Raw genomic sequence first — 112,409 nt, forward strand, 5'->3', positions numbered from 1 at the left:
TCGTATGCGTGAACAACTAACAAAGTTTAAGACAAGCGAGCACTGATGTCCCGACTAGTGTCCAGTGCTGGGTGATATGCTTAAATTGGTACTGTTTCCAGCAGTATCGGCCTAGACTGGATGCTGGGGAGGTAAATATGACACCTGCCGTGGGCTCGGCTGGAAATAAGTTGTTCCATCCATTCCAGGTGGGGACTTTCGTCGACTACCCACGTTAAACAAGAAACTTTACCTTTACCTTCACACACAATCTCCGAATGCGGAACGCAGCATAGCACTTAATTTAATCATACTTTATTGCAATTATCACACAAGACATGATAGTAAATGTACATCAAGACAATAATATACAGTTAGATACATATATACGTATGAATGTCAGAAAGAAACAAGCAAACATTAGATGGACGAATGGCCATGTAACAATGCAAAATGGGATGTGTGAACATAAGAATCACAAATGCATACATGTAAATCGCAAGATTGGACGTACGAAAGCACAATGCAGATTTTGCCCTAATTCTGTTCCATAATATATACACCCGTCCGATCTTTGCAGGGTGCGCATGTGGGGAGACAATTAATTCAATTCCTGAGTTCATAATGACATAACTTTGTTGTGTAGGCTATTTAAAGAGCGCTATAAGTATCTGCTGACTAAACAATATACAAGGTAGTGTTTCGAAAAACAAAACTTAATTCAGACCAACGACTCGCCTCGTTCAGATATCGAACTCGCGACCTCTCGATCCGTACTGAAAACAGCATTCATGATTCCTTCGTATCTCAATGATTCTAATTTTGACTTAACTTCAACAGTTTGAACTCGTTCATGATATGAAACATATGATTCGTTTTATCAAATTTCACACTCCGTAGAATTGTGTCACTAAAACATTCCATGTTTACATACAGACAGTGTCAAGTTCATATTTATATGGCGAGGCATTGTAAGCTGCATAAAAGGTCAGTATCAAGGATTTTTTTCAGTCCCTGAATGCCCGTTGTCCTGTCTTCAACATGTATACTTTTTGCAAAGCCGGTGCGCCATGTAAATACTCAAATGGTAATTGCTCTGGAAAAAGTAAGAACAAATTTCTATATAGGTCATTGTGGTGGCTGATTTCTGCCATTTCGTTCTCGCGTCAACATTCCAAAATGACTAACTAGCCCGCCAGTACGACAAATACCACGTCGTATCTGGGTGTTCATTCGTCGTTTTGGTGCGTTTGAAGGGCGCAAGCACACCGACACGCCGGAACGATAAATAAGCGCAAATAGGACACACGCGTTATTAGTCGCAATGGCGCGTATATTTTGCCGTACTGTCGCTCATGCAAACACATATTTTCTGTCCTACACTGTTCATTCATAAAATGTTGGGTTTGGGGTGGCAGAACATTATGTTTTCTATCGGATTCCAACGTAACCTGGGTTAATACATTTAAAAATAAAACTTTGACATTTGGGTGTTGATATCAGGCAATAAAGCACTTATGGCATCACTTACGGGTCAATGAATCAAAACTGTTACCCTTGGTTCTTAGATGACATCAGACATTATTTTCGTATTCATTTTATTATATTGTGTTGCACTGTATACCGATCAATAGCACATACTATGAACCGGCGTTTAATTTAAGGAGTTGTGTAATAATTTTAATCATTGGCCAGCAAGCTATTCAGTAAATGAGCCGTGCCATGGTAAAACCAACATAGTGGGTTATCGACCAGCATGGATCCAGACCAGCCTGCGCATCCGCGCTTCTGGTCAGGATCCATGCTGTTCGCTTTCAAAGCCTGTTGCAATTAGAGAAACCGTTAGTGAACAGCATGGATCCTGACCAGACTGCGCGGATGCGCAGGCTGGTCTGCATCCATGCTGGTCGCTAACCCACTATGTTGGTTTTCTCATGGCGCGGCTCAAATGTAAAAATATAGTTTGACTTGAAAGTACCACCTAGGGCTTATTTCGAACAGCCTGGGTAAGAATTATGCCCCCTTTTTTCTTAGAATCCCAGGTTCAAATTTTGATACACATATATTCTGTCTCTGTTACTACTAAGTGGATTCAATTGAAACTTTCAATAGTTGTTACCATATCGTATGACACAAGGACCAATATTTCATGAATTATGTCCCCTTTATTCTTAGAAATTCAGATTGAAGTATTGATGCATTTCACTCTTTCTCTGTTAATACTGAATGGATTTAAAAACTTAAGTTAAATATAGTTAATGCTTTGATACACTTTCACTCTATCTCTGTCATAACTTAATACACTTGACACAGACTTAAACTATTTTTCAATGTCGTCATTCACATTAGATTCATTAAACACACAAATGACAGCTCCAGCTTCCCCAGATATGCCCCGTTTAACTATCAAGCATCGAAATAGTCGAGCACGCTTTCTCCTGTGACAGCTCTTGTTTGCATTATATCTGAAGGTTTAACAACCTGCAACTCTCACAGCAGAAGTACTTATCCCTTCGTCTTCTCTGGGACTTTCCTCTCTGTCTTTCATAAAATACGTAATGACAACATTTGCTTTTTAAGAGAGGTTTGTATTTGTAGAATAATTATAAAAAGAGTACGTCAAACAAAAGATCTAAAAGAAAAATCAAGCAAGTGCATTTACATTTGTCACATTGTATTAAGGGTATTTAATTACCGAGTTTGATTTGCAATTGTTTAAATGCTTGCATTCAGTTTAACTTTTGCATTAAGTGTACTTCAAAAGATTACTCTTATTTTGCAAACCAACTGATTAGGAAATAGTTCACAAAAGTACAAATGAGATTTGACCCTGTTCCGACAACATAGAATTTTCTTAGGTTAGTTTTTTTAAAATCAAATCCGATCTAGCAGAGTTACAGATTTATGAATTTGAATTACACGAGTTTTGTAAACACTGCTTTTTAAAAAAGCAAACACAATTTTTATATGGTATATATAGTTTAATTAATATTTTACATATGTAAAAATAATTAGTGTATACAGAATAAGGTGCTGTGTTTGGTAATGGAAACGACTTTTAATTCAGATACGCTCGAATTATAATCGAAATGATGCAACTCTAGCATTCGGTGCGACACGCCACTACAATAAATGATCCACGAAAATTCCATGCACATCTTGCGTAAAATGTGACACACCCTTATTTTCCGTTACAGGAATACTGTTTGTGTTCACTAAGTGTGTCAACTGACAAATTGAACGTATTTTCTTTGAAAAAAAAGGGATTAATACGCTGTTAATATTCGTTAATTAACTTAGAAAACATTTCCTGACTAATTGTGCAGGCTAACTTCTGGTGTGTGTGTGTGTGTGTGTGTGTGTGTTTTTATTCCGTTGAGACGAGCTAACAAGAGTTTTACGGAGGCATATCATTAGCTGTGTACAGTCCGAGTTAGGTATGTATATATCACAATTGTAGATTTTCTAGAATTGATCCTATTTATAAAAAGAAAATGTTTTATTGAAATTCAAAGTAACGACATGTACTTTTTTTGTAATTTACGTATTGCGAAAACAACATTTACGCACATTTGCACACCTCCTGCTCTACAGTTGTCAGGTAGAGCACACACAGTATTAACAGATCATATATAAATCAATATATCACCTGTAAATTTATATATCTACACATCTTTTAATCCATATATCAGTAAGTAAAATTGTTTAAAAAAAAAATTCACAGTCAAATCCGCACCATTAAACGCACATCCGGGGTTTATTTTTTATTAAGGATGAGAATCAGGCCTTGAGAAACAAAACTCAAACAACACCAAATCATAGAAAGAAAGACTTGTTTCACATGAAAATTGAACAGCATGTAAAGCATGTATATTATGGTACGAAACTAGTGTCAGTATAATGATAAAAACATTGAATTCCGGAAAAGGACTGCCTAAAGGGGTTCCACTTCCGGACAGTTAAACACCTTTAAAAACTCATCATTTTTAAAGAATAGTTACACATGTTCGTTTTGATGCATTTGCAATAGCGTGCGAGTGGTGAAATTTCGCATAACAAGGTGGAACACAGTTTTCAGCAATTGTTTATCTTTATTTCTTTACAAATGGTATTTATTTTCAAAGGGAGGCAACTTTTTCGGAATACTTTAGGTACAAATGGCATTCATTTTCAAAAGGAGAAAACTTTTTCCAATTATTTTAAGTAATCGTCGAGAAAAAGTTGTTTCCCTTTGAAAATGAATGCCATTTGTAAAGAAATAAAGATAAACAATTGCTGAAAACTGTGTTCCAACTTGTTACGTGAAATTTCACCACTCGCACGCTATTGCAAATGCATCAAAACGAACATGTGTAACAGTTCTTTGAAAATGGTGAGTTTTTAAAGGCGTTTGACTGTCCGGAAGTGGGGCCCCTATAGACAGTCATTTTATGGAATTCAATGTTTATATCAGTATACTGACACTTGTTTCGTAAAGTAATATACATGTTTTACATGCTGTTCAATTTTCATGTCAAACAAATCTTTCTTTCTATGATTTGGTGTTGTTTGATTTTTGTTTCTCAAGGCCTTCTTCGTAACCTTAAACCAGCACATTTGTGAAGGTAATTTCAACTTCGAATGCTGCAAATGTTGCCCTTGGGGACATATTTTCAAAGAACTATACAAGTGGAGGACTTCAGGATTATAATATACCCCAGAAATGCAAAAATAACTCGACAATAAATCATTTCTCTGCCTTTCTTTCAATTCACCGGAAGCATTTTGATGTTGACTGGTGCTTTTCCATCATTTATTTTAACAAGCGCCGTGACTGATGCTGACAAAGAGATGCTATTCATTACTAAGAAGCTGCTGATGAAACTGAATGAAGATGTTGTAAACCAGTCAATCGTGACCTTCACCTCGGAAAAGAAAGGAGAATAATTTCGACATTATTAGTTGAATAAGTTATATTTTGACGTATCTGTAGACTGTTAAACATACGTATGTGGTTTAATACAGATATGCTAATCAGTTTATTTTACAAACGCATCATGACAAACATTTTTTTGAATCATAAAATGAACATTTACAGTTTTTTGTTCTGTCTCCATCGTTGACATGTTTGCGGAAATGATTTGCGTTAGAAAATAACAGTTATGAAGCGACTGATATATTGATTAAAAGTACAGGTGATATATTGCTTTATATACGATCTGTTAATTACTCTGTGTGCTCTACCTGGTTCAAGTGGTTGTATGCATGTGGAATCTTATAAATGTTAGATTCTACTAAATCATACCCCTTTTTATGACCCCCTACATTTAAGTGGGACAGCATATAACGTTCCTGCTGTCCCTACGTCAGTCCGTCCGTCTGTCCGTACGTGCGTACGTACGTTCCAAAATCTTGTGTGTCCACCTCCTTCCACACTATTTCAAACTTTCACAGATGAACAAACTTGATGTGCAGATGACCATAAAGGAAGGAACTTTTGTTGTGACTATTTTTACCGCAGTTATGGCCCTCTGATGGTTTTACTGTATGGAATATAGGGAAAAAATTGTGTGCCCAACACCTCAAACACTATTGAAAGGATACACAGATGAAGGACCTTGATGTGAAGATGACCATGAATAATGGACTTTTTTTCTGTGGCTACAAAAAGGCCATAGTGAAGAAATTGGGAGTGAGCAACTCCTCATACACTTTTTGAACGAATGGGTTCAAAGATGCTCAAAAGCACAACTTTATCTGAACATGACCATAGGATGGACTGTGACCATTTGACCAGTGTCATGGCCCCTTGTTAATTTTACTATATAGGGCATATTGAAGAATATTTGAACGAATGGATTCAAAGTTGCATATGGACACAATTCTAGTTCAAGTGGATTTTTTTTTTGGTTTTTTAAATGAACATTTTTCAAAATCTACAGAATGTATAAAATACTATAAATATATATGGAGAAAACGAATAAATTAACAGATGCAGCTTGCTTGGTGCTATGTGGTGCTTCTGCATGCACATTCTAAATGTTTATGAGAAATTGAAGGACCTGTTGATAAAAACATGTAATATCATCTTTTTATTTGAAGAAACAATATTTTTTTTCAAATCAATAGAAAGTAATTGATTTCGGAAAATCTCTGCATGTATGTTGACACAGTGCTGTTAAATGTTTCAAGATAAGATTAGAATTTTCTAAAAATTTGTAAAATACTTGTAACTGGATAACGTTGTGACATTCCCTTCTTCTTTTCTTCTTTTTTAAAAACTTTATCAGATATTTGCGCCCTGCACAATGAACATACTACATTGTCGGTAAAACATTCTTATAATAAATTGCAGTTTCCATTCAACATTTAGATTTATTACATTAACTGCCGGTCCACATAGTTTTTGCTATAAAAGATCGACTGTGTCTTGGGTTAAAATTAATGTCAAATCTTGAGAGAGAAAAAGCTGTGAAATTTTATTTCTAATGTCATGTAATAGTGCGCATATTGAGTGGTTTCAAGGATGTTTGACAAATAATTTTGAATATTGACCAGCAAGCCATATCAATTACTAATACTACATTATTAAAAATCTGCACTATCTTTATTTTTTATAGAAGTCTGACAACTAGTGCAAGCTCTAATATGTTTTTTTTTTCAAAGTGGCTAAATACATTAAACATGATATCAAAACAAAAAAACTCTGAATTAGAAGTTAATACACATTATTATACGTACATACACATGTTACTTTAAGATTTAGATTTTACAGGTATATTTTGAACGTGTACGTGTAAATTGTTTCAAAATTGTAATTGTGATGCTTCCGACGCTTATTGAAATAAAGAATGAAATCCTATATCCATATGTGCCCGTAACGTTCACGTTCCGTAACCGTACACTTACGAACTATTGAAGTAAACATTATGCATCAATTAACAAATTCAACAAAGCGCCTTTACAACATTTTGCACCTTGCAATAATAAGCATTTACTAATCACTGTTTGACGGGTTGAAAATTAGCCAATGTCTGGGGGATAGGTTTCGTAAACGTTTGAAAAATTTTTACTTTTCAATATCCACAACGTAATCGGGATAAATAATCGGAAGGTAAATAAATACGCTGGTGAAGCAAGATAACGCGCATTGCTTTCGATTTCATTTATCAAAGTGCAATAGATAATTGCCGCGAGGAAGGGCGTATACGCCCGTAATTTTTCACCATACGTTCTTTAAGTTTTTATAATTATAAATGATAAGGTAGTTTACTTGATTGCTTTGGTAAATATTGACTTCTCTAAAGGAAGCCCGGGCAGGTCTTCTGTGGTTAACAGTTTATAAGATATAGTTCCGTATTTGCTGCGAAAAACGGTATGTCTAAACTTGGCACAAAATTATATCAAAATAAAGGTAGGGAGAGGAATTTCACAGTTTTATTCAAACGAAAAAAGTTAATTAAACTATATGAAGTTATAATACTTTAAAAGGCAAAAAGAAAAAAGAAAAGAGTAAAAATTAATGCAAACCAGACTATAGATTGACATTAGTTGGTTAGAGTACTTTAAAAGAGGTTTCCATCGAAAATTGTAATGTCGGCATGAAAAAAGAACTAAACGTTATTATATTTCTTTATATTGCTTCTTCTCTATAGGCTTTGTATTTTAAACCAGAATTCTGTTATTTTAAGTTAAACAAGAATGTATATTGTAGTTTAATGCTATATACAAGTTTTAAATGTACTTGCGTGAAATACGAATAGGAGTAGAAATGCTCGTAGTCAGTGAATTTTCACACATCTAAGCTCATTTTTTCTCATTCATGAAACCTAAAAATTGGCTCATGACAATCCTAGCCTCGAGCTGATATTTGAAAATGTTTTTCGAAGTCTTGTGCAAAACGAACTACACATATATCTCGTGCACAGGACATTAAACATGGTTAAATTTTGGCGCGAGATAATATACAGCAAGTACTTTCACATCGGGTCTCTACGAAACACCCGTGGTGACATTTCAACTTCATTATTTCACGATTTCTGCTTCATGATTTCACGATTTCCACTTCATGAATTCACGATTTCACGATTTCCACTTCATGAATTCACGATTTCCACTTCACGAATTCTCGATTTCCACTTCACGATTTCACGATGGTGAAATCGTGAATTCATGAAGTTGAAATCGTGAAATCGTGAATTCGTGAAGTGGAAATCGTGAATTCATGAAGTGGAAATCGTGAAATCGTGAATTCGTGAAGTGGAAATCGTGAATTCATGAAGTGGAAATCGTGAATTCGTGAAGTGGAAATCGTGAATTCATGAAGATGAAATCGTGAAATCGTCAATTCGTGAAGTGGAAATAGTGAATTCGTGAAGTTGAAATCGTGAAATCGTGAATTCGTGAAGTGGAAATCGTGAAATCGTGAATTCATGAAGTGGAAATCGTGAATTCATGAAGTTGAAATCGTGAATTCATGAAGTGGAAATCGTGAATTCGTGAAGTGGAAATCGTGAATTCATGAAGTAGAAATCGTGAATTCGTGAAGTGGAAATCGTGAATTCATGAAGTTGAAATCGTGAAATCGTGAATTCATGAAGTGGAAATCGTGAAATCGTGAATTCATGAAGTTGAAATCGTGAAATCGTGAATTCGTGAAGTGGAAATCGTGAATTCTTGAAGTTGGAATCGTGAAATCGTGAAGTGGAAATCGTGAAATCGTGAATTCATGAAGTGGAAATCGTGAATTCGTGAAGTTGAAATCGTGAAATCGTGAATTCGTGAAGTGGAAATAGTGAATTCATGAAGTTGAAATCGTGAAATCGTGAATTCGTGAAGTGGAAATCGTGAATTCGAGTTGAAATCGTGAAGTGGAAATCGTGAATTCATGAAGTGGAAATCGTGAAATCGTGAATTCAAGAAGTGGAAATCGTGAATTCAGGAAGCAGAAATCGTGAAATCGTGAATTCATGAAGTGGAAATCGTGAAATCAAGAAATCGTGAAATCACGAAATCGTGAAATCAAGAAATCGTGAAGGTTTTTCGTGAAATCGTGAATCCGTGAAATCGTGAATTCATGAAGTGGAAATCGTGAAATCGTGAATTCATGAAGTGGAAATTGTGAAATCAGGAAGCAGAAATCGTGAAATAATGAAGTTGAAATGTCACCACGGGTCTTTCGTACATATAACTTCCCAAGTTGTGCGTTCGAGGTAGTATGCCGTGTCCATGACATCCTATCAACATAGCTATAGCATGAGTATGCCACACTAGTATGTGCTTACAACTTAGTTTTGTAAACATTTTTCTGGCTTACGTACCATCCAAAGAAATTTTTATTTTTTCTTCTTACACCACCGAATCTATGGTATAAGTAGTTCAAATACTGTGTATTTTTCATTTACAAAAATAAATCAATAACGTAAAACCTTCAATGAACACGTTCAAAAAGTAGAACTACATTTGAATTTAAGACGGGCCTCAGCCAATCTTCCGAGGTGTTAATCTACAGGACCTTATGTAATTTAATAGACCATTTTAAGATCTAGACTAATAGAAAGGTCAATGTGATTTTCGGGTAAAAGTATTGTCCTTTAATTATAATATAATAAGTAGCATCTTAAAACAGACCTTTCAAACAGAAACTTTGGATTACTTCTGAATATCAAAAATTGTTCGATTCATTGGTTAATGTGAAATCAAAATAAAATCAAGGAATTTTAAACTAAATTTACATTTCTTACACTTATAATTTTTGAGATTAAATCAATTCTATATCTACAAAGGAATTTCGGATTAAAAACACTTTCGCTGAAAAAAAACGGTATGTATATTTTCTATCATTACATGACTCCTTATATAAATCGCGGTCAATAGTTTGTGCCATTGCCCTGTCTATAGTTCAACACCAATTTTTCTAGAAGGAAAACTTGAGGAAGAAAAGTATAAACGTTTGTTTCTGATGTAATGTAATAAAAACACTTAGTGAATGACATGCAGGTAATGTACTGTGAGCCACCCTTTCCGTAACAATTTCCATTTAAATCTAAGAAATACCGTCCATAATATAATATTTATTATGTATCATTCTAATGAACACCAACAATACCTGTGTCGGTGTGACGTTAAACCCAACAAAAGCAAAAATAAAGAACTCCGATGGTGGTAATAAAAAGGTTGTTTTTTAAGTTTTCAAAATTTCTTAATTAGTTTTATTTTTATAGTAAAAACTTCAATTTTGATAGGATAGTTCTCATTGAAAATTTCAACTATCTTGGACACCACGAAAGACAGAAAAAATAATGATAAATTTTGGCCTTAATTGACGGTTATAAAATGTTTGGGATATCTCAGTTTTTAAAAACAAAAACAACATATTTATAACTCGAAGCGTTAGAGCAAAATACCCGAAGGACTGCAGGCCTATATTTTTGGCTATTGGTCGGCAAGCTATTCAATAAGTGTTTGCTACATTTTTCATGGGCTAGAGTTTTACAAAGAGAAAATACAAGTTGATCATAAAAATTACATTATAAAGGCTATCTTTAAAGTTCGTGAAATTCCTACCACCAAAATTTTGAAATTTAATTCTAATATCATATAATGAAACACATATTGAACGACTTGCCGGTCAATGGTCAAAATATTTATAATTACATAACTTCTTATATAAATCGCCGGTCTGCATTTTAAGCTACAGTAAACCTCGCTTATAAGGAACAGCTTGGGACCTCTAAAATTTATTCCTTATAACCGAGGTTCCTTATATCCGTATAGTGAACTAGTTCCTTGTAACTGAGGTTTGTATAACGAAAACTATTTGTATAGAGAACACTATTTGACTGACATTTGAGGATTTTCACATTGAATAAAGAAGGAATTAGATCGGGGAATTGAAAACTGTTCCTTATAACCGAGTGTTCCTTATATCCGAGTTCCTTATAAGTGAGGTTTACTGTATATGACCAGTCTATATTCGACACATGTTTATTGGGCAGTCAAAACTTTAACAATAAAACATTGAAAATTAATTTCTGAAATCGTGTAATAATACACTTATTGAATGGCTTACCGATCAAGAGCCAAAACTACTAGCCTCCATTCCTTTGGACTGATCTCGGCCAAGCCATTCGGAAAGTGTATACGCATAGATCTCGTCTAAACGGCCAATCCATCGAACATCAGTCAGATATTATACACTTATGGAATGACTTGCCGTTCAATATTAGAAACTACTGACTGACGTCCAAAAGACTAAATATTTGAATTATTAGCCAAGTAAACATGTGTTAAATGCAGAACGGTTTTGCAGCACAAACTAAGGACCGGCGATTTATATCAGGACTCGTGTAATAATTTTGATTATTTGTCGTCAAGCACATTTGACTATTGACCAGCAAGCCATTTAATAAATGTATTACTGTTTGATTCATACATTCCGTAACTGTCTTATTTTTGTAAAAAAAATCTTTCTAAGTTTGCAGGAACAAAATATAAGTTTAACACAATACAAGCGGTGTATTACTTTGATTTTTTGAAACATACACCTCTTCTGGGATTCGAACATCAGCTTCCAGCTGAAAGTTTTGTGCTTCGCGAATTCGGCTGGTCGGTCGGATATCTAATGCAAAATCTTTGTTCAATGTATTGTGCGAAAGCAGTTGTGCCCCCACCAAAATGAGCATAAAAGTGCCTTAAAGTTTGTGCCGCATGTATCTCAAAAACTATTTAGCTAAGGGTCTTGAAGCATTACAGGATTGCTATTTAACATGTGAGGTTATGCACCGCTGGTTCTGTTTGGGATTTCTCTCAGCCAGACCAAGGGTATGGCCCTTGGATTTGTAAAATTATGCTTAAGGTCGCTTATGTCTCAACAATGTGACATTGAGTCATGCAACCAAATAGGCATATTAATCAGCATATGAAGTTGTGTACCTATTTCCTGTTGATTTCACTCCGCAAGAACAGAGTTATGGCGCTTGAATTAGTCAACAATATGCATTCAGGGTATAAAACTGTGTGTCTCACGTATCCCAAAATGAATTTGACATGGAGTCATGAAACTATGGGAAAGTTGTTCAGCATGTGAAGTTGAGCATCTAGAGTTTCATTTAGAATTTTACCTCTCTTCCAAAAAAAGATAAATAGATAAAAAAAAGTATTCGAGTTTCATTTATCTTGTTTTTCTTGATGACGTTTAATAGTATTCATACACCAAAACATCCACCACCCCTGACGTGTCATTCCCTAACGCAAGGTAATATAAATGTTCAATTACTATAGTGTGGCATTGTCAACAAGTAACGTCTACCGTTCAATGACAGGAATTTGGGGCATCGGTGTCCTTTGTACACACATCCAGTTAATTATACATTACACTGACACAGTTTATGTCGTATGGCGACAAGCAAGCGATTCATTCTTATGCTGTAATATTATTATATCTTGAAAATATTTTAACCGTAAACTGCGGTCCTTTGTGGCCGAGTGATTAAGGTTGTAACCTTCGAATCACTTGTCGTCGCCCCAGGTTCGAGCGCCGCTCAGTCTTCATGCAAAGAAGCCATTTAGCTGGATTGATCTTTCAGTGTGTCTTAAATAATGCCCACAGAGGTACATTATTAAATATTTAAGTATGTCGTTGTATAAAAAATAAATCGGCACAACTGAACGAAACAAAAAGAACGATCCTTTCTTTTAAAGGTATAGTCAATCTGATTTTGGTCAAATAATAATAGATTTAGTCCTAAACTTATACCTCCACTCATTTTAAGTGAGCTCTTAATACATATGTTGGATTATCACTGGTTGTATTTTGAATATTTGATGTTCTGTCCTGGTTGCGCACAACCAAGGGTTTTTATACGTATATGCCCGTTAAGACAAAAAGGGGCATATTATAGAATGGCGTTGTTCATCCACCAGTCCGTTCTTCCGTACGTACGTTCGTCCTACAACAGTTTCCGTTTCGTTTCTGGATTCGAAGTCAGAAATTATAGTAGCTATATCTTCCAAAGTAACTTGACTAAGTATTACTTGAAGTTGGTCACTTTTGATAGGTTAAAGGTCAAGGTCACAGTGACCTGAAAACTGAAAATGATTCATAAAGTGTAACAGTTACAGCTTTCAACTTAAAGCACTGACTATGTAGCCTACCACACCATTAAAGGAAGGTCCTTCTCGATTGATTTTGGGCTAAGTGGTATCATGCTTTTGTTTCCGGACTGTAAGTCACGAAGTATATTAGCTATAGCTTCCAATCTTTACAAGATGACTAAGCATATGGGGCATATGTTCTCCGTGACGATTTGATAAAAGACATTGTGTCTGAAATCATTCGTCCTCCACCATTTTGTATGTGTGTCAATATGCAAGCGGTCAAGGTCACATTGACTTGAAAACTGAAAATGGATTCCGGACTCCAAGGCATAAAGTATAAAACTGCGGTTTTCAAACACTACACAATGACTAAGTACTATTTGAGAATGAGCTTGTTTTTATCAGTGGCTCACAGATCAATGTCACAGGTTTTTTTCTTTATGTTAAGTTTTTTATATTTTGTCTAAGAGTCCATCTTCCACACCCTGCACTGCCGCCCCATACCCCCAACAAACCCCAAAACAGGTTGTTGTGCCCATTTCTACTGCTTTGTCCTATTCTGTTTGCAAACGAACGTAGCATGCCTCGTTAGGTAGAGCTCTTGTTTGGAGATACGTTCCTTTTTGACTAACAGATCGCCCGCCCGCTTTGCTCAATAGAGAGAGCGCCGATCTACGGATCGCGGGGTCGTGAGTTCGTTCTCCGGGCGAGGCATATATTCTCCGTGACGATTTGATCAAAGACATTGTGTCTGAAATCATTCGTCCTCCACCTCTGATTTATGTGGGGAAGTTGGTAGTTACTTGCGGAAAACAGGCTAAAACTGGTATAGAATCCAGGAACAATGGTTAGGATAACTGCCCGCCGTTACATAACTGAAATACTTTTGTAAAAAAAGTATTAAACCAAAAACAAACAAACAAAAGACTTACAGATCAGGACATTGTATATTCAATTCCTACAGTTTACATGTGTTTGAAATGGAACTTGGTATACATCCTCAACATGAAGCGGACTTGCACATATTGGTGGAACTTTCATGTCCGATCATTTCTTTGCTGGACTTATGACCTGGACTTTATTTATTATTCTATCAAGCATTTTCATGGGGCACGTGTCATACACTGTTGACATCATTCTTGTGTTTCTGTTTTTTCAGATGGGAACCTGACTTGGCTTTGGGCAGTAGAGAAACTTTATAAAAGGGATGTGGCTCATAGCCAAGGTAACTACTTTAATTTTGTTTATTCTATCCTTCGACGTACTAGGTCTTTAACTTCATCGGTTAATTAGTTAACATAACAAATATGACTGATTCTCATACTAATAGCAACAGGTTCTGCACAAGAAATTGTCACAATGAAGAACTTGCATTGGAGTGATCTATTTACTAAGAAATTGAATCAATTCAGTTATTACATGTAATAAAACCAATATTTGTATTTTAACTTCATAGATCATTAAAACAAATATTTGGAAATAAATGAATCAGCGAAAAGGAGCATAGAAAGTTAAGCGTAAGAAGATGTTAGAAAAACAGTAAACAGATCTTGGCCGTAAATAAAATGATCAGTGATAACATTGTTTAAAATTGTGAACATTTTGTCACTTCAGTGGAAAGCGCCAAGTGATAACGCCTAAAGTCAGTTTAAGATACGGATGGTCTCCTGGTTACTTAAGAGCAATGTTTCATGATAGTCAATATGTCTTCCGAACTTGATTATGTTAAACAAACGCAGAGACCCCAGTAAATTTGCCAAAATATTGGAGTGATTAATTCAATCATGCATTCCGATCGTCATTCTGTTTGCTGGCCGTTACGAATGTCCGGCGAGTTATTGCTTTACCGTCGGCGTCGTGTGTAGACGCTTTGTTAACAATTCGCAACAAAATCACATCTATTATTTCTGAAAACAGTATAATGAAACTTCATAATCCCTTCACTCTTATGAAACCAAGTGCATTACTTAGATTATATAACTCTTTTTATCATTTTGATGAAATTTATGTCCCTTTTTTATTCCCCCGAAGGCGGGCGTATTAAAATCGCACTGTCCGTCCGTGCGTCCGCGTAAATTCTTGTCCGGGCGGTAACTCTGCCATCCACAAAGGGATTTTAAAATACCTTGGCATAAATATTCACCATAATGAGACGACATGTCATGCGCAAGACCCAGACCCCTAGCTCCAAGGTCAAGGTCACACTTAGAGGTCAAAGATTAACAGGGTCTGTTTCGAGTCCGGTCCATAACTCTGTCATCCATGAAGGAACATCGACTGGGGGGATTTTGTGCAGGGTCTTTGGGATGTGTTCAGGTCTCCTGTTTTGATGGACAGACCAGTTGGGACACGTTTTGCCAGAGTCTTACTTGTGGGTCTGGTTGTTTGTGTCGCTTGCTAACCCTAACTCAGTAATTGGATGTATGGATTTGGATAAGTGGCGGCAAGATAGATTTATCTCCAGTGTGAAACTGCAGTCTCTAGAACGGACGGTAGATATGGCTTTGCAACCTTTATTTAACCACAGTATTCTTTGTACTTTGGTTGAGCCGAGTCCCTTCCAGATGTGAATTGGAATTTCGGGACCTGTCGCGGGACCAGTCTGGTTTAAGCAATAGAGATCCTTGGACTAGAGGCCCGGGGAAAGAGATTCCGGGTCACGGATCATCTACTTTGGATCCTCTTTCAGATACGGGTCAGCAGAGGCAAAGCCCAGTCCGGCAATAGACACAGAAACTGCGTCCATCTGTTTGGGGTATTCCCAGCTTCCTGGGCATCCCAGGTTTATCCTTGTGATAGATGCAGAAACTACGTCTATCTGTTTGGTGTCCCCAAAGCTTTCCGGAAAACCCAGGTTTCTCAGATTTGTATGTTTTGCTAGGTATCCTGGCTGTGGTTTAGAAATTTAGGTCGGTATGTGTATCCCATAGTACACTTTGATATGAGTATGATAGTCCAATTCCTGGGTATCCCAGCACCGTAATAATTTGATATGTTTCTCCGGGCAACCCATGAGTTTATGAACTGATGTCAGTATGTGTATCTCCTGGTATGCATTAGTGTCAGTATTATGGTCCTTGCTCTGGGTATCTCATGGCCTTAATAATGTGGTTGTTTTTCTAGGCAATCCAGAAGTTTATGGTCAGTAAGGGTATCCCACGGCCTTAATTCTTGTTATTATAATAGATGTATGGAATAACCGCTTCTATATAGTAATTAACCTCCCATGGGGGAATCTCGTCTGTTTTAAGAAGTCCCGGTGGTCTGCTTCGCATTAGATGTATACTCTTTATTGGTGAAACCTGTCCTCCATGTTAATCATCGAGCAGGTTATCCCTGTTATGCCTGATTCTGCAAGAAATCCATCTGTGGCCTCCCAGGCCGCCTGTCCACTGTGTGATTCACACACACTTGTCACCCTGGTAACCCACTTTATAGAACGAGGGGAGTGTAGTTGGAATGCAGTTAAAGGTTACTGAGGTCACTATCAGAGGTCACAGGAGGAACATCCAATCAGCGGGTAGATTCAACATCACATGACCAGGGGGGCCATACGTTGACGAGGAGCCTCTCTTCCCGACCAGACTCCATTGAATGCAGTTGTATTTTTCATCATCAACCGAAATTCAAGGCCACCTGACTGTTAGCGTTAGAAACCTCTTCCGCCCCTAATAGGAGTGTCGACCCCGGTATAGTGAATACCATTTTCACTTCATGGTCAAAGTCACACTTAGGGGTCAAAGGTCATACCTTCGGGTGTATATTGCTCCGCATTGCGGTGCTCTTGTTGTTTACTTGTATTTATGATAATTATGATATGCAGTCATACTGGTACATGCAGAGAGCTATATAGTTTTAATATATTTAAATAATATTGTCTAATAAATTATAAAATCTGTATACATTTATTTAATAATGTTGTTTATGTCTGTTAATGTGAATTTATAGTTCAATGTACAAAAATCCTAACCATATGTGTAATACCAAAGTTAAAAAAAAATTAAACAAAAATAGTCATATTTTGGAAAGGTAACGTATTATACATGGTGTTTTGAATCAGTTAACTATGGGGGTAGTTGTATTATAATTATATTAATTATTGAGCTGTGTATTGGTCATTATCATAATTTTATAACTTAAAAAACATCGTATATGTTGATGTATTTTTGAATTTTTTAATGTTCTAGTACCGGTAATTTCAAACAGAATAACGTAAGTTACGGATTGTTCGCCTCAGATGATATGTACAAATGATAATTTCAATTCTAAATACATACAGATGTGTAAATGTCTTATTTATTATGCTTAATTGAACATTTGGCATGCTTATAATATTATATTAGCAAAATTGTGATTTAAGTGAAAATTTGCATGGTAACGTATTTTAATTCTCTGTTACTCGTTATAGCCCCAACAGGAACTTGCAAACTTTTGGCAGTGAATGCCAACTACCATTAGGTTTAAGAAAAGCATAGTGCTGAAAATCTGGGGGCGGGGGTCTATTGTAGTCTATTGTAGTCCGTGCAGGCTGATCATGGTCTGCACTGTTCGCGATTCAGTCAGTCAATGTTAAGTGAACATCCCTTTGATAAACAAGTGGTATTGCCCAAACTGAATGCTGTACCAAACCATCTTAAAAAATAGCAGGTTAAAGGTTAACTTATGGTATTAGATATAACTTATTGCTGAAATCATTGATATTCATGTGGCACTTAGTTTTATTGTTGTGTCCATCAGTTTTATTCATGAAGTAATGGTCGTTTTTACGGTGGTATGTTTAGGACACATTTATTCTAGGAGACATTATTTTTTACAGTGGGTCAAAGGTAAAGGTCACAGGGACCTGAAAATTTCTGGTGTTTTTTTGTATTTCCGGTCTCGAAGTTGGAAAGTATAAAAGTTGCTAGTACGTCTTTCGAACTTTACACACAGACTCAGTACCACTTGAGGAAGATCCCTATTGATTTTGTGTTCAATAGATTACCAAGATTACAGGGATACCACCCCAATCACCGTCATTACCTTGTCAGTTTCTGTATATTGCCTTTTTTCATTTCCTTTTTATTACTTTCAGTTCAGTTTCTGTATATTGCATCTCATCCACATCCTGCCACCCCTTGTATCCTTCCTCCATCGCGTCTTTTGTAATACTTTATTTTTCTTGATACTGTATCATGGTATCCTTCATCTACATAACCCCACCTCACCGCCCCTGTACTTTTTGTTCTCCAGGACGATTTGTTACAAAATGTTGTGTCTGAAATCATTCGTCCTCCACCACTTATTCAAGTTGGAAAGTTGGCAGATACAAGGTTTGTGTTGGTACAGAATCCAGGAACACTGGTAAAGTTAACTGCCCGCCGTGCATAACTGAATAATGTTGAAAAACGTCGTTAAACCCAAAACAAACAAACTTTTAGGTGTGTTTCTTGTTATCGTATCCTAGTATCTACATCCCGCACCGCCACACATACCCCTCCACCACCCTATACTTTTTCTTTAGTGCCCCGTCCCAGGGTGTTTGCGAACAGTTGCGTTATGCCCCGTTAGGAGGCGCTTTTGTTCACTGAGTTAGGGCTCGTTGAATACTAGTATTATAATAAATGCTACATAGTCCATTCATAATTTTCAGTACGCCTTTCCTTAAGTATATTAACATTTATTTCCACATTCTATTTGATGAGACACTGCCTTATCAAAATTAATATAGTTTCGAATTTATTACAGTTTCAATGGAATATACAATTAGGTTACATACCATCCTTTCAAACTGGTAGTCATTTACAAAATTTACAAAAAGTTACAGAAGTCTAGCTTTTATTTTGTCAAAATCAGTTGACAAATGTTCTCAGATTCTCCACACGCCTATAGCATCATGGGATGGCCTCACATGGACTTTCAACTAAAGCTTTTGTATGTTGGAAGGGATTCAAATGATCGACCGCGCTGTCATGAAACAGCTCTACTTAAATAGGTCAAATTCAAATCAGTATCAGGTGGAGGGAATACTTGCACAGTTATAATCTCCTCAATGTCTATATCTGTTTGGCCATCTTCAATAAATAGAAATAGGAATACAAAGGATTGTAATGACAGTTTTCTCTGTGACGAAAAATAGAATGACTTTTCAAAATGGCGGCCAGTTTTATGGAAAAAAACATGTATGCCGTATCAGTGTCGAAATAGTTAAAAGCAAATTGGAAATACAGAACCGAAATCATGATGCACCGGTGCCTATAACACACGTGTCCTTTCGGTTTGATCAATATGTAGAGAACAAGGTTATAAATTGGCAATGTGTCTTAAATCATTTACCCTTTACCTCTAATTCATGTAGGGAAGTTGGCAATTACTTCTGGAGAATAGGTTAGTACTGGTACAGAATCCAGGAAAAGTTAGGTTAACTGCCTGCCATTGCATAACTGAAATACTGTTGAAAATCGGCGCTAAACCAAAAGCAAGCAAACAAACCTAAAAGCAATTGTACGTAACCAAAATGACGTAATGGTACAATTTATAAGCTTCGGCATTATTGTCAGCAGTATATTTACAGCTACAAATTCGTCGGCATAACTTTATTTCTGATTCAGCAAAACAGACATTACTCTACTCAGTACGCAGCAACGGAGCCCGTGAAAATAGCTTCTATGAGAATAAAACTTTCGCAGTAAATTGTCAACTTTTTACATCATTTCAGCTCTCAGGTCGCAATGGAAAGATTTCAACAAATAGGCCACATAGAATGAATAGTCGTCCAACTTGTATTTCGGGATCAAGAGTACTGGTTGCCATGGTGATACTGATGTCAAGTGAGTACTGCTATAACTTATCTTTTCAGCAATATGGATTATTTAACATTTAAATTGATATTAAATCGGCAAGGCGATGGGACCTCTTTATATTGTATGTAGTGGTTACACCTCGGAATTTAGCTCCTCGGGGAACCATATCCGTACATTTATAGCTCCTTGAGGAGTTTTATACGGAAGTGTTTTATACAGTGGTAGAGGAGCTGCATGTACGAACGCAACCAGTTGTGAATACGAATGTGGCTCCTAATATTCCTTAGATTTTTTAAAAAAAAAACCCCGCAAAAATGGAAACTTGATTGTCAGATTGAGTTTCTGATATAAGTGCCACTTAACCATATGACTTGTTTTTATATAAGAGAGCATAGTATGACCAGATTATACTTGATACGATCCAATAAATATCAACCTGTCTGTCCGATTGTCTGTCTGTGTAGATGCGGGATGTTAAGTGAGAGGCCACTGGTTATTTCGTAATTTCGAAAACGTATTTCGTAATTTCGAAATAATATTTACGAATAAACAATTCGTTTGCGGCTGTCTCGTTATCGCTGACATTCGTGTTCGATTCCCAGCCTGGGCGTATGTGAGTTTGGTCAGTGGGTATTGGGCAGGTAGAATCCGCTTTCCCCAACGTAACAAGGTGAAATTTTCGTGTACTTGTGTGCTAAACAGGTTTCTTTGAGCCCAAGTTTATTACAACTTGTTTCGTAATGAAACTATTTCTTTTACGAAAACATTTCGCATTTAGTAATTTTAAATTGGTAATTACAAAATGTAATTTGTTACATGTTCATTTCTAAGCTCATGCTTTCTGTGATCGTCTGCTGAATGTAAGTCACTGTCTGTCATAAGCCATTACTATGTCTCCCCCAGGAGACATATTGCTTTTGCCCTGTCCGTCCGTCCGTCCGTCCGTCCGTCCGTACGTACGTCACACTTCATTTCCAAGCAATAACTGGAGAACCATTTGACCTAGAACCTCCAAACTTCATAGGGTTGTAGGGCTGCTGGAGTAGACGACCCCTATTTTTTTGGGGGTCACTCCGTCAAAGGTCAAGGTCACAGGGGCCTGAACATTGAAAACCATTTCCGATCAATAACTAGAGAACCACTTGACCCAGAATGTTGAAACTTCATAGGATGATTGGCCATGAAGAGTAGATGACCCCTATTGATTTTGGGTCACTCCGTCAAAGGTCAAGGTCACAGGGGCCTGAACATTGAAAACCATTTCCGATCAATAGCTAGAGAACCACTTGACCCAGAATGTTGAAACTTCATAGGATGATTGGCCATGAAGAGTAGACGACCCCTATTGTTTTTGGGGTTACTCCGTCAAAGTTCAAGGTCACAGGTGCCTGAACATTGAAAACCATTTCCGATCAATAACTAGAGAACCACTTGACCCAGAATGTTGAAACTTCATAGGATGATTGGCCATGAAGAGTAGATGACTCCTATTGATTTTGGGATCACTCCGTCAAAGGTCAAGGTCACAGGGGCCTGAACATTGAAAACCATTTCCGATCAATAACTAGAGAACCACTTGATCCAGAATGTTGAAACTTCATAGGATGATTGGTCATGAAGAGTAGATGACCTCTATTGATTTTGGGGTCACTCCGTCAAAGGTCAAGGTCACAGGGGCCTGAACATTGAAAACCATTTCCGATCAATAACTAGAGAACCACTTCACCCAGAATGTAGAAACTTCATAGGATGATTGGCCATGAAGAGTAGATGACTTCTAATGATTTTGGGGTCACTCCATCCAAGGTCAAGGTCACAGGGGCCTTAACATGGAAAACCATTTCCGATCAATAACTAGAGAACCACTTGACCCAGAATGTTGAAACTTCATAGGATGATTGGTCATGCAGAGTAGATGACCTCTAACGATTTTGGGATCACTCTGTGAAAGGTCAAGGTCACAGGGGCCTGAACATTGAAAACCATTTTCGTTCAGTAACTTGAGAACCACTTGACCCAGAATGATGAAACTTCATAGGATGATTGTCATGCAGAGTAGATGACCCCAAACGATTTTAGGGTCACTCTGTTAAAGGTCAAGGCCACAGGGGCCTGAACATGGAAAACCATTTCCAATCAATAACTTGAGAACCTCTCGACCCAGAATGTTGAAACTTCATAGGATGATTGTTCATGCAGAGTAAATGACCCCTATTGTTTTAGGGGTCACTCCTTTAAAGGTCAAGGTCACAGAGGCCTGAACATTGATAACCAGTTCAGATCAATAACTTGAGAACCACTTGACCCAGAATGTTGAAACTTCATAGGATGATTGAACATGCAGAGTAGATGACCCCTATTGATTTTGGGGTCAGTCTATTAAAGGTCAAGATCACAGTGGCCTGTTCATGTAAAATCATTTTTTGGAAATACCTTGAGAACCACTTGACCTACAATGTTGAAACTTAATAGGATGATTGGACATGCAGAGTAGATGACTCCTATTTATTTTGAGGTCACTTGATCAAAGGTCAAGGTCACAGGAGACTTGAGAACCACTAGGCCAAGAGTGTTGAAATTTAGCGGGATGACTGGACATGCCAAGTAGATGATCCCTATTGCAGCCAACCATCAGTGTCTCTTTGACTTTCGCTCCTGACACCTATTGACTTCTTGCCTATAGGACTTTGCATTGGGGGAGACATGCGCTTTTTTACAAAAGCATTTTCTAGTTACCTTTGTTTCTTCACAACTGAGCCGCACCACGAGAAAACCAATGCTGTTCGCCTTCAAAGTCTATTGCAATTAGAGAAGCCGTTAGCGAACAGCATGGATCCTGACCAGACTGCGCGGATGCGCAGGCTGATCTGGATCCATGCGCGGATGCACAGGCTGGTCTGGATCCATGCTCGTCGCAAATGCACTATGTTGGTTTTCTCATGGTGCGGCTCAGTTATGATAATCGTACTGATAAATATTTGATGAATGGCGTGTTTCAATCTGTTTAACTTTAAAAATGTGTTTCATGTTGGTGAAAGTAACATTTTAAGTGCATTTTCAAAGTTTTTGTTCCACTGTTTGGTGAGAGATCAGACTTTTCTTATGTGGGATATGTGTCTTTTATAAAAACAGTGAGATACAATTTCAATAGTCCATTTTATACGCCCGTTTAAGAAGAACGGACGTATTATGTGATGGCGCGTGCGTCTGTCCGTCTGTCTGTCTATCCATCCGTCCTTTCGTCCGTCCTTCATGTTTGGTGTCTGGAGCAAAAATTAATAATCATTGACTTTAAACTTTGCATGTAGATAGTGACATCAGTCTTGGCATATATATATAGGTAGGTGGTGATGAGACGATGTGCAGAGCGCATAAACCGGGACGATATGTCAAAAGTCATTTGAAAGAGTTCAATTCTACAATTCAAAACACAAATTCAAAACCTGAAGGTATGAACTTGCAACAAATTACATAACTCACCCGCATTTTCGCTCAAAAATAACTTTCCGCCCTTACTTATGTCTCAGTATCCCGTCAAAGCCGCCGCACAAAACCCTCCAGCACCCCCACCCACCATCACCTTACAGCACGCACTCGCTAGAAGTGTTTTCTGTAAATTCTACTTCCTCCTGTTCTGTTGAAAAGTTTCGGGCGTATAATGTCCCTCCTTATGGAGCTCCTGTTGCTACACCAAGTGTAATACAGAATGTGTAATACTCTGTTCCATTTTTTATAACAGCAAAAAATGCACTTGCGGCACCAGCTACCAATGCGCTACCACTAACAACAACTGAAGCATTAACATCAACTTCCTCCTCCATTTCCAGTACATCTACAGTTACAAGTTCTTCTCAAAATACAAACTCAAAACTTAGCACAGTAGATACAGATTCGAAAAATGTTGCACCTTTAGTTACACTTGAAACTCAAACTAACACTGCTTCTAAACAGATACTAACTTTTGCGGATACTGATGCAACTACATTCACGTCTACTGCTGTCAGTTCGACTTCATCTACTGGTCTCAAACAAACCACAACCACTGCGTCTTCAGCAAATGCTGACTTATCATCTAATCCATCTTCAGTTTCTAATTTAAAAGTGACGTCCATAACCGATACTACAACAGCAACAAGACAAACACAGGTTGAACCAACAACCACAACAACAAGTACAACACAGGCTTCTTCAGCTATAACAGCAACAAGAACAAAACAGACTACTCCGACTACCACAGCAAATAGTAAGACACAGGCTGCACAAACTACCACAGTAACTACTGCAACACAGACTGCTCCAGCTACAACAGTAACTGGTACAATACAGGCTGTTCCTACTACGACAGTAACTAGCGCAACACAGACTGCACCAACTACCACAGTAAATAGTACAACATATAAGGTTCCAACTACCACGGCAACTAGTACAACACAGGCTGGTCTAACTACCACGGCAACTAATACATCACAGGCTGTTCCAACTACAACAGCAAGTACTACAACACTGGATGTTCCAACTACAACATTAACTAGTACAACACAGGCTGCACCAACTACTAGTACAACACAGACTGCTCCAAATAAAACAATAACTGGTTCAACACAGGTTGAACAAACTACCACAATAACTAGTACACCACAGGTTGTTCCAACTACCACAGTAACTAGTACAACACGGATTGTTCCAACTACCACAGTAACTAGTATAACACAGGTTGCACCAAATACAACAGTAACTAGTATAACACAGGCTGCTCGAAATACAATATTAACTAGTACAACACAGGCTGCACCAACTACCACAGTGACCAGTACCACACAGACTGCTCCAACTACCACAGTAACTAGTATATCACAGACTGATACAACTACCACAGCAACTAGTACAACACAGGCTGCATCAAATACCACAGTAACTAGTACAACACAGGCTGTTCCAACTAACACAGCAACTAGTACAACACAGAAAGCTTCAACTACACTAGCAACTAGAACAACACAGACTGCTCCGACTACAACAGCAATTAGTACAACACAGGCTGCACCAACTACCACAGTGACCAGTACCACACAGACTGCTCCAACTACCACAGTAACTAGTATATCACAGACTGCTCCAAATACCACAATAACTAGTACAACACAGACTGCTCCACCTACCACAGTAACTAGTAGAACACAGACTGCAAAAACTACAACAGCAACTAGTACATCACAGGCTGCTTCAAAAACCACAGATATTAGTACAACACAGGATGTTCCAACTAACACAGCAATTAGTACAACACAGGCTGTTCCAACTACCACTGTTACTAGTACAACACAGGCTGCACCAACTACCACAGTAACTAGTAGAACACAGACTGCAAAAACTACAACAGCAACTAGTACATCACAGGCTGCTTCAAAAACCACAGATATTAGTACAACACAGGATGTTCCAACTAACACAGCAATTAGTACAACACAGGCTGTTCCAACTACCACTGTTACTAGGACAACACAGGCTGCAACAAGTACAACAGTAACTAGTACAACACAGACTGCTCCAAATAAAAGAGTAACTAGTACAACACAGGCTGCAACAACTACCACAGTAAATAGTAGAACACAGATTGCTCAAACTACAACAGTAACTAGTACATCACAGGCTGCTTCAAATACCACAGATACTAGTACAACACAGGATGTTCCAAGTAACAAAGCAATTAGTACAACACAGACTGTTCCAACTTCCACTGTTACTAGGACAACACAGGCTGTACCAAATAAAACAGTAACTAGTACAACACAGGCTGCACCAACTACCACAGCAACTAGTACAACACAGGCTGTACCAACTACAACAGTAACTAGTACAGCACAGGCTTCACCAACTACAACAGTAACTAGTACAACACAGGCTGTACCAACTAACACAGCAACTAGTAAAACACAGGCTGTTCCAACTACCACAGTTACTAGTACAACACAGGCTGCACCAACTACCACAGTAACTAGTAGAACACAGACCGCTCGAACTACAACAGAAACTAGTACATCACAGGCTGCTTCAAAAACCACAGATACTAGTACAACACAGGATGTTCAAACTAACACAGCAATTAATACAACACAGGCTGTTCCAACTACCACTGTTAATAGGACAACACAGGCTGCACCAAGTACAACAGTAACTAGTAGAACACAGACTGCTCCAAATAAAACAGTTACTAGTACAACACAGGTTTCACCAGCTACAACAGTAACTAGTACAACACAGGCTGTACCAACTAGCCCAGCAACTAGTAAAACACAGACTGCTCCAAATACAACAATAACGAATGCAACACAGGCTGCACCAACTACCGCAGTAACTACTACAACACAGACTGTTCCAACTACCACAGTTACTAGTACAACACAGGCTGCACCAACTAGCACAGTAACTAGTAGAACACAGACTGCTCAAACTACAACAGTAACTAGTACATCACAGGCTGCTTCAAAAACTACAGATACTAGTACAACACAGGATGTTCCAACTAACACAGCATTTAGTACAACACAGGCTGTTCCAACTACCACTGTTACTAGGACAACACAGGCTGCACCAAGTACAACAGCAACAAGTAGAACTCAGACTGCTCCAAATAAAACAGTAACTAGTATAACACAGGCTTCACCAGCTACAACAGTAACTAGTACAACACAGGCTGTACCAACTAACACAGCAACTAGTAAAACACAGACTGCTCCAAATACAACAATAACTAATGCAACACAGGCTGCACCAACTACCACAGTAACTACTACCACACAGACTGTTCAAACTACCACAATAACTAGTACATCACAGGCTGCTCCAAACACCTCAGTAACTAGAACAACACAGGCTGCACTAACTACCGCAGTAACTAGTACATCACAGACTGTTCCAAATACAACAGTAACTAGTACAACACAGGCTGCACACCTTACCACAGTAACTAGAACATCACAGGCTGCTCCAAATTCCACAGTAACTAGTACAACACAGGCTTCACCAGCTACAACAGTAACTAGTACAACACAGGCTGTTCAAAGTAACACAGCAACTAGTAAAGCACAGATTGCTTCAAATACATTAGTAACTAGTACGGCACAGGCTGCACCAACTACCACACCAACTATTACAACACAGACTGTTCCAAATACGACAGTAACTAGTACAACACAGGCTGCACCAACTACCACAGTACCTAGTACATCACTGACTGCTCCAACTACCACAGTAACTAGTACAGCACAGGCTGCACCAATTACCACACCAACTAGTACAACACAGACTATTCCAAATACAACAGTAACTAGTAAAACACAGGCTGCACCGATTACCACGGCAACTAGTACAACACAGACTGCTCCAACTACCATAGTACCTAGTACATCACAGACGGCTCCAACTACCATGTTAACTAGTACATCACAGGCTGCTCCAAATACCACAGTTACTAGTACAACACAGGCTGTTCCAACTAACACAGCAACTAGTACAACACAGGCTGCTCCAACTACCACAGTAACTAGTACAACACAGACTGCTCAAAATACAGCAGTAACGAGTACAACACAGGCTGCAACAACTACCACAGTAAAGAATAAAACACAGACAGTTCCAACTAACACAGCAACAAGTACAACACATACAGCTTCAACTTCACCAGCAACTAGAACAACACAGACTACTCCAACTACCACAGTATCTAGTACAACACAGACTGCTCCAACTAAAACAACTAGTACAACACAGGTTGTTCCAACTACCACTGCAACGAGTATAACACAGCCTGCTGCAACTACAACAGTATCTAGTACAACACTGAGTGCTCCAACTACCACATTTACTAGTACAACACATGCTGCACCATCTACAACAGCAACTAATACACAGGCTGCAACAACTACCAGAGTAACTAAGAAAACACAGACTGCTTCAAATACATCAGTAACTAGTAGAACACAGGCTGCACCAACTACCACACCAACTAGTACAACCCAGACTGTTCCAAATACAACAGTAACTAGTAAAACACGAGCTACACCAACAACCACAGCAACTAGTACAACACAAGCAGTTCCAACTACCAAAGTAACAAGTACAACACAGGCTGCACCAACTACCATAATAACTAGTAGAACACAGACTGCTCAGACTACTACAGTAACTAGTACATCACAAGCTGCTTCAAATACAACAGTTACTAGTACAACACAGGATGTTCCAACTAACACAACAATTAGTACAACACAGGCTGTTCCAACTACCAATGTTACTAGGACAACACAGGCTGCACCAAGTACAACAGTAACTAGTAGAACACATACTGTTCCAAATAAAACAGTAACTAGTACAACACAGGCATCACAAACTACAACAGCAACTAGTGAAACACAGACTACTCCAAATACAACAATAACTAATGCAACACAGGCTGCACCAACTACAACAGTAACTACTACAACACAGACTGTTCCAACTACCACAGTAACTAGTACATCACAGGCTGCTTCAAATACCCCAGTAACTAATACAACACAGGCTGCACTAACTACGGCAGTAACAAGTACATCACAGACTGTTCCAAATACAACAGTAACTAGTACAACACAGGCTGCACCAACTACCACAGTAACTAGTACAATACAGATTGTTCCAACTATCACAGTAACTAGAACATCGCAGGTTGCTCCAAATACCACAGTAACTGGTACAACACAGGCTATTCCAACTAACACAGCAACTAGTAAAGCACAGACTGCACCAAATACATCAGTAACTAATAAAGCAGAGGCTGCACCAACTACGGCACCAACTAGTACAACACAGACTGTTCCAAATACAACAGTAACTAGTACAACACAGGCTGCACCAATTACCACAGTAAATAGTACAACACAGGCTGCACCAAGTACAAAAGTAACTTGTAGAACACAGACGGTTCCAAATACAACAGTAACTAGTACAACACAGGCTGCACCAATTATAACAGTAACTAGTACAACACAGGCTTCACCAGCTACAGCAGTAATTGGTACAACACGGGCTGTACCAACTAACACAGGAACAAGTAAAACACAGACTGCCCCAAATACAACAATAACTAATGCAAGAAAGGCTGCGGCAACTACCACAGTAACTACTACAACACAGACTGTTCAAACTACCGCAGTTATTAGTACAACACAGGCTGCACCAACTAGCAATGTAACTAGTAGAACACAGACTTCTCAAACTACAAGAGTAACTAGTACATCACAGGCTGCTTCAAAAACCACAAATACTAGTACAACACAGGATGTTCCAACTAACACAGCAATTAGTACAACACAGGCTGTTCCAACTACCACTGTTACTAGGACAACAGAGGCTGCACGAAGTACAACAGTAACTAGTAGAACACAGACTGCTCCAAATAAAACAGTAACTAGTACAACACAGGCTTCACCAACTACAACAGTAACTAGTACAACACAGGCTGTACAAACTAACACAGCAACTAGTAAAACACAGACTGCTCCAAATACAACAATAACTAATGCAAATCAGGCTGCACCAACTACCAGAGTAACTACTGCAACACAGACTGTTCCAACTACAACAATAACTAGTACATCACAGGCTGCTCCAAATACCACAGTTACTAGTACACCACAGGCTGTTCCAACTAACACAGCAACTAGTACAACACAGGCTGCTCCAACTACCACAGAAACTAGTACAACACAGACTGCTCCAAATACATCAGTAACTAGTACAGCACAGGCTGCACAAACTACAGCACCAACTAGCACAACACCGACTGCTCCAAATACATCAGTAACTAAAACAACACAGGCTGCATCAATTACCACAGCATCTAGTCCAACACAGGCTGCTCCAACTACCACAGTACCTAGTACATCTCAGACTGCTCCAATTAACACAGTAACTAGTACATCACAGGCTGCTCCAAATACCACAGTTACTAGTACAACACTGGCTGTTCCAACTAACACAGCAACTAGTACAACACAGACTGCTTCACATACATCAGTAACTATTTCAGCACCGCCTAAACCAACTACCACTGCAACGAGAACAACACAGACTGTTCCAACTACCACAGTAACTAGTACAACACAGACTGCTACAACTACCAAAGTAATAAGTACACCACAGGCTGCTCAAAATACCACAGTAACTAGTACAATACAGGCTGTTCCAACTACCACAGTAACTAGTACCTCCCAAACTGTTCCAAATACCACAGTAACTAGTACAACACAGGCTGTTCCAACTAACACAGCAACTAGTACAAAACAGTCTACACCAACTGACATAGTAACTAGTACAAGACTGGCTTTTCCAACCAACACAGCAACAAGTACAACACAGAGAGCTTCAACTACATCAGCAACTAGAACAAAGCAGACTGCTCCATCTACAACGGCAACTAGTACAACACAGGCTGTTCCAACTACCACTGCAACGAGTACATCACTGGCTGCTCCAACTACCACAGCAACTAGTACAACACATAGTGCTCCAACTACCACATTTACTAGTACAACACAGGCTGCACCATCTACAACAGCAACTAGTACAACACAGGCGGCACAAACTACTACAGTATCTAGTACAACACAGGCTTTTCTAACTAACACAGCAACTAGTACAACACAGACAGCTGCAACTGTACCAGCATCTAGAACAAGAAAGGCTGAAGCAGCCACCACAGTAACAAGTACAAGACAGACCGCTCCAACTATAACAGCAACTACTACAACACTGGCTGTTCCAACTACCACTGCAACGAGTACAACACGGACTGCTGCCAATACCAAAGTAACAAGCACACCACAGAGAGCTCCAACTACCACATTTACTAGTACATCACAGGCTGTTCCAAATACCACAGTAACTAGTACAACACAAGCTGCACCAAGAACCACAGCATCTAGTACAACACAGGCTGTTCCAACTAACACAACAACTAGTACAACACAGACTGCTCCAACTTCCACAATAACTAGTACAACACAGGCTGCATCAACTGCCACAGTAACAAGTACAACACAGATTGTTCCATTCAACACAGCAACAAGTACAACACAGACTGCTTCAACTACCAAAGTAACAAGAACAACACAGACTCCTCCATCTACAACAGCAACTACCACAGTATCTAGTACAACACAGGCTGTTCCAACTAACACAACAACTAGTACAACAAAGGCTGCACAAGCTACCACAGCAACAAGTACAACCCAGACCACTCCAACTACAACAGCAACTGCCACAACACTTAGTGTTCCAAGTACCACTGGAACGAGTACAACACAAGCTGCTGCAACAAGCAAAGTAACTAGGACAACACAGCGTGCTCCAACTACCATATTAACTAGCACAACACATGATGTACAATCTACAACAGCAACTAGTTCACATAACACAGAAACTAGTACAACACAGACTGTTCCAACTAACACGGCAACTAGTACAACACAGACTGCCCTAAATACAACAGAAACTAGTACAACACAGGTTGCTCAAACTACCAAGGTAACTAGTATATCACAGGCTGCTCCAAATACCACAATAACTATTACAACACAGACTGTTCCAAGTGACACAGCAACTAGCACAACACAGACTGCTCCAACTTCCACAGTAACTATTACGTCACAACCTTCTCCACATACCACAGTAACTAGTACAACACAGACTGTTCCAACTAACATTGCAGCTAGTACAACACAGACTGCCCTAAATACAACAGAAATTAGCACAACACATGTTGCTCAAACTACCAAAGTAACTAGTACATCACAGCCTTCTCCAAATATCAAAGTAAATAGTACAACACAGGCTGTTCCAAGTGACACAGTAACTAGTACAACACAGACTGTTCCAACTAAAACAGCAACTCGTACAACACAGACAGCTCTAAATACAACAGAAAGTAGCACAACACAGGTTGCTCAAACTACCAAATTAATTAGTACATCACAGCCTTCTCCAAATACCACAGTAACTAGTACAACACAGGCTGTTCCAAGTAACACAGCAACTAGCACAACACAGACAGCTCTAAATGCAACAGTAACTAGTACAACACAGGTTTCAACAAATACAACAGTGACTAGTACAACACAGGCTGTTCAAACTAACACAGCGACTAGTAAAACACAGACTACTCCAAATACAAGAATAACTAGTTCAACACAGGCTGCACCAACTACCACAATAAGTAGTACAACACAGAGTGCTCCAACTACCACATTTACTAGTACAACACATGCTGCACCATCCACTACAGCAACTAGTACAACACTGCCTGCACGAACTACCACAATAACTAGTACAACACAGACAGCTTCAACTACACAAGCAACTAGTACATCTCAGACTGTTCCAAATACAAGAATAACTAGTACAACACAGGCTGCACCAACTACCACAACAACTAATACGTTACAGACTGCTTCACCTACACCAGCAACTAGTACATCACAGACTGTCCCAAATACAGCAATAACTAGTACAGGAGAGGCTGCTCCAAGTAACACAGCAACTAGCACAACACAGACTGCTCTAAATACAACAGTAACTAGTACAACACAGGCTTCAACAACTACAACAGTGACTAGTACAACACCGGCTGCACGAACTACCACAATAACTAGTACAACACAGACAGCTTCAACTACACAAGCAACCAGTACATCACAGTCTGTTCCAACTACCACAGTAACTAATACAACACAGGCTGCACCAAGTACCACAGTAACAAATAGAATACAAACTGCTCCAAATACCACAGTAACTAGTACATCAAAGGTTGCTCCAAATACCACAGTTACTAGTACAACACAGGCTGTTCCAACAAACACAGCCACTAGTACATCACAGGCTGTTCCAACTACCACTGTTATGAGTACAACACAGGCTGCACGAACTACAACAGTAACTAGTACAACACAGACTGCACCAACTTCCACAGTAACTATAACATCACAGCCTTCTCCACATACCAAAGTAACTAGTACATCACAGACTGCTCTAAATACAACAGAAACTAGTATAACAAAGGTTGCTCAAACTACAAAGGTAACTAGTACATCACAGCCTGCTCGAAATACCACAGTAGCTAGTACAACACAGGCTGTTTCTAGTAACACAGCAACTAGTATTACACAGACTGCTCTGCATACAACAGTAACTAGTACAACACAGGTTTCTCAAAGTAGCAAAGTAACTAGTACATCACAGGCTGCTCCAAATACCACAGTAACTACAACACATACTGTTCCAACTAACCACAGCAACTAAGTACACACAGACTGCTCTAAATACAACAGATACTAGACACACACAATTGCTCAAAATACCAAAGTAACTAGTACACACAGCCTTCTCCAAAACCCCAGTAACTAGTACAACACAGCTGTTCCAAGTAATGCAGCAACTAGCACAACCCGGACAGCTCTAAATACAACAGTAACTAGTACAACACAGTCTGTTCCAAATACAACAGCAACTAGTACAACACTGGCTGCACCAACTACCACAGCATCTAGTACAACACAGGCTGCACCAACTACAACAAGAACTAGTACAACACAGGCTGCACCAAGTACCACAGTAACAAGTAGAATACAAACTGCTCCAAGTACCAGAGTAACTAGTACATCACAGGTTGCTTCAAATACCACAGTTACTAGTACAAAACAGGCTGTTCCAACTAACACAGCCACTAGTACATCACAAGCTGTTCCAACTACCACTATTTCGAGTACAACACAGGCTGTACCAACTAAAACAGTAACTACTAGAACACAGACTGCTCCAACTTCCACTGTAACTATAACATCACAGCCTTCTCCACATACCAAAGTAACAAGTATAACACAGACTGCTCTAAATACAACAGAAACCAGTACAACACAGGTCGCTCAAACTAACAAGGTAACTAGTACATCACAGCCTGCTCAAAATACCACATTAGCTAGTACAACACAGGCTGTTCCAAGTAGCACAGCAAGTAATACAACACAGACTGCTCTAAATACAGGAACTAGTACAACACAGGTTGCTCAAAGTAGCAAAGTAACTAGTACATCACAGGCTGCTGCAAATACCACAGTACCTAGTACAATACAGACTGTTCCAACTAACACAGAAACTAGTACAGCACAGACAGCTCTAAATACAACAGAAACTAGCACAACACAGGTTGCTCAAACTGCTAAAGTAACTAGTACATCACAGCCTTCTCCAAATACCACAGTAACTAGTACAACACAGGCTGTTCCAAGTAACACAGCAACTAGCACAACATCGACTGCTCTAAATACAACAGTAACTAGTACAACACAGGCTTCAACAATTACAACAGTAACTAGTACAGCACAGGCTTTTCAAACTAACACAGCAACCAGTAAATCACGGACTACTCCAAATACAAGAATAACTAGTGCAACACAGGCTGCACCAACTACCACAATAACTAGTACAACACAGAGTGCTCCAACTACCACATTTTCTAGTACAACACATGCTGCACCATCTACAACAGCAACTAGTACAACACCGGCTGCACGAACTATCAGAATAACTAGTACAACACAGATAGCTTCAACTACACAAGCAACTAGTACATCACAGAATGTTCCAAATACAACAGTAACTAGTACAACACAAGCTGCACCAACTACCACAGCATCTAGTACAACACAGGCTGTTCCAACTACCACGGTAACTAGTACAACACAGGCTGCACCAAGTACCACAGTAACAAGTAGAATACAAACTGCTCCAAATACCACAGTTACTAGTACATCAAAGGTTGCTCCAAATACCACAGTTACTAGTACAACACAGGATGTTCCAACAAACACAGCCACTAGTACATCACAGGCTGTTCCAACTACGACTGTTACGAGTACAACACAGGCTGCACCAACTACAACAGTAACTAGTAGAACACAGACTGCTCCAACTTCCACAGTAACTATAACATCACAGCCTTCTCCACATACCAAATTAACTAGTACAACACAGACTGCTCTAAATACAACAGAAACTAGTACAACACAGGTTGCTCAAACTACCAAAGTAACTAGTACATCACAGCCTGCTCAAAATACCACAGAAGCTAGTACAACACAGGCTGTTCCTAGAAACACAGCATCTGGTACAACACAGACTGCTCTAAATACAACAGTAACTAGTACAACACAGGTTTCTCAAAGTAGCAAAGTAATTAGTACATCACAGGCTGCTCCAAATACCACAGTAATTAGTACCACACATATTGTTCCAAGTAACACAGCAACTAGTACAACACAGACAGCTCTAAATACAACAGATACTGGCACAACACAAGTTGCTCAAACTACCAAAGTAACTAGTACATCACAGCATTCTCCAAATACCACAGTTACTAGTACAACACAGGCTGTTCCAAGTAACACAGCAACTAGCACAACACTGACAGCTCTAAATACAACAGTAACTAGTACAACACAGGCTTCAACAACTACAACAGTAACTAGTACAACACAGGCTGTTCAATCTAACACAGCAACTAGTAAAACACAGACAACTCCAGATACAAGAAAAACTAGAACAACACAGGCTGCACCAACTACCAAAATAACTAGCACAACACAGAGTGCTCCAACTAGCACATTTACTAGTACAACACAGGCTGCACCCTCTACAACAGTAACTAGTACAACAGCGGCTGCACGATCTACCACAATAACTAGTACAGCACAGACAGCTTCAACTACACAAGCAACTAGTACATCACAGACTGTTCCAAATACAACAGTAACTAGTACAACACAAGCTGCACCAACTACCACAGCATCTAGTAAAACACAGGCTGTTCCAACTACCACAGTAATACAGACTGCTTCAAATACATCGGTAACTAGTAGAGAACAGGCTGCACCAACTACCACACCAACTAGTACAAGACAGTCTGTTCCAAATACAACAGCAACTAGTACAACACGAGCTGCACGAACTACCACAGCATCTAGTACAACACAGGCTGCACCATCTACCACAGTAACTAGTACAACACAGGCTGCACCAAGTACCACAGTAACAAGTAGAATACAAACTGCCCCAAATACCACAGTAACTAGTACATCACAGGTTACTCTAAATACCACAATTACTAGTACAACACAGGCTGTTCCAACTAACACAGCCACCAGTACATCACACGTTGTTCCAACTACGACTGTTACGAGTACAACACAGCCTGTACCAACTAAAACAGTAACTATTAGAACACAGACTGCTCCAACTTCCACTATAACTATAACATCACAGCCTTCTCCACATACCAAAGTAAAAAGTACAACACAGACTGCTCTAAATACAACAGACACCAGTACAACACAGGTCGCGCAAACTACCAAGGTAACTAGTACATCACAGCCTGCTCAAAATACCACAGTAGCTAGTACAACACAGGCTGTTCCAAGTAGCACAGCAAGTAATACAACACAGACTGCTCTAAATACAGGAACTAGTACAACACAGATTGCTCAAAGTAGCAAAGTAACTAGTATATCACAGGCTGCTCCAAATACCACAGGAACAAGTACAACACAGACTGTTCCAACCAACACAGCAACTAGTACAACGCAGACAGCTCCAAATACCACAGTAACTAGTACAACACAGACTGTTCCAACTAACACAGCAACTAGTACAACACAGACAGCTCTAAATACAACAGAAATTAGCACAACACAGGTTGCTCAAACTGCCAAAGTAACTAGTACATCACAGCCTTCTCCAAATACCACAATAACTAGTACAACACAGGTTGTTCCAAGTAACACAGCAACTAGCACAACACCGACTGCTCTAAATACAACAGTAACTAGTACAACACAGGCTTCAACAACTACAACAGTAACTAGTACATCACAGCCTTCTCCAAATACCACAATAACTAGTACAACACAGGCTGTTCAAACTAACACAGCAACTAGCAAAACACAGACTACTCCAAATACAAGAATAACTAGTACAACACAGGCTGCACCAACTACCACAATAACTAATACAACACAGAGTGCTCCAACTACCACACAGACTGCTCTAAATACAACAGAAACTAGTACAACACAGGTTGTTCAAACTACCAAAGTAACTAGTACATCACAGCCTACTCAAAATACCACAGTAACTAGTACATCACAGGTTACTCTAAATACCACAATTACTAGTACAAGACAGGCTGTTCCAACTAACACAGCCACTAGTACATCACACGTTGTTCCAACTACGACTGTTACGAGGACAACACTGCCTGTACCAACTAAAACAGTAACTATTAGAACACAGAATGCTCCAACTTCCACTATAACTATAACATCACAGTCTTCTCCACATACCAAAGTAAAAAGTACAACACAGACTGCTCTAAATACAACAGACACCAGTACAACACAGGTCGCGCAAACTACCAAGGTAACTAGTACATCACAGCCTGCTCAAAATACCACAGTAGCTAGTACAACACAGGCTGTTCCAAGTAGCACAGCAAGTAATACAACACAGACTGCTCTAAATACAGGAACTAGTACAACACAGGTTGCTCAAAGTAGCAAAGTAACTAGTACATCACAGGCTGCTCCAAATACCGCAGGAACAAGTACAACACAGACTGTTCCAACTAACACAGCAACTAGTACAACGCAGACAGCTCCAAATACCACAGTAACTAATACAACACAGACTGTTCCAACTAACACAGCAACTAGTACAACACAGACAGATCTAAATACAACAGAAACTAGCACAACACAGGTTGCTCAAACTGCCAAAGTAACTAGTACATCACAGCCTTCTCCAAATACCACAATAACTAGTACAACACAGGCTGTTCCAAGTAACACAGCAACTACCACAATAACTAGTACAGCACAGACAGCTTCAACTACACAAGCAACTAGTACATCACAGACTGTTCCAAATACAACAGTAACTAGTACAACACAACTGCACCAACTACCACAGCATCTAGTAAAACACAGCTGTTCCAACTACCATAATACAGACGCTTCAAATACATCGGTAACTAGTAGAGAACAGGCTGCACCAACTACCACACCAACTAGTACAAGACAGTCTGTTCCAAATACAACAGTAACTAGTACAACACAGGCTTCAACAACTACAACAGTAACTAGTACATCACAGCCTTCTCCAAATACCACAATAACTAGTACAACACAGGCTGTTCAAACTAACACAGCAACTAGCAAAACACAGACTACTCCAAATACAAGAATAACTAGTACAACACAGGCTGCACCAACTACCACAATAACTAATACAACACAGAGTGCTCCAACTACCACACAGTCTGCTCTAAATACAACAGAAACTAGTACAACACAGGTTGCTCAAACTACCAAAGTAACTAGTACATCACAGCCTGCTCAAAATACCACAGTAGCTAGTACAACACAGGCTGTTCCAAGTAACACAGCAACTAGTATAACACAGACTGCTCTAAATACAGGAACTAGTACAACGCAGGTTGCTCAAAGTAGCAAAGTAACTAGTACATCACAGACTGTTCCAACTAACACAGCAACTAGTACAACACAGACAGCTCTAAATACAACGGAAAGTAGAACAACACAAGTTGCTCAAACTACCAAAGTAACTAATACATCACAACCTTCTCCAAATACCATAGTAACCAGTACAACACAGACTGTTTCAACTAACACAGAAACTAGCACAACACAGACTGCTCCAAATACAACAGAAACTAGTACAACACAGGTTGCTCAAACTACAAAAGACTCTAGTACATCACAGGCTGCTCGAAATACCACAGTAACTAGTACAACACAGACTATTCCAACTAACACAGCAACTAGTACAACACAGACTGCTCTAAATACAACAGAACCTAGTACAACACAGTTTTCTCAAAGTAGCAAAGTAACTAGTAGATCACAGGCTGCTCCAAATACCACAGTAACTAGTACCACATATATTGTTCCAATTAACACAGCAACTAGTACAACAGAGACTGCTCTAAATACAACGGAAAGTAGCACAACACAGGTTGCTCAAACTACCAAAGTAACTAGTACATCACAACCTTCTCCAAATACCACAGTAACTAGTACAACACAGACTGTTCCAACTAACACAGCAACTAGCACAACACAGACTGCTCCAAATACAACAGAAACTAGTACAACACAGGTTGCTCAAACTACAAAAGACTCTAGTACATCACAGGCTGCTCCAAATACCACAGTAACTAGTACAACACAGACTGGTCTAAATACAACAGAAACTAGTACAACACAGACTGCTCTAAATACAACAGAACCTAGTACAACACAGTTTTCTCAAAGTAGCAAAGTAACAAGTACATCACAGGCTGCTCAAAATACCACAGTAACTAGTACTACACATATTGTTCCAACTAACACAGCAACTAGTACAACACAGACTGGTCTAATACACAAAACTAAACAACACAGTTTCAAGCCAAGTACTAGTACACACAGGCGCTCAATCCACAGTAACTATACAACAATGTTCAACTAAACAGCAACTAGTACAACACAGACTGCTCTAAATACAACAGACACAGTACAACACAGGTCGCTCAAACTACCAAGGTATCTAGTACATCACAGCCTGCTCAAAATACCACAGTAGCTAGTACAACACAGGCTGTTCCAAGTAGCAGAGCAAGTAATACAACACAGACTGCTCTAAATACAGGAACTAGTACAACACAGGTTGCTCAAAGTAGCAAAGTAACTAGTACATCACAGGCTGCTCCAAATACCACAGTAACTAGTAAAACACAGACTGTTCCAACTAACACAGCAACTAGTACAACACAGACAGCAATAAATACAACGCAAAGTAGCACAACACAGGTTGCTCAAACTACCAAAGTAACTAGTACATCACAACCTTCTCCAAATACAACAGAAACTAGTACACCACAGGTTGCTCAAACTACAAAAGACTCTAGTACATCACAGGCTGCTCCAAATACCACAGCAACTAGTACAACACAGACTGTTCCAACTAACACAGCAACTAGTACAACACAGACTGCTCTAAGTAGAACAGTAACTAGTACAACACAGGTTTCTCAAAGTAGCAAAGTAACTAGTACATCACAGGCTGCTCCAAATACCACAGTAACTAGTACCACACATATTGTTCCAACTAACACAGCAACTAGTACAACACAGACTGCTCTAAATACCACAGTAGCTAGTACAACACAGGCTGTTCCAAGTAGCACAGCAAGTAATACAACACAGACTGCTCTAAATACAGGAACTAGTACAACACAGGTTGCTCAAAGTAGCAAAGTAACTAGTACATCACAGGCTGCTCAAAATACCACAGTAGCTAGTACAACACAGGCTGTTCCAAGTAGCACAGCAAGTAATACAACACAGACTGCTCTAAATACAGGAACTAGTACAACACAGGTTGCTCAAAGTAGCAAAGTAACTAGTACATCACAGGCTGCTCCAAATACCACAGCAACTAGTACAACACAGACTGTTCCAACTAACACAGCAACTAGTACAACACAGACAGCTCTAAATACAACAGAAACTAGCACAACACAGGTTGCTCAAACTGCCAAAGTAACTAGTACATCACAGCCTTCTCCAAATACCACAATAACTAGTACAACACAGGCTGTTCCAAGTAACACAGCAACTAGCACAACAACGACTGCTCTAAATACAACAGTAACTAGTACAACACAGGCTTCAACAACTAAAACAGTAACTAGTACAACACAGGCTGTTCAAACTAACACAGCAACTAGCAAAACACAGACCACTCCAAATACAAGAATAACTAGTACAGCACAGGCTGCAGCAACTACAACAATAACTAGTACAACACAAACTGCTCCAAATACAACAGAACCTAGTACAACACAGGTTGCTCAAACTGCAAAAGAAACTAGTACAACACAGACTGTTCCAAATACAACAGAAGCTAGTACAACACAGGCTGTTCCTACTAGCACAACACAGACTGCTCTAAATACAAGAATAACTAGTACAACAAAGGCTTCGCCAACTAAAGCATTACCTAGTACAACACAGGCTGTTCAAACTAACACAGCAACTAGTAAAACACTGACTACAAATCCAAGAAGAACTAGTACAACACAGGCTGCACCATCTACCACAGTAACTAGTACAACACAGATAGCTCGAAATACCAAAGTAACTAGTACAACACAGATTGAACTAACTACCGCAGTAACTAGTACATCACAGGCTGCTCCAAATACATCAGTAGCTAGTACAGCACAGGCTACACCAACTACCTCACCAATTAGTACAACACAGACTTTTCAAAATACGACAGTAACAAGTAGAACACGAACTATTCCAACTAACACAGCAACTAGTACAACACAGACTGCTCCAAATACAACAGTAACTAGTACATCACAGGCTGCACCAACTACCACAGTAACTAGTACAACACAGGCTGTTCCAACTAGCACAGCAACTAGTAAAACACACACTGCTCCAAATACAACAGTAACTAGTACAATACAGGCTGCTCCAACTACAACAGTAACTAGTACATCACAGGCTGCACCAACTACCACAGTATCTAGTACAACAAAGACTACTCTAAATACAACAATAACAAGTACAACACAGGCTTCACCAACTACAACAGTAACTAGTACAACACAGGCTGTTCCAACTAGCACAGCAACTAGTAAAACACACACTGCTCCAAATACAACAATAACTAGTACAACACAGGCTGCACCAACTACCACAGTAACTAGTACAAAACAAACTGGTACAATTACCACGGAAACTAGTACGTCACATGCTGCTCCAAATACCAAAGTACCTAGTACAACACAAGCTGTTCCAACTTACACAGCCACTAGTACAAGACAGGCTGCTCCTACTACCACAGTAACTAGTACAGCACAGGCTGTTCCAACTAAGACATCAACTACTACAACAAAGACAGCTTTAACTACACCAGCAGCTAGAACATCACAGACTGCACCAACTACAACGACAACTAGTACAACACAGGCTGTTCTAACTACCACTGCAACAGGTACAACACAGGGTGCTCCAACTACTATAGTAACTAGTACAACACAGAGTACTCCAACTACAACATTTACTAGTACAACACAGGCTGCACCATCTACAACAGCAACTAGTACAGCACAGGCTGCACCGACTACCACAGTATCTAGTACAACACAGGCTGTTCAAACTAACACAGCAACTAGTACAACACAGGCTGTTCCAACTACTACTGCAACGAGTACAACACAGACTGCTCCAACTACCACAGTACTTAGTACAAGACAGAGTGCTCAAACTACCACATTTACTAGTACAACACAGGCTGCACCATCTACAACAGCAACTAGTACAACACTGGCTGCACGAACTACCACAGTAAGTAGTACAACACAGACTGCTCCAACTACAACAGCAACTAGTACAACACAGGCTGTTCCAACTACCACAGTAACTAGAAAAATACAGAGTGCTCCAACTACCACATTTACTAGGTCAACACAGGCTGCTGTACCAACTACCACTGCAACTGTTACAAAACAGGCTTCAACAACTACCACAGTAACTAGTAAAGCACAGACTGCTTCAAATACAGCTGTAACTAGTACATCACAGGCTGCACCAACTACAACAGAAACTAGAACATCACAAGCTGCTTCAAATACCACAGTTACTGGTACAATACAGGCTTATCCAACTACCATAGTAACTAGTACCAAACTGAGTGCTCCAATTACCACATTTACTAGTACAACACAGGCTGCACCATCTACAACAACAACTGGTACAACACAGACTGCACCAACTACCACTGCAACAAGTACAACACATGCTGCACCAACTACCACTGCAACGAGTGCAACACAGACTGATCTAACTAACTCTGCAAGTAGTACTAGACATGCTGCATCAAATACAGCTGGAACTTCTACAATTAGCCCTGGAACAAATGTACAAAATATCACTAAAAGTAGTATAACAATCGACAGTTTTTCACCAACTCGTTTAAGAAGTACAACCGTTTCTAATGCACCTTTAACAAACACAGGAGCGACATCCACTATAACACCAATAGCAGTTTCGTCATCACCATCTTCTAACTCTACAGCATTGATAACATCTTCTGCTGCTAACCATTCTGCTTCGGTATTGGTGTCTTCTTCCACTGTCAGCTTAATCAATACAACATCTCTAGCATCCTTACCATCATCGCCAAAGGGAGTTCCCGCAACAAACACACATGTGCCTTTAACTCAGACAGGTAAGAGTAATCTAGAAGCAGATGGTGTTACTGGGACCCGCTTGTTCGTGTGTGTGACGTTGCTGACTTAGACTCACTTAGAATAATTTACCACATAGAATCGCTTAGATCACTTAGAACTATTTATCACTTAGAATCACTTAGAATTATTTATTATTTAGAATCACTTAAAATTATTTATCATTTAGAATCCCTTAGAATTATTTATCATTTAGAATCCCTTAGAATCACATAATTTAGGATCACTTAGAATCACTTGTAATCACTTAGAATCACACTTAGAATCACTTAGAAGCACTAGCCTTTGTTTTCTTTGTGAAACCCTTATTCTTTCTAGACGAGGCTATTAAACTTGCTTCAAAATGTTGGTCAGTCGTTCTACAAAAGTGTCCGCGAGGGTCTGTTATAATATGGTAAGTGAATACCGGTCTCTTGCACAATCACTAGAGCTGGAAGTCGCCATAGAGTGTGACGATGTGGCTTTAGAACCAATAAAAGCAAAGTGTATTGAACAAGCGGTAATTTATCTTCCATCGTGCACCAGTCACATTGTCTCAATAGTTCATATTGTAGAACTACGCTTTCGTCAACGTTACAGAAAAAACTTGCGCGAACTTCCCTTAATGAACATCCGGTCCAGAGGTCATAGCAGTGTGCACGAAATGTTTTGGCGAAAATCAGAATGCAAACTATTTACGGTTACACAATAAAATTCGAAATGATGAATGAAAATCATCTTAAAAATGATTTTCAGTTTGATACATTTGTATTGTTATTTAATCCGCATTGCACATTTACACATGTACACATTTTAGCGTACACGTGTAGTTCAACGACGAATGACACACATTTTCACATCAGCCAATCAGAACAATTTTGTAATATAGACCGGAACTTCATAAGGGAAGTTTATCCAAGTTTTTTTTTTTCTGTAACGTTGATGACATTATAAACTACGCGTTGCTTTTCTGAGATAAGAAATATTGAAGGAATGTGACCGGTACACAATGGAAGATAAATTACCATTTGTTCAATATCCATAGTTGATAGTACACATTGACTGAACTGTGCGTTTTAGGCTAGAAATGCGCGATGAAATGGGTTAGTATATGTTCCCGTTCATGACCATGGTTCTTATAGTATACCTAGGGTATGGTATAACGTACATGTACAGTGGCATTTTCTTTCTGATCTGGTGTCAGTGGTACTGACGATCAATATTCCGCTTCCCTACGATTTTACGCAATTTAATATCTATCAAGTTACATGTAAATCAGTTTTTGTCTTCTTTTTCTCGTGAAGTATACCGAATGACTTTACTAGTAATAATGCCTCATCCATATAAGGAAATTATTTCACTTTTGCAACTTGTATGCAAATATTTTTATATTCACTTATTATAATTCATTAAATCTGATCCAGTATTATGGTTTCTTTTGTGATACCTGAAAGATGACCATTGTTACCGTTGTTGCTGACAAAACCAGTGTAACTGCTTCTACTGCTAGCAAAACTAGTTTAACTGCTGCTACTGCTAGCAAAACCAGTGTAACTGCTGCTACTGCTAGCAAAACTAGTTTAACTGCTGCTATTGCTAGCAAAACCAGTGTAACTGCTGCTACTGCTAGCAAAACTAGTTTAACTGCTGCTACTGCTAGCAAAACCAGTGTAACTGCTGCTACTGCTAGCAAAACTAGTTTAACTGCTGCTACTGCTAGCAAAACCAGTGTAACTGCTGCTACTGCTAGCAAAACTAGTTTAACTGCTGCTACTGCTAGCAAAACCAGTGTAACTGCTGCTACTGCTAGCAAAACTAGTGTAACTGCAGCTATTGCTAGCAAAACGTGTATAATTACTACTATTGCTAGCAAAACCAGTAAAACTGCTGCTTTTGCTAGCAAAACCAATATAACTGCTGCTATTGCTGACAAAACGAGTATAACTGCTGCTATTGCTGACAAAACGAGTATAACTGCTGCTATTGCTGACAAAACCAGTATAACTACTGCTCAGATTGCTAACAAAAACAGTAGAACTGCTAAATTTTCTGGCAGTAACAATATTGTTACTGCTACTGTTGCTAATATTGCCAACAGTAAGAGCAGTAATGCTAGGAAGCCTGTAGTTTGTTCCGTACTACTGCAATTACTGATCTACCACTTACTACGCGGCGGTCGTAGCGACATGGCTACTTACAGGACATGTTGTAGCTGCATTTACTAAACAACTGCATTTCTTGATATTTCCAAAAGGACAACAAGGTCAACAGAGTATACTTGCAACGATATTTTGTTGTAGAATAAGGAAAGTCGTTTGAAGTTTCATGTGTGCTTTTGTTTGTGATAGCCCAAATCTCATTTTCAGCTCAACTGTTTGAAGTATAAAGAGGGCTACTGTATTCACCCTGGCGTCGGCCTGGGCTTAGCGTTGGCTTCGGCGGCGTTGCTTTCAGGTTAAAGTTTTAGCTACATTTCGATAACTACTGGTCCTATAATCCTTAGACGTAACATATGAAGTGATCTTGGTAAGAGGAAGACTCTTCATATTGCTAAGGGTCAGGTACCCCAGAGGTCAAGGTTATATTTATTCTTGGGGCCTCTGAGGCCGAGTTGTTAAGGTCGCTGACTTTAAATCCTTGCCCCTCACCAATGTGAGTTCGAGCCTCACTCGGGACGGTGAATTCTTCATGTGAGGAAGCCGTCCAGCTGTCTTACGAAAGGTCGGTAGTTCTACCCACGTGCCCGCTCGTGTTGTAATAATGCACGGAGGGGCACCTTGCGTCTTCCTCCACCATCTTAGCTGGAAAGTCGCCATATGACCTGCGACAATAAACTCAACAAAAACAAAGCAGAACATATAAAGTCTTACTAACGCTCTTACCCCAAAGTCACCCCTTTCTTCAACCTCTCCGATTTTTATTTTGTTGTATGCTCCCTTCTCTGATACACCCCACACTAACTTATTTTTTGTTACTTTCTTAAACGTTCCCTTTGTGTTCCTCCATCCATGCATTATATCATCCATGCATTATATACTCCCCCTCCCCCCCCCCCCCCTCCCTCCATTGTATTCATTTTTTTTTTCATTTTCATTTCTTCTCTATTGCCAAAGATTTTCAAATAGTAGAATATGAAATATAACATGTAGCTGCACAGCCAAGTTAACGGACAGCTTGTTTACTACAATAAACATTATAATACTTATGTATATTCCCCTGATTTTTCCATAAAAAAAAGAAATAATTTAAGATATGATTGTAATGATATAATATTTAAAAAATATGTAATTGTTTGCTCAAAACCATATGTCTTGGACTTTAATAAAGCAAGGAATATATATTAATTCTTTTATTAAATTCTGTACCCTTTTTTACATATGTCGGAGATGTTTACTCAAATAAAGGCTTTTAGCAATGCAAGTAACTGTTGTTTTTTTCCACATGTACCTGAATTCTCAGTTTATTTGCTGTTGTCTTATTTTGTTTCGTCTGACGAGTACATCTGTACCTAGTCCAGCTCTCAGTCATGGGAGGTTACTAAGCGTACATTTGAAACTTTACAAAAATCTTTGGCACTATCCTGCTATGTCAAGGAAACAGGTCCTAAAAAGAGACTTACATTTTGATGAAATTATTCCGTTTTTACATGTTGCAGTTTTTATGTCGACTAACAGAGACATCAACAGAGAAATCGGCATTTTATACGTGTACTCGAAACTGTACGTGTTTTATAAAAGTGTATTTTTAGCGTTTGCTTGAACTGAGAGTCTCTGTAAACAAGAAATCATTGGGCCAACAACGAAAAAACGTAAAAGGATAATAGTTGTTGGGCCATCAATGATTATTAGGTACTATAGAGACAGATGTTTGGCAAAGGTTGCTTAACAGGTACTGTAAATACAGATGTTGGGTCAACGTTGATCAATGGGTACTATAAATACAGATGTTGGGCCCACGTGCTTAATAGGTACTATAAATACAGATGTTGGGCCCACGTTGATTGGTAGATACTATAAATAAGATGTTGGGCCAACGTTGACCAATGGGTACTATAAATACAGATGTTGGACCCACGTTGATTAATAGGTACTATAAATACAGATGCTGGGCCAACGTTGATTGATAGATACTATAAATAAAGATGCTGGGCCCACTTTGATTGATATATACTATAAATACAGATGTTGGGCCAACGTTGATTGATAGATACTATAAATAAAGATGCTGGGCCCACTTTGATTGATATATACTATAAATACAGATGTTGGGCCAACGTTGATCAACGGGTACTATAAATACAGATGTTGGACCCACGTTGATTAATAGGTACTATAAATACAGATGTTGGGCCAATGTTGATTGATAGATACTAAAAATACAGATGCTGGGCCCACGTTAATTAAAGGGTACAATCAACTATAAATTTCAGTCAGGGATATATCGGGCATTTGCTCAGCATTATTTTGATACAGAGAAAAACATTGTTGGCCCAACGTTGGTTCTTTCAAAAAGTCAACAGAAGAATGTACCAAATACGTTATATTATTGTCCTAGATGGCGTTGTAAAAAAGGCTTACTCTAGCAGTCAGCAAAATTTTCTACTTTATTGATACTGAAGTTTCTCCTGAATAATGCTTTGAACATTTGATGATTTTGGTTTGAGTTGCAAGTTACACCAATACATATAGCGATTTCCCAGCTTTTATAGAGGAGGAAGAGCTCCTCTGGTGCCAGTGGGGGTATTATTTCAGGTACAGACAGACACCTGGTAAAAAATAACAATCAGAGCAGGGCTCTAACCCATAGATGCGAGGGGCAAGTGATTCGAGGGCAGCGACCTTAACCTATCGGCTAAGGAAGACCCAGTTTATTTTGGTAATTAACACTCAGTGCTGAAGAGTATAGATAATATCTGCAACTGAAATAAATATATTTATAGAATGGTATGGTACGTGCACGTGCACGTGAGAATAGTGTTCAGCTGTTACGACTAACGGCAGATGAACAGCAAAAACGATTTATCATATTCGCTAACTGTAAACATTGCGAATCCCCGTGAGTTCTTCATGCAACGTTCGCGTCCAAGTTATTAATCTTGTTTATGTATCACGAACACAGAAACTGAAGTTGTTGGTGTTATTGAATTCGATCAGTTTTCAGAAACTGAACACTGAATGTTTTAATTGTAGCAATCTAAACTGCTACAAAAATAAGACAGGATCAACAATTTTAGCATACCAATAACTGCATAATGAAAGATGTGCCTCAACTGCCACAATATACGATATATTAACTAAAAAACAGATCCATGTCTGACCTGCCCCGGTGTACGATAACACAGAACTGCATAATGAAAGACGTGCCTGACCTGCCATAGTTTAAACTGCCACAATAATACAACAACTTTACAATAGTCATCCACATCTGAAAATAGTAAATGACTTGTCTAAACTGTCACTGTTTAAACGTGTTGTCTAAACTGTCACAGTTTAAACTTCCAGAGTATACTATAACTTAACAATAGACAAACAAAACTGCATAATAATATATGTGACAGGTACACTCTAGATTAGAACACAGGAGTCTGAAATTCTATCAGTAAGACTCAGAAGTCTATCTTTAAAAAAAAACATACACCCTATATCTATAATATAAACACATACATGTATAGGGGTTTGTTTTTTTCTTTTTGTAAAAGATAGACTTCTGTGGTCTCAGACTCCTGTGATTATAATCAATGAGATGATCAAAGGTATATAATAAATATCAAATAAAAGGGTGAAAAAATATGCAGTTTACAATACCGTAGACATCTAGATATCTTCGTACTGACAAATAAAGTACATTATTTTATGTTTTTCTGTGAAATACCGGAATATAACGGTGAAATAAAATGGATATCTTTTTAACTGTTTCAGACTTGATTATATCATGTTTATTTTTCTCTGGTAGAAGCTACGGGACTAGGTCTAGGTTTTTTTTTTTTTGTTTTTTTTTTTTTTGTAAACGATAGACTTCTGGGAGTTTCTTTGATAGAACTTCAGACTCCTGTGATGAAGTGATCAAAGACTCTATATATATAATAAATATCAAATAAATGGTGAAAAAATATGCAGTTTACAATACCGTACTGTAGACACCTTATTTTTCTCTGGTAGAAGCTGGAAACTACACTTGAATGCAAAAGAGTGAATTACAAATAATCGGAAATTCTTTACAAAATATACTTAAATATAGATATTGATATGGATAAATAGCTACACGAAAATAAAGATATACGGTCACCGTTTAAGTTTAAAAGAAATCTGGAAATTTCAAAGATTTCAACAAATATATCGTGACCTTACGATACTGTGACGGCATGATTCAATATACGTGACGTTGCGCGTGTAAAATGAGTATCATTTGGTTAAAACCATTGAACATCATAAAGTAAAGGTAACTTTGTTTGTTTCACATGTAAGATCGAAATATATATTTGACTTGAGATCACCATTTACATTTTCACTCGTGACTTTGCCACTCGTGAAAATATTGCACTTGGTGTTCACTTGGTGAAATAGGGCCTACATTTCGATCATACGCAACAAACAAATATCCTCTACCCGTAAATTATTACATAGTTATCTTTTACTGAAAAAAAATCTATCATCAGTACAATATCACTCTGTGTAATGCAAATTAAAATGAGCCGTGCCATGAGAAAACCAACATAGTGGGTTTGCGACCAGCATGGATCCAGACCAGCCTGCGCATCCGCGCAGTCTGGTCAGGATCCATGCTGTTCGCTAACAGTTTCTCCAATTCCAATAGGCTTTAAAAGCGAACAGCATGGAGCCTGACCAGACTGCGCGGATGCGCAGGCTGGTCTGGATCCATGCTGGTCGCAAACCCACTATGTTGGTTTTCTCATGGCACGGCTCAAATAATATTGCCATAGCTATAAATTACTAGTGAGGATAGGGAACACTGGCGGTCTGTGCATGGATTATAATGAACATTCTAAAGTATTGTGTTTGTCTCAGTAATCTTTTAAGTATAAAAGAGGGCTAGATGGATATATCGGAAATATGTTATCCCATTTTTTTCCACAATCTTCAGTCGAAAGAAAACTTAATACTTATCAATTTCCTTTTCTTTCTCAAAATACACCGAAATCTAAATTTGATTCACGCCTTTGGCTACATAGCGTTTAGAAAACAAATACAGGTTTCGTTTTGCAGGTTTTGCCAAAGTAAAAGCAGCTGAAAGACAACTTAAAGATGGCTCACAAAGTCCGTATTTTCTACAAACCAAAGAAAGTAAAATATGTGACATTTTTATTTAATTTTATCACATGTTTGACGTCGCGGGAGTGAAATAAAGCCATTACATAAAATTGATAGTTACACTAGTGTAATAAAGCTTTGACGTCGACGTCGTTAATAGTATAGGAGACGTTGGTCAAATTTACTTGTTTATAATAGTAAAGAAAGTAGAACTGTTGATGCTTCGGCAGGAAAAGCTAACATGTGATAAAAAGAATATTACATTTGTGACTTTCCACATTGAATTTATTAAACGAGTTGAATAAAATTGATAAAATGCTCGGCAGAGCCTCGCATTTTATTATTTTATTCATCTCGTTTAATAAATTCAATATGAAAAGACACTCAAGTAATATCCTTTATGTAATGGGTAAGAGATAGAGAGTATATTGCAGAGCCTTGGTGCAATTACTACGGAAGAGCATTAGTGCCAAGTGTGTTTTTTTATTAGCTCGAAATTTCGAGATACTAACTCGAAATTTCGAGTTACTTATCTCGAAATTTCGAGGTAAAAACACGAAATTTAGACTTCGTATCTTGCCATTTTATCCGCAAAATTTGAACGTCTGTCCATCTGTCAAAGGCCAAAAATGTAATGGACGACTTTTGACTCTTCGAAGTGGAATATTCTATCTACACATCCATATATTGTACCCAACATGTAGCGACTTGAACATATACTACCATACATCAATGTATGACCTACCCCATAGCCTTTGGAGCTACTCCAGATTTCAAATTGTATCCAGGATGTAAACTTTCATTCACATGTATAGTATGTTCAGGTGATAGGGGCTCGAACTAGGTCGAAAACTTCCAGATATGGTCAAAATAGTGAAATATTCTAAGTTCGAATTATTTTCTATGACCTCTGCTAAAATTTCTAGATCTATCCAGGTACCCTGTCTTGGTCAGACTCATTACTACACGTTCATATAGTGTATGTCTATATTTCCTTGCCATATGGGCTCAAACTAGGTCGAAAACCTTCCGGACTTGAACATGGTTTAAATAGTGATATTTTTATGAGCAAACGCTGCCCGGTCATCTTAATCATATGACCCTGTAGGGTACCTAATCTTGGCCACGGCCTATACATCAGCGTAAGCTATTGTAGTTAGTAACTCGAAATTTCGAGATACGGGACTCGAACTTTCGACTTAATAACTCGAAATTTCGACTCAGTTACTCGAAATTTCGAGATACGTTACTCAAAATTTCGACTTAGTAACTCGAAATTTCGAGATACGTAACTCAAAATTTCGAGATATTAACTCGAAATTTCGACTTAGTAACTCGAAATTTTGAGTTAATAAATAACATACACCTGGCACTAATGCTCTTCCGAAAATTACTCAGGATAACAAGCAAAAATTATTTAACTAAATATATTATATAATATTTTGTCAGGTTTTTAAAAGATATGTATTTTAACTATTACAGTGCACAAGACATCGACAACATTTGCAGCAACAACAAATGGAGCACAAGGTACTTCATCACAGCAACAAACAACTTCAACTACTGCAGTGCCAACGACAACGTCACATGAACAAACAACTTCAACAACTACAGAGCCTACGACAACGTCGCAGCCACAAACAACTTCAACTACTGTAGTGCCAACGACCACGTCGCAGCAACAAACAACTTCAACCTCTGAGGTACCATCGTCCACGTCACAGGCACAAACAACTTCAACGACTAAAGTGCCAACGACCACGTTGCAGCCACAAACAACATCAACGACTGCAGTTCCAAGACCCCGTGCAGCCAAAATACTTCAAGAACGCCCTACCCAAAGACCACGTCAAGGAAAAACACTTCTACAAAAAGAGAGCCTACGAAAGACGCAGCCAAAACTACTTCAACGCTGCCGTGCCCCCCAACCATCGCAGCCCCAAAACTACTTCAAATACGGCAGTACAACGACAACGTTGCAGCCACAAACAAATTCAACGATGCAGGCCCACGAAAGTTGCAGCCCCAAAAAATTTCAACGATCGGGCCCACGACCCCTCGCAGCCACAACATTTTTAACGACGCATACCAACCCCCACGTCACAAGAAAAAAAAATTAATACGCATGCCCAAAGACAAAGTGCAGCCACAAACAACTTCAAAATTGCAGTACCCGGCCCGTCAAAGAAAAAACTACTTAAAATGCAGTGCCAACTCACGTACAGGAAAAAACAACCAAAAGACTGAAAAGCCCGACAACGTCGCAGCCTCAAACAACTTCGACGAGCGTGCCCAAAAACCCCGTCCAAAAACAAACAATTCAACGTGAAGGGCAACGACAAAATGCGCAACAAAAAAACTTCACGCTGAAAATACCAAGACCACGTAATGAACAAACAACTTCAACGACTGCAGAGCTAGCAAGTCGCAGCCAAAACAACTTTTAAAGACTGCAGTACCCCGACCCCGTCACAGCCCCAAACTTCAAAAAGGCAGTCCCCGACCCCTCACGGAACAAACAATTCAAATACTGAGGCTCGAAAAGTTTGCAGCCCCAAAAACTTCATCGCTGCGTACCCAAAGACCCTCAAAGCAAAAAAACTTCAACTCGCGAGCCCACGACAACGTCGCGCCAGAAAAAAATTCAAGACTGCAGTACCCAACCCCGTCACAGCCAAAACTATTAAAACGGCAGTAAACGACCCTACAAGAACAAACATCTTTTAACGATGAAGGCCCAAAGACAAGTCCAAAAACAAACCTTCAAATGCAGTACCAAAGACCCCGTCAAGGGGGAAACAACTTCAAATATGCAGTGCCCAAAGACCCCGTCCGCCACAAATACTTCAAAACACGGGAGTACCAACGACCCCGTCAAAGAAAAAAACAAAATAACTACGCAGTGCCCAAAGACAACGTCGCAGCCAAAACAACTTAATTTCTGCAGTACCAAGGACACGTCACAAAAACAAAATACTTCAATACTGCGTGCCCAAATACCGTCAAGGAACAAACTCTTCAACGTGAAGAGCCAAAGACAAAATCGCGCACAAGAATTTGACGACTGCAGTGCCAACGACCCGTCACAAGAACAAACAACTTAAGATGAAGAGCCACGACAAAGTCGAACCCCAAAAAAATTCGACGGCTGCAGTAGCAAAGACCAGCACAGCCACAAGCTATTCAAGTACGGCGTACCAACGCACGTCACAAGAAAAAAACAACTTAACTACTGCAGAGCCACGACAAAGTCGCAGCAAAACAAATTCAACTACTGCGTGCCCCGACCCCGTCACAGCCACAAATATTTAAAACACGGGAGTACCCAAAGACCCCGTCCAAGAACAAACAATTCAATATGAAAAGGGCCCACGCAAGTCACAGCCACAAATATTAAGTACAGCGTACCAACGACCCCGTCAAAAGAAAAACAATTTCAAATATGCAGTGCCCAAAGACAAAAGTCGCAGCCAAAACAACTTAACTACTGCAGTACCCGGGCCCGTCACAAGAACAAACTCTTAACTATGCGGTGAAACTACCCCGTCACAGAAACAAAATCTTAACGATGAAAAGCCAACGACAACGGCAAACCACAAAAAACCCTTTGGACGATGCAGTGCCAACGACAGTCACAAGAAAAAAACAACTTTACGATGAAGAGCCCAAAGACAACGCCGGCCCAAACAACTTCGAGGGTGCAGTACCAACGACCCAAGTCCCAAGCCCCAAGTACTTCAAGCACGGCAAAACCAACGACCACGTCACAGAACAAACAACTTCAACGACTGAAGAGCCAACGACAACGTCGCAGCCACAAACAACTTCAACGACTGCAGTACCAACGACCACGTCACAGCCACAAACTACTTCAAGCACGGCAGTACCAACGACCACGTCACAAGAACAAACAACTTCAACGACTGCAGAGCCAACGACAACGAAAACCTTACCCGCCAAAGCCACCAAAACAACTTCAACTACTGCAGTACCAAGGACCACGTCACAAGAACAAACTACTTCAACTACTGCAGTGCCAACGACCACGTCACAGGAACAAACAACTTCAACGACTGAAGAGCCAACGACAACGTCGCAGCCACAAACAACTTCAACGACTGCAGTACCAACGACCACGTCACAAGAACAAACAACTTCAACTACTGCAGAGCCTACGACAACGTCGCAGCCACAAACAACTTCAACGACTGCAGTACCAACGACCACGTCACAGCCACAAACTACTTCAAGCACGGCAGTACCAACGACCACGTCACAAGAACAAACAACTTCAACGACTGAAGAGCCAACGACAACGTCGCAGCCACAAACAACTTCAACTACTGCAGTACCAACGACCACGTCACAGCCACAAACTACTTCAAGCACGGCAGTACCAACGACCACGTCACAAGAACAAACAACTTCAACTACTGCAGAGCCAACGACAACGTCGCAGCCACAAACAACTTCAACTACTGCAGTACCAACGACCACGTCACAAGAACAAACAACTTCAACGACTGAAGAGCCAACGACAACGTCGCAGCCACAAACAACTTCAACGACTGCAGTACCAACGACCACGTCACAGCCACAAACTACTTCAAGCACGGCAGTACCAACGACCACGTCACAGCCACAAACTACTTCAAGCACGGCAGTACCAACGACCACGTCGCAGCCACAAACAACTTCAACTACTGCAGTGCCAACGACTACGTCACAAGAACAAACAACTTCAACTACTGCAGAGCCTACGACAACGTCGCAGCCACAAACAACTTCAACGACTGCAGTACCAACGACCACGTCACAGCCACAAACTACTTCAAGCACGGCAGTACCAACGACCACGTCACAGCCACAAACAACTTCAACTACTGCAGTGCCAACGACAACGTCGCAGCCACAAACAACTTCAACTACTGCAGTGCCAACGACCACGTCACAAGAACAAACAACTTCAACTACTGCAGAGCCTACGACAACGTCGCAGCCACAAACAACTTCAACGACTGCAGTACCAACGACCACGTCACAGCCACAAACTACTTCAAGCACGGCAGTACCAACGACCACGTCGCAGCCACAAACAACTTCAACGACTGCAGTACCAACGACCACGTCACAGCCACAAACTACTTCAAGCACGGCAGTACCAACGACCACGTCACAAGAACAAACAACTTCAACGACTGAAGAGCCTACGACAACGTCGCAGCCAGAAACAACTTCAACGACGTACAAACGTACAAAACCCAAATTACACGACTGCTCCACGTACAAACGTCGCCAACAATTGAGCGTGGCACGACCTTTTGAACAACGACAACACCTTTGTTTATTTCAGGTATGAATGCTTTTAAGAGTTTATCTTTATTTTGTAAGAAATTACAAAGGAACTGGTGTTTCGTAGAACTTTACCAGTTTGCTAACTGGGTGATTTCTTTACGCTACCAATATGTACGTTTATTTCATATCCGAATGAAAATTACTTTTTGTATGACATCACATTTAATGACGTCAATGTTGAAGGTTAACATGAGTTTTGGTCTCGCTCTCGAGTCATTATGTGTGGCTTTTCTGTAAATAGATCTAGATATCTATATAGATTTAATAATAAATTGTAGATCTATTTGTTGTTTTGTGTATATATAAGATCTATATACAAATGCAGTTTAAGTGTCATGTACAGTGTTGCAAAGTTATAAATTTGTTCAACTTCAAAATTGTTCATCGGTGGCAAAACTATTCGTAACACGTGGAAAAGTATCTTAGACTAAGTTAGAGCGAACAATTAAGCATAGGGGAGAACGGGGTAAATTGATTCACGGGGTAAACTGGTACATAATTAAATAAATGCCCGTCTGTATCATAACGTCACATATGACATGCGTTAAACTAAAATCACGCAATAAACTAAAATAGTTAAAAGTGTATAAATTTGCCCCAGTTTTCCCCCCTCTAAAGTTAGCTACATGTAGTTCTAGATCTATCTTTTCATGCAGATGTCTGTTCAACATTAATTTCTTTGTTTTATGGCGTACCCCTAACAACTCAACAAAAAAGTGCGTTTCTTCGTGGAGAATGACATAAATGAGCCGTGCCATGAGAAAACCAACATAGTGGCTTTGCGACCAGCATGGATCCAGACCAGACTGCGCAGTCTGGTCAGGATCCATGCTGTTCGCTTTCAAAGCCTATTGTAATTAGAGAAACTGTTAGCGAACAGCATGGATCCTGACCAGACTGCGCGGATGCGCAGGCTGGTCTGGATCCATGCTGGTCGCAAAGCCACTATGTTAGTTTTCTCATGGCACGGCTCAAATAATGTTACATTTTCCATCTTTTTTCTCGTTTTACGTGAAATTGCAAAGCGTAACATGTAGATCTATTGCGTATTTTCAAAATGCAAAGAATGAAATGTGAAAAAAAAATGTTAGGTCGTAGTCTACTGATATTTTGAACTGAATAATTGACATGCGGATATGATCACAACGATCCGTCTATCACGTGTTGTTTATTTCTGAAACAAACACCGTAGATCTAGGTATACTTAAGAATGACAAAATGACAATAGAATGAGAAGCGGGTGGACTCTATATAATAATGATAATAATAATAATAATAATAATAATAATAATAATAATAATAAAAATAATGATGATTTTAATAATAATAATAATAATAACTTTCTTTAAAGAGGATGAAATATTTGGCTATAGCCAGTCTAACATATGGTCCTCTAACATAATAATGTAAAAAATCACCCATCTACGTAACATAGACAGTGAAGTGAAAGACGTGAATATGAACAAATTAATTCTTAGCGGCATAAACAGTATAATAGTACAATGAACAGAGGTTAAAATAAGATAAAAATATGTACAAGTGGTGAAAGAATAAATGTTATTTGTAATCCGCGCACCAAAACACTAAAAACTCTTATAAATGTGAGAAAAGTACGGGAAAGCGCAGCTTAGCTACTTTTGTGGCATTTAAGACTCCGATTTATTGTCACGAAGCCTAATTTGATTTTTATTATAACGGCGAAACATAAGAAATATACGGTGTTCCGTGGTGACCATCCGTCGCGATTTTTATTCCTGAACCCTAGACCTCGAAAGCCGAAATCACGAAACTATGATGATGAAAGTCGAAACCATGATGATGAAAGTCGATACCACGAAACACTTTCGTAATTTCGATTTTCACCATCGTAGTCTCTAATTTTCACCATGGTGATTTTGACTTTCAAGATACGGGTTCCAGAAATAAAAAAAACATCGATGGCCTAAACGGAACACCGTAGAAATATCATAAACTAGGAATATTTCATTTTTGAAAATGTGTTGAAATATGACTAGGTATAACAATGTCATGGGGTCTCATTTCAAGATGTGTTGGTACCGGAGCCTCCGTGACCGAGTGGCTAAGGTCGTTTACTTTAAATCACTTGCCCCTTTCCACTGTGGGTTCGAAATCTTGCTTGGGTAGATCTATATTGAATTCTTTCACGTTTAAAAGTCATCCATGTTACTTATGAAAGGTCGGTGGTTCTACCAAGCTATCGATTTGTGCCTGAACCTTGAGCCCTTCCTGTACTATAAAAGCTGGAAAGTTGTCATATGACTGTGACTAAACCTAAACAAACAAACAAGAATTGCGGACGTATATTGCTTATTTATGTGTCACAAAAAAAGACGATAGCTTTGCAGAGAGTTTCAGTTGCTATGGTGATATAATAATATACATTTGTGTGGAATTCAAAGATAACTATATGCGCATTTAGCTAGATTATGAAAAGGTAAAAACCAGTAGTACATACTTCATCTACATTTTTTTTGTAAAATCATTTATTTTAATAATTTGACACATCTTTCATTATGCAGCTGTGTGTCTATTGCCTGTAACTGTTCATTTGTCATATAATTGTAACAGTTCGGGTTGGAGTAATCAACACATTCGGGCTACCGGATTCACTTAATGATAACGTCAATTATAACTCATCAGCATGTTCAATGAGGTAAACGTAATCAGAAAAGACTCCCTTTTGGGTTTCTAAACATAAGCAGTCACGTTTACTACGTATAACTTGGATACTAAGGTTGCTTGAAGAGCTCATGACTTAGCTAAGATTGCTATATAGGTCTATTGTTGGCATCTTTGAAAATCTATAACGGTCCAATATTCAGCTGATATCAGAAACAACATCTCACCGCTTTCTGTCGTAAAATGATATAGAACCACATCGGTCCGCTATATAACCCTTGCTGGGGGAGGTGTCACAATTTTCACAGGAACCTCCGTGCGAGTGGTTAAGGTCGCTGACTTCAAATCATTTGCCACTCACCGATGTAGGCCCGAGTCTCACTTGGGGCATATAATTCTTCATTTGAGGAAGTCATCCAGCTGGCTTACGGAATGTCGTTGATATTACCCAGGTTTCCGCACGTGATGAAATAATGCCCGGAGGGGCACCTGGGGGTCAAGTTCCTCCGTAATGAAAAGTCACCATATGACTTATGTGTCGGTTTGTCGTTAAACCCAACAAAGACAAGAAAGATACCACATGGACAGAGGATCGGGTTATTAATCGTTTCTGTTGTTCATGTACCGTAAGACAGCAACTAAGCACTTTCCTCACCTCACGGGCATGAAAGCAAGGGGAATATGGGTATATGGATGGCACCGCTATCCTCGCAACTTTGAAATCGGCCCTAAGGCAGTGCGCGTACACTTAAAATACTATTCTATTACATTGGCAGATATTATATATACTCTTCAACACTGAATGTTAACTACCAAAATTTATTGGGCCCTCCGTAACCGAATGGTTATGGTCGTGGAATCACTTGCCCCTCGCATCTATGGGTCTCGATAGTCTAGAGGCAGAGCGTCCCCTTTAAGTGTGAGAGGTCGTGTGAGAGGTCCCCGGTCGCGTCATAACAAAGACGTGAAAAAAATCGAGCCCTGCTCTGATTTTTTATCTACCCGGGTACCCGTCTGCGCCTGAAATAATGTTTGGACTGGCACCTGGGGTTTTCCTTCTCTGTAAAAGATGGGAAAACGCCACATGACCTTAACTGTATTGGTGTAACTTGAAATGCAAACCAAAATAACCAGTGTTTAAAGTCTTCTTCAGGAGAAACTCGAGCATCATTAAAACAATTGTGCGAATAGCTGAGGTAACCTTATTTTGTGTGTTTTCTACATTTTTAAAACTTTTACATAAAACTCAAGGAGATGATCAATGTATTTAAAACAATTTTTTGTAGGCACTGTGGTAGACTTTGGTACAAGTGTAAATGATACCGCCATAACAGTCTCCGGAAATGACGATTTCTACGGACCTGTTGATACACCTATTGGATTTGCGTGTGATTGTGAATGGTCAAGACAGCTTCATGTGAGTTGTGTATAATTATTTGTTACATAAATAATTATCATATTAGACACGACTGATTCTGCCTTTGCGACCAGCGTAGATCATGATCAGTCTACACATCCGTGCAGTCTGATCAAGACCTGTGCTGGTCGCAATTCAGTCAGTATCTTTTTGGTAAGCACCCATTTTAACAGTTAATGGTACTTTCAAAATGGAAAGATGGACAAGTTCATTACAGAAATTTAGCAGGGTAAGCGTTAATGATATAAATCATGTCATTTAATGTTACTATAAAATCAAGTTTGCCTGCAGTACCTCATGCGATAAATCTAGTTGTTTAAAATGAGCTGATTTTTATGTCGAAGGTATTAGCTGAAGATTGACAGAGCGAATTTAAAATAAACGTGAGGCTTGCACAGTTCCGTCTCAAAATGTTTAACTACAGTAAGATTTGTCTCACAATTTTTCGCATGTCCCTGTGTGTCGGCTTAATCACGCATATATTTTTTGCAAAAGAAACCTGATTTTACTGTAGCGATTGTGTAGGATGGGTTTAGGTGGTACATCATATCGAAATGGCGAATATTTTGCATGAGTTGTCAATCCCTTTATTTCTATATATGAAACATCAAAAATTATTAAATAGCAGTAAGCAGAATATAACCCTTTTTGCCTGTTACTGATGCAGATCTGATCCAAACTAAGTACATCGACCTGTGAAATATATCATATCATGCAGAGATAGAACATGCTTTTATTATCGAGCATGGGACGTTTGTGTTTTTTTATAACTTATGATTGAAAAATGACCAGTTATCCGTGCATCTGTTAAGTTGTAAACAATGGCATGGAAAGAAAAACGCATGATTTTTAACCAGGTTTTCGTAGAAAACCGGTTATTAGACTGGGGTTTGTCGTTGGATGGGCGAGCGGGTGGGCGTCAAACTTCCGCACAATAACTTAAGTTTGGAACAAGCTATAGAAACCAAACTTAGTCTGTAGATAGGTGGTAATTAAGAAGACGAAGATTGGGATTGCATTTGGGATCATTTGGGTCAAGGTCAATGTCGCTGTTGCTAAAAATAGAAAAAAATGGTTTCCGCTCAGTAACTTTAGATTGCACTGATACATGTATTGAAATTAAACTCGGCCTACAGGTAGCTTATAGGAAAAAACAAGATTGGGATTGTATATGGGGTCATTGGGGTCAAGTTCAAGGTCAGGATAACTTATCTTCACACTTATAAAAATTCCACGGTGGCGCAGTGGTTTAGAGCGTTGGGCCAAAATCGTTTTAGTCAGTGGGGCGGAAGGGCGTCGGTTCAAATCCTACTGAGATCCAAATTTATTTTTTGTGATAAAAATGGTCATTTTAATGTCATTTGGTCAAGGTCAAGGTCACTGTTACTAAAAATATATTTTTCTCTAAAAATAGATTTTTTGTTTCAATGTGATCATCAAAAAGGTGGTTTCCGCTTTATAATTCTAGTTTGGACTTACTTACTGCCACCAAATTTGTGTACAGCAAGCTTATCTGAAAAACTAGCTTTGAATGATATTTGGGGTCACTGTTACTAAAAATAGAAAAATGGCTTCCACTCAATATCTTTAACCAGCCCGCTTAGCTCAGTAGGTAAGAGCGTTGGTATACGGATCGCGGGGTCGTGAGTTCGATCCTCGGGCGGGGCGTATGTTCTCCGTGACTATTTGATAAACGACATTGTGTCTGAAATCATTAGTCCTCCACCTCTGATTCATGTGGGGAAGTTGGCAGTTACTTGCGGAGAACAGTTTGTACTGGTACAGAATCCAGGAACACTGGTTAGGTTAACTGCCCGCCGTTACATGACTGAAATACTGTTGAAAAACGGCGTTAAACCCAAAACAAACAAACAAACAATATCTTTAGTTTGGGTACACTTACTGTCAGTATACTTGGTGTGTAGATAGCTTTTGTCAAACACAAATGTTCAACGGTTGTGAATGTATTTGAGGTCACTTGGATCAGGGTCAAGGTCAATGTAACTAAAAATAGAAAAATGGGTTCATATTTGAAATTAAAAAAAAATATATTTTTTTTGCTGTGGAATGGACGGATGTTGGTTCATATCTCACTGAGATCCAAATTTGTTTTTGGTTTTGGGTTGTTGTTTTTTTTGGTGACAAAAATGTCATTTTAATATTCTAATGCCATTGGGTAACTAAAGATAGAAAAATATGGTCATAGAACTTTATAATAAAAAATAGAGATCAATAATAAAAAAAAATAGAGATCATCAAAAAGCTGGTTTCGAGTTTTATTTATAACTTTAAATATAAGAACTGGCTTTGGATTGTATTTTGGGTCACTGTTACTGAAAATAGAAAAATGGTATTTGCTCAATATCTTTAGTTTGGGTGCACCTATTGTCAGCAATTTTTGTGTTTGGGTAGCTATTATCAAAGCATCATAAATTACACAGGGAAATGACACATGTACTTTTCTTATACCTGTACTTCTGAATGGCATGATTGGATGCAGTCAGATATATATGAATATGACCATTTTTTTAAAGAACCTGTTGGCGTGAACAAAGAAGTAGAGCTATAAAATATTTTTCTTTTTATAGATCTAGCTCTTCGTATCAGATGCGCAATTTGCCAAAGTTTGAAAACCTGGTTTTCGAGGAATTTCCACGTTTCTTAAAACTGTTTTTATCAAAAGGTGAATGTTTTGAAAAGAATAGATATTTTCCTTCTGAAATACAGGAAAAAAACTAAATTCTACTAAATACATTTTCGTTGAAATGGAGCACATCGAAATATCCCCATACCCTAAAGCACTGTATGGGTGTCCTCCCTTAGCTCAAATTACTCCATTTGCAACGCAACGTCGTTTGTCGCGTATGTCAATTTAATGAAATATTTCTTTAACATTTTTGTAAAATTTTGATATTGCTTTTCTATCGCAGACTTTTTCCATACAGAGATATTTTCAAATACTTAGCAGGTCCATTACAACGTTGAAATTACCTCAGTTAAATACATGTTCACCATCGAACTGAGTAGTCGATTGGAATGAGTTACCGCCCTTATGTCAAATAAGCCATTTGCAAGTTTTTGTTCCTTCCAGACGTAATAAAAGTGCAGGTCTATTTTTTAGGATTTAGAGCAGGTGAGCTGCATGAGAAAACTAGTTAGCCTTTCTTTCTTTAGCACAGGAATAATGTAGTCCCCTCTCTATACGGAATGAACAAAAATAATAAAGGGAGATAAAAAAAATTCAAAAGATACTTCTGGCTACAGTACATTCTTTTATCTTTTCTTGTGAATTTAAGGTATGTTTTTCATGAACTTTGTTGCTAATGGTAACGTTTTATTTATAATTCAATTAAACTTGTGTATGTACAAAATGTTGATCTTGATTTTCAAAAATAACCATGTGCTAGGCCCCTATTACTTTTGCATAATATGTAATTAGTTTCTCACTGGAATCAGTGTGTAGTTGTTGCAGTTTGGCACTGGTGAGGTAATCAAATGGGGTTATGCCATAACTTAATGGATGTGACCATGAGAAAACAAAAACAATATCAGTAAAATTATGGTAGCCAGAACTATGAAACAGTAATGAGTTTCTAAAATTATAAAGAAATGAAATTCATGTTTGATTTTCTTGTTTAATTTCAGATATCTGTCAATGGGTTTGTTATACTAGGGTCAAGATGGGGCTCTGCCCCTCCAAGACCACCTGTCATTCCCACTGATCCAGCCGATACAAATGGCGTAAGGCCACACATTATTGCCCCATTCTGGACAGATCTGAAGTTCAAAACAGGGATTTCGAATGTATGGTATCAGACATACTATGAATATGCTCCAGCTAACAGTGGGTGGAATAGTAACCTGACATTGATACAGAAGTTTAAGGTTGAGAGCAGAGAGTTTGATGGGTTTGATCTACGGCAAGCTGTAGTTATCACCTGGGAAAAAATGGTCCCTACAGATGTAGATGAGGCTTCATCGACAGAGGTTTGTTGCTATTTTTAGATGACTGTTGCTATATTTGGACAACTGTTGCTGTTTTTAGTTGACTGTCAGTTTTGGGTACCTCTCTGTGGCTCGAGTTAAGTGGCTTAGATGTTAATGGCTGAAGGGCGAGTCAGTCATACTTCAAGTTGCCTGTTGCTACATCTGACTTCAGCTTTCTGCATTCAACACAGGCGATGTTTTTAGTATCTTTTTGTGTCCTCCTCCCCCCTACCCAATCCCCACAAATTTTTGGGGGCTTAACTAGATTTTCTTGTCATACATCTGTCATTCAATCTGAATTTCATATCTCAGAAAGTGCTTGATCTAGACAGGGGTCAAATTTAACAATAGTTTGTACTAGCTGAAATTAGCTAGTGCCCTTTTTAATCACTAGCTAAAATGAAAAGCTACCGGCTAAAGTTAATAATATTTAATTACACTATTAATATTTTACTAGCCAAAACTTACTGATTGATCTCTGTTAGTAGCCAGTCACAAACAAAAATATATTCTATTAGCTTAAAATAACTTGTGCCATTTCTGTTGAACAATAAAATATCATAAACATAAATGATAACATTCCTTTCATGAGCAAAATGTGTACCTTCAAAACAATTAAACTTTATTATTTAAAGCTCTGAAGACATTTGCTAATGTTATATTATTGACTAGCTGAAATTAGCTAGTACATTTGAAACCCACTAGCTATTTTAAAATTCCACTAGCATTTAGCTTGTATGCTTGCCTAAATTTGAACCCTGCTAGAGACATAAACCATCAGAGGCTTTTTATTCAGCATGTTAAGTTGTGCACCCGTGGTCTTGTTTGAGCTTCCACTCTGCCAGACCAGAGTTATGGCCCTTGGCTTAGTCAGAAGTACGTATAAAGGTCCTAAAAGTTTGTGTCAAGTATTTTGAAAAGTATTTTAGGGTCATGAAATCATATAGAAATATTATACGTATGGGAAGTTGTGACCCTTGTTTAAAGGCCTAAAAAATTATGTCACATGTATCTCAAGAAGTATTTGACCTGGAGTCATGATACTTTATAGGTTTACCCCATTTCCCCACTCCCTCCCTGTCCCCCCTCCCCCCAAAAAAGTATGTTTTTACTCTTTCAGTTTCTTTTATTGTGTGTTTTCTGATGATGTTTTATAGTGTTCATATTCCTATCTCCTTAAGATTCAAGTCCTAGCCCAAGGTTATATATGAAAGTTTTTGTCTTTCATTGTCAACAAATAGCAAATGTCGGACTGTACAGTGACAGGAAGTTGGGACACCGTGTCCAGTATGGACACATATAGTGTTAAAGTAAATGTCATTTGATGCCCCCATCCCCACATACACACCATCACACACCATTGAAAGGTGAGTTTTGAATAGGCAGGTTAAATGGTGAATATATACGCAGAAAAACTAAAGCCTAACACTTTGGATTGATTGTCCAAAGTCTTAGTGACTGAGCAGAAAATTCTGAAAAGTATGGTAACTAATTTTAATGTTTTTTTTTTTTCATTTTAGCTGATGACTTTTCAACTAGTTATGATGACAGATGGGGTGAGCAACTTTGCCGTTTTTAATTATGGAGCAAATAGCTGGAGTACCACAAAGCGTGTGCGAAGACCAGCTTCGATGTCATGGCAGTGTAGTGAGAGATACTACAGAAACACATTCTCCCGATCTACAAGTATATATGACGAGGCTTTTACAAATACCAATGTTAATGCAAGCGGAGATATTGGTATGTTGTCACCTGAAGGATTTATTGTTACTAAACCAGAATGCCTCTAGAGGTTATTTTATGGCCCAAATTTGGTACATAGGTTAATATTGCATAGAGACCAGTGTTTTGTTGCATTTTATGTAGCTTGGGTCGAGGTCATTGTTCTTTTAAATAGAAAAAAAATGGTTTTTACTGACACTCAGTAACATTGGTTAGGAAAAGGACATGTAGACTAAAACTTATTACTTAGGTAGCTTGCATATGTAAAGACTTTCTTTTATTATGAATCAGTGTCATTTTTACTAAAATACGAAAATAGTTTTCACAAGATATTTTTTTTCCTTCAGTATATAATGTTTTGCAGAGCATAATGATAATGACTGTTTCAGCTGGATAACTTCCTTTAGGAATGAGATATTGGCACCAAAACTGATGTGGATTTTCATAAAAGTATTTCGCACTTTGTAGACAAAGAATGCTTATTAAGTGATAGTTTTTTCCCCAATATTTTTCCAATATTTAATGCATATTTATTTCTTTTCCATTTCTTACCCTTAACCAGAAAGCCAATTCGTTGAATTCACATGAGATTACATAACAGAGCCAGGTTCCATTACTCTGATAAAGTTACGTTTTACAAATTATGTCCCCTTTTTATACTAAGAAAAAAACTTGGTAAAACTTTCGTATGTTTGCTAGTATATATTAAAGGTTGTAATAATGTTCTTAAATAGTTTGTGGTGTGACCATATCAGTCTTGTTAAGAACGATAGACCTTTTTTCACTTTCTGTTATAAGAATATTTGATTTACATCTGGGAGCAACTGTTGGCACTTAAAAAATGTTGTAAGGTAGTTTTGTACTTGTGGAAAACCAGAAATTATGAGGGGTTTATCCAGATATCAGGGACCTGTGCCTAGATCTGGCATACTCAAGTATTAATGGTACCGCCAGTAAATTTTGATGCATTCTGGTTGATAAAACCTGCAAAGTTTAAGTCTTTCTAACGATGAAATATCATAACAAAAGTTAATACATTGACCAAGTTCAAGTAATGTCACAAAATTAACTTGAAATTTGCAGATCTCCTTAATAACAGACAAATATTTCGAAAGTAAGAACACAGATCTGTACATTTTAATTTTTGTAAATTTACAAAGTTCTGTGAAAAGTTTCATTAAAATGTACATGGTAGAATTTTTTCTGAACTGGAAATTTTTATCAAAATTGTTATTTTCCCTGATAATAGACACCCTTTACGAAAACTTGCTTGTGGTCCAAGTTTTTCAGATCAGTTTAACAAACAGTTTTCATTTAACTGGTTTAGTTTTCTAAGTTGGACATGAGGTTTTTAGGTAACTTGTTTTAATCAGATTTTACATCATAGAAAAAAATTGATAAAAACATGCAGAACTACCTTAAGAGTTAAATGCTGACTGCTGATGTAATTATTCTATGTCATTTTAGATCCAAGAGGCAGATGGTTGTTTAAACTGGATTTTTGCCCATCAACTCACAAAAATTATCGTGACAGTTGTTACGGATGGAGCTACAGTGAGTCCAATACGGCAGGTCGAGATGGTCTTGTAGCCGAAATAGATGAGACCTTGCCAAAATGTCCGTGTGATTCGGGTCGTGCTGAGGTTGATAAAAGATTTGAGAAAATGACTGGTGGCACTGGTTTGTGCTATACAACAAGTTTTCCAGCAAAGGAAAATTATGGAAGTCGAGTAAGTTATTACACCATTAACAGTTCATGGTGATAACTTAAATTTGATTTAATGTTTAATTCTCTGTCATGTGCCAGTGACCCTTTTACCCAAGTTATTGTTTTCTTAACCCTTACCCTGCTAAATTTCTATAATGGACTTGTCCATCTTTCAATTTGAACAGTACCATTAATAAAGGGGTGCATACCAAAAAGATACTGACTGAATGACAAACAGTGCAGATCATGATCAGACTGTGTAGATGTGCAGGCTGATCATGATCTACACTGGCCGCAAAGGCAGAATCAGTCGTGTCCAGCATGATATGGGTTAAGACTTTTGACATGTTCAGTGTTTCCATATCCAGTTTATGTTGAAATTTTCATCTTGATATGACATTGACCAGAAAAAGTCACTGTGCATTGGCAGATCTAGACTGTAGGCTGTTGAAAAGTTATACACTAGGACCTCTTTGCAAAATTAGTCACCTCTCAGTCACCGAAAATCCTTGATCCACACGAGCTGATTTGAAAAATACATTTTTACAGTCATGTAGTCTTAGGCCTATCTTTCTGTTTTGTTTTTCATTTTTATGGGAAAGTAAGCATATTATGAAAGGGCTTCTCTAATATATTTTTATGCTGCCCAAAGGGGAAACATATAGTCGCCGTTCATCCTTACCGCAATAATTATTCTTGTCAAGTATTTCTCAGCAACCATTGGTTGGAATTTAGCGAAACTTCATAGGAAGCTTTACTATCAAGGGGAGATGCACATATTATCTTTTTGTTCTGGTTGAATGATTTTTCACAGAGTTATTGCCCTTTGATTATTCAGCAGTAGTATACTATAGTACAATTCTTGTCCACTAGTTGGAATGTAGCAAAACTTCATAGGAAGCTTTACTATCAAGACGAGATGTGAAAATTATCTTTGTGTTTATAGAATTCAACAAAACTTCCAGGGAACATTGACTCCATAGAAGAGATGCGTATTATCTGCATGTTCTGGTCGGGAGATTTTTCACTGAGTTATTGCCCCATTTTTGTACCATTTCTTGTCAGGAATATGCATAATTCCTCAGTAACCACTTGCTGGAATTCATTGAAACTTCGTAGGAAACTTCACTTCCAAGAGGAGATGCACATAATATTATTGTCTTCATGTTCCGTTCGGATGATTTTCACTGAATTTGTATATCATAAAATTATTTTTATCGGTTTTCCGTGTGATGTCTCATTAAATCAAAGACCTATAATGCACAATTATAACTCTTTGATTAAATGCAGTGACCCTTTGTTTTTTACCGCGATCAAACATAGCCTTTTGTAATAAACCATCCATCGGATTCTAGATAAAAGAAGTGGATCCCCGTCGAAATGATTTGGATCCAGTCAGAAACATTTTGAAACCAGTCAAAAATGTTTAATACATTGCAGTCGGCTGTCTGCAAACATTATTTAAAGGATGTGCCGCGCGAGCACTGATTGCGTCACGTGCTAATTACGGACCGATTATCAAAGTGACAATCAGACCGTTTGACACGTTTATTGATTATCTGAGAGTGCGACCAACAATTTCCTGCTTGGCAGGTGATCGTGTATTGAGATATCAGACCGAAATTTATACTTTTCTCCATTTTTACGGGACCGATTTTTTTCGTTTTTTCACTTCACAAATCGGTCTGAAAAGTCAAAAATCGGTCCAAAACCGACAAACCGGCAAATTTCCGAAGCCCTGTAAATAATATATTGTAAATTAATGATTCAACATTAGTAAACTATAGTGCCATCATAGTCAGGAGTATTTCTTACCAACCACTGGCTGGAATGCAGCCAAAATTCAAAATTGGACTCGTGTGCAGCAGATATAATCCATATTTGGACCTGGCATTCGCCTCGTCCAAATACGTATTATTACTTCTGTGTACTCGTCCAATAGAATTCAGTGTTGTACTCAACACCATTAAATTACCTCATAGTACTGTACAGAACAGTGTTAAATAATCAAATAGTATTAATTAGATATCAGATAATAAGCTTGTGTACTGTCTGTATTTTCTAGTTATGTTGCTATGAAACTGGTACCACAAGTTTGTTGACTACTATACCAGGAGCTGGTTTCCTAAGTTTGTACAATCCTCTTAGAGCTGCAGTACTCTACCAGGATCAAGACCTGGAACCATACAGGTTTGTATAGGCCGAGTTTGGTTACCTGTGACTTGCTGTAGTATAAAAATTTTAAAAAAGGAACTGAAAAAATGCTGTACTTCCACAGTCAATGCGACTCTAAACCCAACAAAAAAATTCTATCCTTACAAAAATTGAATACAATAGCCTATCAAAACTGTGATTTTCTTATAGACTTGCATAAAGAAAACTTATAGGATGTCTAATTGTTTCAATAAGTCTAGCAAATGTTGAGCATACAACCCTGTTTTCATTGGCTGATTTTTCTTGATGTATCAACAAAAAAAAATGCTTCAAAAAATTAGGATTTGATAAATGTTTTAATTATACAGTGCAGAAATACTATGATCAAAAAGTTCAGAATTACTGTAATTTGTACAGGTGCACAAGGATGAAATATATGCCTCATACAGTATTCCTATTCTCATTACAGATGGTGTTGTGAGAGAACTGATCTGTGTGACCTGTTCATGCAGAAAAGACCTGTAGATGACTGTACTGCCTACGAAGCTCCTACCCCAGGTATGATACTTGGAATTTTATTTAATTTTTATGGTCCAGAGTGGCTTGAAATATCACAATTGACTTTGCTGCTTCAGATATTTAAAAAAAAATTAGTTCCTAATACCACCTTTTGAGTTCTTAAAAATCACATAAAATAGCAGTGGTGCATATTGATATTCAGAGAGAAAAAAAAGAACGGAAATTTTATTTCAGAATAAATGAATGAAACAGCAGGCGAATTGCAATGAAACACACAGTAAACACTTTACATGGAAAAAAGAAACAGAATGTCACTAGTAAGGTGTCCTGTTATGTTTCAGGTTTCATGTATGGAGATCCACATATAAGAACCCTGGATGGTCTAGAGTTTACATTCAATGGACACGGGGAGTACACATTGCTGCAGATAACAAACAGTATCAGTGGCGATGTTGTATTTGTAATGCAAGGTATAAAGCACATTGTCTTCACTACTAATAAATAAAAATATTTAATCAATATTCAAAATTACTTTATAGATGTAAATATTAAATATTATTTAGTCAGTGTCCAAACACTAAACAATCTTCAAAAGTGATGAATGGTGTAAGTGTATACATGTGTTTAGTGGCATTTTGGTTAGACATGAAGAATCAAAATTCTTTGATTGACAGGTCGGACTGAGCGTGTAAACTCTACGAGAACAAATGAAATGATAAATGCGACGGTGTTTACGGCTTTCACAGCAGAAGATAAAATAAATGGTGGATACTTTCATGTGGAAGAAAATATTGCAAAAGATGGTAATTATGTTTTTCAGTGGTATTTATTTAATTATAAAACTGAAATTACGGGGTCGTAAAATATTCTGGTTTTGTCAAAAAGAATATATGAATTAGTTGACATCAGAAATTAAAGATTCTGCACCAGTACTAACCTGTTCTATGCAAGTAACTGCCAACTTCTTGGACAAATGAATTCAGACACAATGTATTCCATCAAATTGTCACAAAGAACAATATTATGCCTCACCTGGGACTTGAAGTATCGTCCCTACAATTCATAGATCTTTCTACTGTGCTAAGAGGTCAGGTGTATTTGTCCAGAGAAACTGTTGTTTTTTTGTTTTACCTATAGCTCACAAACTTTACAGGATAACTGCCTGTAATGGTTAGATTTAGGGTTAAGAAGGTCAAAGGTCAAGGTCAAAGTGACATTTAATCTAAAAACTTAATAAGCTACAGCAATTATTGTAGATTCCAAATATATTGACAGACTAGGAGCAGATTTGTTTTCCAAACGGCACTTTTAAATATAAAATTTGAATAAATTATTATATAAATGATATTATTTTTAATGATTTTTTCTTCTTGCAGGCTTTATACTGTATAGTTACATCTGGTCAGAGGCAGTAGACCACACTCTTGATTTCCTGGGAGATGTTTCTACAATTGTTCATAAAGATGTCATTATTCGCAAAATCTCCAACACACGTATGGATGTTGTCTTCTCAAATGGTAAGATTTCCCCGTCTTTTAAGAAAAGCCGTTGTAGAATGTAGAACAAATCCACTGACACTCCCACTCACCCCCAGGTGAAGTAGACAAACCCCTGTGTGATTTGTATATAGGTCATACATGTGATAAGTTCAGAATCCCAAAACTGGAGGTTTGCCATTTTTCAGCTGGAGTTGGGGTCTCAAAACTGGAGGTTTTTTATCGACATAAATTAAGCGCGCGGACACATAACTTTGAGACAAAATACAACATTTTTGGCCATAAAATAATGTATATAAGTCTACACCAGAAGAAACAATCCTCATAACTCTTGATTAAAATTTTGACAGAGTTATGCCACTCTTTAACTTCATTTTTTTTTTTTTGTTAAAGTTTTATATAATGTCTAATATCTCTGTTACATTCAAAGCTATTGACTATTATGCCCCTTTTACTGGCAAAGCTTTAATTGCCCCTTTTACTGGCAAAGCTTTAATTCAGAGTCAATCACTGAGAAAAGTCGAGCATGCTATCTTACAGAAGCTCTCTCTTGTTCTAACTTTAAACTTCCTTAACAGATTAAATTTGTAGAAATAAGTCTCAATTTAGGTCTGAAATGGTGGTGAACGTGCATTAACATTATTCTACTCGAGGACTTAAAAAAAAAACGAAGTTCTAAATTGGTCTGAACACAACTCATAAATTATGTAAATTCCTTACCCCACCCACTTTCGTATAAAAATACTGATGATTTTGACATGAAAAATAGAAAACAGAAATGCATCAACATGTATTTACCCTTACCAAAATAATGTAGATTGATGTTATCAAATAAATGAGTGTGTGTTTTCATCCAATTTTCAATGAAATATGTCCGATTTAGTAGCAAATTAATTTGGTAAACATTGGAAGAAAATGGCGTAACTCCATAAGGGGAAATAACACTCCTGTTCTAAAAATAGTAATGGGTTGGTTTTTCCAACAATTATTTATGTGATTTTATTACCGAGCAAAATTTTTCTTTGAATAATCAAAATACATTTCAGTTGGGAATTATTTCTTATAGCTGGGAGTTTTTTGCTTCAAATTGGTAAAAAATGGAGCTTAATTGGCATTGAGAATGGGCAGATATTCGGCCCCGTGAGACAGGTGGAAAATGCCCTGCTTGTCTAATCCCTTATCAAAACAAACAATTAATAATTCACCTGTGAAAAACAACTCTTTCCTCCAGCTACATGTGTGTCAAACATGTATAATACACAACAGTCGGTGACACTTTGATTTACTGTGCAAACATGTTTGGCACTCCTCGGTAATTATCAACCCAGTCATAATACTGTTGTTTTTTTTTGTTTTTTTTTTGAAAAGCGGGAGAAATATGGTTTTGGTCGGGAGACGGGAGGCAAGGTGAAAAAATCGGGATTTTGACCCTCCCGCGCGGGAGATCACATGTATGATATAGGTAGACATTATCCTTTAAATTGATTGAGTAAATTATGCTAAATTTCAAACAACTTAAAGAACATGTCTCGCAATTTATGTAAGATTTTTCAAATTTTAGTGTTACAGTCAATATGTACTCTACTGATTGATAATGGTAAATAGAAAGTAAAAAAGAATTAAGTAAGTTTTAGGCTATATTTATTTTCATATCTAAACATTTAGTGACATGAAGTCTGCGTAGTACCAGGTATTTAGAAAAGATCTCAGAAATGGTAGTTATGCAATTGAAAAATGGTATTTACTTGCAATTAATATCATACTCATAAAATGTCAGCTTATATGATATTCATTTATGAACATATTTATCTAAATCGCACTACTGTCAGTTTACGAAATAATATAAGTTCATGTAAACTTTAAAGAGAAACATAAACTTCATTCATATCATAGTAATGTTTCAGTTAAAAGGGAATATTTATTATGTCCATCGATATAGAAATGAGTGAGGAGATGGTGGATGAGGATGATGGAATGTTTGGGATTTTGTCATTTATCTGCCTAGTCGGTGTTTAGTAGATAAAGATATTCCAGCATATGTCTTACATATGAATTAGTTTAGACCTGAGCCAGGTGTTGAATTAATTGATACCTTGACAATTGGACAAGATGCATTTGTTTGGGGTCAGCTCTGGGTAAACATTTTAGCTTATTAAGATAAGCAGTAGCAATATTTCGTGTCTGATGAAATTGAAAAAAAAAATTGTATTTAAGAATTTTTTTGGACTGGTCTCAGAAGCAGCCTCGTTACTGGTCGATTTCAAATTGGTTTGTTCAGCAACAATAACATTAGACCCAGGTGACACCTACAGTCTTTCTCCTAAATATGACAGCTAGAGTCACTGATCTATACTGTATTGGGTGTTGTTTATTAATGAAATAATGACCATTGTTTCAGGTATCACAGTTAATGTGGATATATCTCTGGAGTTATTAGATGCATCACTAACTATCCCACAACATTTTCGTGTAAACCATACTAGTGCAGGTCTCTTTGGAAATGATGACGGCAATCCAACCAATGACTTTGGCTTTCAGAATGGAACAATACTACCATCAAACATAACGGAAAGAGAGATTTTTGCTTATGCAGAAACATGTAAGTTATTTTTTATAGCCCAAAGAGATGTATTATATTATGAAGCCATTGTCCATCTGTCTGTTCATCCGTCGGTTAGCAATTTCGTGTCCGCTATGTAACTCTTGAATTGCTTGACGAATTTTAAGGAAACTTGGCACAAATGTTCACCACATTGAGACGACATGCAGAGTGCATGTTTCAGATGGCTCGCTTCAAGGTCAAGGTCACACTTAGGGGTCAAAGGTCATACCTTCGGGCGTATATTGCTCTGCGTTTTATTATATTTTGAAGTAATTTTTATAAGCCTTTCTTGAAAGTTATGGCTCTGGTCAAAATTGCAAAAAGTTGACAGCACTAGCTCAATAATAACATGGTGAATCATTTTCAGACACTTTGTTAAGTTTTTGCCTTCATGTTTTTGGTGTTGGATTATATCAGTGAGGATCATAATCATATCTGTTTACATTTCAAGGATTATATACTGAAGACTGTCATATATCAGATATGGAAAGAGCGTTGACATTGATCGTATCGGGCCTCAGTGTCTAGGCCCAGTTTAGGATGCTCGTTTTATCAGAATGATCAGCTGGCTTCTCAAGGTCCTCAAACAAACTGTTACACCTCGTTGATTTAATGACAGAATTAATATAATAATATTCTTCAAACAGTTTACAAGAATAGCAGTATAGCTTTGGTCTTTTTGCAGGGAGAACTACACCAGCAACAAGTCGGTTCCAGTATCGAGTTGGGTACCAGCATGCAGACTACCAGTTCCCAGATTTCCAACCCCTTTTCCTTGAGGACTATAATGGTACCCAGCTTACTGATGCAGAAAAGCTGTGTGGCTCTGGAAACAACATTGCCTGTGTTTTTGACTACCTGGCAACACTAAATGAGGCGATTGCCAACCAGACAAAAAAGGCAACAGACGATGCAGAGGTCGTTTCCATGGAAGCCAGTATGCTTAATTTTAACTTATCTATTTTGATAATAGAATAGATGCCTCATAAGCCAAATTGCTGAGATGGCTAACTTAGAACCACTAGTGCTTCTCTGCTGCGGATTTAAACCCCTGCATATCAGTTAGAATTCTTTCATGTGTGGAAGTTATCCAGTTGGTTTACAGAAGGTCAGTGGTTCTATCCAAATGAAGTTCCTGAAATAATGTATGAAGGTGCACTTTTATTTGGATTGTAGAATTTGTTTTATGTTAGCAAGCCATCCATCTGGTTTATGGAAGATCATTCATTTTACCTAGTAGCTTACCCGTGTCTAAAAAAATGCCAGGAATATATACTTTACTATTATAAGCTTGAAAAAAGTCACCATATGATGGTATGACTCCATATCTAACAAGAACCTTTGAATAACATCCACATTTTCTCTTACCCAAGCATGGTCTTTTGACACAGGTTTAACTGGAGTTGTAAAACAGAAGCTTGTCTCAACAGCAAGCATATGTAGCTTTCGGCTTCATTCAAAATTACAGGTTAACTTTACTTATTTATTTACATACTAACTTGATCCTCTTTGCCCAAACCAAGTATAGGACCTTTACAACAGATTTGCTTCTATTACTGTTATGTGCAGCTCTCTTGGCTTCACCCCATGACATATTAATCAGCCTTAGCTTTACATCAGGGTTTTGACCAATGTTGTGATGGATTGTCCTCGCTTCCACTTGCCTTGAGGATTTCAGTCCAGGGCTGATGAAATTTGTGGGAGGTCTTCTAAGAATATGGCTGATCTCTCTCCATTTTCTTTACTTTCTGCTAAAGTTTGTTGTGTTTTATCAGGTCCTTCTACACAGATACAGCAATTTGATTTGTCTATGAAATCATTTATTTTGTGAAATATAGCCAAACTTGTAAATTTAATTTACTATTTAAGACATTTCAGTAATTTTATCTTGTTGAAAACTTTACAGCTGGAGGTATACCTGTCTCTTTAAGATGTGACAGAATTCTGCAGTAAGCATACATCCTGTATAACAATAGGACACTATACAGTTTGTAAAATGCATGTATAGTCATGGTAGTATAAAATTAACATGCTTTTTATACTACATTGATACATTTTTTTTTTGTCTTTCAGAAAATTCTGCTCCTACTGTAAGATTTGTAAACAGCAAAATTAATGTCATTGTTGGGGATACAGTTTTGATAGAAGTGAAAGTAGAAGACCAAGACTTTGAAAATGTTACTCTGTATTTTAATGGACCGGAAGCAATAACAGAGACAGGAAATAATTTCACATTTACATATTCATGGACTGTTGAAAATACACAACCAGTCAATATAAGGTAAAATTAGATTAGTATTATATACTTTTATTACACCTTCATTGTGAGATATATAGTAACTGCACCAAGTGTCAGTCTGTCCGTCTGTCTGAAGCACTGTATGACCCAGCTATTAGGATTTGATGGTTTGCAGTGACTTTAAACATTAATCTTGATAAGGTGTGGCATGCACAAATTGGGTCTGAACATCTATATCAAGGTCACATGCACTGGGACAGATTACAGGAACACTGGTTCATGTAACTGCCAGGGGTTATTTAACTGAAGTACTTGTTAAAACCAAAACAAACAAAAAACAACATATTGTGTGCTTTTTAGCTCTTTTATAGTCACCACCAGTAATCTGTAAGAGTGACCCCTCTAGCAGACTGTTGCTTTCTTGTATAATAGTTTGGTATATCAGTTATAATGAACAGATCTGAAGAAATATAAAAAAAAATTTAAGATTAATGCAAAGGGAGGTAACAAGCCATCTTGCAAGTATTTTAATATACCATGCTGTTGGCATCATGTGCTGGTGAATTTATTCATAGACAGATAAAAGCGTTTACAGAACAGTTAACATCTTTTTGCAGTTTTTGTAGGAGAGCATTTTCTGTAAATTGATATTCCTTCTTTTTATTATAGTGTTTATGCACGGGATAGTCTGGTATCGTCGTCACTGTTGAGGCTACAAGTGTCTATATGCAGCGGTTGCAACGGAAATGGGGACTGTGTGTTTGGTAATCCAATAGCTACTTGTAGCTGCCGAATTGGATGGGAAGGTAATATAGTATGATTGTTGTGCCATTTCTCATTGAGTATTTTTTTTTGATGGGTGCACTTTGGTAGGTCAGGCTGTCAAGCAAATATGACTGTGGTGACCTGTAAAGTATTGGACACATCACAGCCATGGCCCTGGCAGTTATAAGTAAAACTGCTTTTGCCCTACTCATTCTGCCCCACCATTACAAGCTTGGAGTCAACCTTGCCATGGAACAGGGTTAGTGGAGTTGAGCTCTTCAGTGAGGAAGGTATGCAAATTAACAACCTACTCAATCCTAGAGCACCCATCCAAAAGTACTATGAAAATCATTAAATTCAGGATTTTTGCCAAAAAGGCTATTTCATGAGGTTTACAGATTCGTGGATTCCAACATTTGAATATCAGATGAATGGAAAGATTGTTAGCTTCTTTAGACTTCATTTTGTGTAATGACAAAACCATAAAATCCACAAAAATTAGTCCCCCATGAAAATTAGTTACAAATGTATTGCAAATTAAGCATTTAGTGCTTATGGTCAGAGGCCATTAATTTTATTTGCATATCACTTCAACCTACAGGCTTGGAATATACTGGTCTTACAGTTGGTTCCAAAAAGTGAAAATTAATCCACAGTATGTCCTTTCTTCACAATAGTAGCTAGTATAGTACATTTTGACAAAATGTGCCTCACTTCATGTGTATTGGACAAAATGTTGTACTCTAAATTTCTACAATACGACATACACTAGCTGTCATTTCAGGTGATAACTGTGATGTTGATATAGATGATTGTGAAACTAAACCTTGTGCTGGTAATGCTCTTTGTACTGACTACAAACCAGAAGAACATCAACGACTTGGTATTGGTTACGACTGCCAGTGTGCTGCAGGATACACAAAAGTTGGTGGAAAATGCATTGGTATGATATGATTTTAGGATTTGTATGCCATGTCTTCAACTTTGTATTGTGTAATTTGGCTATAAATGCAATGGGTGTTTTATAAATCGAAAGTTGTGGGTTATTTGATGACTATATAAGTTATGAAATTCAAATAAATTAAATACCTATCAAATCACGGCAGGTTACAATCACCTAGTGCCTCCTTCTACAGTTTTAGAGGGATTTGATACCTTGTACTATAATTTCAGATGTGGATGAGTGTTTACAGGACTCACCATGTGATCAGATATGCACAAATACTGAAGGATCTTACATGTGCTCATGTTATACAGGCTATAGCAGGATCCCAGGGACATGCCAAGGTATATCTTGATAATGTAATCAGAATAATGCTACTTGAAGTGGCCATCCATTTTACCATTAAGAAAGCTAAGATAAGATAAGATTTATTTTGAGTCGGCAAGACATTTACAAATAACATAAGCTCTGAAGAGCTTTTTTAACAGACTATATAACAAGTGTATGTTAACAAAAGTAAATAAGCTACAAGTAAGAAGGATAATTTACAACATAAAATCTATGAGAAACATGCTGTTCCTACCAAATTTTGTTTAAAACTGCTTAAAAAAGGTGAAATTAGTTACAAGTTGACCAAAAATATGGGACAAAGGTGCCATAGTTAAGAAATATCTTAAAAAATCAGAATATCACTCAAGTCAGATTTGAAAGTGACCTGATTAGCATCTTTTTCATAGGGTAAATTAATAATCATTAAAATGAACATGATTGAATAACATAGGAATATAGATTTGTATTATGGTTAAAAATTAACTTTGTTTAATTAAGAATTTACATACAGACATGACATATAAGCTCTATCATTAGATTTTCCAATAGACAGGCAGGGTTGCAAGCAACAAGGTACTTCACATTAAAGTTAATAGGTACACAGACCTGTTATTTTGGTTCTATCAAAGGGATGTAATTACAATAAACACAAAATGAATACAACATGAACTAAAGCAGAAATACAACATTTGAGAAACAAACACAAGTAGGTCTCAATTACATACAAAACAAACATTTAGCTACAGCAAATTTAGGAAGACAAAAATCACACTACACACATCTACAATAGACACAATAGCAGTAAGCAGACTACAAAGGCAAAATGAAACTCAGTGCTTGAAAAAAATGTATATAAAGCGGCAGAACTAAAAGACAAAAATAAAAGGAACAAAAGCAATCTTAAGCTTGAGAATACATTTAGCCACCCAAGCATGCACTTGACTTTATGCTGTGTCTGTGTTATGAAACCCCCCTAGAGCAGGAGGTACATTTACATACTGTGCCATTCCATGACTGAATAAGGGTTTTAAACTGGCTAAAATTAGCACATGATCTAAAATCATCTGGGAGAGAGTTCCACAACACAGGAGCAGCATATCTTAGGAGTGCTTACCATAAGTTGTAGAGTTAACTCTAGGTACCTGTAAAATATTAGAATATCTAAAGTTAATGGAAGAATTTCTTTTTACAACTAAATCAGAGAGAACCACAGGGGCAAGACCATTTAAGATTTCGAATGTTTCAATAGCCATAGTATGCAGAGAGCTGTATTTTTTTTACACAGAGTATGTAAATTAATAAAGTTGTAAATATACTTGTTTCCCTAATGATCCATTGGCAGACCTTTGATCTATCATGATACTGGCCCCTTGCCTGTGGCATCTGAACAATAAAACTAACCTCAGATCTAATAGCAGGTCCGTATGAAAACCCATGTTTATCAAGTATTCACTTTTACCATACTAAATTTCAAAAATGAACTGGTCCATCATTCAGTTGGGCAGTACCACTTATTATTCAAAGGGTGTTCACTGAAAATTTACTGACTAATTAGTGAACAGTGCAGACCATGATCAGCCTGCGTATCTGGTCTGCACTGGTCGCAGAGGCAAAATCACTTGCTACCAGCAGGCTAAAGCTTAACATCCTGATTTTATTTTGTCCTTAACAGACAACAATGAATGTGTGCTGGGAACCAGTCAGTGTGAACATATTTGTGAAAACACCCCTGGCAACTACAGCTGTTCCTGTCGCAGTAACTACACACTGGAGAGTGATGGTGTATCTTGTAAAATTGAGGGTAAGCCTTTACACTTATACCTTTTAGTACAGGTATGACTTTGAATTATTGCTATATTAAAGAGGAACCTATTAAACGTTTTATCTGAAGAGGCCACAGAGACTGGTTGGTTAAGGTTGCTAATTTAAAATCCGTGCTCCTCACTGGTTTGGGTTTGAGACCCCGCTCAAGGTGAGGAATTCCACAGGTGTAGAAGCAATTTAGCAGGCCTTCTAAAGGTCATTGGTTCTACCCAGATGCCTGCATTTGCTTAAAACTTTGCCTTGATGGAACCTAGGGTCTTCTTCCACCCTCACAGTTGGAAAAGTGTCTTTATAATCTAAGTTGTGTCGGTGTGACTGCAAACCCCGCGAAAAGGAAAAGCAAAATGTTTTGGCTCACTGGGACACCAATACCAAAGTGCAAGTATGTACAGTATTTTTGTGCCCCCCCATGAGTGGTGGGGGGCATATAGATTTGCTCTTGCCTGTGCGTCTGTGCGTCCGTCTAGCTCAAAAAGTATTTGATATAAATTGATGAAACCTTGCGTGAGTCTTTATCATGATATGAACTTGTGCACCTCCTATTTTTCGTCTGGCTCCTCTCCCTATTTTTAGAGTTATGGCCCCTGAAATAGTCAAAAATGCACATTTTCACCTTGTGACACGTCTAGCTGAAAAAGTATTTGATTAAATGGATGAAAACTTACATGAGTCTTTATCATGATATGAACTTGCACACCTCTTATTTATTTGCTGGCTTCTCCCCCCAATTTTTAAAGGTATGGCCCCTGAAATAGTAAAAAAATGCAAATTTACACCTAATTATGTGCCTAACTCAAAATGTATTTAATGTAAATTCATGAAACCTTGCTTGAGTCTTTATCATAATGTGACCTTGCACACTTGGCATTCTTCTTGAGAATCTTAGTGTTTATTACAGAGTTATGGCCCTTGAAATAGCCAAAATAGTGGATTTTTTGTTTGTGATGCTCATAGTTCAAAAAGTATATGGTACTGGTTGCCAACCCAGATTCGGACAATTCTACAACCTTTTCATTTGTCATATTTTAATTTTTAATTCAAGATTCATGAAATGATACCTGAATCAAGTTCAGTTCTTCGGTGTCGCTAAACACAAATTTGTTTGTATATAAAAATAAACTGAACACGTCACTGAGGCCCGAAAGAGGGTACGTAAATTTAACGTTTTCAGCGTATTGCAGGACCCAGAAATCGGAGAGTAGGAAAATACTAATTATCATCACTTCTGTTTGGCAGAATCACGTTTAGGTCGGTTTTAATGATAAAAAGACATTTTAAGTATTGTTAATCTTGTTTACATTCAACTGTAAATGTTTCATGCTGCTGAGAGTTTGAAAAATCCAGCTGGCCTACATACGACACAAAATTTAATTTGGTTTAAACGCGTTTAACTCGTGGTATTAATGGGAAAACATTGATACTTGTTTTATAACACGCAATTTTCTCGTCGGCATTTAGCAGATTGTAGACGAGTTCCCCTTGAATAATGTTGGGGCATCAAAACATGTATACGCATGCGCACTGAAAGCACATGCAGCTTCCCCCTGTGAGAGTTGTCACAACATTTCGTGAACAAATTTTTGAAAGTTTAACTTACTGATTTGCAATTATTGCAGATGATGTTGCACCAAAATGCAAACGTCTATGTACTTGTCAAGAAATGATAAAAAATTACGCCAAAATAAGCGTTTACGCGACTGTTCGATTTTCTGGGTCGTCCGAAATTCTGGGTCGCCAACCAGTATAGAATAATGAATCCTTTTCATAATTTTTTTTTTTGAGGCTATACCCAATTAAGAATGCAAACATTTGAATTATTTCCCCTTATTTGTGACAAATGTACCAGTGGGGGACACACCCTGTGTCCTACAGACACATTCTAGTTATGCCAGAATTAGTATGTCAAAAATATGAAATTGAAAGCATGAATATATGTAATTATGTTAGTTATGAATAGTAAAAGAGAAAAAAGCCACTTTTATTAAAATATTTACATAAACACAATTACTTAAATGTTATGAGAACTTGACTTGGGTACTTTCAGAGACGTTTAAACAGCTTTGTACACAGAAAGGATGTGAAGACTGTACTGGAGATGTTGAGGGAGGGGTCAGTTGTTTCTGTAAAATGGGTTACACACTTGCAGCTGATGGGCGGACATGTGAAGGTAAGTGACTAAAGTTGAAGCAAACTTAAGGCAAGAGAGAACCTGTTAGATTGATCACTGTATAGAACTTTTTTATTTGATCTGTATTAACATTAGAAGAATGTTGAAAAATAGTATCATAACAAAAAAAGTTCTAGGCAAATGATGATTCAAAATTTTCGAAGTACATCACTCTCGACAACATACATGCTTATGTTTTATAGCTTACATAAAAAATTCTGCATCTTTTATGAATTGCAAGATATCAGGAATTTTGAAAACATGATAACAGATACTAGGTAAAAGAGTAAATCTTGTGCTGTGTACAGATTAAAGTTTGTGTACTAACACTGAAAGACAAATATTTAATGAACATGTTACTGTTGTAATATGAAATTTGATTTTGGGAAATCTTTACATTGTGCCAGGTTCACTTAGTCAATATTACAGTAGTTAAAGAACGTTTAAAAGAATTCTATGTGTTATATAAATTAAAACAAAATTCTGTCTGTTTTACACAAAAGTATTTACTTTCAGATCAGTTCATTTTGTGGATGTAGCATTTGGTGGTTTTGCCCATTGAGATACAAACTTATAGGTTTCCACATGTCTAGATAAAAGTACAAATTTATGCTTGTTTGTAGGGATGTACTGTTATGAATTTAGGCAACCGTGAAATCTGTGGAAGTTAGTCACCCACAAATATTAATGATTTCACAGTATATATGACTAATACAGTTGACAGAATTTGTACATACTGTATTTTACAGACTCCAGAGATGTAAGTTCAATATGAAATTACTTTGTGAATTTGTAGAAATCTAAAGGCCTTCCTCTTTGAAGTAATTCATAATATTTACAGATGTGGATGAGTGTGAATCACCGAGCTGTTCCCAGAACTGCACAAACACTGTAGGATCATACAAGTGTAGCTGCTTTGATGGATACAAACTCTCAGATGACAGGCACAGTTGTATACGTAAGATTCAAAACTTGTAAATATGAGGTTATAGAGACTGAGTTCGGAAACCAGTCTGAAAATTAGAACACCTGATTGGTTGTTTTGAAGCATTATTTTAAAATTGACCAATGACAGGGCTGCATTTTGATTTTGAGACTGGTCTACAATTTTCTATTTCCTACCTTTGAATTTTTATCATTGCTTAAGGGGATAAATCAAAAGTGTTTGAAGTTAAACTGTTGAATATCGATAAAGAAATAATATTAGTATCAATCAACAGATCTGGTTTTTAATGAAATCCTGTGTCACCCTGACCATTGTTCCTAACGATCACTAATGAGCATCTAGGTTCTTGCTAATAAGAGATAGTGCCAGCGGTAAACAGGGTCTAGTTTTAATGTCACAAGATGCACCAAGATTTCACTCTGTGTTCTAATAAGAGTTTCTGTCCTGTTTTAGCTTGAGTATTCGAAAATAGAAAAGCTATTGTACTTACCCATTTGCCGGCAACCTCATCCCAATTTGGTGAAGTTTTTGTATCTTAGCTGGTATATCAGTAACCAGTAGTGGAAATGGACACTTTGTCACCTTATTTCCACAATGCCATAACTAGCTTTTTGGTAAGTTTTGGGAAATGATGTTTAAAGATTTACTTTACACTACCTACAACCTTGTTGAAGTAAAATTTTGCTTGTTTATGTTAGTTCTACAAGGCCACAAATTCACCATCACACAGAGGCCATAGAGACATACCTAATGACATTAAAATCTCAATTTTGCCAAAAATGGACTTACAGCATTCTTTAAATAAGGCGACAACTTGTTCTCTGAGACGGTCTGGCATGCACTGCCCAGGTGCCATAACTTTAGTTTTCTTTTTCACTAAGTTATGCCCCTTTTCTGGCTTTTTGAATTTACAAATTTTACTTTCATAGGTGCAAGGCTTTTAAATAGTTGAGCGTTACTGTCCTCTAACAAGTCTTGTAGTTCTTGTCTAATAGATTTATAATATTAATGATATTCTACAGCATGTGAAGATGGAAAGTGGGGACTAGACTGTGGTAACACATGTAACTGTGTTCAAGCTGTGTACTGTGACAAGTCGTTCGGCTGTGTGTGCCAGACGGGCTGGACAGGGACCCTCTGTGACGTGGACATAGATGAATGTCAGGCTGAGATAGATCCATGTAGTGTACTCCATGATTGCAAAAATACCCAGGGATCATATGTTTGTAATTGTAAAGAAGGGTACTTGGAAAATGCAAGAAAATCCTGTGAAAGTAAGTCTTGTTTGTTTACTACATCCAGGCCTTCAGATTAAGCCAAAACAGAACAATCATAGAAGTAAACGTTTTGAAGTTTGAATGTTGATGACTATGACCAATGTGACAAGGTTGATTATATTTCTACAGAATTCATAACATTTAAGAGCAATTCTCTGTATAAATACCAAAAACATTTGATAATGATAAATTGTTTTAACCCTTTTATTGCATGACACAATTGATTTTACTTTTGCAACCAGTGTAGATCATGATCAGCATGCACATCCATGCAGTCTGATTAAGATCTACACTGTTCCCCATTCACTCAGTTCCTTTTTGATAAGCACCCATTTTAATAGGTAATGGTACTGTCCAAATTGAAAGATGGACAAGTTCATTATAGAATGCTTAAGTTATTTTATGTAACAAATGTATGTCTGTGTCATGAGATGTTACCTTGCCAGTGGAATGTTTGACCATGACTCTCAGATACTGAAACTGTTAAGCCTTACCCTGCTAAATTTCTATAATGAAGTTTCAGTTTGGACAGTACCATTATATGTTACAAGGGGTATATACAAAAAAGATATTGACTGAATGGCGAACAGTGCAGATCACGATCAGACCTCACGGATGTGCAGCCTGATCATGATCTGTACTGGCCGCAAAGGCAGACTAAATTGTGTCCAGCTTGATAATGGTTAAGCCCTTTTTTCAGATATTGATGAGTGTTTGGTAGGGGGAAATAATGATTGCGATGCAGAAACACAAGTGTGTGTAGATTTGTCTCCCTCTTTTACCTGTAAGTGTGCCCAGGGATACAGCGACACTGGATCTGGCTGTAAAGGTTGGTACTTTTCATCTTGGGTAACATGGATGTTTGTATGTAGAGAGTCTAGCTAGCCAGACCAAAGGGTGAGCTCTGTAGCTGGGGCACAAGACTTTGAATCAAGAGGTGTCTAGTCTGATCTCAAACATGGTAGTTGTTCTGTGTAATGATTTATCAGAAGACAGTACTAATCTTGTAAAACTAATTCATGTGGGGAAGCAGAAAACAAATCAGCACTGATGAAGCATCAAGGAGGCCTGGTTAGGCTGACAAATGGTAAAAAAAATATAACAAACAGAATATGCTTTAAATATCTATTGTAATTAGTCTCATGATAATATTTCTGTTTGTTTCTTGTTTGGTGCAAGGATGTATGAAAGGGTCTTTTCAGCTCCTACCTAAGATGTGGTATATGGCTGAATAGAAATTACAATTTGACTGCAATCTCCACAACATATTTATGCAGACATGAGATTTGGTTTGGGCTGCTGGCATTGTTAGCTTTATACATTGACTGTCACAGTGATAGATGTAGGATATTACCTGTGTGTCTGTCTGTTCTTAATGAATTAATTAAACAAGTAAGATTTAATAAATTCATTGTGGAATGACACAAATGTAACAGTCTTTTTATAACATGTTAGCTTTCTGAAACACCGAAACTCCTTCCTCTACCTATTATAGATCAAGTCAGTATGACCAATGTCTCTTATACTTAATGTCAACTTCAAAACTTTATATTACACAAGTTTAATACTAAAATTATGTAAATGTCTTTATTTCAATCACACAATCTCAAACATGTAAAAAAAAAAAGATAAAAATCTGTAAAGATCTGTAGATCAAGACAACATAATCTAATGTAAATCTATCACAGTATTATAAAGCACGACTCAAGCGTCACATGTACAGCTACAGTGCTACTTCAAACAATCTCATGTTCTGCATAAATGTTGTGGAACGCATCAACTGTAAATCTGTAAAGACGGCTAACTATTCCCGTTTAGGGCTACATATTCAAGGGGCCTCCGTGGCCGAGTGGTTAAGGTCGCTGACTTCAAATCACTTGCCCCTCATCGATGTGGGTTCGAGCCTCACTCGGGGCATTGAATTCTTAATGTGAGGAAGCCATCCAGCTGGCTTACGGAAGGTGGTTCTACCCAGGTGCCCGCTCGTGCTGAAATAATGCACGAAGGGGCACCTGGGGTCTTCCTCCACCATTAAAGCTGGAAAGTCGCCATATGATCTATCCTGTGTCGATGCGACGTTAAATCCAACATTCCTTCAAGTAACTTGAATACAGGATGTTAATCAGATCCTCCTTCCATACATTTTTCTGTAAATATACATTCACCACCTAGGAAAAGAGCTAGAGGTTAAATTGTTTTTCCCTTTTATAATCATTCAACTGGTAAACAGTGTTTATTCCCAATCAGTAAGTAGAGAATGCATTGGCTACAATGTCAACTTTCAAAGTATGATACTTTCATCCATGAGACTTTATATGATTACCAGTGGTTTGTAGGGTACCTCTATTGTTTTAGGAGTCGATGGATCAAAGGTGAAGGCTACAGTGACCATTAGACCTTTTTCAAATCAATAACTGGAGATTGCTTATGCTTATTGCTGTCAAACTTAATAAGATGATTGCCTATGGTTGATAAATGTCACTATTGTGTTTTTAGGGGAGGTTGGTTGGGTGTCAAAGGTCAAAGTGAACTTGAGACAAAAATATCTATCAAATGATTCTTTTTCTCTATATTTAGATATAGATGAATGTAGTATAAAGCACGAATGTGAACAGAACTGCCAAAATGTGAATGGCTCATACAATTGTCACTGTCATATTGGATATTTGCTGCGGGATGATCGCAGAACATGTGAAAAATGTGAGTAACTCTTCAACTATGTAGACAGCATATATTGTTAGATATGCCACTAGATGGCTCATTGTTTCCTTTGATTTGAAATAATACGAACAATGACAATGACTTATACAACAAAAATATTTTGACTTAAAACTTTATTGTGAAATTCACAGAAAGTGTGACTGGATGCCATGAGATTTCTATATGTGTAAGCATATGTGTAGTTTGAACATCTCTACATGCAGTAATAAGTGGCTGTGAAATTGTATAATAGGTTAATTGAATGCTTCATTACACATTGTATCTGAGATGCCAGTGGAAATATATACCAAAAATATTATAAAAATAGAAAGATTCACCCTTTCCTCAATTTTTTGACTTGCAAGCACATGGGGAGGTGCACCACTTAAATGTGGTTCATTTGTAATTAGTTTTTCACCCATGATGTGGAATCAGTCTGATATTATACCTATAAACTGTGCTTTTGTTTATACATTTAGATTAATAGAACTTTAGGAGTGACAAAGTTGATGAAACTTCAAAGAATATAACTTTAATAATGGCAGAAGAGTAGAAAAGGCTTTCCGCTCTTCATATATATAAACTATATGCCAATAGATAAATGTTATTTGTTCTGCTTTTTCAGCATCAGACCCATGTGCAGGAAGTCTCAACAATGTGACTTATGATACATGTGTAGGTCAAGGTGCATATGGGTGTATGAATGATTCAAACAATGGGGTATGTTTCTGTGCACAAGGATACAAGCTAAATGTTAATGGAAGTTGTGAAAGTAAGTATGTGACTATATAGTGTAGTACTATTTTTTCTTGCTAAGGAAGGTGGTTATTAATTCACATAGATATATAAAGTATGAATCTAAGCTAACGACCACTGGTGAATAGACTGCAGTAGGCTTTAAGGACTTTCAGTTCATTTAAAATTTAATCAACTGCAAATAAATGTCACTTTTTATCGGTCCCAAGCTTTATCTTTTTGCTTGCACCATTTGGCTAGATAGAGTCTTAACCTGTGTACAGGTTGGACTGAAGTAGGATGGCTAAATGATTAAGGTAGCTGACTTCAAATCACTTGCCCCTTGCCGATGTGGGTTCAAGTCTACCTTTGGACGTAGAATTTTCCATGTGAGGAAGCGTAAAAGTCACCATATGACCTGCAGATGTGTCAATGTGACCAAGCAAAAAAAAAAAAAAGACTGAAGTTACACAGTAAAAGTTAACAATAAAATTTCATAAATTTTACTATATTTACATAAGTTTTACCGTAAATATCTGATACATCGTTGTTTAATTTACAGGCATTAATGAATGTGATGATAACGATGGAGGTTGCAGTGATACATGCGTTGATTTGGAGGTCGGTTATTCATGTAGATGTAGGTTGGGGAGACAACTCCTCAATGATGGTCTTACTTGCCAAGGTATATATTTTAGAGGGAGCTAATTTCTTGATAATGGTTGTTTCCCCTTTCATGGTAATGTCAGATAATAGAAGTTTTAAAATACTACTGTGCTAATGAAAGCAATATGTTTTATCTAGTAAATCTTGAAGTACAACATCCTGCATTTTGATTAGCTAGAATTTAGAAGTGTAATTTTGAAATTTGAAAAATCCGAGATTAATCATATTCCATAATACAGTTTTTATCTTCACATACCTGCAGACACTCCAACAAGCAAATACAACATGGAAATCTATTTTCAGCCTGTAATAAAACCTTTATGTGGGGAACCAGCTGTGAAAACAAATGTAACTGTGGTCCTGGTTCCCAGTACTGTGACAGCTATAGCGGATGCAAGTGCCAGACAGGTAGGTCACTGGTTGAAACAGGATGACAGTTTTAAAGGATAGTTAAATGTCATAATGCCACTTGTAAATTCAAAATATTCATGACTATTTATCTGCATTATGTCGGAAAACACAAACACTCAAGTATTCTTAACACAAGGAATAAGGCTTTTAACCATGACATCATTGAATAAAGCCTATTTGACACAATAAATGCTTACGTATGTAAATTTTCAGGCTGAAAACAAATTAATTCACTTAATATATGGTTTTCTTACTGCTGTATGAAAGCATTACTTTGAAAAAGGATATAAAAAATAAAGGTTCTTGACTTTGTATTTTTAAGAACAAATTGTGGGGTTAATGCCAAAAGGTACCATAACCTTCTTTAATTACATGTATCAGCACTTGGTACCTTTTGGCATTAACCCCACGAACAAAATATAGTAGAAACATATGTCATTTTAGAAATTTACAGTTTCAAACTCGGTATCATTACATTGTATTCATTTGTTATTAGCGGTGATTTTTCTTTTCAAATTTGTTTTAATTTTGGTTTTCTGAAAATGTTCAAATATCTTACTAGACTTTTGGTTTTAATTTCTTTAATCATAAAATGATGAGATTCTCTTGAAAACACCATTATTAGAAATTGCAATCTTTAAAACACCTAGCTAGTCTGATGTTATTTTGAACAGGGTGGACTGGTTCTTCATGCAATATAAATACCAATGAATGTGAAACTGGGACAGTCTGCACCGAGAACCAGGTGTGCGTAGATACTCCAGGAACCTATATTTGTGCATGCAGAGCCGGGTACAAGCGCAGTAATGATGGTTTGAAGTGTATTGGTAAGTTTAAAGTTGCACATCTCCATATTATAGTCAAAATTTTGAGAAAATTACTTTCATTTGTCAGTAATTGTACATAAAAAACAAACATTTTGTATATTTTATGAATTTCGAGAAAAGACTAAATGTATATAAAAATAGCATTCAACTATTACAATTATATTGATTCTTTTTCTTTTTTTTTACAGTTTTTCCTTGAATAATATAAACACCAGTTATTAATAAATTATACTTTAAATTTGTATTAAATGCATTGAGAAACCAGTTTTGTGGGTGTAAAATTGTTTGGGTTATACCTTAATGGATTGGCACAAAACACCAAATCCACAAAAATTATTCCCTCTCCACACAAATGTTAATGATTTCACAGTATATGCTATAACATTGTAGATGTTGATGAATGCAATGAGCAACATGAATGCAATCAGCGCTGTGTTAACACAGACGGGTCATACTCTTGTGCATGTAGAGCAGGATTTGAATTTGAGGCTAATTCTACCTCCCACTGTATCAGTATGTATAACTATTTTACTATATCTGTGGAGAAGATGTTTCTTCCAATTATTCTTTAGTTTTAAACACACTATTTCCTAATTTAAACAATAAAATACAGAGCTTTCCTCTTTGCAAATTCGGTTTATTGAACTAAGCAATATAAAAGTTGTATGCCAAAATACTGTGTGTCCATGGCAGTCTTTTGGGCATGTTGCTGTATTCCACTTTTCCGTTGGATGTTTTTAAAACCAAGGAATATAGGGATAAAATTAAAGAAAATACATTTCAGTTTGGGGTTTCTTGTAAAAACTGGAACTGAATGCTAGACAACATTTTATTACCGTTCAAGGAAACCTATTCATTATGAACACATGTTAATACTAACTTGTCAAAACAAAACTGACAGGTAGGATTGATTTGATTCAGACATAACATAGATAACCATGTTCAAACTATGAAGCAAATACATAGCTGCATGCAATACACTTTTTATACGCCCGTTTGAAAAACGGGACGTATAATGGGAACGCCCTTGTCGGGCAGATGGGCGGGCGGGCGGGCGGCGTCCACAGACTTTGTCTGGAGCATATCTTCTACATGCATGGAGGGATTTTGATGAAACTTGGCACAGTTGTTCACCATCATGAGACGGAGTGTCTTGCGCAAGAACCAGGTCCCTAGGTCTAAGGTCAAGGTCACAGAGGTCAAAGGTCAAATTCAAGAATGACTTTGTCCGGAGCATATCTTCTTCATGCATGGAGGGATTTTGATGAAAGTTGGCACAATTGTTTATCATCATGAGACGGAGTGTCTCGCGCAAGAACCAGGTCCCTAGGTCTAAGGTCAAGGTCACACTTAGAGGTCAAAGGATACAAGAATGAAAACTTTGTCCAGAGCATTTCTTCTTCATGCATGGAGGGATTTTGATATAACTTGGCACAAATGTTCACCACCACGTGTTGGAGTGTCATGCGCAAGAACCAGGTCCCTAGGTCTAAGGTCAAGGTCACACTTAGAGGTCAAATGATACAATAATGAAAACCTTGTCCGGAGCATTTCTTCTTCATGCATAGAGGGATTTTGATATAACTTGGCACAAATGTTCACCACCACGAGACGGAGTGTCTTGCGCAAGAACCAGGTCTCTAGGTCTAAGGTCAAAGTCACACTTAGAGGCCAAATGTCAGACACAAGAATGACTTTGTCCGAAGCATTTCTTCTTCATGCATGGAGTGATTTTGATGTAACTTGGCACAATTATACACCATCATGAGACAAAGTGTCTTGCGCAGTTCCCTTCTTTAGAACTACTTCCCTTTGTTGTTACTGTAAATAGCTTATATTGTAACTTTTTTATTACTAGTCATAGGGAAAAATCAAGACCACTTTTCTGTAGTACAACATGCATGCTACATCCAATTTTGAGGTGTATTTTGACCAATCTCTACCTGGTAAAGATTTTTGTGTGGACTTACAATTTTTTTTTTGATTTTTGTTTTTTTGTATTTAAGATTAACTTCCCTTAGTTGTTACTATAAGTAGCTTTTTTTTTCTTTTTTTTTTTTAAGATTAACTTCCTTTAGTTGTTACTATAAATAACTTATATTGTAACTTTTTTATAATTGACCGTAGGGAAAAACCAAGACCACTTTTCTGTGGTACAACATAGATGTTACTTTCCAATTTTAGGTGTATTTTAAGGTATCTCTACCTGGTAAGGAGTTTTTTGTGGACGTAGAAAAACAAAAGACTTACAATGATTACTAAACAACCACAAAATTAAAATTCCATATGCAAATACAGGTGCTAGAGTAAAGAAATTTGCTGTGACGGGCGTATATTGTGACATTCTGGCACTCTTGTTCTCATTTTTATACACCCGTCTCTGAAAGAGCAGGGCGTATTATGTGAACACCTGTGGCGGTGGGCGGGTGGCGTCCAAGGCATGTGTGCTCTCTAAGTCAAACAGTTTTCATCCGATCTTCACCAAACTTGCAGACAATGTTTGTGGGCATAATATCTCTGCCAAGTTCGATAACCAGCCAAATAGTCCCAGGCACTCTTTGATTATGGCCCTTGAATTACTCGAAAAACAGCAAATTTAGCCTTGTCTGCGCTCTAAGTCAAACAGTTTTCATCCGATCTTCATCAAACTTGCTGACAATGTTTGTGGGCATAATATCTCGACCAAGTTTGATAACCAGCCAAATCGCCTTAGGCACTCTTGAATTATGGCCTTTGAATTACTATAAAAATTGCGAATTTAGCCTTTTCCGCACTCTAAGTCCAACAGTTTTCATCCGATCTTCACCAAACTTGCTGACAATTCTTGTGGGCATAATATATCGACCAAGTACGATAATCACCCAAATCGTCCCAGGCACTCTTGGATTATGCCCCTTGAGTTAGGCCAAGTTCATGACGGGTGTATTTTTTGACAGTCTGGCACTCTTGTTGAGTTATATGGTAATAAATATCAGTAATTCTCCTATGCCAAGTTTGTCAAATCACAAGCTTTAAAAAAAGAAAACAGGCTCTTAGGGATAATTTAAAATCAAAGGACATTGGTTCTAACCCTTAGCCTGCTGGTCAGAAGTGATTTTGCCTTTGCGACCAGTGCAGACCAAAATCAGCCTGCACGTCCATGCAGTCTGATCATGGTCTGCACTGCTCGCTATTCAGTCAGTATCTTTTTGGTAAGCACCCCTTTCAACAGTTAATGGTACTGTCCAAATTGAAAGATGGACAATTTCATTATAGACATTTAGCAGGGTTTTAAAATTTTGCAGATATTGATGAATGTCTCCATAAATCTGACAGCTGTGAGCAGGAGTGTGTGGATAATGATGGAAGCTTCTCATGTTTCTGTAGGGAAGGCTTTACACTGTCTACTGATCAAAGAACATGTATCAAGGGTAAGCTGTTTTTGTTTGTTGTCATCAGTGAAAATAGTGGCCTTCATGGCTGAGTGTTTAAGTTGGCTGAATAATTTTGCCACACACCACCTCACTGCCATGTAGAAATATATATTGCGAGGATGCCATCCAGCTGGCTTTCAGAAAATCATTGGTTCTGCTCAGGTGCCTGCCATTGATGAAATTAATGTTCAAAGGGGTCAGGTGCCTGCCAATGATGAAATTAATGTTCAAAGGGGCACCTTGGGTCTTCTTCTACCATCAAAGGCTGGAATGTCACCATATGATGTATAATTGTGTTGGTGTGATGTTAAACCAGATGAGAAAAATTAATATGAGCCGTGCCTTGAGAAAACCAACATAGTGGGTTTGCGACCAGCATGGATCCAGACCAGCCTGCGCATCCGCGCAGTCTGGTCAGGATCCATGCTGTTCGCTAACAGGTTCTCTAATTGCAATAGGCTTTGAAAGCGAACAGCATGGATCCTGACCAGACTGCGCGGATGCGCAGGCTGGTCTGGATCCATGCTGGTCGCAAAGCCACTATGTTGGTTTTCCCATGGCACGGCTCATATTATGATTCATATTCTTTTATCAGAATACAAGACAACCGAATGTTTGATGATTTGGTAACTAGGTGAACGTTTTACTGTAATGAAAGTCCTCCATCTTTGATTTTTGTGTCATCATTTACTGGCAGAGGAAAATATATTTAAAACGAGTATATTGTATATTTGTTTTATCAAGACTATTTTAATTTAGGAACTTTGTGAGATTGTATTAACTTTCAAGGTAGGTAAAATGTACTGAAGTCTGCTGTGTATTATTGATTCTCCTGTAATTTACAACTGAAAAGGAGGATAACCAAAAGCTTGATTTTACACGAAAGAGGAAATATTGTGTTTCAGATGAAACTGTTCATCCTTGTGAGACATTTAACACTGTCTGTGAGTATGGATGCCGCTTAGAGAATGCCTTACCTGTATGTTACTGTGCTGCTGACTTTAAACTGGATCTTTCGGATAAATCATCTTGCATAGGTAATGTATAAATACTTGCACGACTTCCAGCCAGAGCTCTATTTAATAACTGCATGAAGTTTTCAATGTCTGTGTTGGGTTCAGAAAAGTATTCCATTTAGATCCTGGAATCATGTTCCTTGCTGACCCTGGACGTTGGTTGTTCAAGCAATCTTGATTCATAATAAAAATTATTATAATTAAGGTCTGTAGTGAGATTAGGAGTAGTGTAGTTTATGACTGCATGGAATTCTCCATTGAATCTGCAGGCCAGTTTTCAAAGTAATTTGTTAGAAATGTTTCTCTAGACTAGCAAAAATTGTTCAAGCCTAGTATTAAACATGGCCACCAAGGATTTGCACATTTAATTTGTATGGATGAATGATCCAGTGTCATTTGTCATGTGTCAACATTTTTACTTAATATAATAAATACATTCCCATCTGAAACTGATGGTCAGAATTTAACCAAATTTGATCAGTATTATCCTGGATTGACATTTCTTGCATTTGTTCAAATGATCTGCCTTTGTCCCATTTAGGTGCCACCAGGACTAATAATAGAAAAATCTTAAAATGACATATCTCATAACCCACATGATGTGTCTTCACACATCTTGATCTCTAGCTTCCTTGTAAGGTCCTGTCTTAAATTTGTTCAACTGGGATCTATGGCTGTCTTGGCCCTTTTCTCATATGTGCAGTGCCAAATGGATAATTATGATTTACACACGTCAGTATTAAACTATATTTACAGCTTGGTATTTCATTACATTTACAGTTTTGAACTCATGTACTTGTATTTCAATATATTTTTAGCTTTGAACAACAAATTATGGACGAAAATAGACTTGGATCTAGATTACCTACCAGTGTATGAGAGGCATTCATCTCAGGAGTACAGGGACTTAATCAGTGACCTCAGAGAGGCAGTTAGTATACTTGTACACAATCTGCTGATTTCCAGCTTCTAAAATTATTACCTCCCATTGCTCACATTTCATGACCTATGTGTCAAATGAGTAAAAAGTGAAGACTTCAAATTTGGAATGTCAGCCAAAATCATTGAAATTGAACTTTTAAAAAGATAATTATGTCTAATTTATCCATACATATGAATAATTTATTATTACCTTTTTGTTGCCTAAGAAAAGATTCATTTCAGTAAATGAAGATGTATTACTGGTGTTAGAATTCTGTGCAAGGGAAATGATTGCTTTTTGAAAAACGTTTATAATTCATTCAAAGCCATTATCCCTTGAACTTGGCACCTCTTTTACAATGTGAAAGGTTAATCTGTTGTTCTGTCCAGATGACATAATTATAATGCCCAGGAAGCTTCCCAGTCTTCCTTGTTGACTCAGTCAAATGCTATACACTTTTATCATGCATTGATTCTGTCTTACTTTATGCAAGTTGTTCCATTGAAAAGCTCACATTAAATACGTGCATTTATTTCCTGTAGTTCATAGTGCTCTACCAATCAGCAAATCTGGCAAAGTTTACAGATGTCAGGATTGAAAATATTTCGTAAGTGATTGTTTGTTGTAAAATCTGAAATGTTTTTGAAGGATTATTGTGTATAAAAACTTTATTACTTTGACAAAAGTTTATGGCCTCTGCAAAGATGTTTTACTTGTGTTATGTATTCCAAAATTATGCAAATTTTTTGTCAAGCTCAAATATCTGATATAACAGTACTGTTTTTATTTCGGTTTTATACAAATATATTAATTCTAATCACTCAGTAGCTTCAGTTTATTATTTGATTCACTTTTTCAAAGAAGTATTATTAAAGTGGTGAAAAAAGAACATAGTTTTAATTGGCAGAATACAGATACAGGTACATTAAAACTCATATTAAGTAGCAAGCCAAGCAAGTAACTCAATCTGGCTGTTTAAGACAGGTTAATCTGTACTTTCTCAAGATACTATCCTTTTTATGAACTTGTTAAAGTTTAATAATTGCTGTTGACATAATTGTTGTTGAATCAGGTTTAAAGGAACGGACCAGTGCACAGTACTATCTATCTTGTTGGACTGTCATTGTCAGGTGAAGGAACTTGTATCTTTTGATGTGTATTTTAGGTCTACTTTCGAAGTAGAGCATGTAGTCATTTTTGATGTGGAAAATATTTCGTCATCTATGGAGCTTGAATTGGCTGCTTTACTAAAGAATGCAAGAGAGAGAGAAGAAGTGATCCAGGTTGGACAGAAAGTTACAGACATTGAGCGGGAACCAACCATAGCAAAGTCAGCTCTAGGATTACCATGTAAGTATAACAGAATTTTAGTTTATTCTATTTTGTTTTAGCTCAGTTGTAATGTAAGCTTGAAGTTTATTTTAACCACTCTAGAGTCTGCTTCTTGGAAAATCAGCACTGGTGTCATGTGAGAAGATGTAATCATGAGCCCAATTGGGCTCAAAGTCACAGCCCTTGGGTTGAGTGGCAAACACCTTAACCACTAGACTACATTCCATTTAACACTTTAAACACAATTTTAAAACTGGGTTCCAGTGCTAATCAATTGGACGTGATGAAGCCATCCAGCTGACTTTGCAAAGGTTCTGTGGTTCGTAACCCATGTTGAGGCCTGTGCCGTAAATAGTGCTTTGTGGGCCACCTAGACTCTTCTTCACCATTTAACTGCGAATTTTTACCTAAATTATATGGATTAAATTAAACCCAACAAACAAACAACACTTCTAAAACTGTTAACATATGTTTGATGTTGCATTGATACAATGTGAGCAAATTGACATGTAATGTGAAAATTACTAATATCACCTGGTTTTGCATAATATATTTTCAGGAAATGTGATATGTAATGTGAAAACTACTAATATCACCTAATTTCACATAATATGATTTCAGCAAATGTGACATACATGTATGTTTTCAAAATTAATATTGTCACCTAATTTCTTATACTGTATTTTCAGCAAATTTAACATGTATTATAAAAATTAAAAATGTAATTTTCAGCATTTGTGACATGTATTGTGTGCAGCCCAGCAGAATGTGCTCTAGTTGACATGGCAGCAGATCGTTATTCTTGTGAAATACAACCAGGTAAGATAAACTCTGATAGACCTTGACCTACAAGTTTGTCATTCTATTAACCCTTATCATGCTGGTAACGACTGACACTGCCTTTGCGACCAGTGCAGATCATGATCTGCACTAATCACCATTCAGTCAGTATCTATTTGGTATACACCCCTTTTTAACAGTTAATGGTTCTGTCCAAATTGAAAGATATACAAGTTGATTATGGAAATTTAGCAGGGTAAGGGTTAGTGGAAAAACATGCATGGTACTTGCATTTACAGAAAGTAGACCATTTTGTTACAGCTATGAATAACTTCAGTAAGACATGACACAAAATTGATATTTTGAAGAGAATAGGCTCAACTAATGCCAGAATCACTTAATTTTGAAAACATAGGAATTTTAACTATCTTAAATAGGTATTACATGTATTTATGATGATATTTCAGAGTTCCTGTATATACTGTACAGTTTAATGTCATTATTTGAAATTAAAGATTTACTGCATTACTCACTTTTGAGAGCTTTTCTATATATTTTGCATACTGCCTACTGATGTTTTTATAAACAAATGCTCTCAAAAACTCACTGACTTTTTTTTTGTTGCTACTTATGAACAACAGTTAATGACAAATAAAGGAACAATTCAATTTTGAAAATTTTGACATAAATCTAGGGTTGTGCGCCAATTAATAACAATCAGATTTTTGAATGACACTGTTGAAGTCTTATCTGAACAAACTAAAGTGCAGTCCTAAGACTTGTATACAATGTCAGATCATTAATATCTGATGCAAATAAGTTGTTTTACTTTTAGACATAAAGAAAACATGTACAATAAATATGATAGGATTTGAGCTAAAGCTGTGCCTTTAAGACTTAAGAGACTTAACTTTTATACACATATTAAGTTAGAAGTCATTTTGCATTCTGCAATTATATGAGACACTATTGACGAAACACAATATTACAGTATCAGATGTTTCTCAAAGATTTTGTAAACCAAAAAAAGTGTTGAACCTCATAAAAATATGTACCTAAATCAAGACTTAGTATACTTCCAAATGGGAAAATGTTTAGTGAATTCCTTTTTTTTTCTTTTTTTTTGTTTCAGCATCATGAAAAAAATAGTAAAGCCTGATATTTTACTTATAGTACATGTAAAATATTACTTTGCAGATGTTGGAAAATATGTTGACATTCAGTTGGAAGTGAGAAAGATATTTGACAGGAACTTAATTAATAAACTTTCAACAGATTATGCTCAACTTTCACAAACAGTTGAATTGTCTGTGAGTAACATTTCTTATTTCATACAAGTTCTAATTATTTTTCAAATCTTAAATATAGTAAATGATGTGAAATTTTAGTTGTCTTTTAAAAGATATTACAAAATGATGACTCACTGAGATGTTACCATTGCAGCTTTAGTTCACAGCTGCTTTAATGTTTACCCAAATCTGATAATGTATCAAAAGAATGATTATTCCAGAACAGTGTTTATTCCGGTTGAAATTTGACCTTTAAAATGGATTTATCTGAAGTTGGTCATAACTCTGCTCTTTACTTTGCTTTTTTCTTTCAGTTACGTACCCTTTTCAGCAGTGTGTCTGGATTTGCCGGACTAGGTCCCAAAATATTTACGTATGTATTTTACCAAATATTTGCTTGCATATGTTGTAAAATAGCTGTTAAATGGAATACCATTTGAGCTATGAGAAAAAATAAATGGAAACATTTGCCTGAATTCTTTAGGGAACAAATGGCAGATATCTTACACACAGCACAGATGCCATGACTGTGCTCAAAGGCAATATATTTAAAGCATTTTTTGTGTCTTCCCTAGAAGGGAAGTTTTCATTTAGTAATACATTGAAAGTTAAACTGATTAATTTGACAATTATTTCTATACAATGACATATTTAGTGGAATTGTACATTTAATTTAACAAACCTTAAAATGTAAAAACTCACAAAAATTTAAAAACAAACACCTGCTGTTATCGCATATAAACAATTACCAAAAAAATTTAAAACAATGCCATGAAGTCTCTAAAATACAGTGTCTTAAGATTTTCTATAATGTATCAAGTGATTTACTTTGCGCAATTCTAACAGCAGTTCATTCAAACGTTTTGGACCAGTAGTACAGAAACTTCTATCATTAAATGGTTTGCACTTGTTGTATGAAACAACATAACAACATTCAGAATTTTATGACGATCTCAAACCTTTTCTACTAGGAACATACTCTATAAGCAATTCATGATTATTTGAATCATTATATTTCAAAAGAATTCTTAGACTAGATAACATTGTTTTTGTTAGGAGTAACAGATGGTACTTCATTTTAAAGATGGCCAGCAAGCACTTTTCTTTTCTTTTCTAGTGAGGGAAGCATCAGTAACCAAGGCAGTACAGTTATAGAGACTTCAGTGTTGTTCAACACAACAGTTGGACCAGAGCAGATGTCTGCAGTTGCCCAGAGACTTGTAGACTTAGACTCAAACGATTGTTTACACATTAATGATGCTTGTGTGACATTAGTAGGGCAGACTTCCTTTGGACCCAGAGGGGCTAAAGGTTAGTTGATTTGAAATTTTGTTTTCACATGTGGTTAAAGTTGTTCTGAGTTTCAATTATAAGTTGTGATTTTAGATGTTATCTGATAGTCTGAACCTGGCATAGGTAGGTCAGGTTAGCACAAGCATGAAAACTGTGCACCCACAATGTCAGAGTAAGAAACCACATATCTATTTCATTTAAATATGTCAGTAAATCTGAGATACATCATTTCTACATTGATATAAAGGATCTTGATTTTTTTGTTCAGAACTTTACAGTGTGTATATCTCTTTAAGGAATATTTGAGCCGTGCCATGAGAAAACCAACATAGTGGGTTTGCATCCAGCATGGATCCAGACCAGCCTGCACATCCGCGCAGTCTGGCCAGGATCCATACTGTTCGCTTTGAAAGCCTATTGGAATTGGAGAAACTGTTAGCGAACAGCATGGATCCTGACCAGACTGCGCGGATGCGCAGGCTGGTCTGGATCCATGCTGGTCGCAAACCCACTATGTTGGTTTTCTCATGGCATGGCTCATTTTATTTTAACTTAGTTAAACACAGAAGTTTTACCTAAAAGTTTTGGATATATACCGGTATTTGATGATATATCTATTCAGCTGTTTGCCAGACATGTAAAAACAATGAAGACTGCAAGAAAAGTGAAGTAGATGGAGAGTATAGTTGTATTCTGAAGGAAGAGACCCCAACACCGTCAGGTTTGTAGTCGCATTTCATTTACAGTTTTGTATGGTTTGACTACCTGGTAACCTGTATAGAGGGAATTCCATGGGGAAGACAGAAATTTGTTGGATTTTTTCTAGTTGTACAGAGACTGTTGGTCTTGAAAGGTTAATTTACTAAAAAAATAATTAATCCTGGAAAAGAATATTTTGCCTTTGCTAGTTGGCAGAGACGTGAAAACCCCAAAGTTTCAACTTTATTACCATGAATTTTTGTACAAAGGTCACATTCTTCATTCTGACCTATTGGATAAAAAAGAAGTAATGATGTTCTTAATAGATCTTTTAGTTTTTTATGCCCTCGAAGATGGGCATATTAAAATCACACTGTCCATCCATCCGTGCGTGCGTGCGTCCAAGTAAATTCTTGTCCGGGCTGTAACTCTGCCATCCATAAATAGATTTTGAAATATCTTGGCATAAATGTTCACCATAATGAGACGACATGTCATGCGCAAGACCCAGACTCCTACCTCTGACGTCAAGGTCACACTTAGAGGTCAAAGGTTAAAAGAGTCTGTTTCATGTCCGGTCCATGAAGGGATTTTGAAATAACTTGGCATAAATATTCACCATAATGAGACGACATGTCACACGCTACAAGGTCAAAGCCACAATTAGAGGTCAAAGATGAACAGGGTCTGTTCCATGTCCGGTACATAACTCTGCCATCCATGAAGGGATTTCGAAATAACTTGGAATAAATGTTTACCATAATGAGACGACATGTCATGCACAAGATCCAGAGCCCTAGCTCTAAGGTCAAGGTCACACTTAGAGGTTAAAGATTAACATGGTCTGTTTCTTTGTCCTGTCCATAACTCTTCCATTGATGAAGGGATTTTAAAATTACTTGGCATAAATGTTCCCTATATTGAGATGACATGTCATGCCCAAGACCCAGATCCCTAGCTCCAAGGTCAAGATCACACATAAAAGTCAAAGGTGTTTCTTGTCTGGTCCATAACTCTGCCAAGTATCAAGGGATTTGAAAATAATTTGACACATATATTAACCAAATTGAGAAGGTGTGTCATGCATATGACCCAGGTGTCTCGGGTCAAGGTCAAGGTCACAAATGATGTGTGATTTTTTTTGCGCAGACAACTGTAGAATTCTTGGGCATGCTTCGGGGGCATTTGTCACCAATAGTGACAGCTCTTGTTTTATGTTGCAGATTGTTCTAACTTGATGCTTGATGATGAGTGATGTTTTGCAATAAATTATTTCAATTCTAACACATCATTTATTGTAAAAATTAGTTCAAATGTAATAGAAATGTTTCTTTGCGGATGTATGGTCGTCGCACTCCTTTGTTTATATACACCTGGACCGGAAATGTATTACATCTTTTGGAATAGTTCAGTTAGAGCGCAAATGATGGCAGATTATTCTGCTCAGTGAATTACCAACTTAGTGTGTGTTTAAATTAATCAAGACAGTTGTGCTATGTGACAATTTGTTTTAAATGTGTTTTAAAGTAAAATATTTGATCAAATTTGAAAGTGCTATTTCTCGATGTGTTCATGGTGCTAAATTTTCAAGTTGACCTGACGTCAGCATATTATCGTTGTAGTGATTTAATCATTGCCTAGTCATATTATAATAATAATTAAATTTTCTGTTTACTATATTTCAGATAATTCAGACTTAATTCTTGGTCTAGGTATTGGACTTCCGATGTTCCTGATAATCTTCGCCGTTATAATTATAATAATTGTCTTCTGTATACGCCGACGACGTGAGAGAGATGAGTCACGTCCATCATTTGATAATGATCCGTAAGTAGAAATTCTGTCTTTATGTTTCAGTCTTCATTTGATGATCTGATTGATACCAGTTTTTACCTTCCTTTCAAAGAGATTTATAGGCATTTAGTTCCTAACCAGTGTTCCTAAATATAGAATTGTTCTCTACAAGTAACTGACAACTTACATGAATCAGAGGATGAATGTTTTCGTAGTAATCTGCGAATTTGTGGGAGAGAGAATACACCTTACTCTGTAATTGAAAACATAACCTCTCATTTTATAATCTTGCATTCTACCGACGGACTCAACTTGTCTGCTTATATTCTGTTCTTGTCAGTAGGTAAAAGTATTTATATCAGTACAATGTCATAGAAAATCAAAATTTTCATTTTCTTTCACTGGTTCTAAGCCATGCCAGTCCAACACTAAAACAAGGATAGGATTTAGATATACTTGTCATGTTCTGCGTTTATAGTTATATAAGTTAAAGCAAGGAATTAAATCTGTATTGATATGGCACATTCACTGAGCATCCTTCCTTTCTGTCAGTTATTTCAACACTATATCTACTTAATGTGTCCATGAATTGTCCCTGAAATGTTTTTTAAAAATCACATTTTATATTAAGAATAGATACTGTAAAATCATAAATATTAGTGGGGGACTAATTTTTGTGGATTTCGTGGTTGAGTCAATCCACGAAATTTAATCCCAATGAACAAGTAAAATTCCCATTCATTCTGTGATCAAAAGTTGAAATCCACAAATTCATATCCCCACAAAATTGCCATTTTGACCAAAACCATGAAATTTCATGCCCACGAAATTAAATGATTTAACAGTATTAAAAGAGTTAACTTTATCACAGAACTGTTCACTGAAAACACTAGCTCCAGTGGCTACAGAAATGAATTTGGCGACCAATCTCAGAATGCTATACCCAGCCATTTTAGTTCAGATATTGTACTCAGAAAGAACAAGCAAGATACTAGACATATTTAGTCTTCTCTCATACTTGGCAACATAACCTTGGCCATTACTTAGTTTTCATGCTAATCTTTTTGTACAGATATCGTATGAGACAGGCATTTGGAACGGTAAGTTCAGCATTCAGCGGTAGACAACATAGTGATTTAAGCGAGACGGGAGGATTGTTCAGTCGACAGTATCGTAAACATTGGGAGAAACCACAGATTGACGAACCTTCCACTGTTATAAACTACTATAGAGATCCTGAAAGAAGTGACTATTACAGACAAATTTATCGTAAGACTTAGTGTTATTTCAAAATGTTGAATGCTTTTAAAATGCCCTTTACTTGTTATTTGCAGTCATATCTAAAACATTCAAGATATTAGACTGATTTGTTATATAAGAGATTTGGCATGTCTAAAATGTTGCTATATTTAAAATTGGGATTGGTTTTAGAATATTTGATAATGGTACTGTCAAAATTGAAAGATGGACATGTTCATTATAGAAATTTAACAGGGTAAGGTTTAAAACACAGTAGATGCATTTATCACTTCTAGCCATTATTTGTCAGATTGTAGAAAGGTTATACTTACATTATAAATAAATGTATGTAAGTTGTTTTAGCAAACATTTTTAATAATTTCCAATGTTGTTTTATTTCAGCCCCTTTAACAAGATCTGTTATACAACCTAGTGCCCCTCAAGAGGAACCTAGAGTAACATCGGATTTTTCATGGGATTTCCTGTATAACGCCCTAGAACCTAATGCTGAGGTAAGTTGGTGAGAGTTGTTTCCCTTAGTAGGTTTCCAAAACTGAATTTGGAGATCAGACTTGGAATGCAGCTTAATGTTCTGTCCAATACTACAAGTTGTCAGGAAGAGTCGTTAAACTCTGCATTTCCTCTCCAGCCTTTTGGTTTTATATCAGTTATTCTAGCATAAAACTGCTGTTCTTGTCATTTTTTGGGGGTGTTTTATTAAGAGAGAAAACGTGTGTTAACAGAGAGATTCTCGCGCTCACGTGCTGTTATAACACTTTTTTATATATGCACATTCCATGGCAGAGTGTAAATGTATTACGGCCCCAAAATGGATAATTCAAATGGAAATGACGTCAATGTGAAAAAAAAACAACTAGGATGTTCCCACGCATTTCATGGAAATTAAATGACATTGAGGGATAATGTATTCATTTGTTTGTTTTTTTTTGCGTTTTATGCTAGAATAGCATTAGCGCATGTTATAACATCTACAGAATCCCTTGGGATACGTTGCTACCCTCACCCTACAGGCACGGGCACCAACCAATCCCTTGGGATTCTGCAGACGTTATAACATGAAAAAACATGCGTTATCCCTACACTGTAGAATCCTAAGATCTACTTCTGTCAAACTTCAAAGGCTGTTTGGTAGTTTGATGGTCATGTAGGTCAAAGGTTTATACTTTCATTGGTCAAGATCACATTGTCCTTAAGACATAAAACTGTGTCTGATCAACATCTTGGGAAAGATTGGCTTCAAATTTCATAGGATGATTGCCTTAGGTCTGTAGATGACACTTTTGTTTGTTTAAGAGACTCAGTATTAAGTATGTCAAAGGTCAAGGTCACAGTGAACCATGAGACTGAAAGCAAATTGCATATCCAGTTATCTAAAGTAGACCTTAATTGGAGCATGTGTGTTTTGCAAACAGTTTTTACCCATTTGTCCTGTACCTGTCCCTTTTTGTAGCTTTCAGTAATGTTTTCTACTGTCCTTCCAGTGTAATGTAGTTTGTTAGGATGTCTTTATAAAATCGAGGTTAGCAATTTGCAGCTCAGTAAAGAAAGTGCCTCATTTTGTCTTGTAACTTATACACTGAGACTGTGGATATAAGTAAGGTGTTTAGATCCAGTATATGTTGTCATAATACTGACTGTTTCTGAAATCTCTTTAACCTTGGTTAATAAGTCATACTGCCATTACTATTTACCACTTGCTCTGTTTCCATTGCTTAAATTTAATCATGGCAATATTTTGTTTTCTAGTTCCGAATACAGAGACCAAAAGTGGAATCCAAACCTGCTGAAGTGTATCAGGTATGTATTGTTAACAATGTTCAACCTGTATTAAACACCCACTTGCCTTAAGCAGCCAGTCAGCTAACGGCCCAAATGGACTTCTTGTTCTTATGCCACCTTAAGCAGCCACCTTCCTCTAGCAGCCAGATTGGGTTGCTCCCGTAGTTGGCTGCTTAACACAGGTTTGACTGTACACCATTGCTGCTGCTATAACTTACTTATTAGGCACTGCAATTTCCCATTTATCTGCTGATATATTTTTTTGTTTGAAAACCTGAATCCTTTCAGTAAATGTCGTATATAAATGTATTCAAAAGCTGTAACACACTAAGTCTTTTGTTAAACAAAACCCCTGGCAATGATGATCCTTTGAATGCAAGTGATGGTTTCTTCCCATTATTCTTTGTACTGTTTTCTTTTACATCTCCATGTATAATTGTCATACCACAAAATAATGAAAAGAAGAACCAGTTTATGTCAGTAAGCAAAGTGATTGTATGTTTATTACTGTCCGTCCTAAGTATAAGAATGTCTTTATCAGCTTTGGTTTTTATTATAGATCAAACAAATATTTTTAAGATCTTGATTGGTTGGCCATTTAATTTTTGTTTTTTAACTGTTCTGGTTTATCTGTGTAAGTACTGCAGCTTGTATTTAAATCATTTAATTTAAAATTTCAGGGTACGATTCCAGACTCGCAGGCATAGAAGCCATGTATGGGGGATTGTATTGTTGACAGTTTTAAGAGATTAAAATGTGTTCATAATGTACATAATTGTAAGTGTACTTAATTGGCTGGTTTTAATGGATGATGTTATCATACTGGGGGACAGAGTTTGTTTTGTATGTGTGTGTGTAAGCACAATGTTTTCATGCCTCTGACAATGAACAAGTTCTGAATCTCTATTTACTATTGTTAAAATACTGATGAAATCAGATTTTGTTAATAGGTATGTTTAAAGACTTGAACAGTTTTGTAATATTTCCATATAAAAATCTCATTGTTTACATGTGTATTAAGGGAAATATGAGAAGTCATAATGAAAGTGTGTTTTTTTTCTTTAAAACAAGGACCAAAAAGCATATTTTTATCACGAAAATAAGATTGTTTTCTCGAGAAAAGTTGATTAATATTATTTACTGTTAAAGTAAACAATATAATTATTTTATTTTTTTCAAATAAAGTTAAGAAGATATTACTCTTGCATGTATTTAATAAAATAAAAACTCATAGTGAAACTTAATTATGACATTCATTTATCATTGGTTGTGACTTTGTTAAGACAATTATTTGCTCATTAAACCCTATTTTCAACAGTGAAACTTGCAATAAGATAGAAATTCTAAAATGCTAGTTGGTTTAATAAATAAAACACAGAGACTTCAAATTTAGAAAAGACTTGAATTAATGTGTTCAAATAGTTATTTTATTGATTATACTTATTAAACGATTGTTGCAAAGTTAATTTGTTAAAGAGCTTATACATGTATATTTTTTGAGTTATTTTATATGTACGTGTATATTTTAAAGAAAATTTTGTTGTATATTTTGATAAAACATCTATTTAACAATTGATGACACACTTTATATTAATATACATGTAGAGACTTTGAAAATCTATGATTTACAGATAACTCATTTCTACATATTAAAGAGATGTTCATATATTTGAGCAGGTTTTGTACATTAAATTAATGTGGTTTACATTTATGTTTGTCATTGAAATTTACATTTTAGTACTACAACAGAAAATGTTAAACATTTATGAAAATAAGGATGCCTTGGTATAAATAAATGAGGCTTTGTTATGAATTTTTTCTTGTATCATTTTGACCCTATAGTTAAAGCAGTATTTGTTGTCTGACCATGTTCAGGCACCTTCTTGACATGTCTGGACTATAGCTTTATGTTTGTTTCAGTTCTATTCAAATTTGACACAAGTTATTTTATCCCCCGACAACAAAGTTGTAAGGTGGGGGTATACTGGTTTCAGGTTGTCTGTCTGTCTGTCCGTCTGTCTGTCCTTAGACACAATCTTGTGCGCACCAACTCTCCTCATCCATTTGACCCAATTCAATGAAACTTCACAAAAGTGATCAGTAACAACAGTAGTTGTGCATGATGCATGTTAGGTTCTTTCAGAAATTTTTTGCAGAGTTATGGGACTTTGTTTTTTATGCCCCCGGCATCTACTGATGCGGGAGGCATATAGTGATCATCCTGTCCGTCCGTACGAGGTTAACCAAATGGGACCGTTTCGTCTAGCATCAATACCCCTTACTAGAATGACTTGATACTAATGCAGATGTAACCTGTGACCATTCCTCATCTTCAGACATCACCTGACCTCAGTTTGACCTTGACATTGACCTCATTTTGGACTTAGGTTGCTTTATATGGGCCATCTCTTGGTTAACCAAATAGGACCGTTTCGTTTAGCATCAATACCGCTTACAAGAATGAATTGATACTAATACAGATGTAACCTGTGACCATTCCTCATCTTCAAACATCACCTGACCTCAGTTTGACCTTGACCTCGTTTTGGACTTAGGTTGCTTTGTATCGACAAAGATGCCACCGGGGGCATCAAGCGTTTATTGAACGCAGCTCCTTGTTGTTACTATACTATATTACATAGACACAATCTTGTGCGCACCAACTCTCCTTATCCCCTTGACACAATTTAATGAAACTTCACACAAGTGTTCAGTAACAACAGTAGTTGTGCATGGTGCATGTTAGGCTCTTTCAGAAAAAAAATGCAGAGTTACAGGACTTTGATTTTTGTTACTTTACTATATACATACAGTCTGCATATGCAATCTTGCGCGCACCAACTCTCCTCATCCCCGTTACACAATTTAATGAAACTTCACAAAAATGATCAGTAACAACAGTAGTTGTGCATGGTGCACGTTAGGTTCTTTCAGAAAAAAAATTTGCAGAGTTACGAGACTTTGATTTTTGTCACTATACTATACACATACAGTCTGCATATGCAATCTTGTGCGTGCATAATCTCCTGAACCCATGCACACAATTTAATGAAACTTAACACAAGTGATCAGCAGTGACCCTAGTTGTGCATGGTGCATGTTAGGTTCTTTCAGAAAAAAATTCTGCACTGTTACGGGACTGTGTTTTTTGTTAATATACTATATACATACAGTCTGCATATGCAATCTTGTGCGCACCTAATCTCCCGAACCCTTGCACACAATTTAATGAAACTTCACACAAGTTATCAGTACCAACCCTACTTGTGCATGGTGCATGTTACGTTCTTTAAGATAAATATTCTGTAGAGTTATTGGACTTTGTTTTTTGTTACTATACTATATACATGGAGTCTTTATACTTACAGTCCACATAATTATGCAGTCTTGTGTGCGTCAAATTGCAATGTACTGTGTCAGTGCATGCGGGGGGCTACATTCATCACCTTCCGTGATAGCTCTAGTTATTTATGATGCATAATGTAAGTGGTCATATATTCATGATGACAGTTAATCAGTGTCTTAGTGTTTAGCAGGTTGGACTACAACGCCACCGGTCTGGGTTCGATTCCCGGTCGTGGCTGATAAACCGATTTGTGTTCAGTGCTGGGTGATATACTTAAATTGGTACAGTCCACAGCAGTATTGGTCTAGATTAAATGCTGGGGAGGTAAATATGACACTTGCTGTGGTCTCGGCTGGAAATGTTGTCCCATCCATTCCAAATGGGGACTTTGGTCGACTACCGACGAAAAACAAGAAACTTTACTTTACGGTGAGGACGTATGAAGGGGTCCTTAGATACTAATATTACATTTTACTGTTGGCACAGATATCCCACTAATTATAATCAGCTCGCCTAGCTCAATAGAGAGAGAGCGCAGATCTACGGAATGCGGGGTCCCCGAGTTCGATCCCCGGGAGAGGCGTATGTTCTGTGTGATGATTTGATAAAAGATACTGAGTCTAAAATCATTCGTCCTCCACGTCGGATTTATATATGGGGAAGTTGACAATTACTTGCATAAAACAAGTTAGTACTGGTACAGAATCCAGGAATATTGGTTAGAAAAACTGCCCACCGTTACCTAACTGAAATATTCTAGAAAAATGTCGTTAAACCCAAAACAAATAGTATTTACAATTCAGCAAAGTATTGATAGTAACATGGTGGTGATCAGTGCATGGGATTCGTTGTCCTGTTTTCATGTACATGCCAAGTATTTGCCAGAAATTAGATGGGTCTGGTACTGGTTACACAAACTTTGTATATAAAACACTTATTGACAGGAAAGTTGTTCATTATGTGTTTTCTTACTTCACGTAAGACATAAATTATGCCAGTTCAGGCATTAGCCCTGCAAAATTTAGTTTTACACTGTTCGATAGTACAAGCTAAGGAGTTAACGGACCGGCAATTTATATATTAAATAGTCCTGTACGTAATCCATAACATTCCAATGTGCAGTCGTTGTGTATCATTTCGTTGCGCAATGCGCAATTTCTGCCGTCCAGTACTAAAGGTCAAAGTCTGACACTTAGCATCCTGTTTAGGTTAAATGAATAATCTGGTTTATATTTAAATTATTGCAATGTTGCACTATCAGTTAGTAGAGGCCGATTGTAACATCTGAAAATTACGCATGTGCCTATTCCTGAAAGCAATTTGGAAATTGTACGACGCGAAGTATTCCTTACACATTTGTCAACAAACAATAATGTACTATTAGCTATTGCCTAAGGCCGAAAGTTTTTACTATTGACCGACAAACTACATAGTAGTCGTGTAATAAAGACTCCAAGTAAACATGTAAAAGAAGAACTTTCTTTCAACACGTACTCACGGTAGAGGACCATTCTGCATTTGAAAGCTATATATATAGCTAGAAATCATCTTAACCTTTACCATGCTGGACACGATTAATTCTGCCTTTGCGACCAGTGTAGATCATGATCAGCCTGCACGTCCGTGCAGTCTGATCATAATCTGCGCTATTCAGCCAGTATCTTTTTGGTAAGCACCCCTTTGAACAGTTAATGGTACTATCAAAAATGGAAGATGGACAAGTTCATTATAGAAATTTAGCAGGGTAAGGGTTAAGAATACGTGCGATATAAACGTGTTTATTATTTAGTACGAGCGAACATGTTACTCGTGAAGAAAATGTCAATATTTTATTTTTGAAGCGATCGATAGATATGTTCATACATAATAAACACTGCAAGAGAGAAATTGATTATATATTAACAATAATGCAATTTATCCATTTAAACTGCCATAGATAGCATTTTATCGCTAATCGTCTGGCAATTTTTGTGTAGGTGCCTGACTCTGACAAGAAAAATAAAGTATAATTTATAACCTTCACTTTTATAGTCCATTTCAGACACAGCTCTTCACAGAACTGCATTAGCCCACACAAAAATATCTACAGATATCACTATATATATGTAAACATCCACAAGCAGAACCTGCACTTTATTTAGTAGAAGCTCTACTGTAGCAGAAAAATACTTATAAAATCAATGTATACGAAATCTACGGTGGTATGTTTAGGACATATGTTTTTTTTTTAAGATTAAATTATCTCGTGCGCACGACACCTTATCTTGAGCGATCAACAAATTATCTTGAGCGATCAACATGTTATCTTGAGCGATCAACATCTTATCTCGTGCGCACGACATCTTATCTTGAGCGATCTACATCTTATCTCGAGCGATCAACATCTTATCTCGTGCGCACACGACATCTTATCTCGAACGATTAACATCTTATCTCGAGCAATCAACATCTTATCTTGAGCGATCAGCATCTTATCTCGTGCGATCAGCATATTATCTTGAGCGATCAACATCTTATCTCGAGCGATCAACATCTTATCTTGTGCACACGACATCTTATCTCGAGCGATCAACATCTTATCTCGAGCGATCAACATATCATCTTGAGTGATCAACATATTATCTTGAGCGATCAACATATTATCTTGAGCGATCAACATCGTATCTCGAGCGATCAACATAATTATCTCGAGCGATCAACATCTTATCTCGAGCGATCAACATATTATCTTGAGCGATCAACATCTTAACTTGAGCGATCAACATCTTATCTCGAGCGATCAACATATTATCTCGAGCGATCAACATCTTATCTCGAGCGATCAACATATTATCTTGAGTGATCAACACCTAATCTTGTGCGCACGACATCTTATCTTGAGCGATCAACATCTTATCTCAAGCGATCAACATATTATCTTGAGAGATCAACATATTATCTTGAGCGATCAACATCTTATCTCGAGCGATCAACATATTATCTTGAGCGATCAACATCTTATCTCAAGCGATCAACATATTACCGTACAGGAAACAAACCCTATTGACATTTGACCTCCAATTGTGACCTTGGCCTTTAAGCTAGGGGTCCAAGTTTTGCATCTGCTACGTCATCTCATCATAGGAAACATTTATGCCAAGTAATATTAAAATCCCTTCATGGATGGTAGAGTTATGGACCGGACAGGAAAAAATGCCCTGTTGACATTTGACCTCCCATTGTGACCTTGATCTTTAAGCCAAGGGTCCAGGGTTTGCGCATGACAAGTCGTCTCATCATGAAAAACATTTGTGCCAAGTGATATTAAAATCCCTTCATGAATGACAGAGTTATGGACCGGACACGAAACAGACCCTGTTCATGCCATGTTCACATTTGACTGCCAAGTGTGACCTTGACCTTTAAGCTAGGGGTCTGAAAGTTGTGCACGACACATCATTTTATTATGAGGTAAATTTATACCAAGTAATATTAAAATCCTTCATTGATGGCAGAGTTATGGATCGGACAGGAAAAAAAACCATGTTGACCTTTGACCTCCAATTGTGACCTTGACCTTTGAAC

General features: G+C 37.4%; 4 protein-coding genes across 5 annotated transcripts; all 4 read left to right on the top strand.

Moving 5' to 3' along the window:
* Positions 1 to 23,196: 23,196 nt before the first annotated feature.
* On the top strand, positions 23,197 to 43,297 carry LOC123549846 (mucin-19-like). The gene is made up of 7 exons (XM_053524137.1): positions 23,197 to 23,287; positions 23,578 to 27,932; positions 30,270 to 30,474; positions 33,376 to 33,482; positions 34,218 to 39,423; positions 39,471 to 41,738; positions 41,916 to 43,297. The coding sequence occupies exons 1-7, from the start codon at positions 23,197 to 23,199 to the stop codon at positions 43,295 to 43,297; spliced, it is 13,614 nt and encodes a 4,537-aa protein (XP_053380112.1).
* Positions 43,298 to 44,678: 1,381 nt separating this feature from the next.
* Positions 44,679 to 52,612, top strand: LOC123550042 (mucin-5AC-like). Its single transcript, XM_053524138.1, has 5 exons — positions 44,679 to 45,359; positions 48,164 to 48,260; positions 48,923 to 48,976; positions 50,448 to 50,525; positions 51,975 to 52,612. The coding sequence occupies exons 1-5, from the start codon at positions 44,679 to 44,681 to the stop codon at positions 52,610 to 52,612; spliced, it is 1,548 nt and encodes a 515-aa protein (XP_053380113.1).
* A 1,448-nt stretch (positions 52,613 to 54,060) lies between these two features.
* Positions 54,061 to 55,851, top strand: LOC128548741 (mucin-5AC-like). Its single transcript, XM_053524139.1, has one exon. It carries the CDS (start codon positions 54,061 to 54,063, stop codon positions 55,849 to 55,851), a length of 1,791 nt encoding a protein of 596 aa, XP_053380114.1.
* LOC123549396 (uncharacterized) lies at positions 55,803 to 107,312 on the top strand. 2 transcript variants are annotated; one of them, XM_045337444.2, is made up of 42 exons: positions 55,803 to 55,845; positions 59,774 to 59,904; positions 63,550 to 63,891; positions 65,412 to 65,631; positions 67,081 to 67,343; positions 69,387 to 69,511; positions 69,945 to 70,033; positions 70,336 to 70,464; positions 70,669 to 70,797; positions 71,371 to 71,511; positions 73,889 to 74,089; positions 74,778 to 75,029; positions 76,166 to 76,373; positions 77,001 to 77,137; positions 77,881 to 78,039; positions 78,270 to 78,383; positions 80,042 to 80,170; positions 82,238 to 82,360; positions 83,202 to 83,318; positions 84,329 to 84,580; positions 85,284 to 85,412; positions 87,161 to 87,283; positions 87,909 to 88,055; positions 88,581 to 88,703; positions 88,988 to 89,092; positions 89,770 to 89,922; positions 90,313 to 90,435; positions 93,207 to 93,332; positions 94,241 to 94,372; positions 95,170 to 95,282; positions 95,816 to 95,880; positions 96,439 to 96,623; positions 97,338 to 97,424; positions 98,583 to 98,695; positions 98,989 to 99,047; positions 99,792 to 99,985; positions 100,590 to 100,688; positions 102,352 to 102,493; positions 103,533 to 103,729; positions 104,102 to 104,211; positions 105,467 to 105,517; positions 106,180 to 107,312. In XM_045337444.2, the coding sequence occupies exons 3-42, from the start codon at positions 63,853 to 63,855 to the stop codon at positions 106,204 to 106,206; spliced, it is 5,430 nt and encodes a 1,809-aa protein (XP_045193379.2). In that variant the 5' UTR covers positions 55,803 to 55,845; positions 59,774 to 59,904; positions 63,550 to 63,852; the 3' UTR covers positions 106,207 to 107,312. The 2 variants fall into 2 exon arrangements, with proteins under 2 accessions (XP_045193379.2, XP_053380814.1); XM_053524839.1 differs by lacking the exons at positions 55,803 to 55,845; positions 59,774 to 59,904 and adding an exon at positions 62,943 to 63,037.
* The last annotated feature ends 5,097 nt before the right edge of the window (positions 107,313 to 112,409 follow it).

Source organism: Mercenaria mercenaria, chromosome 15 (assembly GCF_021730395.1).
Source record: "Mercenaria mercenaria strain notata chromosome 15, MADL_Memer_1, whole genome shotgun sequence".
Taxonomy (NCBI): Eukaryota; Metazoa; Mollusca; class Bivalvia; order Venerida; family Veneridae; genus Mercenaria; species Mercenaria mercenaria.

Excerpts from the sequence above, each read along its gene's own strand:
- LOC128548741 (XM_053524139.1), top strand. The coding sequence starts at position 54,061 with ATGAAAAGCCAACGACAACGGCAAACCACAAAAAACCCTTTGGACGAT.
- LOC123549396 (XM_045337444.2), top strand. The coding sequence starts at position 63,853 with ATGGTCCCTACAGATGTAGATGAGGCTTCATCGACAGAG. Across the intron at positions 83,319-84,328 it reads TGACAGGCACAGTTGTATAC|CATGTGAAGATGGAAAGTGG; the intron begins GTAAGATTCAAA and ends GATATTCTACAG. Across the intron at positions 94,373-95,169 it reads GGATAAATCATCTTGCATAG|CTTTGAACAACAAATTATGG; the intron begins GTAATGTATAAA and ends ATATATTTTTAG.
- LOC123550042 (XM_053524138.1), top strand. The coding sequence starts at position 44,679 with ATGACCATTGTTACCGTTGTTGCTGACAAAACCAGTGTAACTGCTTCT. Across the intron at positions 48,261-48,922 it reads ATTTATCATATTCGCTAACT|ATAGACTTCTGTGGTCTCAG; the intron begins GTAAACATTGCG and ends TTTTTGTAAAAG. Across the intron at positions 50,526-51,974 it reads TTTTCTACAAACCAAAGAAA|TGCACAAGACATCGACAACA; the intron begins GTAAAATATGTG and ends TAACTATTACAG.
- LOC123549846 (XM_053524137.1), top strand. The coding sequence starts at position 23,197 with ATGTGCAGAGCGCATAAACCGGGACGATATGTCAAAAGTCATTTGAAA. Across the intron at positions 27,933-30,269 it reads CAACTAGTACAACACAAGCA|ACTGCTCCATCTACAACGGC; the intron begins GTTCCAACTACC and ends AGAACAAAGCAG. Across the intron at positions 33,483-34,217 it reads AGGCTGCACCAAGTACCACA|GCTTCAACAATTACAACAGT; the intron begins GTAACAAGTAGA and ends AGTACAACACAG.